Source organism: Acartia tonsa, chromosome 9, assembly GCF_053477335.1.
Source record: "Acartia tonsa isolate MP-2025a chromosome 9, ASM5347733v1, whole genome shotgun sequence".
Classification (NCBI taxonomy): Eukaryota; Metazoa; Arthropoda; class Copepoda; order Calanoida; family Acartiidae; genus Acartia; species Acartia tonsa.
This window is the reverse complement of record NC_137268.1, coordinates 5885033-6029211: the sequence shown is the minus strand read 5'-3', so window position 1 is coordinate 6029211 and position 144179 is coordinate 5885033. Positions and strand designations below refer to the sequence as shown.

The window sequence follows — 144179 nt, the reverse complement described above, 5'->3', positions numbered from 1 at the left end:
ATAAAAGTATGCAAGATGATGTTACCTTTTATATTTATGATTCAGATGGGACACCCAGCGAGAGCACTGAAGATCTAAGATACAAGGTTAGTCATCTGATGATAGATATACAGAATAACAGACAAACTGATACTTATATATACAAAAATACATCTTTTCACATAGAAAAAAAAAATTTGCGAAAAAGTTTCTTTTTCCCCAGTTACCTTTTCCAAACTTTTGCTGTAAAAATCTTTTTTTTTCTATATTCTGGTGTGAAAATGTATAGAGAACAAGGGCGTATGCTACTTTTGAAAATATCCTTAGTTAGTTGATACTTTTTTTCTATATTCTGGTGTGAAAATGTATAGAGAACAAGGGCGTATGCTACTTTTGGAAATACCCCGAGGATAAAAATCACTTGTCATACTGTAAACAGAGAGTTAGACAGATGGAATTTTAGACTAACTAGCGGCTGCTCCATTTTCGAAGAGGGCATTAAATTAGCATAAAAACATTCAGGGACCTATATTAAGCTTTCCTAAAAAATGATAACTAAATAGGTTCAGTAGTTATTAAAATCTTAAGCTTCAAAAACATTTTACTACATCATATGTACAGACAAATTGATTGAACATCATATACATTATAGTGTGGTAACCGCCTCGGTTAAATGGCCATTACCCAAGTTCAAATGACTACGGCAGTGCGAACAGACGTGGACACGTATAATTATAGAGAAGCTGGGCTTCTCTAGCTATCACCAAATAACAAACAGAATTTATTCAGATGTTACTTTATTCAGAGTCTAAAGGTTACTACTTTATAATACAACAAATAATAAATACACAGATTGGAATAATTAATACTAAATCAAAATCAATATAACTATACATACATTAGTCAAAATAGACAACAATTATCCCCCATCCCTGGAAAGGGGTGGGGGAACCAAACAATGCAGCTTAGCCATAATGCGGCTGTCAAATCTATAATTAGTTTTAAGCATGGGGAGGGGTCAGGTGGACTCTCCCCTTGGAAGGCTGGGGGGGGGGTTTTATTCGCCCCCACCAGACTTCCGACAGTGGTTGAGGCCTTCGGCCCGCTCCTTATGGGACGATTTCCCCACCCTACGGTAAAGGGGGGGGGGAATTTTCCCGGGACAACTGGCCCTATCGGCCTCAGGGGTGCAGGGACTGTTATTTACAGGGGTTAACAATTCAATGGAATCCTAGTGGTGCTCTTAGAGTTGATGGGCCCCCAACGTGGGGTAGAAGGTAGAGGCTGGCTTTTGTTGGGCACGTAGCTCGGTGCCAGCGGGTGTCAGGCCACCATGGGGCGCGGCTGCTGCGGGGCCGGTCAGCAACGGGGCGTTCTGGTTGGCTGTGGCAGCGGCTGGAGCACTGGCTACAAGGTTTACCATCTGGGCGGCAGCCTGGCCTCCCGAGGGGCCATGGGGATTTCCGTTTATGTTTCCAGAGTGTGGCCCAGGCTTGCCTGGGCGGTCATTCCCGCTATCGGATGACTTCATAGACACCATTTCCTCGGCCGCTTCCCGGCCAATAGGAATGGCATCCCAGTCCACTGAGAAGTCTCGAGACTTGGCATGGTTGGCCCTGGCCCTGGCCAAGGCCTTGCGGTACAAGGTTGGGTGATACAGGAAGACTTGTGACATCGCATTCAGGGCGGCACGTACACCTCCTTGTGCTGCTGCCAGGGAGATAATGGTTAAGTCCCCCAGTAGCTTGAGAATCAACAGCAACAAACACAGTATGGCTGCGCCATCTCCCCACTCGTGGATGGCCTGTCTAAATCCAGCCCAGACATCCAGGGTTTCCTCCCCTTCCTCCGCCAGCCTGTCGATATTATAGGAAACTATGCCATGGTCTCCTGTGGCTGAACAGCTTCCCTGCTGGACGCAGGAGCCATACGACAGGCCGGTCAGCATGGCGGCCTTATACGCCGGAAACGACAGTAGCTGCTGCCAATCATTCAGCTCGGCCTGGGAATACAACCCTCCTGAGCTAAAGTCGTCCAGGGGCTCGGTCAGCAGTTGTTTGGGTGTCTCCAGCGGGGGCGGCCTCTTCTTAGGGGCTGGAGTTAGCTCTATCCACCCCTCCTTGGCGTGCACCGTTAGGGGGTAGGTGGAGGAGCAGGGAATCTTGGTGGCATGACTGCTGTACACTTTTGTCACGGCATCTACAAATCCGGTGGGCTCCACCGGCACCTTGTCCCAGCATTCGTTGCTCTCCCTTACCACGTACTTATTAGGCTGGCAGGTAAGCTGGAGCAATACATCTCCCCTCAAGATGGAGAACGTGCTCCCCTGGACGCGCACCGGATGTGCTGGGTCTAGCTGCTGGAGCTTCCAACAATTGGCCGCCACCTCTTCTGCTGCTGCGCTTCGCATCCGAGTCTCCAGGGTGAATCCGATTTAGGCCCCATGTATCTGGGCCTGGAGGGGGACATCCACGTCCCTGGCCAATACTCTGGGCAACGCTGCCGCGGCTGGGTCGGCTGCAATGAACAATGCTGGGTGGTTGGTGGCATGGGCTTCGAAGTTGCAGTTTACTATAGAGGTAGGGGTAGTCATGTTAATAAAGAATAGTGCCTGATGGTCCACCAAGAATGCATCCATCACCAGGCTGCGGATCAGCCTCAAGGGGCAATCTCTTCCCAGGTGGTCCCACACGTACGTGGCCTCTCCGGAGACGCAGGACAGCTCTGACTGGGGACACGCCAGGGTCAGGTGGTCGGACTGGGACTCCACCCGTCCGTCCTCGACTACGTAGGTCTCCTCCTTGACCAGCAGCTGTCGCTCCTGGAGCACCAGCTCATTGCGGTAAAGCTGGCCTTCAAAGTGGACGTCCTCCCCTTCACAACCCACCCCCTTGGGGCTGTTTACCAGTGCCCCCACCATATCAAGGGTGAAGAACAGGGGGTGGTTCAGCTGGAACGTCAATGGCTTGGTCTTGCCTGGCAGGGTGTAGACTCAGCTCTGGGCCAGGTCCCGGCAAGTCTCTGGGTCAATCTTGGTTGGCCGCATGAGGGTGGGGACCAACGTCACCTTCAGGTGGCCCCAGACGCCACACCTGAATGTCCACTGGGACACTGTGAGCTGGCAGCTATACCAAGTGGTCTCCCGGATCTTGACTTGTTGCAGGATGTGTACCTCATGGCCTAGAGGCACCTCCTGGTGTAGCGGCTCTTGGCTACACATCCGCTCTTTGTTGAAGGCTGTAACATGGGTGGGGTTGGCACAGTCCCACCCTATCAAGACATAGCTGGCGGTGGGCCACACAGCTGCTAGCAGTAGGCCCCACAGAACCATCCACCAATGGGAGCACCGGCCGGACAGCCACCATCCTCGTGCGCGCATCTGGCCACAGCAGCTTCTTGGGAAGGAGGGCTGGTTGTCTGTTCCTGGCTAGATATAAATTTCCATTGAGTGTTATCTTTAGACGCCTGGGGCTTCCCTATACCCTCCCCATTGACGGACTGACAGGCAACCAGCGCCTGTTGGGGCATCGGCTCCCCTAGCCTCAAGGTGGCCCTTCCCTCTTCCATGGCATGCCCAGTGGCATGGGGCTCTAGTGCGTGTGGCACAGGCTCGCCCTGCGTTACATCCCTCCCCTGCCCTAGGAACTCAGGTGCATGTGGCACAGACAAGCCCTGATACCCCCAAATCTCAATCTCCCCAGCCTCTGGTGCGGGGGGCACAGGCAAGGCTGGGGGGTTACAACATATTGGGTACAATGCATTTGTTAATTTTAACTTATCCTGACTCAGTTGAGGGGGATGGACAGCTGGACACGGTTGAGGGTGAGGGACAGCTGGACTCTCCCTGCTGGCTGGGGGCTTGGGCTGACTGGGGGTGACGGTTGTCACCCCTTCCTCCGCGGCTGCGGGCTCGTTCCGGGGGCCAGGTCTCTCGGTGGCGGCGACGGTTGTTGCCCCAGGCACCAGCGTGGGGGTGCTTGGTAGCACCCCTTGGTCTTCACAGGTGGCGGCGACGGTTGTCGCCCCAGACATCAGCTTGGGGGTGCGGGGTAGCACCTCTCGTCCTTCCCAGGTGGCGGCGACGGTTGTCGCCCCATACATCGTCTCGGCCTCGCTGGCTAGCACCTCTTGCCTCTCCCTCTCGGCGGCCGCGAGGGCCCCCCCGTACATCGTCCAGGTGGCGCTGGGTAGCGCCTCTCGTCTCTCGCTGGGGATGACCGGGGTTACCTCCTCCTGAATCCCTGAGGCTGAATCCCAGGCCGACCCGGTTGGGTTCAGCGGCTCCTCCCAGCACGTTGATCCTTGCTGGTATGGTTCCAAACTGCGGCATTCCTTCCGAGTGGCCCACAGCGTTGGGGGCGGCGGCTTGCTGGGGTGCCGCCGGCGGTGCGCTTCCCTCCATGTTGGCTACCTGGGAGCTGGGCTTGCCCGAGTTAGCGCCCTTGCCGGCTAGGCGTCTCCTCCCGGCCACCTGGTCCCAGTCAGCCTTGCACTCGGCCGCCGTATGGCCTGAGTAGTTGCAACATTCACACTGGGCAGGCCGGTCACGGGGGGACTGGGCGCGGCGCTCTTCTAGGCTGACCTCCAGGGAGGTAGGACAATCTCTGACTCGGTGGCCTTTCCCATGGCATCGGTAGCAACGGCCCGGAATCTTGGAGGCTTCGTCTGGTGGGACCTTCCCCATCTGGTGGAGACCCGGAGCCAGGGCGCCAATCTCCATTGGCTCCGAGTCATCATACTGGGGCAACTGGACGCTGGCCGAGCTGGTGAGCCCGTCGGTTGCGTCCACCAGGCACACACCCTCCTTCAGCTGCTTGGTTATCATGGTCACGGTGAACATAGCACGCCTCGTGTACTCGGGGACCGAGGCGATCTCATGCCCCATCATCTTGCGCTTCACGTTGGCGTTGCGGATGCCGCGGTTCAGTTCATCTATGAGTAACTCCAGATCTTCGTAGCTGTAGGCCTCCCTGTACAGGGCGCACTTGGTGGAGATATAGGCCTGGATGGGCTCTGTCGAGTGTTGCCTATAGTCCCTGAAGGCTTGCTTCAGGGTCTGGGACTCATAGGCTGGCCGGAACAACATTTCACACTCGGCCTTGACCTGTTTGTAGGTCAAGGCTTGGCCTGCCTCCCCAAACAGGTGGGAGGCCATCTCCGCCGCCTGCCCCGCCAGGGATAGTAGAAGGGCGTTGCGGCGATTCAGCGTGTCATGGGCGGGTACTCTGTAAGCCGCCCATGACATTTCAAGACGCCGAATGTGGGAGTTCCAGGACTGCTTGGGCGGTCCCCGGTACTCCGGCAGGTTACTTAGAATCAGCTTGAGGTACTCGGCTGGAGCCAGCTGGGGATCATCCTGGAGCCATCCTTGAAGCTGATCGCCTCCCTGCGCTTGTTGTTACTCCATATGGTCAAAGGTTCAGCGTCGTGTCACGAATTTTAAGCCGAAACTATAGGCTGCTTACACTTTTGGTCACTATTCCAGCAACCACTACCCTTTGTCACTTGATTGGTAGTTGGGAACACAAATATAAATAGGTATACACTTGGGTACTTTTTTCACTAGTCTCTCAGCTTTAGGGTAGGCTGGTAGGTCTAGAGAGTTGTTGAGGGTCTGAACTGCTGTCAGGAACTGATTTAGTTTTCCTTATCACACTGTAGATAGGGGGAGGAGCTTTGCAATTTCTTGGGATATATCCTTTGTATGCTATAGAGTAGCTCCCCTCCTTAGTGTGTGTGTGTGTGTGGAATACCTCCCTCACAACGCGCCTATGCACAGTCAGAGCGCGCGCACACAGGTGAAACGCTCATCTATCCCTCAATCTGCTCTCTCATTGGTCCGTTTTATCCCCTTTGTCCAACAGATTTCGTTGCGTTCCGAGCTTCTCTGCGCAACCCGCGCAATGCGCTCCGTTCTCCCGGTCTCTGTCTCTGCACGGTAGACGGACTTATCCGAGTGCGGGGAGAAGGGGGAAGGCGTGAGGGGACGGGGTAAGGACGCCCTTCCCCAGAGGGGGAGGGGGTGCCGCGGGCTTCAGGTGACTGGGTTATAAAGTAGGTGGGCTTCTTCCTTAATCCTTGGCTTATCAAAATGTCACCTTGGATTATATTTACTTCAATTTATGGGGGGGACCCTCCCCTTCTGTTGGGGGTAGAGGGCAGTGTATTTGCCGTGCTGCAGGGTTGGGGGTCCGAGTTTTAACAATGCATTGTTATCTCGCACCTGGGTTCTATTTTTGGCTTATCAAAAGTACCGGCAATTGTTTACCAATCCCTGCCCATAAATCTGTTGTTTAGCCTTCACACCAGGGTGGCAATACATAAAATCTGATACAATATCTGATTTTCTCGGTGGGTGGCTGCGCTGTAGCCTCCCAGGATACTTGGGGTTAGCGTAGTTTTTCTCCTACTGGTACACTACACTCGTATTTTCGCTCACAGCTCGCGGCTATTTTGCTTGTTTTAGCCAGTCGGCAGCCTGCAGCGCCGTGGGTTCGAATCCCGCTATCCTTCGCAGTAAGTAATGGGCCTGTTTCAGCCGTCTGCAGTTACTTGGCCTGTTTCAGCCAGTCAGCGGGCCTGTTTCAGCCCGTGAACGCACAATCCTCCGTTAGATTTCGCCGCTCTCCGCGGTTCTCCGTTCGATTTCGCCGCTCTCCGCGGTCTTTCGTCAGATTTCGCTGCTCTCCGCAGCTCTGATTCCGCCACTCTCCGTGGTCTTTCGTTAGGTTTTGCTTCCACAACTGCCGGATACAGAGTTAGACCTTGCTATCCAGGGTGGGTAATTCAGGTTGCTTGTGTCAGTTTTGCCAGTTTCACTGCTGGGAGTACCTTAGTCTCAGCTGCGCGTCTGCTCTACACTTGTGTTTGCCGTAATCTCACACAGCTGTCACCAAGTTGTGGTAACCGCCTCAGTTAAATGGCCATTACCCAAGTTCAAATGACTACGGCAGTGCGAACAGACATGGACACGTATAATTATAGAGAAGCTGGGCTTCTCTAGCTATCACCAAATAACAAACAGAATCTATTCAGATGTTACTTTATTCAGAGTCTAAAGGTTACTACTTTATAATACAACAAATAATAAATACACAGATTGGAATAATTAATACTAAATCAAAATCAATATAACTATACATACATTAATCAAAATAGACAACAATTATCCCCCATCCCTGGAAAGGGGTGGGGGAACCAAACAATGCAGCTTAGCCATAATGCGGCTGTCAAATCTATAATTAGTTTTAAGCATGGGGAGAGGTCAGGTGGACCCCTTCCCCCGGTACTCGGGGGAGGGCCCTCGGCCCTCCTCCGAACCGAGGTCAGGGTTGCCATATAACATGGCTCAGGGTCGCCGAATACCACAATAGCACTGCAACAATATAAACAGGAGGACAGACAAAAAAAAATGTCTTTCAGAAAGACTGTAATAATTAATGAAAAGGGGAGCCTAATCAATATAGTGGTTAGCGATATGTTCAGCTGCAAACAGACACAAAGACAGACAGTATTGACAGACAAACATTCTTTTACTTTTATATAAATACTTATGTTTGTTGATATATTTTTTTAGGCAGAGTCAATGCGAAGATTGGATAGACATGTAAACAAAAAAACCTCAGACCAATCAGGAAAATATATTCATTTCTCGTATTCATTCGAATCCGGTGGATAGGAACCGGTTCTCATCCATACGAAAAAACTATGTCCAGCATCGTATTATATCCAGCTTTCTACGAATATAAAAACTGGTTTTAATTTTACTATTGTACATTCTATATCCACGGAAAGCTGTTTATAATACGATACGAGAAATAACTATTAACATTTTTATTTCATAGGACATCTGAACTTAGAGAATTGCTATTCTATTATGGCCTTGAAACCTATTAATATCCGCTGGTTTAAAACCAGTCTTCAGCCATACTAAAATCATGTTTAGCATCGTATTACAGACTATTTTCCACAACTATTAAAATTAAAAATCAAAAATTAATACCATTTTTAAATTCATAATTTTTCATTTTAATATCCGCGGAAAGCAGTTTAAAATCCGAGGCGATAAATAACTATTAAATGCCATTTAACAATAAAATTACAAATTACTGCAAGTAGCGAATTAAAACCAAATACATATTTTAGAGAAAAAAAATTGTTAAATTAAAGTAATTTGATTTCAAATAAACAATTTATATTAGAGAAATCTAAATTTAATCAAAAACAACATCAAGTTAGTTTTCATGCATTGTCAATAAATCACAAAATACCATAGATATCATAGGTCAGAAAAAATGTATATATTTGTATGTTAGATATAACACGAAGTAGAATAAATAGATTTCATACTACTAGCTTCTGTAAACAATCAAGGTATGAATAGATAGATGGATAGATAGATGGATAGATAGATGGATAGATAGATGGATAGATAGATGGATAGATAGATGGATAGATAGATGGATAGATAGATGGATAGATAGATGGATAGATAGATGGATAGATAGATGGATAGATAGATGGATAGATAGATGGATAGATAGATGGATAGATAGATGGATAGATAGATGGATAGATAGATGGATAGATAGATGGATAGATAGATGGATAGATAGATGGATAGATAGATGGATAGATAGATGGATAGATAGATGGATAGATAGATGGATAGATAGATGGATAGATAGATGGATAGATAGATGGATAGATAGATGGGTAGAAAGATGGATAAATAGATAGATAGATTGAAGGATAGATAGATGGATAGGTAGATGGGTAGATAGATGGATAGCTAGATGGATAGCTAGATAGATAGATAGATAGGTATATTGATAGTATTTTATAAGTAGAAACATAGAAACAAAAACTAATATCTATATCAGGTTAAGTAATGCAGACTATGATATCTATCACTCTATTTATCTATTTACCTATCTATCTTCTAATCTGTTTAACAATAATCAATCTATCTATGAAGGTTAAGCCTACAGCAGGGGTCAGCAGCTAGACTAGGACCCTATAGCAGCTTATGGCACTTATCTTCAGATAATACTATTAACTCTAGCAGGTAATCTCACTTTTATTTTTTATATTTAAAACAAACTCTATTATTTATACGTCCTTTGTCTGAAAGTCCTAGCTCAACATAGCTGTTCCAGGCCAAGGCATTCTCTTTCTTCTTACTATTACTCTTTATTAGCATCAGTATTTTCTAGAGGCTATGTATTGAAATCGGCAATGAACAGAAAACTAGCCTGAAACCATACTTAGACTTCAATTTAAAAATATAATGTCCTAAAATATAGAGAGTGTGGGGACAATGGGCTGTTTATTACACTAGTCTCTAAAGTTTTATAATAACAACATTTTTTTATGGTTAGCTTAACAGCTTTGGGGACTTTAGTGAATTTTGTTTGGTTGGATTATTTTGAGTGTTCAAACGTTTAAATCACTAATTTAACCTACTGAAGGGGGTAATTTTGTGCATCATCATTGGGGATAAAAATTAACATTTCGGCCAATGTCTTATCCCTTGAGATTTCTGCTAAAATCAACCCGGGACCTATGTAAAGCTTCAATGAAACGAAACCTGATTTGAGTCAGAATTTAATCTTTTCAGAGTTCAGAAATTAAGCTACAGACAAAAAAAAAACATTACTACTTTTTAAAAATAGAATTTTCACAAAGATTTGTATGATATTCTTATTATTAAAACAATCTTTTTTTTATAGATCTGCCCATGAAATAGGAATACCAATTCAACGAGAAGATTCTGAAGAAACTATTGAAATTCCAGTGCAAATCAAAATGGACAGGTAATAAGAAGAATAGATAGATAAATCAGGAAGGAAGGGGACATTGTGCTCTTTCTTGCACTATTATCCAAAGTTTAATATTAAAGTTTTTGGACCTTTATTGAATTTTGATTGGTTGATTCATGAAGTTGAGTATCCAAACGTTTCAACCACTAATTGTAATCTAATTGTAATGAATAATTCTACCTATTAACCCAGGTCCAAGTCCTACCATGATTTCACCCATTTCGGAGAACGGGAGGTGGGACTAGAACCAGAAGACCTCGGGGACGAAGGGTCAGCCAGCCTGGATGCCTGGCACTCGGTTAATATGGATATTAATGAAGATAGCGGGATATTGAGACCACGGGCGAGCTCTGCTGTAGAAACAACAAGGTAGCTCCAGGGCTCGGCAGCCACGTGTCAGCCACCTGTTAGCTTCATAGAAATATTCTTATGCAATTTTTAAAATCAGCTGAAAGTCTAAACCTGACTAAAAAATATGGTCTTTTTTTCAAAAAAGTTTTCATAGAATCCAAACGGGTTCAAATTTGAGGCTTCGTCGCGGCTGATGCGCGGATGTTAAGCCCCGTAATAACCCATGGCAATTTTTTGTCAAATTCAACACTAGTATGTAGTAAAGTCTCTGACAGACAGACTTGAGTAACTTTAGCATTTTTTACAGAGTAACTGCTACTTAAAATGGCTATGCAGATAAGGAATGTTCATTATATGCAGTACCCAAAGTTTTATAACCATGTTATCTTATTCGTTGGCGCACAAAATATAGGTCTTTGAATTTTAGTTGATTAATAGTGTCAAAAATTTGCAACTAATAATTTTAATCCAAAGTGGAGGATTTTTTTTTCATTGGGGACGACATAAATTTATCGTCAATTGTCATATTCCTTAATATCCCTGGTACCTACATGTGTTTGGACAATTGAATGTATGTGCAATGTACATTGTACATGTAAACAAAAATCAGCTGATGGCAGAACATGATGCACATACATGATTGCCGCGTAGGATATTGATGGGTTAAATGTCGTCTTTTGTGATGAAATGATATTATGAGTTAGGTAATAATTTAAACAAATGTAATTTTGTTACAACATGATTGTTGTTTAGGACGCATAATATAGAAGAGATAGAAGAAATAGAATTTGAAACACCATCTCCTGACAAAGCATCTATAAAAGAGGTAAAACAAAATTAATTTATATTTTGAATCAGTAGCTGCCTTTAGTGCCCTAGGAAAATGAGAATAGATGTCACCGCTTTTGGCCTACCTATCATATGGACGTCATAGTGGAGGAAAGAGAAAGGGAAGGGGGAAATAAACCCCCTAGATGAGAGATGGGGTATAGGGTATTTCCTTACGTCAATAGAATAGGTAGGCCAAAAGCAGTGGCATCTATCCCCATATTGCTAGGGCACTATAGAGCAGACTTTTAAAATTTACAAATGTGATTATTTAGAAGCATCACAGAACCTTAAAATCAAATGTATAAATATATTTTGTCTTTTGTAGCTTGACCGACAAACTAAGTATTTTTTAAATTTTTTGTAATAAAATCAAAAATCTCTTTTATATCAGCGGAAAATCGTCATATTTTCCCCATAACGTTACGGAAGGACACTAAATGAGTAGCCTCGCTTATTTTTATACAGTTTATACCAAACAACGAAATTAAAAATCACGAAACCTCTACGTGTTTTTCATCTGTCAGGGGCAACACATATTAAAATTGAGGACCTCTCCATCTGCCCCCCAAATATTATTTTAGATTTATTTCGCTTGTTGGTTATACCTTATTCCGGATTTTTATGTCTTATCATTTAAAATCTAGATTAGCTAAGATAATCTTTAAAAAGTAAAAATAACATATTAGAGACATTAAAAATGGTACCTACTGCTCCTTATTTAGGCGCGTGATATCAATAGTAAGAGTAGAGGTAATTTGTTAGCCCATAAACAGGCGCAATTCATTACCATACACAGTAAGGACATCCAGACAAAAGTTTTACAATTTGCTTGAAGAAAGCTAGAACCCGAAACGATATCTCGCCCCCCATAAGATAATTGTAATAAATTATACATCTAAATTCATGTTATTGTTTTAGGATAATGATAGCATAAACAAAATGGACATAGACGTGCAGGATGTTAACTGGAAAGGTAAAATCTTGGGACATTGGTCTGGTACCCAAAGTTCTCGTCGACTTAAAAACTTTGGGTACTATTAAATCTTGATGGGTTGGTGACATTGCCTGTACAAAATCTTACAAATAATTTTGACCTACAGCAAGCTTAATTTTGTTTATAATAATTGTACTAAACTTATCGTTCATTGTCTTATCCTTTAGGATCACTTAGATAGTAGAACTTAACAAGAACATATATTTTCAAGTATAGCATTAATAACTTAATAAGAAGTAAAAAAAGCGTTTAATTAAGATCAATCGGTAAAAGACCGGAAGAAAACGAAAAAATAAAAAACTAAATTAGTTTCAGTAATTGTGTTTAAAACTTTTGGAAAATTGATAATGTTAGTGTGACGTAGCCTAATCGGACAGACGATACTTCGCCCCATGCATCCAAGGGCTTATTATTTTAACGGGAGAGAAAGGGGGCAAAACAATATACAAAGATAATTTAGAATTAAAATGTTCTTGAACAATCACAAGCTTCTCTAAAATAGAGAATTATTTATTTGTTTTGTGAGATCTTTACAAACAAACCAACAAACCTAACTTTACAAAATAGGATAGGATAGGATTTTTTTTTTACAGAAAATGGAGATATTTCTTTCTTTTTTTTAGAACTGATATTTGCAGAAGAGCTTAAAGATTTTTCAATTGTTATGAAGATGCCATTAACTAAAGGTATTGCTAGATATATATATGAGAAACAAGGGTAACAACATTCATAACAGCGAAGCTAGATTGATAAAGTAAATCTTCCAAATTTATTTGAATACAGAATACTTTTTTGACTTTATTAGAGAAAGAATCAATTGTTTCAAAAATTTTTATGAATATGATAGTTATATCATATTAAAAATATTGTTACATAAATTATCTTACCAAGTTTGAAATTGATGGGACAATTTTAACGTTTCAATAATATTTTTACTATTTTTTAGATACTAGTCCAAAAGAAGCCAACTACTTAAAATCATACTACTCTATGGTACATCTCTTTAAATTACTAGGTAACTTTTTAGTAGCGAAACTACTCTATGTTTTCTTGTGTATGTCAGTTCACCCGTACGGCAGTGCGTAATTCTATATAGGAAACTAGCGGCTTCGCCCCTAGCCTCTACGGGCTTTGCCCCAAGAGGTAATTAAAAAAATAATAAACAAAATATAAAATTAAGCACTACTGGTGCTGCCAGTAGTTTTATGTGAAGAACTAACTTCCCCATAAACAAACAAAAAAGGAGGGGGATTTTTTTTGTTTTTGGGGTCGTTTGGGATGTTCCACCCCACAAGAAAATAGCTTAAAACCACCATAGGACCAATAGGTATACATATACCCTGAAAAGTAGAATCCGATCGGTTCAGTGGTTAGCGAGATCTTAAGGGACGGACAGACAGACAGACATCAAGCTACTTTGTATTATAGATATGATTTTCTCAGCTGCTATTTGTGCCGTCGGTCTGTCGATCGTGCTACAAGAGACATATATTCGTTTCATGCATTTTTTTGTGATCATTCCATCTTTCTCTCTCTTTTTTAATCCACAGAACATGTAATCTTTAACTCTATGTTCGTTTGTCCATCCATGGTTTTTGTTCTTCCCTACTTGTGGATGTTTTAAATGTTTTAAATTACAACTTAAAGATTCTTAACAAAATTGATTTTCTCTTCCTTGTTAGTGTGGGAGTGTGGCCCCTTTTCTAGTAGATAAAACAAAATAAAGATTAAAATTGACCATTAGCAAAACAGCTGTACAAAATAATAGATTGATATTTACACAATGGCTCCTCCTCTAGTAGGAGGTGATTTTAACAGTAAAATAGGATTAGAGCTGAGGAGCGAAGCTACTCTATAAGCCAGATAATGTGAGAACGTACAACATTAGTTAGCAATTGAAAATTGAAACTAGAGTTACTCAAATTAAAGTTAAAGAAACAGTAGATAAAATAAAACTTTAAGTACAATACTGGAATGTTCTTTCATATCAAAAGTGTTTTAATAATGTTCTCTACTCTTATAGAATTTTTTTTTGTATCTTTAGTATCACACGAACAGACAATCATCCATCTTCTTATATTTGAAATCCTTTTTAGGTGCCTGTAATGGGGATAATGCGAATACAAAAGTTAAAAAGGTAAATAAGATAAATTTCAAAAATAAATTAAGTTTAAAAAAACAGCTTCATGTAAAACTGGCGACTACGCCCCTTGAGGACTTACAAGCAATTTTTAGAGATAAGATAGAGGCGGGAGTTGACTTACAACCTTATGTTTTTGTTTTAAAAAGAAAATTAAGAATTAGCTTGGGAGTGTGGAGGTACCCTCCCCCAGGATAAAACTTTTCAGGACCTAACAGAAACTGACTTATAGAGATTCGTTTACAATTATATTAGTTATTTATTGCATAGTATTACAGCTTTACAAATTAAACCAGTTTTGTTAGCCCAGCTGGACTAAAAAAAACTGGTATTAATTTTTTTTAATCGTGGAAAACTGTCCGCAATACGATGGTATACATGATTTTTTAGTATGGATGAAAACAGGCTCTGATCCAATGGATATTATTCGGTTTTTAGACCATACTGTAAAACTTTTTCCTTTGTTTTAGACCATGAATCTGCTAAAAGGATGGAGTAAGGATCAAAGAGAAGGAACTTGGACCATCAATATTAAGGTAATCAAAATATCTACTGTTTTCTTTTTTGATAATGGATATAGGATATACATGGATATATTGACTGGTGAAAATTTGTCATCAATTTATCGTGCTAATATGGAAATCATTTAATGGTCAGTTCGTTCTTCCAATGTGAGGCGAGGGGATGGGATAAAGGAGGTGGAAGTGGGGGATCGTTATTATAGATTTTAAATTACAACTATTGGTTGAAACGTTTGTACACCAATTCAATAAAGTCCCCAAAGTTGTTAAGCGAGCAAATAAAAAAACGTAATTATAAAACTTTGGGGACTATAAAAAAAACAGCCATATGTCTTCTCCCTCTTTGAAAACGAAAAGACAGACATCAAAAATACTTAATTATCTAAAACAATGATAAATTTTTTATTTTTTTTTATTTTTTAGGATAAAAAGATTTCATGTGAATCAATTGTGGAGGCGATTAATAATATAATACATGGAAATATTAGGTCAGGATTTTACTGTTTAGCTACTCTTCAACTGGGGGTTGTCCGTCCGTTACATCTGTCTGATGTCTAGTCACTTGTTTCAATGTCAGGGGAGAAATTGTCGTAAATTTAGGGAAGCTAGTAAAAGTATCTGACTCAGATTATGACGTCAAAAAATTAACCAACGAGAGGCCACTATAAATTTTACAATTGGTCAATTACAGTGTATACTCGCATCTCATTGGTTGATTTTTTTTGACGTCATAATCTGAGTCAGCCACTTTTACTAGCTTCCAATTTAGGTTGCTAATATGGAACTTATTTCTTGGCCAGTTCGTTCATCCAGTAGGAGGGTGGGGAATTTGGTAAAGTTAGTGGATGGAGGTATTGTAAATGTAATTTTAACTTGCGAGTTGCACTTTATTAGAAAATATGAAAATCTGGTGTAACATCCTAGTAATTATAAATCCATTGTTTCAGCCAAGGTGTAAACCAAGCACAAGAAGCAAAAAGACGAGCTGTAAAAGAATTTCAGGTATATACCAGGGATCTAAAGTGATATGACAATGAACTATGAATTAATGTGCATCCCCGTTAAGGATAAACAAAATTACCCCTCCCTCTGTACATAAAACTACTAGTGACCCAACCAATGAAAATGTAATTAAAGCAACCAATGTTTTTGAGCTAAATGAATATGATAACGTAGTTATAAAACCTTGGGTACCAAGTGTAATTTATTGTCCAATGTCTCCTCCCTCCATGTGTATTAGATTTTTATGTTGGTTATTAGAGTATGATGCTAGGATAATAATCTTTTGTAGTTTTATAACTTAATGATTAAATTTTTCAATATTTTTTTCCCCCATGACATAAGGCTCATTACTTACGAAAAAAAAAACATTTTTCTGTATGAGGTCTCAGATTTTGATAAAAACTTCCGGTACCCTTCAATTGGTCATAGAACTAAGTGCTGGGTGATATTTAACCTTTTTAATCCATTTAAAGTCCGATTTTTCGCACATTTTCTTACTGTAGTGTTTTTACAGTGAAAAAAGGGCATTTTTTCGTGATTTTCAAGTTTATATTTTTTACATTAATTTTCAACTCACATACATGTTTTATATATCAAATTAATCCCCCAGATAAGCCATATATAATTTATGAAAATTACTTAACTTAAACTATCTATTGAATTATGTACAAAAAGTAAATACTTAAAATCGATACATTGAATGTTATTAACAGTAAAGCTTTTCTTTAAATCGGGTCTGTATGGCTAAACGTAAGAGTGCAAAGTTACTCTATAAGTTTAATAAGATATCTATAAGTTCATTTAAACTAACACCTTCATGTTATTTTACATTAAAAGTAAATATTTTTATAAATTTTGGAACAATTTTTCTTGAATGTTGTTATCCTTGTTTTAATAAATATTTGGAAATTTTCTCTTTATGTTTCAGATTAAATTGTTAAATAAACATATTCATATAAATAATACGTAAATACAAAAACTTTAATATTGATTTCTTTAGAAATATAAAAATTTCTATTTATTGTACATTTTATACTTAACCCTTAACAGTCGGGCCCCTTGCCGAACCCCCCCCCCCCCCCCCTCCCTCCTATTATCTCAGTTCCTATTAGAGCATAAGTCTCGCAAAGCAGTTAATTAAAAAGCTTTTAATTGGTTAAAATTAAACTGATTGCCAAATCTAAACTTACAGGATTTTACGTTTTAAAACATTTTGATTAAAACTTTTTTGATAAAAATATTTTCTAATATATTATTATCCTATTCACCTAGATTTTAAATAACGATTCTTAGGATAACAAGGTATAATGCTATAAGAAAAGCATCTCTAAAATGTAAGTATGTCCTTAAACAGTATCATTTAATTAAGCAATTCTGCAAAAAAAAAATATTTACAATTTGAGAATATAGATTAAAATTCTGACACTCTACAAGTATTAATGTTCGTTTGTCCTACCGTCTGATTTTAGAGCTTCGCTTTTATGGATGGATTTTGTCATCCTTGTTTATTTATGTTTTACTTATATTTTAAGAATCGAGATAACGCTATGGATAGAATTATGTTCACAAGAATTATTCTCTTTGCTTCTGCCCTGGAAATTTCAATGGACAAGGTATTAATAAATCTATCTGTTTATATGTCTATCCATAAGTCTGTTTGTTTGTCTATCTGTCTATCTATAAACTTTAAATTGAAAAATGTTCACAAATTTATTCTTTTTGCTTCTGCTCTGGAATTTAAACAAAATAACACCTAAGAAGAAGGGGTTAAATGAGGTTTTATTGTATTTTTAAAAAATTAGGGGTTAAGGGTGTAAACACCCCTTGGACGTCCTTGGAATTAATATCATACCTGTTTGTTGTAGGTTAATGAAATAATTCAACCAATTCACCAACTTAAAGGTATCTTTTTATCAACATTATGAATCGTTGAATACATAGGTATTGAAATCATAAATATTTTTTCAGTATTGCATTAAAAACTGATCAATAACCGCTGGATTAGAACCGGTTCTCAGCCATACTGAAAAATCATGTATATTATCGTATTACAGATAATCTTTCACTAATATTAAGATAAGAATTTTAGATTAATACTGATAATCTTATATTTTTATTTTAATATCTGCGGAAAGCTGTCTATAATACGATGCGATTAATAATTGTTCTAGTTATTTAAAAAGTATATCTAATCATTTATCAGTATTTAAAATTTAAATAAAAACAGAAGAGGAAATTTAATTTTTGTTATTATTTATGTATCTAATGTTTATAATTGTGGTATGCGGCAACTCTGGACCATGCAGAAACCAAGACATTATAGTGATGCTACGCACCCAGCTAAATCCTGTTATTCTACAATTGTAAAGCCACCTGAAAATATGTCAGATAACGGTATTGATTTCATCTCTCAGTTGTCCTGCAAATGGAGGGAGGGGTGTTACCCCTCCCTCTCCCATCTTAAGCACCGGAACCTTCCCCTTCAACCACCAAGTTATCAGCACCACCTCAACCCTGAGGATAAAGGATCTAAGCCTTCCCTCACCTGATAGAATCACCCCCCACACAGACTGTTGTTGTCACAGTAATCATCAAACCTTCCCTCTTTAGTACCCAGACCTACCACTCAACCCCTCTATGCTTATCTACCTATTGTGCTGTTCCATGGGCTATCCTGCCTTCCCCAGACAGGGATAGCTATCTACCTAACCATTGCAATTATCTATGTTTTACTTGTATGATTTATCTTTAACTATCTTTATTCCTAATCCATATGTATTTATATTATGTTGTACAACTTTAGTAACTCTTAGACCTTCAATAAAGTGACAACTGAAATAGATGTTGATTATTTAGTGAATGCTAGAGAAGCGTAGCTTCTCTATAGTAAGGTGTCCACGTCTGTCACACTGCCGTAATCTAATTGAACTCCGGTGTCTGCCATTTATCCTCGGCGGATACCACAACTTTTGGTGACAGCTGTGTGAGATTACGGCAAACCACAAGTGTAGAGCAGACGCGCAGCTGAGGCTAAGGTACTCCCAGCAGTGAAACTGGCAAAACTGACACAAGCAACCTGAATTACCCACCCTGGATAGCAAGGTCTAACTCTGTATCCGGCAGTTGTGGAAGCAAAACTGGCAAAACTGACACAAGCAACCTGAATTACCCACCCTGGATAGCAAGGTCTAACTCTGCATCCGGCAGTTGTGGAAGTGAAACAGCGAAACTTGACGGAGAACCGCGAGAAGCGCCGACATCTAACGGAGAATTGAGCGCTCAAAGGGCTGAAACAGGCCTGCGGACTGGCTGAAACAAGCCAAATAAGTGCAAACGGCTGAAAATAGGCCAACCTTACTGCAAGAGATAGCAGGATCCGAACCAGCGGCGCTAGCAGGACGGGACATTCCCTGCCGCCATCAGCCGGATTTGGATCAGTGGCGCTAGCAGGACGGGACATTCCCTGCCGCCAATAGACTGAAACAAGCCAAGGATTCGAACCAGCGGCGCTAGCAGGACGGGACATTCCCTGCCGCCAACAGTCGGATTCGGATATACGGCGCTGCAGGACGGGACATTCCCTGCCGCCGATAGGCTGAAACACGCCACATAGCTGCGAGCTGCGAGCCAACATACGAGTGTAGTGCACCAAAGCAGAGAAAACTACGTCAACTCCAAGTATCCTGAGAGGCTACAACGCAGCCACCCATCTAGAAAAACAGATATTATATCACATTGCAGGGATTACCACCCTGGTGTGATGGCTAAACAATAGATTTATGAGCAAAGATTGGCAAACAATTTGTTGTGTTGTGATAAAACTAAAAATAGAACAGGCTTGGATTTATTGTGTATTGTGATAACAACTAAAAATAGAACAGGGTTGGTAAACAAATCTGTTATGTAATTGTGATAAGGACAAAAATAGAAGCTAGATGTAATATACCAAATGCCCTGATACACAATCTAATCACCTCAAGCCTACAGCACAACAACAATACACCCCTTATCTCAGAGGAAAGGGAGGGGCCCACTCTCCACTGAAGGAAATACAATCAAGGTGACCTAACAGATAAGCCTAGGATTAAGGAGAGAGGGCACCATTATTTCATCACACAGTTACCTCAAACCCACAGCACTCCCCCCTTCCTCACAGGGGGAACGGACGGATTTACCCCCGTCCCCTCACGCGCTTCCCCCCTCCTACCCACACTAGACTAAGTCCGCCCACGGTGTGGAGCTAGTCGCCGGGAACACAGAGCGCCATTTACGGGTAGCGCAACGGAGTGCGGAAATATCATAAAATTCAACGGACAAAGCGGACCAACGAGAGAGCGAGTTGAGGGATAAGTGCGCGTTTTACCTGTGTGCGCGGATTGACGGTGCGTAAGCGCGCTGCAAGGAAAGGAGATTTCACGCACACACACACACACACACACACAGGAGAGGGGCCACTCTATAGCATACAACAGAGATATTTTTTTAGGAGAAAAACTTGCAAGCTCCTCCCTCCCTATCTACAGTGTGATAAGGAAAACTAAACCAGTTCCTTAAACCCGCTCAGACCCTCAACATCTTCCTAGCCCTGCCAACCCTACTTCAAAGCTGAGTGGTTAGTGAAACAAATATATGTATATATAAATACCCAAGTGATAAATAGTGTTGTTTTTTTTTGTATCATGGGTGCAAGTAAGTGAATACTAACCTCACCATACAACACTGGAAACTGATATGGTAACTGAACGAAAGTACGCCCACCCTGTGGACATAGCCTGACTTGATGCCCCACACTGGGCAGTGGTGGTGTGTACCTGGACCATCGACCCTCATAGTTGTGAACTATATACAGAGGAAGCGTGATTTTTTGGAGCAAGGAGGAAAGCTAGCTAGCTCTGGGGATATTCCTATACACGTATATATATATATGGGAGTGTAGCCATATATATATAGATAGCCTACCTATCCATATATCTACTAGCGGATACGCTCCTAGAGACATCTAGGGATACCTAACATATTCCCTCTTTATCTTTAAGCTAAGATCCGCTGGTTATCACAGAAATCAAGAGCTATACTGGAAAGGAGAACAACTCAGGCTCAACAGTTAAACAAGACGCTGGCACCAACAGACCAACCCCCTGCTACTTATCATGGGGACGCGCCAGCCACAGAAACTCTTGAGCCAGGAGGACCGTGCCTACGGCTACGTGGACTACCACCCTAATTACACAGCTATAGTATTTATACTAGGGGTGAGCCGGCTCGAACCTCCTTGCGGCGCGGCTACTCTACTCTGCTCCTATATCTGCAAGATAAGAAATTGTCAGCCCCTAGCCAGACGTGCGGCAATAGAAGATATTCCTGATTGGGCATTAACTGTGTGCCTAGGCCTGCTGCTGGCACTGTGGTGGACAGAAGTCTTCATTTGGACCAGAACCACCAACATCTGTACCCCACCACTCTCTGCTTCTTCATACAAGATACTGCTTCTGTTATTACTTTGGCCTACTGTGTTGAGTACAGTGAACATCAAACACATGCCAGGTCACAGACCCCTGGTCCCTGAGATGCCCTTGTCTGGAAGGGTGACTGAATGTCCGCTGCACAGCTCCTGTTCAGTTGGTGCTCAACGCACGAGAAATGGCGATACTGGACTGGGGATTGTTGAACCTGTAGGTGTCCTCCTGGGGGTGTTGAACGATGCAACTGAGCCTAATGAGAAGGTGACAAGCTTCAGAGACTTAGTGGCCAGCCCCAAGATGGACACTACCACCAGAACTGAGACTCCAAAGGGGCCCAGCCCTAGGGCCAGTACCACCTGTTTCTGGGGTGGAAAGGTCCTCCCTGGCGCTGACCTCACCAAGCTGGAGGATGGGGAGCTGTCCCAGGAGAATAGGCTCTTCACCCAGATGCCCGACGCGTACCTGGGGGTGGGGGAGCCGCCACCCAAGCCTCCCTGGGAGCCCCCAGGCATGGAATGACTGGGGACCGGCCTAAGGATGGGGAATGGTGACCTGCTGCAGTGGAAGGCTTTACCCAGCACGAAGGGAGCAGGGTTGACCAGCAGCAGTGAGGCTGTTCCCCCACACTCCAAGACCAGATGCCTCTACTCTGTTGAACCACTGCACATGTCCCAGCCAAGACCCCCCATGCTGCTGAAGATGGAGGCCCACCAGGATGCAGAGCTCCAACTAGGGAAGTCAATAAGAAGGCCACCCCCTGCCAAAACCAGAACCACCGCAGGGGCTCCCCACCAGCAGCTGACGGAGCCTGGCAGGGACGCAATACCAGCTGGCAACTCTGGCCCAATTCAGGTGGCTACCAACAGCCTGCTGGCAGTCCAGAATACAGTTCAGGCTACCATCAGTATGGCATCTTCTGGGCCTTGCTGGTTCAACTGTGGGTACCTGTCCACACACTGGCCACAGGTACCCCCCAGAGATCATAGCCCCCCTTCCGACTGGCACCATCAACGGCCTTTGCTACCAACTACCTGGCGTACCCAGAGGCAGGATCCCTCATGTGGAGAAGCACCTGCAGATGCTAAGGCTGAGGCTGGCCTCGCCACCCAGGAGAGGAGAGCCGCTGTTGGATGGAAGGGACCTGTGTGTATGGGGAGGAGGCTGAATGTAACCAAGGAGCCACCACAAGCAGCCCAGCACCGCCTGACCCCTAGTAGGGGAGACCCTGTTTGTCAGCTGGTGCCCCAACTGGAGGAGGAGAGACCTGGCAGGTTGATACACCCTGGGGAAGCCGGCCTGATGGGACCCAGCTGGACGAAGGGGCGCTGCCGCTTCAACGGCCACACAGCCGCCAAGTGTAGAACCGGTTGGGACCAGGCAATGAAGAAACACCAGGCCGCCCAACAACCTGCATGCAACCAGTCTGACACCCAGGTCCACCTGGAGGGAGATGCCCAGCCGTCACTCCAACCAGCTGCCGCCGCTGGGGCCGCGGCTACCCAGGAGTCTGTGTCTCAGATTGGGACCATAGTGGCCAGGATCAACGTGCTGGGAGGAGCGGCTGAACCCAACCGGGTTGGCCTGGACCCCAGCCTCAACCACAGGGGACCGGTGTCCGTAACCCCTGTCACCCCCAGCAAGAGCCGAGGGGCGCTACCCAGCGCCACCGGGACGGGGCACGGGGAGGCCCTGGCGGCCGCCGAGTGGGAGAGGCAAGAGGCGCTAGCCAGCGAGTCTGAGTCGATGTATGGGACACCAACCGGCGTCGCCACCTGGAAGGAACGAGAGGTGCTTCCCTGCCGCCACCTGTGAAGACTGGGGGGTGCTATCCAGCGCCCCACGCTGGTGCCTGGGGCGACAACCGTCGCCGCCACCGAGAGACCTGGACCCCTGTGAAGACTGGGGGGTGCTATCCAGCGCCCCCACGCTGGTGCCTGGGGCGACAACCGTCGCCGCCACCGAGATACCTGGACCCCGGAACAAGCCCGCAGCCCCAGAGGAAGGGGTGACACCCGTCACCCCCAGCCAGCCAGAGCCCCCAGCCAGCAGGGAGAGTCCAGCTGTCCCTCACCCTCAACTGCATCCAGCTGTCTACCTCCCTCAACCAAGCCAGGGTAATTGTATTGCACCGGTGTACCAGGAAGTTTGGGCTGGGTCAAACTTGCCTACGCCCCCTGCATCTGCTCCAGGAACCAGGATATCAGCCATTACCAGCCAAACTGAAGAAGCTTTGACCGCTGCCTGGGGAGTAACTCAGCTAGATGCGCCAAGTGCCGAGCCCAACCATAGAAGTAGAGGATCCCCAACAACTATGTCTACCCAAGATGGAGACGATGTGCCTGGACCCCTTCAGGCTAGGGGAGGAAATCCGGAGCCTTGTGCCTCCAGTCCACCAGCAGCAGTGGCCGTGGATGGGCCTGTCTCCCAGCCAACTAGAGCGGAGCCACCCTTGCAGATCCAAGACAGCCTCTGGCATAAGGGATGGACTGTTACCTTCCCCTACCCCGCAGGTCTGACTGCCATGCACCACCCTGCCAATGTCCAGGATGAGCCTGAGGGAGGCAACGCTCCTACAGTATGGCAACCACCACCTGCCCGCGTTGACAGAGACCCTGGAAGCCGAATGAACCTGACCAGCCCCGAGGGCGAAGAAGCTGCGCCTGCATCCAGTAGCCAGCCTGCCAGCAGCAAGGTGACCAACACGATGGAGACCACCAGCCCAGTAGAGAAACCTGAAGAGGTGTATACCAGGCGGCTGTTGGTCCAAGCCCCCTCATGTGCTGTGCCACCCCTGGAGGTTGCCAGGGTGGCCTCAGAGGTACACATCCAACGGCCAGAACATCCAACAGGACCAGTTACTCCAGCAGATATAGCAGATCCCGTTCGACCTGGGGAGGGCTGGAGTCCACCACCGTTCAGCAGCTGGTATCCTGGCGGACCCATTCCACAAGGACAACAAACTGAAGGCCGCAACCACTGTCGGAAGTCTGGCGGTGCAGACAACCCCTCCCAGCCTTCCGAGGGGAGAGTTGTGGTATGCGGCAACTCTGGACCATGCAGAAACCACGACATTATAGTGATGCTACGCACCCAGCTAAATCCTGTTATTCTACAATTGTAAAGCCACCTGAAAATATGTCAGATAACGGTATTGATTTCATCTCTCAGTTGTCCTGCAAATGGAGGGAGGGGTGTTACTAACTAAGCCTTCCCTCACCTGATAGAATCACCCCCCACACAGACTGTTGTTGTCACAGTAATCATCAAACCTTCCCTCTTTAGTACCCAGACCTACCACTCAACCCCTCTATGCTTATCTACCTATTGTGCTGTTCCATGGGCTATCCTGCCTTCCCCAGACAGGGATAGCTATCTACCTAACCATTGCAATTATCTATGTTTTACTTGTATGATTTATCTTTAACTATCTTTATTCCTAATCCATATGTATTTATATTATGTTGTACAACTTTAGTAACTCTTAGACCTTCAATAAAGTGACAACTGAAATAGATGTTGATTATTTAGTGAATGCTAGAGAAGCGTAGCTTCTCTATAGTAAGGTGTCCACGTCTGTCACACTGCCGTAATCTAATTGAACTCCGGTGTCTGCCATTTATCCTCGGCGGATACCACAACTTTTGGTGACAGCTGTGTGAGATTACGGCAAACCACAAGTGTAGAGCAGACGCGCAGCTGAGGCTAAGGTACTCCCAGCAGTGAAACTGGCAAAATTGACACAAGCAACCTGAATTACCCACCCTGGATAGCAAGGTCTAACTCTGTATCCGGCAGTTGTGGAAGCAAAACTGGCAAAACTGACACAAGCAACCTGAATTACCCACCCTGGATAGCAAGGTCTAACTCTGCATCCGGCAGTTGTGGAAGTGAAACAGCGAAACTTGACGGAGAACCGCGAGAAGCGCCGACATCTAACGGAGAATTGAGCGCTCAAAGGGCTGAAACAGGCCTGCGGACTGGCTGAAACAAGCCAAATAAGTGCAAACGGCTGAAAATAGGCCAACCTTCAATAAAGTGACAACTGAAATAGATGTTGATTATTTAGTGAATGCTAGAGAAGCGTAGCTTCTCTATAGTAAGGTGTCCACGTCTGTCACACTGCCGTAATCTAATTGAACTCCGGTGTCTGCCATTTATCCTCGGCAGATACCACATAATCATTAGTCTATCTATATATCTAAATATATTTAGAATCAAGTAGAAGAGAACTGGTAACTGAAATAAAGAATTACTTGGTCAAAATGCAAATTTCTTTAACAAGGTAAATGTAATGTGGATATCAGACATCTAACCCTTTAAATGCAGGAATTGCCGAGACATTTTTCGAGTATTTGACAAGCATTTTTCTATCATAAGTGGAAAATATTAGATAATTCTTTTCTGAGCTAAATCTTTAAATCATTTTAATGGTGATTTAGATCGGGGTGCGCCGAATTTCATCCAATCACAGCGCGGCATTTTTTACCACCAAAATGATATAAAGATCCAGCTCTGGTCTACTATTTATGGATTCCTCGTTCAGGGACGTGTTCAAAGGTTTGAAGGGGGTTTTCCAATGTTTTAAAAAAAATCGAGGGGGATAAAATGACAGATTTCAAAGTTCGAGAGGGTTAAACACCCCTTTACCACTTAGGACGTCTATGGCCTCGTTTTCTATTTTCTATTTTTTATCAGGAAGAAATCAGATTCTACGCGGCGCAAGGGATCTAAAAAGGAGACATTGGAGCGAAAAAGTGACCAATTCTACAAAGATGTTTACCCCATTATGTCAGAAGCGGCAGATTTTCACTTTTCATACCAACTAATTCAACCCACAAAAAGGTATGAATGAAATAGCATCAGCGCCGTGCTCAGGGTTTTGACAGGGGGGTGCATGAAGCGCACAAGAAAATTTTGTCACCATCATGAAACTAAAATCAATAAGGGGTAAAGGGGGGGGGGGCGAGCTTTAGATTGGTTTATTACAGAAAACAATAGAGGTGTTATTTTGTTTTGTCAGAGGGGTAGATACAACCTTCTAGCTGTCTCCCCCCTACATAATCAACATACTCAAAAGAGGATTATTATGTAAACAATTTATTAATATGATAAAACATTAAATAGAATATTTTTTTATTTTTTAGAATGGAGCTTAAAATCGATACAGGTAAAGATTATTTTTTTTACTAATGGCTATGGGGCATATTATAATTCGAAATTTAAAAGTCTGTCTGTCCGTAAATTTCTTAGTTCTTAAAGTAGTTGGTTGGTTTTTATGAAGATTTTTCATAACAAAGTGCATTTATTATTGTAATTACATTGTACGTTTGTCTGTCGGTCATTTAAAAAGACACATAGCTAATATAATTAAATACAATGGTTAATATTAGGATGTTGTCATTATTGTCTTTTTATTAATTAATTTCAGTATAGCTTAACAAAACCGATTAATATCTGCTAGATTAAAACCGGTTCTCAGCCGGCCATGCTAAAAATCATGTATAACATCGTAATAATTATTGACAAATTTCCACGAATATTAGAATAAAAGTAAAAAATTAAATACCATTTTTGTTAGCCCGAACCTTCTTCCCCTTGGGGCTAAAAAAACTGGTTTTAAATTTATGACTTTTTATTTTAATATCCACGGATAAAATGCAATAAATAACTACTCCAAAGGGAATCTTCCTGTAAAAGAGGAGAACTCAGTGGCCCTGCCCATAGGATGCTTCATTGCTGATTCTGTATTTCAATTAGAGGTAAAATACTTATACTTTTCCTCAGGGCTCGGCAGCCGCTCGTCAACAACCTCAGGGTTGGCTGCCGAGACCTTCCCTTTCTAAATCAATATTTATTAGTAAACTAAAGTCTTTTTCATCACAAGTTTTGATTATGATTTTTAAATTTATTAAGGTATTAAAAAACATAATATATCTATAGCTATACTTCTAGCTTTTATGATTGCTTTCACTAAATGAATATATCTTATACTTTTTCATATAAATATTTTATGAAATTAAACATATATATGTATTTAACCCATTAGTGCCGAACCGGGTTTTAAAACCCGGTGCCAGAAAATGGGAAAAAAACCGGTTTCCGGCTTCATAATTGCATCATTCTCAGTATGAATCCCCCCTCTACTACCCTGGCTTTCATTTCCCCCTGGAGCTGGCAGTTTAGCTTACTTCCGTTTGCTGGTATAGATCAACAAAGTTTGAAAATCATGACAATTCAAAATACCCCATCTAACTTTTTTGTTTTTATAGTAAAGTCGCTGATTTTTTTCGTGAAATCTAATGTTTATTGACAAGTACATCTATTTGTGAATTCGTTTTATTTAAATTATTATTTTTTATATGATTTTTTTATCGTTTTTTTACGCCCTATATAGGCCCGGTTCGGCATTTCCATTTTGAGTCTGAAATTTTTATTACCCGGTTTCACTAATAGATCTTTTTTGACAACAACAACAAAACAGGGTTTTTTTACCCGAAATCGCCGGCTAAACACGAAATTTGAAATAAATCAATTCGTATTATACTTGTAGCTCTTTAGATTACATGAGGTTGTGTAGTTTTCAATTACGGATCGTATCAAAGTTCTAAAAAGTGTTCATCTCACTTTTGGCGTTCAAAAATTACATTTTTCGATTTTTGGTCAAAATAACCGGGTTTATACAGGTCAACCGGGTTTTAAAACTGGGGGAAAGCACCAAAAACGGGTGTTAATGCCTGGTTGGTATTTATGGCCAAGCCGAACCGGGTTTTTTTGCAACTTTCCTGTGCACGCCACTAGAGCAAAACAAAAAAATACGAATTCCGTTTTGACCATTATAAAGCTTCCCTGAAACTTACAGCTCGATCGGCCCATAAAAGTGGCGCTCGTCACTAATGGGTTAATATTGGATTTTTGAATATTAAAAAGTACATTTAATGTAATATTGATTTTTATTTGTTGTTAGGAAGAAAAATTGGTCAAAGAGTTTCAGGTATTTAATGACGTTGAAAATAATTAAACATTTTATAATAAGTTATTTAACACTAGTGGCTACGCCCCTAGAGGCCTCTAGTGGCACTTTAAATGTTTTTATTTCTTAAAGTTAATTTTTTATGTACGATACCTCTTTATTTCACGTTGAAGTCTCCCCTAAATTAAAAAAAAATTTCGATTTTTTTTGTCATTTCTCTTGGGAGGGTGGTGGTACCCTCCCCCAAAATAGTTATAAACCTTCCCGGGACTTATGAGAAGCTACCCTGTTAAGGAGAACCCGATCGGTTCAGCGGTTAGCGAGATCCTTCGGTACAAACACACAAACACACAGACATCCTGTTACTTCAGTACATATAAGGATTTAAAATTATATTAAAAACTTTTAGAATCGCCGTTACCAGGCAATTGGAGCGTCTTTTGTTCGTCCGATTATTAATCCATTTGAATATGATTGTTTCTTTTTAATTTATTCATTTCTACAACTTCAATCATAAAAAAAATTTGTCGCTGATTTTAGAATGAACTTTAGCAGTTTTACTTTTAGGCTGTTTATTTGTTTTGTTGGAGAAAGGTTAATTCTTTATACCTCAGGAATAATATTAAATTTTAATAATGATTCAAAAGAAAATATTTTTAAAAAGAAATATTTTGCGGGCTATATCTTCCACTAGATTGCTTAAAACCTGCCCAGAAAAAGTACAAAACTTCCTTGATAATTTTCGGTATGCTTTTAAATTTGTACAGACAGACATCTTATTACTTTCAGTGCATATTTTTAATGAATTTTTCAAAACAGGATTATATTTGATGATAATACCAAAAATTCAATATTATATATTCTTTTTCGCAATTAAAGCTAATATTGCTTGATTCACTTCTACAAGAGATGCGATTGATAATGAGTATTTTTAAATTGAAATATAGTTCGGAATGATAAGGTAGACTTTTTTCCTTTGAATTGGGTTGAGAAAGATTTCTAACTGAATTTTTTTAAAATTTGATTTATTATATATTAGGACGGATTCTAACTTGTATGAAATTAAACACATTCACCTAAAGGTAATCTAAATTAATTATATTTTTGTTTTATAAAAAAAAGTTTTTAATTTTGATATCTAAAAAAAATGAAAATCGAACCATAAACACCAATAATAGCCAAAATAAATAGCCCAAAATCTGCCAAAAAAAAAAACAGTCCGACCGCCATGGATAACTTATAGCTGATTAAGCTCTTTAATGATGTGAATGTTATCAAAAATTTTCAGCCTCCTATCTTTTATAGATTACGTTTCGGACGGAAATACGGACGGACGAACATTTTGACTTATAGGGTAGCTTCGCCTTCCACGTGATCATATTGGACATACATATTTTTTAAGGATCCAACCTTGAATATCAGCATTGGTTTTACAGATAACTACAATATTTCAAATATCATGCTTCTAAATTCGGAACAGGTTAGTATCATTAATTTTTTTTCCGCGGACAACTGTCCAATATCCAAAGGATAAACAATTTATTACGTGTTTTAAAATCTTCTTAAAATATTGTGCATCTTATATAATATACGTGGATATTATGACAGGAGAAAAAGCTAAAATGGTACTCATTTATTGGTCAGTTGATTCATCTAGCATCTAGGGAGGGGAAAGGGGATGGAAGGGGAAAATCACTGCAATTTTCACTTAATTAGAGAACATTAAAGATTGGTGTAAGATCCAAGTAATAATATATAAATTTATATAATTCATAATAGTCAAACATTTTTCTTAGGTCTAACTTACATTAATATACAATAAAATTAATAATAGTTATTAACGCATCGTTTTATAAACAGCTTTCCGCGGATACTAAAATTAAAAATTATAAGATTAAAACCAGGTTTATTAGTCCCGAGGGGCCGAACTGGTATTTTTTATGATTTTATTATTCGCGTAAAATTGTAAGTAATACGATGATATGCATGATTTATCAGTATAGCTGAGAACCGGATCTAATCGGTTTCGAAGCCATACTGGAATAGAATTATTCTTTTAAAGAATACAAGCTTATTTAGCGCAGCTAATCTATAATTAGGATATATCTGTACGTCTATCTTTCTTGAAAACGATTAAAAAATTCTAGGAGGGAGGGGACATTAGGCTGTCCCCAAAGTTTTATAATAAAAATTTCTCTTTTGCTGGTCTAATAAGATTATGGACTTTTATTGAATTAGGATCGGTTAGTTCATTAATATGGGTGTCCAAATATTTCAACCAGTAATTGTAATCTACAGAACAAGTAATTTTGTGCATCATCATTGGGGATGTGCATCAATTGTGTTATCCCTTTAGATCCCTGATATAATGTGTTAAGGTTGTGGGAGGCATAGACAATGTTCCAGATTGTATTTTCAGAAATATAATGGAGGAGGCACAAGGTTTGTTATATAAAACTGTTTAAGAGATCTTAGGCTAAACAAGGATGACAACATTCATAAAAGTAAAACTTAATAAATCAAAAGGTCAGACAAAGGAACTGTACATTAACAAATTTAGAGTAACAGCATACTGGCTTCCTAGAAATATTCATAGATTGTTCACAATTGTCCCAGGAATTATCATGCTAAGTTTGAAATAGATTTTAAAAACAAGAGCTAAATAATGGAAACAGAATAACGTTAAATATAGAACTAGGATTTAGTATGTCCTAGTCATTAAAACATTTTATACAGTTTCCAACGGCGTTATCCTCTTTTTTTCGGAAGGAAATTTTTTAAGCATTATATATTTTATTTACAAACTAAAATGAATTACAATTACCTTCAATTTAATTTTTCTGATATTTATTTACAATTTCAGGAGGCAAAATGGATGTTCTAATTTATCAAGGTAAAGATTCTTTAATATCATATAAAATCTATTTTTTGCAATATAATAATTTAAAAATCATTTTATTATAATGATCACCGGCCACTTCGCCCCTTGGCGCGGATGTCATAAAAATAGTCTAAAGCTACACAAAGACAATTATAACGCTTCCTTACAAAGTACAAATAAATCCAAGATATTTAGCTTTTGACAAAAAAAGACTTTACTACAATTTAATATTATAAATCAACAAATTTACTATTTTCAATAGGTTTTCTATACCATAACAGTTCAAATTACAATGTTGTAATTTTTATGCCAGTATGGCATATAACCGGTTCTCAGCTATACTGAAAAATCATGCAAACATGTATAGCATCATATCGTATTACAGCCAATTTTTCCACTAAAAAGTAGAAAAGTCGTAAAATTAATACCAGTTTTGTTATCCCTGGTTTTCGGCCCCCAGTGCTAAAAAGATAGTTTTAATCTTACAATTTTTCATTTTAATATCCGCAGAAAACTGTCTGTAATACGATGCAATAAATAACTGTTCTATATTATTACATTTAGAAATTTTGAGACTTGGTCTGTTTTATTTGAAATCTGTGTTTGGTTTCCGTATAGATCAAGTTGATGAGGTAAATATATAATAGACGTTGCGCTCTTTTTTTAAACGCATTGCTTATCTATAATTGGGGTCTGTCCGTCAGTCCGTAACGAATACTACGATTCTTGTAATATTATATAATTGTTACAAGCGCTAATGTTCGTTTGTTCAACCGTTTCAAAGCTTCCACTTTTATGAATGTTGTAATTTTATTTTATTGTAGTGATTTTTAAATAGGCATCTCTATAATTAAATGTAATATGTAAATTTGGCCTAATATTTCTGATTTGATGAGCTTCGTTTTAATTGGTGTTTTCGTCCTTGTCATTACTTTAAAAATATTGATTTATAATTTTACATGTAAACCATTTAATTAAGTTTAAAAATCAATACTAAAATTTAAAATATATTCGTCTACATTATGAAGTACTTTTTTGTCAAATTTCCTTTTTTATAATAATTTTGAATAAATATATAAGTTTTTTTCTTATCATGACCAATAAATTGAGAAAAACAAATTGTGGATATTGATCCACCTTTGGGGAAAAGTATGGAAACTCAACTGCTCTAGGGAAATCTGCGTGGATACTCAGGGAGTAAGGGAGGGGACAATGGGCAATTAATTCAATTTAAGAGTTTTTGAAGAAAGGCCATGAAAACCAAAATAATCCCGAAAATATGGTGGAAATTGTAAAGTGATTGTTGATTAAATCTAGAAAACCATAAACTAAGAAAAAAGTTCCAAGAAAAAAAGCAATGATTTGAAAATAAGATTACCAGTATTACAGACTGACATAACCATTCTGTAATTAATTACTAGAAATATTTCCCTGGATCTCTTCAGATGACAGGGAAAGAGAAAAGAGATTTGGGGGCAAGTGATGTGAACACTGAAAAAAGGGACAGGCAGGCGTGTAGCTGGATGGGCAAGTATATGACCCGCACGCCTACCTGCCCCTTTTTATCCTGTTTATTTCCCCCACCTCCCTTCTCCATTTCCCTTTCTCATCTACTTTTAAAAAGGAGGTGGGGATGAAGGGAGTGAAATATACTATGGGAGGGGGGCCGTGTATTTATATTTGAACTACTCTCTGTCTGCAAAACTATATATATTCAAAACTAACATAGCGAGTAACGGCATTTCTTGCGCAAGTCCCCAAACTCAGTCAGAAACTGCTAAATTCTTGCACATTCCCTTTAAGCCAGTCCCCAAAGTCTGAGACTCCTAAAGATTGAATATTCGATCCATTGTCCCCTCCCTTACTCCCTGGTGGATACTCAACTACTATTGGGGAAACGTGAAAATTCAAGTACTATTGTTTCGATTTTGTAGGAAAGAAGAACTCTACTTCACTATGGAGCCTGGATAGGAAAGGAAGATGTATATGTATCTATCTATTGTATATTAGGAAAGAAGAACTCTACTTCACTATGGAGCCTGGATAGGAAAGGAAGATGTATATGTACTTATCTATTGTGTATTAGGAAAGAAGAACTCTACTTCACTATGGAGCCTGGATAGGAAAGGAAGATGTATATGTACTTATATATTGTGTATTAGGAAAGAAGAACTCTACTTCACTATGGAGCCTGGATAGGAAAGGAAGATGTATATGTACTTATACATTGTGTATTAGGAAAGAAGAACTCTCCTTCACTATGGAGCCTGGATAGGAAAGGAAGATGTATATGTACTTATCTATTGTGTATTAGGAAAGAAGAACTCTACTTCACTATGGAGCCTGGATAGGAAAGGAAGATGTTGTTCAAATTTTACTTAAACTTGATCCTGATCAAATTTTATGCCAGGTATAATCAAATCAATAATACAAAGTAGAATGATGTCTGTCTGCAGCTTAAGATCTCGATAAACGATGAACCTATTTTATTCTGCTCTTTAGGGAATATACCTACTGGTGGTCTTAGGCTATTTTCCTACAAAGAAAATGATCAAACCCAATTAATTACCTCTTGAGGCAAGGCCCCTAGAGGTTAGGGGCGAAGCTACTAGTATAATATAATGTTGTACGGTTTTTTGTGTAGTGAAGGATCTTAAACACTTGATAAGGTTTTGTTAGCCCTTGCCATCGGCCTCTATGATTTAACAAAACTGGAATTAATCTTAAATTTTAAATTTTAATATCCGTGGAAAACTGTCTATAATACAATGCTCTAATAACTATACCTGTATTAGGATGAATATGGTGAAACTCCAGTTATGTTGGCAGCCAAGGGTGGCAAGGATTGTCTTCAATCATTAAGGTATTAAATTTTATAAGCATCTGCATCAAGGACGTCTAAAAGGGGGGGGGGTAAAAGGGGTGAATACCCCTCACCATATAAATATTACCCCTATTTTTGGGGTGTTGTAGGTATCCCCAACCATTTAGGAGGGGGTATTTACCCCCCACAAACAATTTTAAGGGGGTTTATTTTTTTTGGGGGGGGGTTTAATTATCCCCCCCCCCCCCCAACAGATTACAGGGGGGTAATTACCTCCCAAAATAAAAAGCTTGGACGCCCCAGATCTGCATTATAATATCAAAACTTACCCTAACTGTGGCATAATAGGACTCAACAGACGGATCTCACTCGGTTTCGACTGTAGTGAAGCCCCGCTTCTATTCCCAATAACACAGAGATTATCTTCACAAGTTTATTGAACCATAGTTTTAACAATAATAAAGTCAATCTCTACGGAGTTAGACTAGGTTAAATGCGATAATAACAGATTTCTTGCTCTATTTTGGGGAAAGGAATCATCAATACTATAGCTATATAAAATTAAATCATGGTAAAGGCATTTTTTACTAGCAAGTAAGAGTTAATTGATAGAAAAGGAAAGGTTTTTAATGTAGATGTTATGATTATGTTATATATATAAGAATCCGTACAATGTTTTTTTTAGATTATTACTGGATGAATACACAGGGTACTTTTTGAACACAACAAAGTAAGTTTTACGACAAAGCAATATAGAAGTTATTTTGAAATATAGATTTTTTATTTCAAACTATAACAAAGATTTTCCCTGTATAAAAGTAACATGATTTTTGTCTGTACCGAATGACTTTGCTTACTGCTAATATGGTTCTCCTTTACAATGTAGCTTCTCATAGGTCCTGGGAAAGTTTATAAGTCTTTTAAGGGGGAGGGGGGGCATTTATTTCTTAATTAGTTTAGAAAACTATTTTAATATTACTGATATACTTTATTTAAGGAACTATGATGGCTTGACCGCTCTACACATCTCTGCCATAGGTGTTGACCCTATAGTATCAGAGGTAAAACAAGAATTATTAACAATTTTTTGTTATATCATAATCCTTGCATTATATAAAGTAGTTAGCGTTTTTTGTCTTCACCCCCCTCCCCCCCCCAAAAAAAAATATTTTTTTACTCTTTTTGAAACTCAAATTTAAATGAAATGAGGTTGACTTTTCCCCCTCCTACCTTAAGTACCCCTAGAGGCTTCTAGGGGTGTAGCCGCTAGTCCTTGTATAAAGTAACAGAATGTCTGTCTGTAGATTAAGATCTTGCTCGAACTGCTCGTCTGATATGGACCAGAATGGTCTTTAACTATTTTGAGGGAAATCGCCCCTAGAAAATAATGAACCACCCCAATAATATTTACTTTTTCTTTTTAGATTCTCATTAGAGCAGGTGCCAGTCCTAATATCAAGGTAATAAAATAGTTATTTCTCGCATCGTATTATAAACGGCTTTCCGCGGATATAGAATGTACAATTAAAAGATTAAAACTAGTTTTTTTTAGCCCCGAGGTGCCGGAGGCACCGGCTAAAAAAACTGGTTTTAATCTTTTGATTGTACATTTTTATATTCGTAGAAAGCTGGATATAATACGATGCTAGACACAGTTTTTTGTATGGATGAGAACCGGTTCCTATCCACCGGATTCGAATGAATACGAGAAAATTATTTCTAAATATTCAAAAATGAGATTGATTTTTAAAAAAGAAGTTAAGGTTGTTTACTCCATTACATTGACCCTAAAGTTAAACCTTATTTTAATCTTTATTATTAAACTAATAGAATAGAGGGGATAGGGCAAGAAAACTGTCCCGATTTTGTATTGGGTCTTTGAAATCAGCTGATTGTGTCTGATTTTAGAGTGACTTTCTCTCCCAACGAAATTTAATTAAAGCCGAGTCCCTACAAAAGATCAACAAGCAATTTGCTAACAGACAGAAAGAGTCTTTGCCACTTGGGGCAGGAAGTTGACTGGATTATTTATCTCTACTTATACATTTATTGTTTAGGATGTAGCTGGAAGAACCCCAGTGGACATGGTGGACACAAACAATATCAGCAGAAAACAAATGATTGCTTTGCTAAAAAAATATTCAAGATAACTGTGATACCTACTTAATATATATTTTTTTAAGAATTTAAAAATTTACTTTTTGGGCTATTTACTGCAAATTAAATTATATGTAATGATTTATTGAAAGTATAGTAATTATACCATTGTTCCATGAAGGACAGTCAAAATATCTTATCACATACCTCATTGAATATAATTCAAATCAGACATTATATATTGAAAACTATATGGTATAAATGAGTATTTTTCATGCTTTGTTTATAAAAAAGTACTTGGATAACTAACCTTAATAATGGTTGAATATATACAAATATCCCACCGAAACCAAATTTAATTTTAGGCAATTTCAATTGTCAAAAATTTAATTGAAAATATAAAATCTAAGACGAATAAACAAAACTTTACTAATGTTGTACGTAGCATAATAAATTGTGATATTTGAAGCATTTAACAAGTACCAGTGTTGAAATTGTAGTCTAAAATAAAATATATGTATAATTAATTTTGTATTTAAATGTTTATGAACTTCAAATTTGTTTAATGCTTTCGTGAAAAGAACAATACCAGAGACGTGGGGGTAATTAAATTTTAAAACATTTTTTATTTAAGTTACCCCCCTCAATCTTTTAATACCCTTTTTTACCCCCCTGAAAATAAAATCTTGGACGTCGTCCTTAAACAATCTACTTTATTGTTTGGGGGCAATTGATTTTTTGCTTGGATCTTTCTAAAAAATGTGATCTTACTCTTACTAAAGAAGAGATGTAACACGTTCTCATATCTGTTAGCCTAAAAACTTAGTAGACAGTTAAATCTTAACATTGTTCAAACTTTTAAAACAACATTTTTAATTTACTCCAAAGAAGTGGTAATTTTGTATCTGTATATGAATTTGTCGTCCATTGTCTTAATTATTAATATGTCTGACTCTTTATAGTTGTCAAAGGCTAAAGCACTAAATTGCCATTGGATGGTTATAAATTAGGAAAAAATTGTAGCATTGTGGGGGTCTAAATAGAGAGAGGTTTGTGTTTGGTGATGTAACAGCATAATACAAGGTTTTTGCAGGACGAAAGGGGCCATTGGAATTTCATTACACTGGTCCACAATGGAACTTTTATCGGATTGGTTGGTTCATTAAGTTGAGCGTTCAAACGTTTAAACCACTAATTGTAATCTACAGAAAGGGTAATTTTGTAGATCATTATTGGAGATGTACATCCGTTATTGCCGTATCCCTCAAATACATTATACATCTAGAAATATTTTTTAAGGCAATGTTGAATGGGATTTTCTTTTCAGATTTAAGTCAAGTCAAGACACGAAAAATAAATACAATTCTCATTTCTCACTATTTTCCCACATAGCAGACAATTTCCCCTATTCACCTTTTTCCCCTCCAGACAAATTCCCCCGCATTTTATTTTCATAAGACAGCTTCACTTTATTATTATTCCCCCATTTACTCTAGGCCTACTTGCCCCCAAAACAAACCCGCCATGCACAGTGTAAAAAAAACTCTTAAAATTTAAAAGTTCAATAGGAATTTTTATCTAAATAAAAAAATATTTTCACACTTAATTTTCAATAAAAATTGATTTTAGAAAAGCAAACAGGATCCTAATGAATACAGTTATAAAAAAACTCCGTGTTTATTCTACTGTGTTGCCCTCACTCTGTCCCTACAACCCACTCACTCGCTGTCTTCCTATTGGTCCATTTTTACACAAAGACTAATAAAGAATATTCCATTTTGTTTTGACATAGACTTCAGGAGGAAGGTGGAAATTTCAACTCTAAAACCCAATTTTTGCCCTTGAAACCCATATATCAGTTAAATTTTTTTGAACAAATTGAAAATTTGTATTGTGTTTGTTTCAAAAACGTAACTTTTAATACATACTTACATTCAAAAAGATAAAAATCCGGGAAAATAGTCAGACCACCTTCCTCAATCTCTTTATGTGAAAAATCAGCTGATTTTGTAGTAGACTTGGAACAGCTGATAGCTAGCTCCCCCCCCTTCACCTTCTCTCCCCTTCCTTAATCTCTTATCCAATCACTACTCTGAGCCCTTTCCCCTTTCTCTTCTTACGCTATAATAAAACTCCTAATGCCTTCCCTTTCATTTTTAAGAGTGCATACCTCCTTTACTCTGATTTTATTTCAAAGTTTCAAACTTTTTATTTTGTTTCAAATATCATAAAACTTATCTTAAGGATTTATCTAAGCCTATCATAACATTTATCTTTTTAATTTTTTATCAAAATAGATTCAATTCTTCGGACATTAATATATGGCAACCCTAAAACAGCTGATTTGCCTCGTATTTCCCCTCCACTTTCTTCCCCGTGAGAAGTTTACTCTATAGTACAGCTAGTCAGGGACATCAAGTTATCAAGTCTGATGCTTGTAAAGAACAAATTTTGACCAAACACAATTGAATTATTCATAAAAAAAGGGTTGATTTTATGAATATCAACTCTTAAAGGGCGAATATAGGTTGAATATAATATGGGCTCAAAAAAACCGTGCAATTCCATAGATTATAAGTAACTTTAAGATATTGACATATCCAAATGTATAAGTCTGTTATAGCTTAAAACCTGAACATAAATTTATGTAATAAGTGTGGTTCCCTAAGAACTCCAAACACCCTAGCATCACACAAGGCTTCGGTTTAAGGTTGAATTAAAAAGCTTTCGTTAAATGATAGTCGTAATAAAAGTGGAAACCAGTTATCAATCTATTTTTTTGTATTGTGGATTGTTTCTTCCTTGACAATATTCCCCAACAAAGTGTAAAGTATATGAATTTTATTTTTAAAAAAAAACCTTTATAGGAGAAATTTTATTTCATGTAAGTATGAAAATTATATGGTAATTGTTATAATTAATTTAAAGAGGACAAAAATAATAGGTGAATAGTGTTTTTTTTCTTATATTTTTTTCTGGAGAAAATCTGGCGATCGGTGCGTTTGTGTGTGTGTGTTGAAAAATGCGTACTAGGGTAATTATATCATCAAGAATTAATCATTGATCTTTATACAGAAAAAAAAACTTTAAAACGTATTATTTACCCTAGTAATTACTCTGGACGCAAATTGACGCAAATTATTTTATGCTTTTTAAAAAATCAATAAAATAGTATATAATATAAAAAAAAATAAACACTTTAACCCTTTACAGTCGGGCCCCTAGCCGCACCTTAATCGGTCGGGGGGGGGCGTTCAACGCCCCCCCTTATTATCTCAGTTCCTATTAGAGCTAGAGGGCTAAATTTTTTTGTGCAAGTCCCTTGTTTGATAATGAATTTCCGACCTTTTATAAGTCTAAGTCAATTTTCGCTTCCTTCACCCTTTTATTTAACAACCTTTGTTTTTAGGTCTTTTTTTACCTAAAAATTTCAAACGGCTGTAATTTTCTTATTTTTGAAGCTAGAAGAAAATTTTTTTTCTAGAAAATGTTTAACTTTATGTAAATTTTACATTTGAAATATCAAAATATATATTTCAGCGGCCGCAGCTGTACTTGGCAGCTGCCAGCCGCCGCAGTCGGCGGTCGGCGGGAAAACGGCGGCGGATCTTCATGAAATTTTAATACGTTATGTAGACATGTCAAAAAAGCTTAAGTTTAAAATTTGAAGTCTGTAAGTCAAAAATTGCGGCCACAGGAGCCTTTTAAAGATTTCTGGAGACCTGGAGGATCAGGACCTGCAGGATCATACCTGGAACCTGAAAGTGACTTGAACACCTGTATTTCATATTAGGATGTACTTCTAGAGGATTTTTTAGTATTTTGGTATGATAAAATGCTTTGTTTTAGTCAAAAAAATATTTTTGCTCTTTACCTGGATGACCCTGCCAGGTTTGATGGCATCCTGTGCCCGCCAGGATGGAGATATTCAAAAAATTCCAACTCTCAGTTATGTGTCATACCCATACTTAAAAAGTCAAGCAGTTTGGGCTCTTTATCTTTCACACACAGAAAATGAGACAGAAAAAACCGGATGGGGGGGCGTTCAACGCCCCCCCCCCCCCCGACCGTTAAGGGTTAATTATCAATTAAGATGCATGCCAATGTAATAATCAATTAAACTTAAGAAAACTAGTCAAAAAAAGTCTTGTAAAGGGGTAAAATAAACGATTTTGTTGACTTTCTCATTTGTCATATGTTGAAGTAAAAGCAAAAATTGCAAAATCTACTTAAGGATTTTTTTGATTTTTTAAATTTAACATAGATATTTTAAAAGTATGTAATGGCACCTTTCATATAAGCTCATATCATATTGAAACTATATTCGCCCTTTAAGGAATTATACCCCGCCAAACTTTTTGATAGAAAGGTAGCATGCTATGTTCTTCAATACCTCAAATCATAGCTAATTTGCAAACTTTTGCGATCTAGTTTGATGGTAGCTAGACAGTATTTTCGAGCTAATACTCTAGTAGCTTGCTATCTCATAAATCTCAATTGACACATTTTAATTTGTGCTATTATTGTTCTACTTCACCTTTACTCTGCTATGACATCGCTAGTGAACATGCATGCTACCTTTTTTTGAGAAGACAATTATTAACTTATATTGCCAAAAAATTAGGATAATAGCCTCATGGAATTTTTTTTTTCAATTTCGACAATTTGGGTACCCCCCTCCCATCCCCCTGACAGAACTATAAACTCTTGCTGCAGCGCTCTGCTCCCTAGCCTGCCTAGCTGCAGCGCTCGGCTCCCTAGCCTGCCTAGCCGCAGCACTCGGCTCCCTAGCCTGCCTAGCTGCAGCGCTCGGCTCCCTAGCCTGCCTAGCCGCAGCGCTCGGCTCCCTAGCCTGCCTAGCCGCAGCGCTTGGCTCCCTAGCCTGCCTAGCCGCAGCGCTCAGCTCCCTAGCCTGCCTAGCCGCAGCGCTCGGCTCCCTACCCTGCCTAGCCACAGCGCTCGGAATACTTTTTTGAATTTGAATTCAGGTTTTCCTAAATAACCTAATATAAGTTTTACCCCCAGGGCCTATGATACCCTAACCCTGCAGATCTACTCTGTACTCAATATTACCTAATGTAATCATTACCCTGCAGGACTTCTACTTGTTGTTCCCTATTCCTGGTATCAGAATCTAATATGGGACAATAAAATCATGCAATGTCAGAGAAAATAGGGATGGTTTAAGCAAACTCTAAATAAAGAACATGATGATTTACCTAATTAAGCCTTCACAAGGAATAACCAAGAAAAAGAAATCCACTTAGACCAAAACAACCAGGAGGAGAAAACTCCTTTATAAACTGCAAGAAAAGAAAATCTCATCACTCAACCATGCTCAAAGTAGTCAAAAATCCAAAAAAGACTGGAGAACCATTGTGTCTGGCAAAGGCACTTCAAAGACGAGATTATTGGCAATGATGATAATAATAATCATACAATGTCAGGGTAGGTTTTTTTATGGAAATATTGGACTGATTAGGATGAATACAATTACTCCTAGTATAGAGGTTTTGGTTCATTATAGGCTGTGGTCGCAGTGTACAGAGACCTAGGAGTTTGAGAGAAGGGATTAGAAGTGCTTGCTAATAAGATATTAGAAAGTGAACTGTTGATGTTTGAATTTGATTTATTTGGGGATGTTAGGAGGCGTCATTTTTAAGTGTCCACTGGTCATGCAGGTGTAAGATAAAATATAACTAAAGACTTTTACCATTTTTAAATTTTCATAGAGTTAACTTTGACTACTTCCATTGATATTTGCTTTAATTTTATCTTTTAAGGCCTTGACCTACAAATAAAAAGTAACAATAAAAGTAGTTGAACAAATTTAAGCTCCAATGAAATATTTTATTTTCAATAAAAATAACATTATTCCAATAATGCATCCAACCCTTATTTCTATTTGAGAACCCTGAATTTAGACATACATTCTCTCTCCCTCTTTTTCTACTATCCTCTCACCCACCCCTTCTCTTTCTCTTGTGTGTGTGTGAGTGTGAGTGTGTGTGTGTGATATGCATTTTTGATCCATCCATCCAGGCATTCTCTATCTATTGTACATGAGTGAGAACCAGCCTGGCTGGCTGAAGGAATATCTATCTATCATGTGGCAGCAGCCAGCTGCCAGACATTCACGACAAGAGCCAGCTAGGGGCAATACGGCAGGTTGTCTGCTCGTTATCATAGTTAAAATATGCCCTAATATATGAAAATAAAGCTTTTTATTTTCATGTCAAAAATTGTGTAAAAAAGGCAACCATATTTTTTTTGACAAAGGCCTTTTGTATAAAAGTGAATGGAAATAAATTAGTGACATGTAGGAAAAAAGAGACTTGGCCGTTTGTCAGTGACTTTTTACCTAGTGATTCTATAATACTTTTACTTTTTTAGAAAAAATTATAAGGTCTAGGTATTACCTACCTATGGTTTTTTATTAATTTTTTTTTACAAATTGTTACCTAACTAAATGCTTTTGCTTAAATGTAAAATAACAAATCTAGCTATATACCTATCAATCATGAAACAAAAAATTTATTTTAGATATAAAATTAGATTTTTGTTCTAATTTTAAACGTTTTCTAAATAATAGGTATTTTATATTTATTTACTAATTTAAGCCAACATCAAGCTATATACTGACAGTTAAAATTATTGGATTAGATTTTCAAATTTCTGTCTGTCCGTTTGTCTGTCGTTAACGCTTTTAATTTTATATATTTCTATGTGATAATATATGTACGTATGTATAAAGGTTCTTTATTTTAATTCTATATATATATATAGGTACTTTTTTCTTATTGTGATCATAACTTTTGTGGATGTTGTCATCCTTGTTTATTAAAACTTGCTATGTTATTATATACCTATGTAAATATGATTCAACCAGATTACAGGGGAAGATTAATTTTATCATTCAACCCCCTCTGTCTGATAATTGATTATCAGAGTTAAGTCTTTTAAGTAATTCAGATTTTTAGCTTTGATTTTATCTTTTTTAACTTTCCATATTCTAGTTATGAATTTATCTCATGCCTATCCAGTTCAATATTCATAAATAATTTGTTTTTAATATCAAAATCGATATATTTTAACTCGGATGTTGCACCCCATCCACATCTTTTACGCCATCCCTTCCCCTCCTACTGGATGAACGAACTGACTAATCAATGAGGTCCATATGAGCAACCTACATCGACGACATATTTACCGTTGTCAAAATATCCACGAATTCTAATTCCATTTAATTACCTAGGTAGCTACTATTCGAAATATTTGTTTTTCAGGATCGGCAAAATGTTTTCTACAAAATTTTGTAGTTCGTGATTACACAGACACACACACTCACACATACATACACAAACACACATACACCCCACATTTAATTTTGCTTCGCTCCTAGATTAATACAGAATAAAAACTACAATCCATACCTATAGAGTTATCAAGCCTTGGTTATATTTATACAAACAGGGTTAGTTGGATTTAAATATTCTAATGATTTTTCAAAAGTAAGCTTCTCTAAAAATCTTATTTTTTTAGTAGCAAAACTACTCTGTAATTCACTTTTGTCAGTCAGTCAGTCCGTAATGCTATAGGGGAAATGTGATTTTCTCGGCTGCTATTGAAAATAGACAGCTGATATTTTCAGTGAAGATTCCTATGGCATATGCTGCTTTAGTCAAAACAAAGCTTTGTCATTCTTTATAAGACGTAAACCGAGTGTTTAAAGGTTTCGTGAATTTCTTTGAGATTTGTGTGTTCTCTTGTTATGACAACTGAACAAAAAATAGTAACCGTGTAATTGCTGCGCTATTATAAAAGAAATTATGCCCCTATGTTAAAAATAAGATTCAGTTGTTCACCAAAAATATCCGTTAGGCGGCGATTTTTTTATATTTGTGATTCCTCATGGGAGGGTGGTGGTACCCTCCCCCAAAATAGCTGTAAACGTTCTCAGGACATATAAGAAGCTACTCTGTAAACCATATAGATTTAGCGGTTAGCTAGATCCTTCGGCACAAACGGACAGACAAACATCCTGTTACTTTATTATAAGAATATTTAAACCACCAATTGAATCCTAGAAGAGAAGAGAGGACTGAAAAAAGAAAAGAAAAGAGAAAAAATACACAACTTACCCTCAACAAAAAAAAACACAGATCAGTAAAAATGAGTTTAAAGTTTGTGGTGAGAAAGTTGGAGGGTCACAGCCTCCAGGAGGATGACACTACCACTACCAATAATACTCAGGCATCCATGGATTATCTATCACTTGCTATCTTGATTATCTATCTTGCTACCTACCTACATGACTGTCATATTTGCTATCGTCTTTCCTTCTTAATTTTTAGCTTTTTTTAATTGTTTGTATATTAAAATTATGCAACTGTACTGATTCATTAGGTATATGAAGTTTTCATATAGCTTTAGGGTCGGTTTTTCTGTCTTGTGATAAGTTTTATGGTATTTTTCTGTCATAAGATATAACAACAAAGCTACCCTATAACTCACTTAATGTCAGTCTGTCAAGTCGTAAGGAAAATGTGGTTGTTTACGCTCAGAATGAAAACAGACGGCTGCAATTTTACCCCATTTCTTTTCGTCCGTATACACTTACCTCTGTCAGTTGCGTCGGTATATCGGTCATTCTCTAAGTTGAAATTCTATTAAAATGGAGAAAATTATGTTATCAAATATCTGTATTTTAGTAGCGAAGCTACCCTATATAATGAAGCTACCGATCTAAAAATTAGAAGGAAAACTAATCCATGATTTACTGTATCAGGGTGGCTCCTCCTCTGTCCAACAAACAAACCCAGATTCAAACAACCTAGAGAAACCAGAAAAGGTAGGTTTCTTTGATACCTAGATAGAAAGATAGATAGTGAGGAAGACAGGACAGAAAATAATATATTATTTACTAGTGAGCATTTAGTAGGTCAAAAAATAGCTTAAAACCAATCAAAGGCTTGAATCTAAAAATTTTATTTAGCCTAATACCACCCCAGGGCAAAATGAACCTAAAAAGGAGAACTCTTTCTGTAGTTATTAAGAATGATCTTATGCTTCAGACAAAAAAAACCTAATACTTTTTATAATAGAATAGATAGATAGGTATGCTGGTAATATAAGACATTATTTAACCTTTCGGTTGAAACATTACCCAACCTATAAAAGGTGGAAAACTTTGCAAAGTTTAATTAAATTCTTTTCTATTTCAAACTTTAAATAGATACCTCCATAAGCGTAAGAACACAATCTATATAATATTAATATTAAAACGAATTGCTTTCGGTGGGGAAAGTAAAATAGCAGTAAATTAATGTCCCAATACTTTCCTCCGCCCCAAAAGTGTACATAACTGATTTATACATAAAGTTCTGATTAATAAGCTTATATACCTATAAAAAAATATGTTTTGATTCGCAACTTTTAACCATAATTACCTATTCTTGCTTTTAGTTAATTTCTGTGTGAAAAAAATGCTATTTACGCATTTCTAAAGATAATACAAGGATGATAATATGCAAAAAGAACACGTGTTTTAAATTGGCGATTGGCTTTCTTTTAATGGTTATAGGTTAATACATCTAATGTTGATACACAAAATTACTCCTTCTGTAGATTACAATTTGTGGTTGAAACTTTTGGACTTTCGACTTAATGAATTAACCAATTAAAATTCAATAAGTAGTCCCCAGAGTTATGGAGCCATAAGGAAATGTTATTATAAAGCTTTGGGGACCAGTGTAATAAACAGCCAAATGTCCCTTTCCTCCCGGAGACAAACAAACATAAAGACAAGACTGTAATTGTAGGAATGCCTTGTCTTAAAAAGGCATTCATAATGTGTTGTGTTAAGATACTTGATCTTATCTTTCATTGATACAAGTTTTTGATAATCGATTTGTGTTTATATCATTAGGGGATTTGTCAATGGATTTAAGCTTTTATTTGCTCCTTTTTAACAATATATGTTTTTACCACTTTGATTATACTAGCTGTTGCCTCTCTAGCATCTAGGGGCTCTGCATTAAAAGGGGCAGTAAATAGCCTAAAACCACCCAGGGACTTATGCGAAGTAAATAGTTCAGTAGGTATTTATAAAAATCTTAAGCTTCAGACAAAATTCCTTAGGTATTACTCTTTAAAATATGATGGCAAATAATGAACAATAGTATTTTGATGAATATAACGGAAGGTCGCTAGTTTTCTCTTATAGTTTTCTCGTCTTTTGTTGTGATGCGGTTTTGGAAAGTGTCATCCTTGGTTTTTTTTCTTACAAAAAGACAATTGTTTTGTTCAGTTTTGCAATGCCCTATATTTTTAGTAGCGAAGCTACTCTATAACTATGATATGTGTCAGTACGTCTTATCGATTTTTTATTGTACCGAGATACAAAGGCTTCACATACTTCACTAAGTACTAGCTACCTAGCCTCTAGGGGATCGGAGGGCGAAGGAAGTAAGAAAATAGCCTTAAACCACCAGAAGACATTTATGAAGTTTCTCTGAAAAGTACTATTAATTCGGACCAGCAGTTTCCGAGATCAATAGCTTTAGACAAAGAAAACCTATTACTTTATAGGATAGGATATCTCAACCTTTACTGTTACTGTATTATATTCTATTGCTCTTTTTCTCAAAATATATATGTTTGATTATCTTTTAGTATTACGCAATATTTGAATATTATCGTTCTAGTTTTTTGTTAACAAAGCAATTCAAACTTATTATCTTTAGTTAATGTTCTTTTTCTCGGAAATTTTTCCAATTATTGCTACAAATTGGATTATTTTTGTATTTAGGATTAAAGTTCATTCAATATGAATTGTGCATGAGATTTGCTAATTCTCATACTATAACGGGTTAAGACTTAAGTACTAATATTATAAATGATTTGCCCTTCCTTGTGGATACTAGAGGCTACGTTCAAAGCACCTTAGGATCTCTGTTAGGAGGGGAAGGTAGGGGGCAAAAAAAATATCATTATCCCTGTCCCGATTTTGTATTGGGTCTTTGAAATCAGCTATTAGCGTCGGAAATATAAAACACAGTCAAGTCCCTACAGCAAAAACAAGCAATTTGCTAGCAGACGAAAAGGGTCCCCAATAATTGGGTCAGGTAGTTGTATGGATTATACAGATCTATACTTAAACATGAAATAAATTGGTTCAGTAATTTGCGATATCTTGCGACATATGCGACAAAGAAATAAACATTAGGTACCTAAGTATTACTTTAATAGAATAATAGAAAAAAGATTATTATAATTGTCATTCCCCTGCCCATATTTAAAGTACAATAGAGATAGCTGAAAGTTAATGAATTCTAAATATGTCTAATTGTAAAAAAAAAATCTCTGATATTTACAATTTTACAATTGTATTGTAGTAACTTTTAACAAGAATTAAAATATCCATGTAAGCAGATTGTCAATTTATTTTCCAGTATGGCTTCGAAATCGAATACAATTAATTAGAACCGGTTTTAAGATTTACTGAAAAATCATGTATCGTATTTTAGCCAATACAAAAAATAAAAATTATAATATACATAAAAGTTTTGTTTGCCGGGGTCTTCTGTCCCTTGGGTTGACAAAACTGGTTTAAATGTTAAAATTTCACATTTCAATATCTGGCCACGGAAAGCTGTCTATAATATGATGCGACATCAATGTACCATTTTTAGAATAGCTTTTCTGTTAAAAAGTACATCTAGATTAAAAGTAGGAGGCCAAAATTAGGTATTTTCTACTATCTAACAAAATACACATTTAAATAGATAAACAAACATGTAAGAAAACAAGAATGATTTAATACAATAGGAGGATATCTTTTTTTATATAAAAGTAACAGGATGTATCTCTATGTGTATGTCTGTACCGAATGATGGAGCGATATGGTTCTCCTTTATGATGCAGGTTAACATAGGTCCAGGGAAATTTGATAACTATTGTCGATGATGGTAACTTCCCTCCATTCCTCATTATGCCAATGTTTTCCGTTTCTTACTCAATTTTTGAATGTTATAACTATATAATCACAGTTTTAGCAACCTTCCCCCTTTTTTATCAGAATTTATTTATATGTTTATTTTGCTCCATTCAAATTAGATGCATTTCTTTATAGAGAAGCTTTGCTATCAAATAGACAGAAAGAGAAAACGTATATTTCTTTTCTTTGTTATTCTTGTGAAATGTTAAAATATTAGATTTCTGCTCTGACATTATGACCAAATTCAAGATATTTACAACAAATTTCTAGGCAGATACGAAATATCTTCCTTACAAATAAAATGTACCTACTAGATGTACTAGCATTCGTAGAAATATAATTTGCAGAACACAGATAGATAGATAGATTGACAAGCTATTTAGAAAAATTTGAGGAAATACATAAACTAACATAATTCAATTAATTTTGTTAAGTTAATATGTAATTGAGTCATAAGTGTAGGGCACTTTAACTATAGATAATATATGTGAAGAAAGTTCGAGTGTAAGTCCCCATATGGTAACTCGAATATTTAGTCACTATTTCGATGACTACTGTAAAAATGGAGTTCTCCAAATAAGAGAAGCTTTCCATAGGTCAGAGTGGTTTTAGGCTATTTTATTGTAAGATTTTAAGTCTTGGGATGGTTTAAGGCTATTTTTTCAATCTTAGATGGCAGATGGTCGTTGTCACTAGTAAACATTAACTCAACTTCGCCATGGTTGTGTAAAAAGGGACATAATTTAGGTAGTTTGGATGCTTAATTGTCATGTAACCCTTTTTCCTCTATGAAAGCGTCATTTATTATGTTGACTTCAATAAGGACACCTGCCGTACTCAGCGAGTGTAAAGTACAAAGAGGACTTTAGATGAGATAGCTTTGCAATACTTATATATCTTGTCCTACTTGAAGGCTTCTTGGGTTTAAATACTAAGAAACTAAGCTACCTATAGAACTTATAGATAGATAATTTATAATGAAATAACTATGGATAGCAAGAATCTTGTTAAAGATATAAATAGATATCCATTAATACTTGTAGTACATAGATAGATAGATAATTATTATTTCTTTTGGAAAAGATAGATAGATAGATAGACTTGTATGAATCTTGTAAAATAGCTGAGTAGGTCAAATAGGGCATTAATCACAAATACCGACGTAGGACCCCTGCAAGGGAAAGGGATAAGGATTTGAAATTAAACTTGAGTGCATTATTTTCACTTCTTTTCATCATTTGATGGTCAGACCCCCCTTGCCAATACCTGTGGACGCATATATTAGGTATATCTATCTACTTAGATAGGTTAACCCATGTTGAAGATAGGTGTAAACTAATAATAACTTTGTTTGAATCATTATTACTTATGTACTAACTAGCGACCAAAGAAAAAAAATTATGGTGTTGGGGATATTTTTTCCAGGGTTATTTTTCTTGGGAGGATGGAGGTACCCTCCCATACACTAATTATAAATTTTCTCTGGACCTATAAGAAGGTTCATTACTGTAAAGGAGAACAATGTCATAAGAATACTTAAGCTACAGACAAATAGACACACACACTTACATCGTGTTACTTTTATAGGTATCAAATTCTTTAGGTAGGTAAAGATGAGGCAACATGACAATTTATATATAGCATTTGTCGGTCTACTTACTAAAATCTAAAGCAGAAGTGTTTAAAAAGTGTTTGTAAATGGGCCGAGCATTTGATAAATTAAAATTTTACGCAAACTTTACTAGAAGCAGCACATATGGCAGACCTAACAGAAAGCAAATATTTTAGGCTAGGGTTGTTCGCCTATTTTAGCCAATATTTAAATAAAACTAATACAGATTTCTGTTCTAAAATTTCTATTCATCTGCCTATCTATCTAGAAGCTAATGTTAAAGGTGAAATTTAAATTTCTCGGCTATTGTTGAAGATACAAGTCATAAATTTGTTGTGAAAATTCCTATGAAACTCAAGTTTAAATTTTATCTTTATTATTTCTCGGATGCTATAAGAGTTAGACGACTGATTTATTGGCTTTACTCTTTATGGATGTTGTCCTTATTTGTATATTTTACTATTTAGAATATTTTAGCCATTTTGTTGAAATACTTTTAGGTAGTATTTGTGGCCTTCAAGCGAGGCACAAATATGTTAAACTATCTATCTACATACAATATACATCTATCTTTCTGTATAAGCTATATTAATAGCGTGCCTCTAAAACGGAATTCTGTGTATTTATTTGTGTGTGTGTGTGTGTGTATGTATGTGTGTGAAAAAGCTTTCCTTACAAAGAGCACGTTGTGTCATTTTTTTACAGGTATTTCAAGATAGGAAAAGAAATTGGTACTAGAAATAGATAGCTGGATATTGAGATACTAAAACTAGCATAAAACCATCCTTAAATCTGAAAATAAAATAGTCTGAAACAATTCAGGGACCTATAAGAGGCTTACATAAAATTGAGAACTTAATAGGCTCAATAGTTATTAAGATCTCAAGCTTTAGACAAATAAAAACCTTCCTACTTAAGTAAGGAGCAAATTTTCTAATGGTAAAGTTGTTAAAAAAGTCAAAAATCCTACCTATACCTTTTAGAAAGAAAGAAAAAAATATTACATTTTGTAAGAATTTAAATAGGTTTTTGCTAATCAATATTTTTCAAGAACGACTTTAATTAATATTATCATATAAATCTTTGCCTTCTCTGTTCTATATATTAATTAAGTTTTTATTAGTAAAATGAATCTATATCTATTGCCTCTATTTAGTTAAGCAATGAGAAAAGTTGTAAAAACTGTTAAAAAGCTCTGAGGCCGAATTTACGCTTCAGACATTTTTAGGCATTTTTATTGAGGGGAGAAGAATGGCTGCCGATGGATAAGGGGGAAGTGTAAAGAGCAAAGAAAAAGGGGAAAGGAGGTAGAATAGGCCACGCTGTGTTGACCGCCAAAAGTGTTTAAACTCTCTTTTAGGCAAAAAAAAATGACGCGGATTTTTTTCCCTTCCTGAAAGAATTAAAAGTAGAAGATGTGTGTAATGTGTATTTTTGTATTTGGATAATCCTTTAAATTTCATCAGAAATGCTAAATTTAGGTGCCTATTTTTTTATTCTTTTTTTTTTAAAAATCAATAGGTATACTACTTAGGGATGTATTTAGTTTGAGTTGTAACATGTATAATATTTATTTTGGCTAGGTATTATAAGAAAACCTGCAATGCTATCTCGTCAAATGTAGAATAACCTAAAAATATTTGAGTTGGGGGGAGGGGGTAGGTGTTCAGATTTTTTAAAACATTTTTTGCGATGCTTTTCTTCAATCAGGGTTTGTACATCATAGTTAGCTCTTCTCATTCATTTTTGCATTTTAGAATTGTCTTATTGATTTCAAACTTTAAATCAGGATTCCTGTAAATTTTTACATTCTAAAAGTGTACTTCCATTTGATTTCAGAGCTTCGATTTGTTAAGGAGGTTGTCATCCGTGTTTTCTTATGCTTACGTACATGTAAATCAACTTAAAAATGAAAATGTATTTATTGTTCTTGCCTTTCATTAATAGTTTGATGTAATAGTACATCAAGTACACGAGAATAGGCATCATTTCAATTTTATTCATTTTCCCTATCATATGATTTCAAGATTAAATCCTATCCTATTCTATAAAGTAATAAGCTTTTTTTTCTCTGTAACATGGGATCTCACTAACCGCTGAACTGATTTAGTTCTCCTTTTCAAGGAATCTTCAAATATGTCCCAGGATGATTTTAGGCTAGCTCTTCTTTAATATAGAACTAAAGAAATTATCAGATTAAAAGTAAAAGCAGTTTTTAATTGAATAACATTCTTCTACTTAAAATAACTCATAAACTATCCTTATTTGTCATTGAGTTTTTCTTACAAATTGTTAATCTAAAAAGAAAACAATGTAGAGAAGTCAGTATGAAAGATTTATAGGCTACACAGAAAGTTTTGCATCTAATGTTAATCTTAACAAATCAGCAAAATTCTTTTGTTGTACTCAAGCTATCTGTAGGAGTCTAGAAGTCACATGGGCTTGTTTTGAAAAAATAGCTACCTTTCTCAATATTTTATCCCATTAATGTGCAAAATTGTAATGTAGCTAGCTGGTAGTGTTTTATTCTATTACATAAAGTAGCAAGGTTTTTTTTTGTCTGAAGCTTAAGGTTTCAATAACTACTGAACCTATTGAGTTCTTCAGGTAGGGAAGCTTCACATAAGTCTTTGGCTAGTTTTAGGCTACTTTATTTTATATTTAATTTTGGTTTTGAGCTATTTTCAGTCCTTTCTTACCCGCGTATGAAGAATACTTCCCCTCTATGCTAGGTACAAAGCCACTTGTTATGTTTAAAAGCGAAGCTTTTCTATAATTAGGGTCGGTCCGTCCGTCCGACACGGATAGCTTTTTTCGTTAATTTAGACATGTTAAAATTGTCCTATCGATTTCAAATTTTGCATGGTGATTCCTTTAGTAGTTAGGTACGATTTAGAAAGCGTAGCAACTCTATAATCATTACCAGAATGTCCGTACGTCCATTTTAAACATGTTGATTTTTTTACATTTTAACAACAAATTTGTATGTGACCTAATTATCCGATTGGTCTGATTTTTGGTATACTGATTCCTGGGACAACAAAGTACAATATTATAAGCGAATCAACTCTATAATCAAGTCCTAAAAATGTAAGTATGTCATTATCCTGTATCAAGCAGTTTTTCAACAAATTTACTGACAATTTTGCTTTGACTCTTATACATTCGCATTCTGATTATTCAGTTCTGACATTATACAAGTGTTAATGTCCGTTTTTCCTACCGTTTCAGAGCTTCGCTTTTATGGATGTTGTCATCCTTGTTAAGCAAAAGATTGTCTTAAACTATTCATAAACTCAACCTTGCTATTATTGATACCTACCTAGCAAATTGAATTGATGAGATCTTAATTGACAGGAGCCTGTGGATGACAGCGGGACAGAATCTGATGATGAGACTGATGTTGATGCCGGGGCTGATCAGGAGGAAGATGATGATATGGAAGGTACACATAGATAGATTGGTTGGTAAATAGATAGATGGTTTGATTTAATCATACATAGAGATTTTATGATAGGGATTTTATGGGATAAGACAATGGCCGATAAATTGCTCTACATCCCCAATGATTATACACAAAATTAACCCATATGTAGATTACAATTAGTATTAACTCTCATCTTAATGAACCAAACAATCAAAATTTAAAAACCAAAGTCCCCAAAGTTGTCAATCTAACGAGTAAAAAAATATTCCTAAAAAATTTGTGACTAGAGTAATAAGCACCCCAATGTCACCTTCCTACCTGTAAGCAAACGGTTAATTATAAGATAGATACCTAGATAAACAGAAAAAAAACTAAAAGATAAAGAGAAAAATCCAAGAACTGACCAATTTTACCTTAACAGTTTCTATCCAGCCTAGATTCCAGAGGATCAAATTAATTTCGAGAAAAAAAAACTTTTTTCCCATATCGCTTCGAAACAATTAATATCCAGTGGATTACCGGTTCTCAGCCATACGGAAAAATTATGTCTAGCATCGAATTATGTCCAGTTTTCTACGAATATCTCAGGGCTAAAAAATTGGTTTTAATCGTATAATTGTACTTATTGTATCCGCGGAAAGTTGTAAATAATACGATGCGAGAAATAACAATTATCATATTTTAGTCGTTGACAGCGGTGTAGGCCTGAACACGCGGTCAGCCGGTAAGGTTGGCGGGAAAAGCAGTCTGCTACCTCCACTACGCAGGAAGGAAGAACAACAGCTGATTCCTTGCGCCAGGAATAAATCTATAGCATTTGATTTTAACTGCTGTTTTTTTTCTTCAAATTAACACTAAACAAGAGCATTTAATTTTATAAGTAGCGCAGTAATAAGAAATATTTTTTTGAACCCTTATAGCTATCTAGTCAAAGAAATACTAATTTATTAAATTTAATTGCTAACTTTATCAAAAGCATTAGTTCTTGCCTTTTTATTTTAATAAAATCTGTAAATACCCAAGGATGATTATGTACGTACGTACATCCACAATGATGACCCATTCTGTAGATTATTTAGTAATTGAAACGTTTGGACACTCAACCAAACCATTCAAAATTAACCAAAGTCCCCAAAGTTGTTAAACCAACGAATAAGAAAACTTTATTTTATAACTTTTGGGACTAGTGTAACAGACCATTGTCCTCTCTATCTCTAATCTTAACTATAGGTAAAGATGACTGAGTTTATTGAAATGATAATGATTTATTTGAAATAGTACAAGCAGTATGGAAACAATTCCAGCTATCTCAGCTCAACCAATGGATGATACTGATAATCATTCTAGTGAGGAGGAGTTAGAGGTATTCATAGATAGATAGATATGTTGACACTTGTTGGATATATAGATGGAGTGATAGATAGCCATTTCTTTTTAACCTTTAGATGACACTGATAACCATTCTAATGAGGAGGAGTTAGAGGTATAGATCTAGATAGATATTTAGACATTAGTTGGATATATGGATAGATTGATAGACAGCCATTTCTTTTTAACCTTTGGATGATACTGATAACCATTCTAGTGAGGTGGAGTTAGAGGTATAGATAGTTAGATATGTAGATAGTTGGATATATAGATAGATAGATACTAGTGATAGACAGCCATTTCTTTTTAACCTTTGGATGATACTGATAACCATTCTAGTGAGGTGGAGTTAGAGGTATAGATAGATAGATATGTAGACATTAGTTGGATATATAGATAGAGTGATAGACAGTTACATTGACATATAGACAATTAGACAAGCTATCTATAACTCAATCAATGAAAGATATCGATGACCATTTATGTAAGGAGAGATCAGAGATTGATATAAAGATATGTACATTCAAACAAATGAAAAGAGAGTAAAGTTCTTTAAAACATAATTTTTTTAATATAAGAATATTTGTTTGTAGGACATTATTGGTGAGAGTAGAAAAGTGTACGTCTCTGAGACTGTTGTCCACCACACAGTCAAACCAGGAGTTGTTTTACCTGCTGGGGCTGGAGCTGTCAGCAGTGCATCTGTGGCGGTTGGAGCTGCCGGCGGCGGCAGTGGCTCAGCCGTTGGAGGTGCTGTTGGTAGAGTTGGCGGCGTCGCCACTGTGGAGAAGCGGAAATGGAGCGAGGTGGACCAGGGGAGCAGCAGTAGTGCCGCGAGCTCGGCGGCGGCCTCGTCAAGCAGCAGAACTGGCAGCGGCAGCTCAGGAGACGAGGAGGTAACTAACATTATGAGAAGGAAAGATAGCAAGATTGAAAACAGATAAATATATCTGGGGAGTTAAAGAGATAAGACAATGGACGCTGAACTGATAAAAACCCCTATCATAAAAAAAACAAAATTACTCTATCTATTTAAAACTATGAGTTGAAAGTTTGGAACCCACAAATCAAAGATCAATAAAAGCACCTACACAAAATTTTGGAACTATCGAATAGGATATTAATAAACTCTTTGTATTTGTGTAATTTACAGTCCAATGTCCCTTCCCTACCTATATAATTTTGTTCATTCATGAAATTTTTAGTTGTAAGCAAGAAATCTAGATACCTAACTAAGTACCTAGCATTTTTATTCAATAGTTCTGATTGATGGAAACAATAGAGGCAAAACACCTATTTTTAAAACAAAGATTAGGGTAAAGCGGGGCGATCTCGGTTTTGAGGTGAAGTCGGTATTTTTTTGACCACCTTCATTAAATGACATTTTTCTCCATGTTCTAATCGACAGACAGAAAAAAACATAAAATCAAATTTGTTCCTTATTAAATTGCCTACAAAAAAGTATAAAATGAAATTTTTGTGAGATGAATTTTTAGGTTACTTATTGGGTCTTAAAGTCGGACGACAAAAATTTTTTTTTTCGATTTTTTTGCTTCGGTCGGAAAAACGGTAAGTTGGACAAAAACTGGTAAGAGCTAGGGCTTAGACGTCTTCAGGGGACTTATTAAGAATCTAATAGGCTATCCATTTCCGTTTAAAACTTTAAAAAAGCTTGTATAGTTTTTTCTTAAATCGACTAAAAGTGAAGCGGGGCGAATTCGGTTTTTTCACTTTTTATACTAACTTTTTCAATTTTATATAAAAAAGTCAAATTTTCGAGAAAAAAAGTCAAATTTCTCGTACTTAGAAATTTTTTTTTTTTTTTGTAGAAAAAATTGTCCGATCTTCATAATTTTTTTTTGTGAATGCTCTTTATTACATTTAGCAACTTTAACCCTTTTGGGCATGCTGTAATTAAATCAATATGTCATAGGTTTTTTGAAGCTGGAAAATCGACCACAGATTTTGCCAAACTTTTCTCTTTTTTTCAACTTGATTTTTTTAGGAAATTTTGCTAATAGAACTAATTTTTTTTTGGCCAAATCTATTCAAAATTGCCTGAATTTTAAGGATCAGGCCTTTAAAGTCATAAAAAGTTATTTTTTTCTAGTAGTATTTTTATGTTTTTTATCAAAAAAATTTTCGGAAAAAAAAGTCAAATTTCGCGTACTTCGGAAAAATTATTTTTTTTGGTAGAAAAAATTGACCTATCTTAATAATTTTTTTTGTGCATACTCTTTATTACATTTAGCAACTTTTACCTTTTGGGCATGCTGTAATAAAATCAATACGTCATCGATTTTTCGAAGCTTGAAAATGCCCTACCGACTTCGCCTCAAGGCGGGGCGAAGTCGGTGCCGTTTTAGAGATCAATTTTGACAAACTTCCCAAAGTCCTAGGTTTACGTCCTTTTAGGACCTGATCGACTTTTCCGAGATCTTTCTACTGGTCTTGGTCCCATTTAAAAAAAATAATTTTTACGATTTGCAGGTTCAAAAAACCGAAAAAAAGACCGAGTTCGCCCCGCTTTACCCTACCTTTTATACGCATTTTTTTTTGTAGGTGAGTGGGTACATGGGGTGCAGTACGACCCCAGTCCAGTTCTGTACAAGTCCCCCCCTGAACGTGTACAAGCCCCGCAGGTCGCAGAGCCCCCCACCCAAGCTGTTCCATATGGCCAGCAGTAGCAGGACAACTGATACAACCACTAATCTTCTCAAGTAAGTATAACGTAGATAGATAGCTATAGTATTTGACAGTAAATACTAAATATATAAGGATATATAAAGAGACAGACAAGACGGTCAGTTATAGTAGAACACGGTCAGTTATAAAAAAAAGAACACCTGTCATTTAATTGGTTTTTATTTGAAACTTTGTTTGACTTTCTTAATAAGATGTTATATTTTCAGAGGGAATACCAAGGTTCCTACCGGGGCTTTCAGACCAGGAGGTGGCTCAAACTCTAGCCTAGGCATACCTATCCAACATTTTGGAAGAGGTATACCTATATATAATATAGATAGATAGATAGGAGGTGGCTCAAACTCTAGCCTAGGCATACCTATCCAATATTTTGGAAGAGGTATACCTATAAGATAGATATATAGGAGGTGGCTTAAACTTTAGCCTAGGCATACCTATTCAATATTTTGGAAGAGGTATACCTATATATAGATAGATAGATAGGTGGCTCAAACTCTAGCCTAGGCATACCTTCCCAACATTTTGGAAGAGGTATACCTATACATAATAGATAGATAGATAAGAGGTGGCTCAAACTCTAGCCTAGGCATACCTATCCAATATTTTGGAAGAGGTATACCTATAAGATAGATATATAGGAGGTGGCTTAAACTTTAGCCTAGGCATACCTATTCAATATTTTGGAAGAGGTATACCTATATATAGATAGATAGATAGGTGGCTCAAACTCTAGCCTAGGCATACCTTCCCAACATTTTGGAAGAGGTATACCTATATATAATAGATAGATAGATAAGAGGTGGCTCAAACTCTAGCCTAGGCATACCTATCCAATATTTTGGAAGAGGTATACCTATAAGATAGATATATAGGAGGTGGCTTAAACTTTAGCCTAGGCATACCTATTCAATATTTTGGAAGAGGTATACCTATATATAGATAGATAGATAGGTGGCTCAAACTCTAGCCTAGGCATACCTTCCCAACATTTTGGAAGAGGTATACCTATACATAATAGATAGATAGATAAGAGGTGGCTCAAACTCTAGCCTAGGCATACCTATCCATAACTAATTTGTTGGAGGGTACCTCCATCTTTCCAAGAAAAATCACCTGTAGAAAAGTTTTGCTATATGATCGCACATTACCAGAATATTTGGAATGTATACATTCCAGCTTAATCAATATTACAAAAATACAATCAATAACAATCGATATACCTACCTAGTATTACTTGGATGTTGCAACAGATTATTATGTACTCTGATAAAGTGATGAGTTGCTCGTAGCTGGCTAAAATACTCCCCTTTCCCCCATCCCCTCCATTCCTACTTTATAAACGAACTGAAAAATAAATAAGGTCCATATTAGCAAGCTAAATTAACGACAAATATTCCACTGTCAATATATCCAGGTAAATCATATATCCATTCAAATAAATTTCCTTTGTAGGTGTTAGTGAGGAGGGAGAGGATGAGATGGACGGAGACACCAGGTCTCCTCATAAGAAGCACAGGAGCACACCTAGACCTCTGGCCGCCAGGCAGAGACCATGCCTTGACTTTGAGAAAATGCAGCAGGTACAGAGAAAAATAGATAGATGGATAGATAGATACTTAGACATATGAATAGATAGAAAGATACCCAGACCTCTGGCCGTTAGGCAGATACCATGCCTTGACTTTGAGAAAATGCAGCAGGTACAGGGATAGATAGATAGATGAATAGTTAGATACTTAGACATATGAATACATAGATAGATACCCAGACCTCTAGCAGCCAGGCAGAGACCATGCCTTGACTTTGAGAAAATGCAGCAGGTACATAGATAGATATACAAACTGATAGATAGAAATTCACCCAGACTTTTGGCAGCCAGGCAGAGACCATGCGTTGACTTTGAGAAAATGCAGCAGGTACAGATATAGATAGATAGATGGACAAAGGGATACACAGATAGATGGATGGGTGGATAGATAGATAAAGAAACACCCAGACCTCTGGCCGCCAGGCAGAGGCCTTGCCTTGACTTTGAGAAAATGCAGCAGGTACAGAGATAGATAGATACACAGACTGATGGATAGATACCCAGACCTCTGGCCGCAAGGTTGAGGCCATGTCTTGACTTTGAGAAAATGCAGCAGGTACAGAGATAGACAGATAGATACATAAATGAATACCTAGATACACATATAGATAGATAGATAGATAGATTGAGGGTCGAGTAAGATAGATAAATAAATGGACAAAAAGATTGTGTGACTTTACTAACCTAAATCTGAATTTCATTTTAATTAATGTTCTCTTTTTCAGATAAAGACAAAAGTTGTAACCTCATGGCGCCAAGGCACAGAATTATCCTTGTTTTGCTGGTAATCAAACCCGACACCACCACCTGCTAGCGGCTAAATAAACACACATATACTTGTATCTCATCCCTATACATGAGATAGCTTTATAATAAAATAAGACGGCCATTAAATTACCATCAAGAAAAGAAAAAGCCGGGAAAAAAACCTAGAGATGTGACACAAAATAGAGAGAAGAAAGATGGATTCAATGAAGGGATTGATTCTAAATATATTAAAATTCAACTGAAGAAATTGGTGAAAAAAAGTGTGTTTTCATCAGAAAAAAATTTATACTAAACTTTGAAGTCAGTTTTTGTGATTAAAATTGCTTCAAGGTTTTAAAATTGTGTCCTCTCTCATGGCCTCATAAAAGTTACCAGCGCATTGTTTATTATGTTTTTTAAGAAACATCAATTATTATACAGGATAGTCAGAAGATAGCCATTATCTATCTTTCTATCTACAAAAGCATTTTGTTTGGCAGAATTGTTCTCTTCTTTGATGTTTTCTATATATACATTTATATATATTCAAGTATGAAAATATTAATATAATTTGATAGATAAATACTTATTCTGTAATCATATTTTATTATTATTGTAATTTGTAAATGATACAATGACTTATTATTAAACCTAAAAGATTAAGTCGGTTTTTTATATCAATAGGTAATCTTTACTTAAAGATCTGTTAAAGGCAAATTTTATGATTTATATTAAAAAAGAAATTTGGTTTTAAATCTTCATACAATGACTGGCCTAATTTAGTTAGAATCTCAACTTTTAAAAACATTTCTCAGCAATTGCTTTAAAATCATTAAAGAGTTAGTTAACTGAGATATATAAATCAAATGCCTAACTGAATAGGTATCTTCTTTTAAAAAGGCCATGTCATTTTAAAAATTTCAATATTTTCCTAAATTAATTTTATAAAAATTCACAAGCCGACAAAACACAAAACCTTTGTCTTTCCTAACTCGAGAACTCTGTAGACTGGGGGGACTAGAACTTGGTGTATGCTTGTATTAATAAATAATATAGCATATGTCAGGGTCAGTCCCTAGGGTGTCGCATCTTTACTCATAATGACCCTACATTCTGACAAAGAAAATTGGCTTAATAATAAACATCAAAGCTATGAAACACCAAATCTAAAAATGTTTTAGCCAACTTTTTTTTCATAATGTATGTTCATTACATACCTACCTACTCAAAAATAAACACACACTTGATTTTAAGTTATTAAATTAACTCCACCAAAAAAATTGAAAATTTTCTTGGTAGATTTTGTTTTATAACTTTCAAAAGAAATGGGAAAATGGACATACTTACCTATCAAATGTCCCATTTAAATTTTCTCTTTTCTTAAACTGCCTATATATTCAATTTTTATCTACTTAATATTTAATCAAACTCATTTAATATTGGTTACTTGATGTAATTTTGATTTATGATAATTGGTTAAGAATTGATAACTTTTAAACTTTCAGCAGTTGGTTAATTGGCGGCTGTGGCTTCACGCGGCTGCCGAGCCCTTATTTATTTAGCTGTTTTACCACCCGTCAAAAGTTATCTGAATTTTAGCTGATTTTAAAAATAGTTTTCTGGTAATAGATATTTCCAATAGTAAGACACCCTTTTTAAAGTAATAATAATAATGTAGAAATACCTCTTATCATTTATAAATGAACAAGGATGGCAACATCCATAAAAGCGAAGCACTGAAACGGTAGGACAAACGGACATTAACACTTGTATAGTGTCAGAACTGAATAATCATAATATAAATGTATAAGAGTCAAAGTAAAATTGTAAGTAAATTTGTTTAAAAACTGCTTGATTCAGGATAATATTTATGGACATACTTACATTTTTAGGACTTAATTATAGAGTTGCCTCGCTGATTACATTATACTTTGTTGTCCCAGAAATCAATATACCAAAAATCAGATCAATCGGATGATTAGATCACATAAAAATTTGTTGTTAAAAAAAGTAAAAAAATCATCATGTTTAAAATGGACGTACGGACATTTTGGTGATGATTATAGAGTTGCTACGCTTTTTAAATCGTACCTAACTTATAAAGGAATCACCATGCAAAATTTGAAATCGATAGGACAATTCTAACATTAACTAAATTAACGAAAAAAGCTCTCCGTTACGGACGGACGGACCGACCCTAATTATAGAAAAGCTTCACTTTTAATAAGTATTATTGACAAAAATTTAAAGATTTTAAAAAGGACGAAAAATGTCAATAATACAAGAAGTGTAAATACCATTTTAAAAATATTTTTATTTGATTAAACAGAAATTATGATTTCATATCGACTTCATAGCGGATTTTTTTATCGATGGGGATTCTTGTGTTGTAATTCTGCAGTGTAATATTCAAAAATCCCCCCCCAAAAAAAAAAATCTTTGAAAATCCCATTTTACAAAATATAATCAAAGACTTCTTTTCTAATTGTTTCATTACCGAAATTTTATTTATTTCATTTAAGCTGTTGTATAATATTTCAAAACAATTATTTTTTTAGTTTTTAAGTATTTTTTTGTTAATATTACCATTCACATATAATATCTCTTGTTTTTACGGATTAAAAGGCTTTGCCTTTATATTTTTGTTTTATTTAGTTATTTTATTCTTTTTTATTATTTTCTGATATAATCGTCTTTCTTTCTATTATGTTAAAGTTTTTTTTATTATTGTGTTATTTTTAATGATGATAGATAGCCAATGATAAGGCTCTGAATTTGAAAACTTGGTTACAAATTTTAAATTTTTGTCTATAAAAAATCTTCCAAAAATTTTTGCTTAAAAATTTGGTGGATTTTTATTTTTCAAAAATTTATTTTTTGCAACCATGAATATTTTCTTATACTTTGTATAATGTATATTATTATTATTATTATTACTGTATTAGATAAAATTTCCTTATATTATTAAATGTATATTATTATATTTTTAAACTCCCTTTTCTCTTGATTCAACTCACCAAATTTTGAACTGATTATATCAAACAAACAAAAAAACTTATTGCATTTTTAATTTTTGCAATCTAGAAGTATTTTTATTTAATTATAAATTGATAAAAGTCAGAGAAAATAAAATATTCACTGTTTTAAACACCCTTTTTAGTAATTTCTCTGTAATTTTTAAAACACTAAAACACACAAACACACATACTACACATGTATAAAAAGAGAAGGGAGTAAATGTTTTACATTACACACAGATAAAGATAACCATAATGTACCCAGCACCAGGGCTCGGCAGCTGCACCTCAGCCGCGGCTAAGCCTCAAATTTAAACCAGTTTAGATACTTGCCATAAATTGGTTAGGTTTAAACTTACAGCTGATTTTTGAAATTGTCAAAGGTTGAATTCCCTGAGGCTTACAGGCGGCGGCTGACGCGCGGCTGCCGAGCCCTGTTGCTTGGGTACACAACACACAGTTTAAATGTCGTCAGAAAAAAATGTCAGATTTTTTACCTAGTCTTGAATTTTTAATTTTTTGCCCTTAATTAAAAAAAATAAATTTTGGAATAAAACTCAAATGGGCTGAAATGAAAAGAAAAATGGCGACTTTTTTTATTATGAAATATACTATGTTATAAACCATTACATACATATATAGATAATAAATATAAAAAGTATACCTATTGTTTTTTTTTAACTGTAGATTAGTTTAATAGTTAATACCTAACTAAAATTATAGGTATAAGAGCAATCTCTCTCGAGTATAACGCCAAAATTTTGAAGAATCAGCTCTCCAAAATATGAAAGTATAGTATCTAGGTTCCTGTTTTAAGGTTTTTGGTTCGTTTTACCAATTTCCATCTATTTTATATCGGGATAGTTCGGCCAAGCGTTGTAAAATTTGTCGACTGTTTTTAGAGACACCATAAGCTGCTTCGTATGTATTTATTCATGCACCAAATTTTTGTACTATTGTAAGATTAATCACAAAACAAATATAACCGCAATACCATTCTTATACCAAGTTAAGGATTATCCTTTTTCTAAAGTAACAGGGTGTTTGTCTGTTTGTATGTGTGTCTGTACCGAAGGATCTCGCTAACCGCTGAACCGATCGGGTTCTCCTTAACAGGTTATATTCTCATAGGTCCCGGGAAGGTTATTAACTATTTTGGGGAGGGTACCACCACCCTCCCAAGATAAATTTTTAAAATATTGAAATTTTTTCACGTTCTCGATTTTAGAAAGAGAGTTCAACGAGAACATAAACGTCTAACGCAATAGACATATTTTAAATATTTAAAAAAACATTTAAAGTGCCACTAGAGGCCTCTAGGGGCGTAGCCGCTAGTTAATAGAAATAATGTATCTAGATGTTCCATCTCTTTTTCGTCAAACTTAAAAAGGGGTTTATTGCAGACAAAAACCTTTGTTTACGTTTTGTTATATACAAGAAACGGGATATAATTTTTAAAAAGCTAACTTTGTTCTAAGAAAATCAACTATTCATAACTAACATACGTTTTGTGATATGCTTCACATGGCACGAGGGAAGTTATATTTACACGAATTAATTTACCCAAGAAAAGCTTTATTTTTTAGCGAGAAAAATGAAAAAAAAATTATGCCCCTTATACGTACCAAGATCTGTAAAAACATTTCAACCAATGAAATGTCTTAGATGCACCTTTAATATTCTCCTATTGGCTGATTTAGACAGTGTGTCTCTAGGTATCTATATTTGTTTCAACCAATGAAATGTCTTGAATGCACCTTTATTATTCCTCCTATTGGCTGATTTAGACAGTATGTCTCTAGGTATCTATATTTGTTTCAACCAATGAAATGTCTTGAATGCACCTTTATTATTCCTCCTATTGGCTGATTTAGACAGTGTGTCTCTAGGTAATCTATATTTGTTTCAACCAATGAAATGTCTTGAATGCACCTTTATTATTCTCCTATTGGCTGATTTAGACAGTATGTCTCTAGGTATCTATATTTGTTTCAACCAATGAAATGTCTTAAATGCACCTTTAATATTCTCCTATTGGCTGATTTAGACAGTATGTCTCTAGATTATCTCTAGTGGAATAGTCAAGAATAGAGCTTATATTGACAAATTACTAACACATTTATTTTTCTTCATTCAAACTAATACAGAAACATGTATGTAGTCAAGTAAGCATATTTATAATAGTACATTTAATTTTTAATTTCATTCAAAATAATTTTGTGGACAACGCTTCGGGTCACAATAGTCCCAACTCTCGTACTAAATAAATTATATAAAAAGACTTTTAAATGATAAAACTAGCAAAACAAGACTCAAATTTAAACCCGCTTGTGTGCAAAAAATAATTCATGAGATATGGGTTGTCTGCAATGCATGATTGGTTGGTTGGTTAGCCACTGCGGGATGGAGCCGTTCCATTATTAATATTATCAGAAATTAGGTAATTCCATTGTCTTGTAAGTTTAAAAATTCTGAGGCCAGAATAGGCTGCGTCCATAGATCTCGGGGGGTGAGGTTTGTAGGGTTTACTGTACAGTTGAACAGATGTGAAACATCATGTGGTCCCAGATTGCAGTCAGGACAGATATCTGGGATTTCACCTTTGCTTATTCTGTTCTTGAAAGAAAATAGATTCTTGCAGAATCCGGATCTTAGCTGTGAGAGGGTTGTTCTGGCTTTTCTGTTCAGATCCAGCTCAGATGGATGAATTTCTGGAGGTTTAGCATTTAGAACTCGGTTATTTCCAAGTTTGTCTATGCTTTCTCTTACTGAGCTTGTATGGATGGATTTGATGCCTCTCTTTAATTCACGTTTATTTGTGATTGGAGTGAAGTTCGCCATTTCAGGTGTATATTGATACATTGTGGGTTTTAGGTTCCTGGGTGGTCTCTGAGTATCAATATGCTTGTTGCCAGGATGATCAGGTAAATAGCAATTTAGTAAAAATTGTTTAGTTACCATTTGGCAGTGGTCTTTAACAGGCAGGACCTTGGTTTCATGATGGATATGGTCGTCATGTGCGAGTCTGTGGCAACCTGTGGCAACTTTCAAAGCTTGATTTTGAACAGTCTGAAGTCTTTTCCAATGATTGTCTGCTAGGATAGGAGTCCATATTGGAGCACCATATTCTAGCACACTGCGACCAATGGATTTATAAGTCATCACAAGAGTTTCCTTGTCCTGTCCCCATTCAGTCCCAGATAGGCATTTCAGGATGTTTATCTTGGTTTTGGCCTTCTTGATGGTGTTGGTCGTGTGGGTGGCAAAGGTAAACATGGTGTCAAATGTGACGCCAAGTAAAGTAGGGGTTCTTTCAAGTGGGACAAGTTGGTCTTTGATCTTAACTTGTGGATGGATGTTAAATTGTCTTGTATCAGTTGTGAAAAAGGTCACAGTAGATTTCTCAGGTGAAACAACAAGTTCTCTCTCTTCAAGATAGTCAGTGATCTGTTTGACATAATTGTTGATGGCATTCGTCATAGCATCAAGATCTTTACCAGTGGTATATATAGATATATCATCAGCATATTGAACAATATATATACCTTTGGGTGGTCTGGGCAGGTTCGTCAGGTAAAAGTTGAACAGAACAGGTGATGTAACAGCACCTTGGGGTACTCCTGTGAAGATGTTTCTTGATTTAGATATTCTGTTTCTGAAGCTGACTCTGGATTGTCTGCCCCGTAGGTAACAATTGAACCAACGTTTAATTGCTTCTGGCATTGTGGTGTTGTTAAGATCTTTTAGCAGCTTGTTGTGGTTCACCATATCGAAGGCCTTGGACAGGTCAATCTGCAGGAGAATTGTTCTGTCTGGTGGTCTTTTTTGATTTAAACCAAAAGTAACCTGTTGGTTAAAATCATTCAATGCTGAGATGGTGGAATGCGATTTACGGAAACCATGTTGAAAATCAGGTATTGGAAGGTGTTCATTTAATGTAGGGAGGATTAATCTTTCCAGGATTTTAACTGCTGGGCAAAGTAAGGAAACTGGACGATAGGATTTGCTGTCTGAGGGATCTTTACCAGGTTTAAGTAGTGGGATGATGACTGATGATTTCCAGATAGAAGGCATGATACTGTGTTGGACTGATAGGTTGAAGATGTCAGTTAAGTATTTGATTCCAAGGGGTCCAAGATGTTTGAGATGAAGGTTAGTGATGTTGTCTGGTCCTTTGGCTTTGGAAGATCTAGACTTTTTAATTGCTTCAGCGGTTTGATCAGGTGTAAATTTTGGTGCATCAGCTAAATCATTTTTTCTTATATCTTTGGTAATTTTACGTTTATCTTTGGTTGAAGTATGTCTTATCACAGAGGAGTATTGTTTGTTAAAATTGTTTGCTATTCTGTTAGGACTAGAGATGTATTTTCCTTTGAACTTTATAGCTTGGTTGGTATTAACCTTGGTCTTTTTCAGGTTTTTAATTAGTTTAAACAGTTTCGAGGAGCATGATTTGGAGATGTCATTTAATGTATCTTGCCATTTCTTTGTTTTGTAGTCCTTTATAGTTTTATAAATTTCTACATTTAGTCTGGCTATATCGGGAGAATTTGGGTTGGTGTTTCTAAGTTCATCCCGTCTCTGAATCATTCTCACTGTTTCTGTGGGCATTTCTGGGATGACATCTTTGATTCTGCCTGCTGGAATACATTTCTTTGATGTTTTGTTTATTATTCGGCGGAATTCTTTTTCAGCTTGATATATGTTGTCTGGGTCTGGTAGGTTGGAAAACCTTTCTTCTGTGATGTTTTGGAATTTTACCCAGTCAGCTTTTTGAAAGTTGATGTAAGTTCTTCTCTCACTTTTAATAGTTTTAATTTTAGATGAAATTTCTATCACAATTGGTAGGTGGTCCGAACCCAAAGTTTTAACTGTGGTCCATTGTGTTAGGGGGAGAAGAGATAAGCTGGCGAAGGATATATCTGGCGACGTTGGCTGTCCATTGGATGGCAACCTTGTTGGCATATTCTCGTTCATGACTCCAAAATTAGAATCAGAAATAAAGTCCGCCAGGTTGTTGCCTCTGGTGTCGTCCAAGCTGGAGTACCAAAGTTGGTCATGGGCGTTGAAATCACCTAAGACTAGGGCTTCACCTGCAGGGAACAGGGCTTGATAATCTGGCATATAATCTTGTGGGCAACTAGTGACAGGAGGGATATAGGTATTAACGATAGTTAGGTCACCTATTTTTATTGCTTGGGATTCAGTTGTGTTGTCATCTATGGGTGAAGGAAGAGGAATAAAAGGAATGGATTCATGAATGTAGATGACTAGGCCACCACCTTTGTTTCTGTCTCTGTCCAATCTGTACATGTTAAATTTAGGTATGTCCTCGATGTTAGCAGAGGCGGTAAGCTTAGATTCTTGGATCACAGCTACTAGGATGTCATTTTCATGTACAAATTTAACTAACTCAGCATGTCGAGTTCGAAGACCATTGCAATTCCATTGCAAAATTTTGGTGTTGATATGTTGGTCTGTATCAGGTTGTTGATCATTTGTTTGGGTGGTAGAATTAACACATTTGGGGCAGATGAAGTCGTTGTTATTGATGTATCTGTTGATGTTGTTGATTTCGCTGCAGTTGTTGGTTTTTCTGACATGGCACCATAATTGGCAGGTGTTACAGTAAACAGCTCTTGCTCCATTCCTGATATTGATGTTACATACGGAGCAGGGGTATAAAGGTCCTGGATTTTGCTCTATTCCGGCCCTCAAAAGTAAGATTTTGACCAGGCATGCCGGAGGGTGCTGGTCATAGCTCATAAAAATAGTTCATAATGATGGAACGGCTCTCCTTGGTGGAGTGTAGGCAGAAGACTTTGCAGCTGGTGGTGGTGGCTGGTGGATGCACGTCGTACACGCTCTTCCTTGACATCCACAATGCATGATAATGTGTTACGCAGTTGTACCTATTGTTGCTATGTCAGATGCCAGACGCCGAGTAGTGGGAATGCCTTGGCAAAAACTGCAATGCATGATAATGTGTTACGCAGTTTTTGCCAAGGCATTCCCACTACTCGGCGTCTGGCATCTGACATAGCAACAATAGGTACATTTTTTACGCCTTTAGTTATGATGCTGTTTGGGCTGAATTCAAACCCATCATCTTCCCATCGACAACTGGATTCAATACGGTTTAGGAAAAAAGGCAGGGAAATGGAGGGCTCGGCATCCGCGCTTCAGCAGCGACGAAGAATCAAATTTAAACCGGAATTGGTGTTTTGAAAAGAGAGATTGCCATATTTGGGCCAGGTTTGGACTTCAAGCTGATCTGTAAAATTGTAAATGGTTAATTTTCCTGAGGCGTACAAGCAGCTAATGCGCGGCTGCCAAGCCCTGGTCAATTGTTACTAAAGTTTACCTGACTCTTTCTATTTATTTTGGTAGCACACCAGAAGTAATGACCATTAGATCTGTGACATCTACAAACATTATCTATAATACAAAGTAGAAAGATGTCTGCCCGTCTGTCTGTCCCTTTAGATCTTGGTAACCACTGAACCGATTGGATTCTACTCTTTAGGGTATATACCTATTAGTCCTGTGATGGTTTTAAGCTATTTCTTAGGGGGTGGGACACCCCAAACCTCCCCAAAGACGAAATTTCCCCCCCCCTCAAAAAAAATTGGGGGGGAAGAGTATGGTTCGCAGCACCCGTAATTTTTCTTCTTTTTTATTTTTTTTAAAACTACCTCATGGGGAAAAAGCCCCTAGAGGCTAGGGGCGAATCCGCTAGTATTAGTTAAAGAATTATTTTCAGTAGCGACTTTACTTTGTCTGTCTCTCCGTCAGTTTGTAACGTTATGGAGAAAATGTAATTTTCCTGGCTGCTATTCAAGATAGATGGCTTAATTTTGTTGTGAAGTTTCTCTTTACCAATAAGCATCCAGTTTGTTATTTACTTGATACGTTGGTATGTTAGTAATGTATCCTATCCTTATACTAAAGTAACAGGATGTTTGTCTGTCTGTGTGTCTGTCTGTGTGTACCGAAGGATCTCGCTAACCGCTAAACCGATCGGGTTCTCCTTAACAGGGTAGATTCTCATATGTCCTGGGAAGGTTAATTTAACTATTTTGGGGGAGGGTACTACCACCCTCCCAAAAGAAATGACAAAAAAATTGAAAATTTTCTTAAAATCTGGGAGACTTCAACGTCAAATAAGGTGGTATCGTACATAAAAAATTAACTTTAACAAACAAAAACATTTAAAGTGCCACTAGAGGCCTCTAGGGGCGTACCCGCTAGTACATTATATAAAGTAGTAAGCGTTTTTTGTCTGTCCCGAAGGATCTCGTTAATTGCTGAACCGATATTGTTCTCCTTTACAGTGAAGCTTCTTATAGGTCCTGGGGAGGTTTTAAACTATTTTTTGGGAGGGTGTCTTCACCCCCCTCCCCCCCATAGAACATTTTTTTTACTCTTTTGCTACTCAAATTTAAAATGGGATGAGGTCGACTTTTCCCCCTCCTACCTTAAGTACCCCTAGAGGCTTCTAGGGGCGTAGCCGCTAGTTATAAAAAATAAATAAATATATTTGAAAGGTTTCGTGATTTTAATTCAATAAATTTATTTTGATTTAAGCATCTGCTCTATAAATCATCTTGTCCGTATTTCCATCTATAATTTTTGTTGTTGTGATTTTCTACTTGTGAATGATGTAATCCTTGTTTAGAATATTTGGTTTGTCTACAAAAATCACAATATTGTCCATTTTAAAAAGATTTATTGAAAGATTTTTAATATTGAAATTTATTTACCTTGTAATGTTTTCACCATTAAATATCATTGGAAAAATACATCTATTTCCTAAACAAATTATGTCATTTTTAGCAGGGATCTAAAGGGATAAGATAATGGCCGATAAATTTATATACATCTCTAATGATGATACACAAAATCACCCCTTCTGTAGATTACAATTAGTGGTGGAAACATTTAAACACTCAACTTAATGAACCAACCAATAAAAAATTAAGTCCCCAAAGTTGTTAATGTTGTTAATCCAACGAATAAGAAAACGTTATCATATAACTTTTGGGATTAGTTTAATAATCAGCCCAATGTCCCCTCTCCTCTCTCCCTGCATTTTAAGAATTTATTTTTATTGGGATCTTTCATCAACTTCCAACAAAAATTAAAATTATATCAAGATCTAATACAAAATGAAATTCTTATAAAGTATTTATCTAGGCAAGCTAGATTTATTGGCATAAGCGATATATTTATAAGTACTTGGATTTTGCTCCAGAGTTTCATGTACTCTAAAAAAGTAAAACTTGAAGCGGGCTAAAATATCAATCCCCCACCTCCCCCTTTACACCATTCTCTCCCCTAATACTTGATGAACGAACTGATCAATAAATGCCAAGGGAAATAGCAACCTAAATTGACGACAAATTTTCCTCTATTAAAATATCCACGCATATCCTAAATCCATTTCTAGATGAGGAGGAGTGAGAGAAAACCTCTAAAAAAGAGATGGATAATCCCTCATTTTTATGACGACACATGCTGATTTTTTTGAGCTACTTTCTCCCCTCCCATTGGCATTGGCATGTAAAAATTAAAAGTATCTTACCCTGCAAAGTAAAACAAATCTCTTGTTTTTCTATATTTCCAGGTTGTTCATTGGACGCTGTGCTACTAATTAACTCTTCTTAAAATTTAAGAATTAATGACAGGACGACGTTGCTACAAAAGTATGCACACTTGGACAAGGATCTAAAGGGATAAGAAAATGGTTGATAAAATAATGTACATCACGAATGATAATACATAGGAGTACACCTTCTGTAGATTACTATCAGTGGATGAAATGTTTAGATACTTAACTTAATGAACCAATCAATCAAAATTCAATAATAGTCCACAAAGTTGTTCATGTTAAAACTTTGGGAACTAGCGTAATAAAGAGTCCAGTGTTCCCTCCCTCCTTGACTATACAAGGTAGAAATAAGATTTATCTATATGTGTAATACTGCTCACCCTATCAAATATTTAAATTTAAACGAGATATTAAGATTCTTTTTACCTGCAGTATTTATATTATTCGCTGTTGTTGTTGAATAAAACAGGCTTAAAAATTAATAATGATCAAAACAAAACTTGCAACTGTAAAAAATAATTTTAGGAGATTTTTTATTATTGCAATTCTAGTTTTTAAAAAAATAAAAGATTTTTTTTGGGTGTGTATATTTTTCTAGGGACAATTTCTCTTGGGAGGGTGGAGTTACCCTCCCCAAAATTAGTTATAAACTTCCCAAGACCTATGAGAAACTCCCTGTAAAGGAGAGCCATATCGATTCAGTAGTTATAGAGATCCGTCGGTACAAACAAACAAAAGGCAGACGGACATCTTGTTACTTTAAAATAAGTATAACTTTCTTAACTTACCCATTTAAATCTGAGTCACTTTGAGTCTTTGAATTAGTTTGTATTGTATTATCATTTACATCAGGTGTTGTGGAAATTGCATCTTTTTCTGTTTCAATTTTCTCAATGTTCTCAATTTTCACTTTCGTAGTTTTTTCAGTTGTAGAAGGTTTTGTGATTTTTGCTTGAGACATTGTTGTTATACTAAAAGGACAGTCAGAATTTGAAATAATGATTTTAAAAATCTAGTTTTTTATATTTATATCAATATTACTTATAATCTAATTGGGGCGAGATTCTCATTTGATTTAAAGTGATTTTCAAGCACCATCCGCTTGTAATGGGATGCAATACTCTAACGCCCACTGCACTGGTGGATACTAGGTAACATAATATTCATCAGACATCCAACCCTTTGATTGCACGACCTTTGTCCGAGAAGTCCTAACTTTACATTCCACTTACTCCACCTAAGGGGGGGGGTTTTTAATGCAACCATCTCGTAATCAATGATTAAATGGCACTTAGAATTCGAATTTTTTCTGAAATTTTTCATGAGTAATCCTTGGTAGGTCTATCTTCCCTAAATCGAACAAAAAGTTGGAAAAGTAATGGCTGGCGGCTCAGCCGTTTAGCCGTTTTTTTGCCTATTTTCAGGGCAAATTTATCATTAATTACGTAGGAATCAACTTTTTAAAACACATTTTTGGTTTAATTCATGTTAAATGATAGCAATAACCATTTTTTAAATTTCTAGTACCAACAGCTACCGGCTACAACCGTTTGATAAGGTTTTTGAGCGAGAAAAAGTATTATGTTGAGATAGGTTTCGTGACTAATTTGCTCTTAAGATAGCCGAAAAATGGCAAAACGGCTGAGCCGCCAGCAGTAATCCGTTACTTTTCCAACTTTTTTTTCGTCTTAGGGAAAATAGACCTACCAAGGATTATTCATGCAAAATTTTAGATCGAAATTCGAATTCTAAGTGCCGTTTAATTATTGATTACGAGATGGTTGCATTAAAAAAAACCTTATGTCGCACACCTGATATAGTAGCATTAGGAACCATTTTTAATGCGGTGTCTGGCCGAGATTCGAACTTATCACCTCACCGACGACGAGCGGATGCGCCACGTGTTGAGCCACGTTCACGGGTAATGAAATAATTACCTTAACTCCCAAGTGATTTGAAGATTAGTTGTACTACTTGTTGGTTCTTCTTTTGCATGGTTAACCCTTAATGATTTATTTTAATTCATTTTTAGGGTGTGAGATATAGAAGTGTATAATTAATTTACTTTTTTATATATGGGTATAACACAGGATGCCAGCAAACTTGGCAGGGTCATCCAGGTAAATAGCACAAATATTCTTTGACTTAAACAAAGCATTTATGTGACTAAAACACTAAAATACCCTATAGTAGAACAACACAATATGAAATAAATGTGTGAAAGTCAATTATAGGTTCCATGTATGATCCTGCATGCCCTTATCCTACAAGTCTCCGCCAATGTTTAAATGGCCCCAGTGACCTCATTTTTTTATTTAGATAATTCAAACTTTAAACTTAAGCTTATCTAACATAAGTAAAACCTATTGTTTAAGCTTATATAAAGATAATAGTTTACCTTGTTAAAAATACAACTGATAATATGAAAATGATTGTCACTATTGTTACTAACAGCACCCAGCTACGCCTACCATATATCATCATAATCAAATAAGAAAACAAGGATGATAACATCCATAAAACGAAGCTTTTAAATAGGAGAAAAGACAAACAAATAATAACTCTTGCAGGGTGTCAGCAAACCATTAAATTGTAAGTCTAAAAAATTGTACATAAATTTTCTTGCAAAATGCAGGATACTGTAAAAGGACATACTTCAATTTTTGGATTTCATTAAAGAGATGCTTCGCTTATAATATTGTAAATTGTGGACCCAGAAATCAATATTTCAAAAATTAAACGAATTTAATAATTATTTCCTACAAAAAGTTGTTATAATATAAGTAACAAGGGTGATAACATCCATAAGTAGCGAAGTTAAAAAATTATGAATGGATATCATAAAAAAAATTATTATAGAGCAGTGTCATACAATAATCATTAAACTTGATAAAATAGAGAAATCACAAAGCCTTTAAAATCACGCAAACTTTGAATCACGAAAACTTAAAAATCCAGGAATCGATTTAAATAGCACAGCAAATAATAGACAAATCTTAATGAAAGTTGATGAAAATATGTAAAATAAAAGCATATTTAATCGGCTGATAACTTCGGCCGTCAATCCTGACGGATTGAAATCGATAGGACAATTCTAACATGTCTAGATGAGTAAAAAAATACAAGAAATAAAGTTTATAAAGAATGATACCTTGATAAACCATAAGGACCAGTAGAGTGGTACTTTTTCTGACTTAAAACTGGGGCTGAAACCCTGAAATTCAAACAACTATGAAAAAGAATCACAAAACCTCTATATTAGTATATAAATATTACTTTTTTAAAGCGAAGCTTTTTTATAATTAGGGTCAGTCCGTCCGTCCGTTAAAGTTAGCTTTTCATTAATTTAAACAGGTTAGAATTTTCCTATCAATTTCAAACTTTGCATGATGATACCTATAACAGTTAGGTACTTAGAAATCGCAGCAACTCTATAATAGTAATTAGAAAGTAAGTATGTCCATTTAAAACCTGATGATTTTTTACTTTTTGGCATAAAATTTTTGTATGTTAAAATTATCCGATTCGTCTGATTTTTGGTATACTGATTTTTATTACAACAAGGTACACTGTTATAAGAGAAGCATCTCTATAATCAATTCCCAAAAATGTATGTATTTTAGTAGTTTCGCAAAATTTTGTTTATATTTATGCATGAGTATTCTGTTTATTCAGTTCTGACAAGCTACAAGTGTTAATGGTCCTTTGTCCTTCATTGTCAGAGCTTCGCTTTTATGGATGTTGCCATCCTTGTTTTACTGGCTTCTATTTACTTTACGGGTTGTAGGTTTGTTAGCGAGTGGACTACCTGTATCTATCCTTCTGTACAGACGGACAGACAGACCAATAGACAAACCTCCTGTTACTTTACTTATCCTTATACTGAAGTAACAGGATGTCTGTGTGTCTGTGTGTCTGTGTATCTGTGTGTCTGTGTGTCTGTACCGAAGGATCTCGCTAACCGCTGAACAGATCGGGTTCTCCTTAACAGGGTAGCTTCTCACAGGTCCCGGGAAGGTTTATAACTATTTTTTTGGGGGGTGGGACACCCCCAACCCCCCCCCCCCAAAAAAAAAAAATGAAAAATCCCCCCCCAAAAAAAAAAAAAAAATTATTTAAATTTTTTTTACTAAAATTAAAAATGAGAGAGAGGGGGGGGGCGCACCCCCCCCACAAAAAAAATTTCGCCCCTCCACAATTTTTTTTTACTTTTCTTTAAAAATTTAAAATAAGAAATTGGGTTATTAAATTTGACTCTTTCCTCCTCAAGTGCCCCTAGAGGCCTCTAGGGGCGTAGCCGCTAGTTTAAACATAATTTAAAAGAAATAACTTGTTGCAATTTGTTATTAACAATCACAGAACAGACCTAATAGAATCCAAATCATACGCTTCAATCCACTTCTTGTTTACGGCATTACATGGCCTTCAAGTAAACATTTTGACGAAGCCCATTTTGTTCCGAATTTGTATCACTTTTGAAAAGTGCGACTCCAGTTACGTCATATTTTTCTTTCCCGAAAAAGGGAAGGGGGAAAGAAAAAAAAGGGGAGGGGGGAAGAAAAAAGAGATGAGAGAAGAGATTTTCTTCCCCCCTTCCCTTTTTCGGGAAAGAAAAATATGACGTAACTGGAGTCGCACTTTTCAAAAGTGATACAAATTCGTAACAAAATGGGCTTCGTCAACATTTTATAATCAGTAAAAGAAGTTGTATCAACTTTTTTTTTTATAGCTAGCCGGTCCTTTTAGTAAGTAGTAGATGTAAAGTTTTTCATAGAATTCAGATATGCAATCGGTTTTTTTGTAGACCTCTTATTTTTTAAGTAATTTAAGTTTTAAAAAAAAAATTAAGTCGATTTTAAGGTACTAAAATGCAACAAAAAAAAGAAAGAAAATGGCCATTATGACCGAGGTTAAAAAAATAGATTTTTTCAATAATTACTCAACAGAATTTTAAAAGTAAGGTGTCAAATTAAAGATCTTACTATTTTTGTTCTTACTGGCCATTTTCTTCTTTTATTTTGTTGCGTTTTAGTACCTTAAAACCGACTTAATTATTTTTTTAAAAAACTTAAATTACTTAAAAAATGAGAGGTCTACAAAAAAAACGATTGCATATCTGAATTCTATGAAAAATTTTACATCTACTACTTACTAAAAGAACCGGCTAGCTATAAAAAAAAGTTGATACACCTTCTTTGACAAAAACCTTTTAATATTTTAAATAATTTCTCATATGTCAGATTGTAACGCAAAACAACCCTCCATTTTACAATTCCCTTTTATTTATATTATCTCTTTCTTATTTTTACATTTTTTTTATGCCAACTGAACATCTGCTTCATAACTCCCTTTATCCGCTTATCTATCCATTTTTTATGCTTTGTTACTTATGGATTTTGTCATAAATTTCCTTATTTACTTTTATATGTATAGAATAATGATAATAATAAAATAAAGTTAATTTCCCGGGGAGGTCGGGGACATTGGGCTTTTTATTGAATTAGTCCCAAAAGTTTTATAATAAAATTTTCTTATTCGTTGACTTAACAACTTTGGGGACTTTTATTGAAACTTGTTTGGTTGATTCATTAAGTTGTGTGTCCAAACGTTTTAACCACTAATTGTAATACACATAAGGAGTAATTTTGTATATCATCATTGGGGTTGTAATCACATTATCGGTTATTGTCTTATCCCCCTAGATCCCAATAAATTTCCTGTATTTTGTTTATGGTGCATTATTTGCCAAGTGGACCACTTTTCTGTTCTACCTCTCTATTTTTTGGTCCGTTGAGTGATTCAAGGATGTTGGAGGGCAGAAAAAAAGTTTCCGAGTCCCTGGATGTCTAGATTTCTAACTATCCATGAAGGTGGGTAACATAAACAAAAAAACTCCATTTTTTCACGATTTAAAAAAATAATTTTTTCATCAATCTTTCATCAAACCTATACATATTATAAACCAAAATGATTGTTTATTTGACAAAGGTAGTGCAAAAAGTGGTCCACTTAGGAAATAATGCACCGTATAAAACTGAAGAAACCTCCATTGGCTTGCAGGAGTATAGGTATTTTCTTCTCTTGTATCAATTTTCTTGTTAGAACCCAGAGTTAGAGTTGTTGATACACGCTGTAGGTCCAGCATTTCAATTTCTTCTGACTTCACTTCTATGATAATGAATATATTATTACTTGGAAGTTACGCCAGATTTTTATGTACTCTGATAAAGTGATGCTGCTAGCTTGCTAAAATAACGATTCTTCCACCCGACCCCCTTATCACATTCCCTACCCTGCTAACAAATAGGCAACCTCAATTGACGACAATTTTCCCCTGTCATAATATCCACGTATATTCTATTTTCATTCTTCTAGAATATAATTGTACGTACATGCCATAATAGTTCTATCATTTTTACCAGTTCATAAAATGTCTACAATATGCTATGACCATTTTGTTATACATATTTAAAAAAAAAATTGTATAAAATTAAATAACATAATGTAAATTCTAAATTATCGATGAATAGCAGCAATTTAGAGTCCTTAGAGTATGTGCTATCTCCTAAGCTAGGGGGTACCTGGCAGCACCTAATAAATATTATTATTATTATTACCTTCTATAATATCCATTTTAGGGCCAACAAAACTGGTATTAATTTTATACTTTTTCTTTTATTAGTCGTGGAAAATTGTGGTAATAATTTGGAAAATTGAGAAATATCTTGATTTTTAACAATGAACATTAACTTTTGTTATTTTTAAAGAAACTAATATTTATAAATATGGTATCAGTTTTCAGGTCTGTTAAAAAACTATAAAACATTAAGATATAGATTTCACATTTTTTTGCAGCGAAGTTACTCTACAATTCTCTTTATGTGTCCGTACAGATACTTCTTTAGAAGAGCATCCAATATTCATCTTAGTTTGCCTGTCAGTCATGCAAAAAAGATATATAACCATTTTTGATAAAAGTTTCGTGATTTTCTCTCGTTTTTAATATTTCTATTCTAATATCCTTCTTTCTCTCTTTTTTTCCTCTCATTTTTGAAACAATGAAAGATTGCTTGATAATATAACACTATTGTTTGTATTTTTTTACTTATGGACGTTGTCATCCTTGTTAAATGATATCTAGGGTATACTAATGCATGTTAGAACAATATATATTTACTAGCGGCTTCGCCCCTAGAGGCCTCTAGTGGCCTCTAGAAGGCCTGCACCTCCCCTGCCAACCAAATTTTTAATTTAGTTTTTTTAAATGAATTTTTATTGGTGGGACCCTCCCCCAAAATAGTGATAAACATTCTCGGGACCTATGAGAAGCTACCGTGTTAAGGAGAACTCGATCGGTTCAGCGGTTAAAGAGATCCTTCGGTAGTAGGTACTATCATTTTACAAAAAAAAATAATATATATTTTATAGATAAATGTTTTAAACTTTTTCCAATATAAGAAACTCATCGTTTTACTTTCAATAAATATAGATAGAATTTTTTTATATCCAGGTTTAGAACATGATTTTAGAGTTTCTCAATGTCCATCGATTGTCAATCCAAAGCAAAGGGAAAGAGGTTTTTGTGCTTTTGTAATAATTTGCCATTATGACAATCAGATAGAATGCCAAGTGCGGAAGTGAAGGCGCAACTTCTGTTTTTTGTTTGTGTATATTAAACAAAGATGACAAATCCATCAAAGCGAAGCTTAAAAATTAGTCGGCATGACAAACGAACACGAACACTTTTAGAGTGTCAGAACATAAAAAGAAGAATAGCAATTTGAAGTCTGAACAAACTTGTATAAAAGTATGTCCTTAAACACTACCTTGTATTTTCGCAGTTTTGCAACAAATTTCCATACAATTTTGTTCAGACTTATACGTTTATTATATTCTGCTACTTCAGTTCTGACTCTCTACAAGTGTTAATGTTTGTTTGTCTACCGTTTCAGAGCTTTGATTTTATGGATTTGTCATTCTTGTTTTAAGAAAATCCTTCTTTAATCTTTAATTCTTCCCTCACATTTCTTGTGGTTTCCATGTATTTTAAGTCCGAAACTGGTGAAATTGCATCAAAATGGTATTGTAATTTTTAAGGTGGACTACATTGCATTAAATAAGGCTAAAAGTAACAGGATGTAATACGGTCTATGTCACATGTGTATGTTACTTTTTATATTAAAAAGTAAAAAAAAAATAATTGAGGGAGGGTTTTTTTTGGAGGGTAAAGTAATCTCGCTGTAAAGGAGGACCATATCGGTTCTGCGGTTAGCGAGATCCTTCGGTACACACACACACGTCACACACACAAAAAAAACTTTTTCTTTTTTATAAGGATATATGGTCATATTTTTACATAAGTTTCATTTTAAAATAGCAGGAAGAGTCAGGGAGGGAGGAGACAATGGGCAGTTTATGACACTAGTCCCCAAAGTTTTATAATAATGTTTTCTTATTTGTTGGCACAACAACTTTGGGGACTTTTATTGAATTTTGAGAGTCCAAACGTTTCAACCACTAATTGTAATCTACAGAAGGGGTAATTTTGTGTATCATCATTGATCCCCAATATATGATACACAAAATTACCACCTTCTGTAGATTATAAATCAATTTATCGGCCATTGTCTTATCCCTTTGTATCCCTGGACTAAGCAACTGACCAACACATATAACTTATTGTAGATTAGCTGCACTATGAATGTAAGTGTTGTTTTCTTCTTGGAATTATTAGTAAATTGGCACTAATTAGAATTAGGTAATTATAGCGTCGTAGATAAACTTTAAATATATACAAAGATAGAATTTATATAATATACTAGCGACAACCCACCTAGAATCTAGGGGCTTTGTATTCAAAGGATCAGAGGGGGCTAAGAAATAGCTAGAAACCGTCCCAAGGCTTAATTCTAACAAAAATTGGCACCAGACTATCACAGGACCTAAATGAAGAGAACTCAGTCGTTTCAGAAGTTATTGAGATCTTAAGATTTATATAAAAAAAAACGTATTACCTTATATTTTACTTTGCCCCAAGAGGCTTGATCAAACCAATTTTTCGTATTTTAAATTTAAAAGAATTTTTTTTTTAAATTTCTTGAGGGAGGGGAATTTTTTTTTTTTTGGGGGGGGGGGAGGGGTTAGCCGACCCCAATATTTTAATTTTAGTTTGCAAAAGAAATTTTTGTTTGTGGGGGGGTTGGTATTTTTCATTTTTGGGGGAGGTTGGGGGTGTTCCACCCCCCCCCCCCCCAAGAAAATAGTTATAACCCTTCCCGGGACCTATGAAAAGCTACCCTGTAAAGGAGAACCCGATCGATTTAGCGGTTAGTGAGATCCTTCGCTACAAACAAACAAACACTACTTTGTATTATAAATGATATCGATCTCTGGAAAATCAGGGTGATAAAAACCAAAAGTAGCGAAGCATAATATTGAAGAAAAACATTAAATTTATTCTATTTCATTCATGGACAGACAGGTATAAAGACACATTGAAATGTTAATCTAATTTGACTCCACACACCCCTTTATGTAAATGACTTTTGTTACATATGACCGACAGACAAAGTAAGTTATGTACTGGATGCTTTTTAGTAATTGGTATTTTCACCAAAATAAAATTGGTAGTTTATCTTTAAAAGCATTCGAAAATAGTTTTGCTTAATTGCAACAAATTGTTAATCTAGCAATACAATGTATAAAAAATAAAGCAAAATGGTTTTTGTTTTTGAATATCCATCCCAAACATGTGTACATATTTTATTTGTAAAGCTTTAATTCTATGGATGTTGTGATCCTTGTTAAAAGCGAAGCTTTTCAATAATTTAGCATGTTAGAATTGTCCGATAGATTTTAAAGTGTGAATGGTGATTTAGAAAGCGTAGCAACTCTATAATCATTATCAGAATGACCGTACGTCCATTTAAAACATGTTGATTTTAAACCTTTTTGGCAACAACTTTTTGTATGATATAATTATTCTATTCATCTGATCTTTAGAATACCAATTCCTAGAACAACAAAATACAATGTTAATAGCGAAGTATCTATGTAATAAAAATCCGACTCTATGAGTTATTGTTGGTTTTTCTTTCCTTCTGATATTAGAGCTTTGCTTTTATGGATGTTGTCATCCTTGTTTATCACTGAACCATTGAAGTAATTACGTATATATTCAGTAATTGGACACAAGTCCTCCAACAATGGCTAAAAGTATAAAGTTTAAATGTTCCAGAATGTTCTTGTACAAGATTGCCTTTTCTTTGCAGATTTTCTTTGGATTTCTTAGGTAAAATGCGACATATTATCTTGTTGTTTGGAAATGCCTAGGCATGAGAAAAGCAATTGTAGGACACGCAGTAAACACTCGTGCAATCAAAAGATATTTTCTGGTGAAATATGTAATATTAATCTGTTGTTTTAAATTGATTCTCTTTGATATTATTGAACAAAGTCATATTTCTATAACAATTTATTAGGAAAGATGTGTATCTTGATGTTAAAGGTTTGTAAACATTAAACTTGTGTAAAGTTGTTACTGAGTGCTATCTTAATTAATTGCTTAAGTTTAAATAATGAGAAGTATAAATACGAGTATAGACTATTAAAAAAAGAACAAGGATGACAACATCCATAAAAGCGAAGCACTGAAACGGTAGGACAAACGGACATTAACACTTGTATAGTGTCTAAACTGAATAATCAGAATATAAAAGTATAAGAGTCGAAGCAAAATTGTAAGTAAATTTGTTGAAAAACTGCTTGATACAGGATAATGTTTATAGACATACTTAAATTTTTAGGACCTGACTATAGAGTTGCTTTGCTTATAATATTGTTTTTTGTTGTCCCAGGAATCAATATACCAAAAATCAGATCAAACGGATAATTAAATCACATAAAAATTTGTTGTTAAAAAAGTAGAAAAATGAACATGTTTAAAATGGACATACAGACATTCTGGTAATGATTATAGAGTAACTACGCTTTCTAAATAACTACTACAGGAATCACCATGCAAAGTTTGAAATCGATAGGACAATTGTAACATGCCTAAATTAACGAATAAAAGCTATCTATCTCGGACGGACGGACGGACGTACGGACGGACGTACGGACGGACGGACGGACCGACCCTAATTATAGAAAAGCTTCGCTTTAAAAAAATAATTATCATATTTTGTATTAGCTCAAACCTAATTATATTTGCTCTGTCTAAATATATTCCATAAGCAAAATCATAGACGTCCAAGAGTAGGGGTAGAGTGGTGTTTACCTTCCTAAAACTTTGAAACCCCTCATTAAAAACCCCTTAAAATTTTTGAAATGCATTAGATTACCTTTGGGACCCCTCGTTTTACCATTTTGAAATAAAAAGCTTGGACGTCCTTTAGCTAAATATTGATTTATCTTGATGGTTTATTTAGTTTGGTGAGTCAAGCAGTTGTGTTCACTCATATGCATAGGTAACATTCTTGTTTTTAGTAGCGAATCTACTTTATAGCTCTAGGGAATAACCATAAAAAGTCCATAAAATGTCTTTCAAGTATGGTTTTACATATATGAACATACATAAAACAATTGTTAGTCGATCCGAATGTAATTGTTTAATATGTCAATCTTATAAATCTGAAATATTTGTTTATGTAATAATCGATATATAATTAATTAGATGTTACACCAGATTTTCATGTACTCAGCTGGCAAAGATAACGATTCCCCCCGTCCTACCCCTTTACCTATCCCTTCCCATCCTCATAGATGATCGAAGGGACCAGTAAATGAGTTTCATATTAGCAACCTAAACTGACTACAAATCATTTCCCTCTATAGTTATATCCTTGTATATTCAATACATGTACATTTATTTAATCTTAAGAAGTGGTGATTTCAAATTCATCAATCTTGGTAGTGTACATCAAAATTATCGTGCTTTGTCTTATCCCTGAAGATCCCTGATATTTTTTGTAGTGATACACGCAAATTCGGAGGGGAAGGAGTTTATTCTGGAATATTTTCTATTGTTATTGGAACTTTGGGCTGTATCATCAGGTCAGAGTTATTCATGGTATTATAGACAGCTTTCCGCGGATATTAAAATAAAAAGTTATTAGATTTAACCCAGTTTTATTAGTACCGAGGGACCGAAGGCCCAGGCTAACAAAACTAATATTTATTTTATGATTTTTATTTTACTAATCGTGGAAAAGTGTATGCAATTTAATAAATGATTTTTCAGTATGGCTGTGAACTTGTACTAATCCTGCGGATATTAATCGGTTTCGAAGCCATACTTAAAAAGTCTGTCCGTAGGGGATAGCTCTTATTATCAATTTAGACATGTTACAATTGTCCTATCAATTTCAAACTTGGCATGATGATTCCTGTAACAGTAATATAGAATGTTTAAAACTTAGCAGCTCTTTAAGCGTTACTAAAAATTTTTAAGTCCAATCATCTATTAAAGTAAGTACGTCCTATATTTAAGTATCCTTTACAAAAGCAACTTTGCATTTAATCCTTATACTAAAGTAACAGGATGTTTGTTTGTATGTGTGTGTATCTGTGTATCTGTGTGTCTGTGTGTCTGTACCAAAGGATCTCGCTAACCGCTGAACCGATCGGGTTCTCCTTAACAGGGTAGATTGTCATATGTCCCGGGAAGGTTTATAACTATTTTGGGGGAGGGTACCACCACCCTCCCAAGAGATATCACAATAAATTCAAAAATATTAAATATTTCCGCCGCATAGTGTCGCTAGCGTAGTCGCGCTGCGTAGACGCATGAATTTAACAATTGATAACATAGACAAGTTATTACTCAAATTAGATATTTAAAATAAAATAAAACATTTAAAGGCCAGTAGAGGCCTCTAGGGGAGTAGCCGCTAGTATAATATATCCACTTACAGAGCAGATGTTTAGTGTCATAAAAAATGTATACCAAGAAAGTATAAATACAAGGGTACGACGGACAAACGGACGGAATTTTGCATTATAGAGTACCTTCTCTATTAAAAAGATCTTAATGTTGGTATTTTCATTATTTTGTGTTGACATTCTTATATTTAGTTTGAAATGTGTGAAGCCAACCTTCTCTACATATGACTACCTGGCCTTAATGGTAAGAAGCATCGCTACTCTATAATCTAATATATAAAACTAATAATTAGATTTCTTTGCAGTAGTTAAAAAGATATATTTGTTTAGTAAAGGTTTGGAAAACAACAAATCCACTCTTCAATTCGATATTTTTCTCTCCACATATGCTCTCTCTATCTATTTTTTTGAGCATTACTGGCGGTAGAATAACAGACCAATTAAGAAATCAAACAAAAAAATAATACGTTTATAAACATTCATAGCTTCCAAGTAAATCCCATTTTCCTTTAGTACTACGTTAGGACTGACCTACAGTCAGTTAAAGTGTGATATAGAGCAACTTCGCTTATATTTGGAATTGTATGAATAGTTTTAGAAGATCTTTTTCTTTAGATTTTGAATATTGTGGCATTTCTGTTTTCTCTTTGTTTGATTTTTATCAGGTAATTCTTTCATTAAACGAGAAATTCTTTATAAAAAGAGGCCAAGAAAATAGCTTAAAACCATCCTAGGACATTAATAAAGTTTCCCTGAAAATTACAATCAAATCGAACAACAGTTTCCGAGATCATTAGCCTAAAAAAAAACTTCTTTATGTTGCAGGATAATAGTTCAACTTGAGTCTTTAACCTTTTTAAAAAATAATAGTACAAGTTACCAAAGGCTTATTTAAACGTGAAATTAGTAAAGTACATTGATCCTCCTGATCGATGAAACTACCCTTTATCTAAAGGGTGAACAAAAAAAAATGCGTAGATTTTTAAAATCAAAATTGCGCGGCTTGTTAATAGTAGAAAAATGTTACGCATACCATTAGAACCGATAAGAAGTCTATTTTTTGGAAATATAAGAACGATTTCTCTGCTACGTATAGTTAGGGAGCTACGTGTTAAAATGTCCCAACTGACATAAAACTTGACTTGCGAGTATATAAGTAAATATTATATAGACAATAATTCTTGCAAAAAGACGTGCGTACATTTTTAAAATTCAAATTGCGCGGCTTGTGTTAATGGTAGAAAAATGTTACGCATATCGTCAGAACCGCTATGAACTGTATTTTTTTGAAATATAAGTGTGGTAATACGACACCCAGACGGACAGGCCGTTTACAGAGTTGCTTCGCTGTGACTTATGATAACAAACCCCCTGCACTAATCTTATTATATCACCATCTATCTCATGACCGCTGTTGACCCCGCAACCCAGCGGTCAAACTGGCCTGCCTAAATGTGGGGAGGGGACTCAAACATGCAACTATCACGCGTCCCTCACGCGCTTATATAACCGGGAGGCGCTGCCTCCCCTTTTTCCACCGCTGCCCCCACAGCCTGTCTACCGCCGGGAGCTAAGCCCTAGCGTCCCACACCCCCTTCAAACCTAACCATTGTTATAATCTGTTGTATATATATAGTAAACATTGCTTGTAAATATTATTCAGTTTAAATATATAATTTCTGTATGATTGAATCCTGCTTGTTTGTTTGGTAGAATAATTAAAGGCTAGGGCTCGTTGAATCCGAACTCGTTACCCCGTGGGCCGAGAACGCTCGGCTTACCAGAACTTGGTGTCAGCTGTGAGATCGAGCCGTATCATTTTGTGTATCATCATTGATCCCCAATATATGATACACAAAATTACCACCTTCTGTAGATTATAAATCAATTTATCGGCCATTGTCTTATCCCTTTGTATCCCTGGACTAAGCAACTGACCAACACATATAACTTATTGTAGATTAGCTGCACTATGAATGTAAGTGTTGTTTTCTTCTTGGAATTATTAGTAAATTGGCACTAATTAGAATTAGGTAATTATAGCGTCGTAGATAAACTTTAAATATATACAAAGATAGAATTTATATAATATACTAGCGACAACCCACCTAGAATCTAGGGGCTTTGTATTCAAAGGATCAGAGGGGGCTAAGAAATAGCTAGAAACCGTCCCAAGGCTTAATTCTAACAAAAATTGGCACCAGACTATCACAGGACCTAAATGAAGAGAACTCAGTCGTTTCAGAAGTTATTGAGATCTTAAGATTTATATAAAAAAAAACGTATTACCTTATATTTTACTTTGCCCCAAGAGGCTTGATCAAACCAATTTTTCGTATTTTAAATTTAAAAGAATTTTTTTTTTAAATTTCTTGAGGGAGGGGAATTTTTTTTTTTTTGGGGGGGGGGGAGGGGTTAGCCGACCCCAATATTTTAATTTTAGTTTGCAAAAGAAATTTTTGTTTGTGGGGGGGTTGGTATTTTTCATTTTTGGGGGAGGTTGGGGGTGTTCCACCCCCCCCCCCCCAAGAAAATAGTTATAACCCTTCCCGGGACCTATGAAAAGCTACCCTGTAAAGGAGAACCCGATCGATTTAGCGGTTAGTGAGATCCTTCGCTACAAACAAACAAACACTACTTTGTATTATAAATGATATCGATCTCTGGAAAATCAGGGTGATAAAAACCAAAAGTAGCGAAGCATAATATTGAAGAAAAACATTAAATTTATTCTATTTCATTCATGGACAGACAGGTATAAAGACACATTGAAATGTTAATCTAATTTGACTCCACACACCCCTTTATGTAAATGACTTTTGTTACATATGACCGACAGACAAAGTAAGTTATGTACTGGATGCTTTTTAGTAATTGGTATTTTCACCAAAATAAAATTGGTAGTTTATCTTTAAAAGCATTCGAAAATAGTTTTGCTTAATTGCAACAAATTGTTAATCTAGCAATACAATGTATAAAAAATAAAGCAAAATGGTTTTTGTTTTTGAATATCCATCCCAAACATGTGTACATATTTTATTTGTAAAGCTTTAATTCTATGGATGTTGTGATCCTTGTTAAAAGCGAAGCTTTTCAATAATTTAGCATGTTAGAATTGTCCGATAGATTTTAAAGTGTGAATGGTGATTTAGAAAGCGTAGCAACTCTATAATCATTATCAGAATGACCGTACGTCCATTTAAAACATGTTGATTTTAAACCTTTTTGGCAACAACTTTTTGTATGATATAATTATTCTATTCATCTGATCTTTAGAATACCAATTCCTAGAACAACAAAATACAATGTTAATAGCGAAGTATCTATGTAATAAAAATCCGACTCTATGAGTTATTGTTGGTTTTTCTTTCCTTCTGATATTAGAGCTTTGCTTTTATGGATGTTGTCATCCTTGTTTATCACTGAACCATTGAAGTAATTACGTATATATTCAGTAATTGGACACAAGTCCTCCAACAATGGCTAAAAGTATAAAGTTTAAATGTTCCAGAATGTTCTTGTACAAGATTGCCTTTTCTTTGCAGATTTTCTTTGGATTTCTTAGGTAAAATGCGACATATTATCTTGTTGTTTGGAAATGCCTAGGCATGAGAAAAGCAATTGTAGGACACGCAGTAAACACTCGTGCAATCAAAAGATATTTTCTGGTGAAATATGTAATATTAATCTGTTGTTTTAAATTGATTCTCTTTGATATTATTGAACAAAGTCATATTTCTATAACAATTTATTAGGAAAGATGTGTATCTTGATGTTAAAGGTTTGTAAACATTAAACTTGTGTAAAGTTGTTACTGAGTGCTATCTTAATTAATTGCTTAAGTTTAAATAATGAGAAGTATAAATACGAGTATAGACTATTAAAAAAAGAACAAGGATGACAACATCCATAAAAGCGAAGCACTGAAACGGTAGGACAAACGGACATTAACACTTGTATAGTGTCTAAACTGAATAATCAGAATATAAAAGTATAAGAGTCGAAGCAAAATTGTAAGTAAATTTGTTGAAAAACTGCTTGATACAGGATAATGTTTATAGACATACTTAAATTTTTAGGACCTGACTATAGAGTTGCTTTGCTTATAATATTGTTTTTTGTTGTCCCAGGAATCAATATACCAAAAATCAGATCAAACGGATAATTAAATCACATAAAAATTTGTTGTTAAAAAAGTAGAAAAATGAACATGTTTAAAATGGACATACAGACATTCTGGTAATGATTATAGAGTAACTACGCTTTCTAAATAACTACTACAGGAATCACCATGCAAAGTTTGAAATCGATAGGACAATTGTAACATGCCTAAATTAACGAATAAAAGCTATCTATCTCGGACGGACGGACGGACGTACGGACGGACGTACAGACGGACGGACGGACCGACCCTAATTATAGAAAAGCTTCGCTTTAAAAAAATAATTATCATATTTTGTATTAGCTCAAACCTAATTATATTTGCTCTGTCTAAATATATTCCATAAGCAAAATCATAGACGTCCAAGAGTAGGGGTAGAGTGGTGTTTACCTTCCTAAAACTTTGAAACCCCTCATTAAAAACCCCTTAAAATTTTTGAAATGCATTAGATTACCTTTGGGACCCCTCGTTTTACCATTTTGAAATAAAAAGCTTGGACGTCCTTTAGCTAAATATTGATTTATCTTGATGGTTTATTTAGTTTGGTGAGTCAAGCAGTTGTGTTCACTCATATGCATAGGTAACATTCTTGTTTTTAGTAGCGAATCTACTTTATAGCTCTAGGGAATAACCATAAAAAGTCCATAAAATGTCTTTCAAGTATGGTTTTACATATATGAACATACATAAAACAATTGTTAGTCGATCCGAATGTAATTGTTTAATATGTCAATCTTATAAATCTGAAATATTTGTTTATGTAATAATCGATATATAATTAATTAGATGTTACACCAGATTTTCATGTACTCAGCTGGCAAAGATAACGATTCCCCCCGTCCTACCCCTTTACCTATCCCTTCCCATCCTCATAGATGATCGAAGGGACCAGTAAATGAGTTTCATATTAGCAACCTAAACTGACTACAAATCATTTCCCTCTATAGTTATATCCTTGTATATTCAATACATGTACATTTATTTAATCTTAAGAAGTGGTGATTTCAAATTCATCAATCTTGGTAGTGTACATCAAAATTATCGTGCTTTGTCTTATCCCTGAAGATCCCTGATATTTTTTGTAGTGATACACGCAAATTCGGAGGGGAAGGAGTTTATTCTGGAATATTTTCTATTGTTATTGGAACTTTGGGCTGTATCATCAGGTCAGAGTTATTCATGGTATTATAGACAGCTTTCCGCGGATATTAAAATAAAAAGTTATTAGATTTAACCCAGTTTTATTAGTACCGAGGGACCGAAGGCCCAGGCTAACAAAACTAATATTTATTTTATGATTTTTATTTTACTAATCGTGGAAAAGTGTATGCAATTTAATAAATGATTTTTCAGTATGGCTGTGAACTTGTACTAATCCTGCGGATATTAATCGGTTTCGAAGCCATACTTAAAAAGTCTGTCCGTAGGGGATAGCTCTTATTATCAATTTAGACATGTTACAATTGTCCTATCAATTTCAAACTTGGCATGATGATTCCTGTAACAGTAATATAGAATGTTTAAAACTTAGCAGCTCTTTAAGCGTTACTAAAAATTTTTAAGTCCAATCATCTATTAAAGTAAGTACGTCCTATATTTAAGTATCCTTTACAAAAGCAACTTTGCATTTAATCCTTATACTAAAGTAACAGGATGTTTGTTTGTATGTGTGTGTATCTGTGTATCTGTGTGTCTGTGTGTCTGTACCAAAGGATCTCGCTAACCGCTGAACCGATCGGGTTCTCCTTAACAGGGTAGATTGTCATATGTCCCGGGAAGGTTTATAACTATTTTGGGGGAGGGTACCACCACCCTCCCAAGAGATATCACAATAAATTCAAAAATATTAAATATTTCCGCCGCATAGTGTCGCTAGCGTAGTCGCGCTGCGTAGACGCATGAATTTAACAATTGATAACATAGACAAGTTATTACTCAAATTAGATATTTAAAATAAAATAAAACATTTAAAGGCCAGTAGAGGCCTCTAGGGGAGTAGCCGCTAGTATAATATATCCACTTACAGAGCAGATGTTTAGTGTCATAAAAAATGTATACCAAGAAAGTATAAATACAAGGGTACGACGGACAAACGGACGGAATTTTGCATTATAGAGTACCTTCTCTATTAAAAAGATCTTAATGTTGGTATTTTCATTATTTTGTGTTGACATTCTTATATTTAGTTTGAAATGTGTGAAGCCAACCTTCTCTACATATGACTACCTGGCCTTAATGGTAAGAAGCATCGCTACTCTATAATCTAATATATAAAACTAATAATTAGATTTCTTTGCAGTAGTTAAAAAGATATATTTGTTTAGTAAAGGTTTGGAAAACAACAAATCCACTCTTCAATTCGATATTTTTCTCTCCACATATGCTCTCTCTATCTATTTTTTTGAGCATTACTGGCGGTAGAATAACAGACCAATTAAGAAATCAAACAAAAAAATAATACGTTTATAAACATTCATAGCTTCCAAGTAAATCCCATTTTCCTTTAGTACTACGTTAGGACTGACCTACAGTCAGTTAAAGTGTGATATAGAGCAACTTCGCTTATATTTGGAATTGTATGAATAGTTTTAGAAGATCTTTTTCTTTAGATTTTGAATATTGTGGCATTTCTGTTTTCTCTTTGTTTGATTTTTATCAGGTAATTCTTTCATTAAACGAGAAATTCTTTATAAAAAGAGGCCAAGAAAATAGCTTAAAACCATCCTAGGACATTAATAAAGTTTCCCTGAAAATTACAATCAAATCGAACAACAGTTTCCGAGATCATTAGCCTAAAAAAAAACTTCTTTATGTTGCAGGATAATAGTTCAACTTGAGTCTTTAACCTTTTTAAAAAATAATAGTACAAGTTACCAAAGGCTTATTTAAACGTGAAATTAGTAAAGTACATTGATCCTCCTGATCGATGAAACTACCCTTTATCTAAAGGGTGAACAAAAAAAAATGCGTAGATTTTTAAAATCAAAATTGCGCGGCTTGTTAATAGTAGAAAAATGTTACGCATACCATTAGAACCGATAAGAAGTCTATTTTTTGGAAATATAAGAACGATTTCTCTGCTACGTATAGTTAGGGAGCTACGTGTTAAAATGTCCCAACTGACATAAAACTTGACTTGCGAGTATATAAGTAAATATTATATAGACAATAATTCTTGCAAAAAGACGTGCGTACATTTTTAAAATTCAAATTGCGCGGCTTGTGTTAATGGTAGAAAAATGTTACGCATATCGTCAGAACCGCTATGAACTGTATTTTTTTGAAATATAAGTGTGGTAATACGACACCCAGACGGACAGGCCGTTTACAGAGTTGCTTCGCTGTGACTTATGATAACAAACCCCCTGCACTAATCTTATTATATCACCATCTATCTCATGACCGCTGTTGACCCCGCAACCCAGCGGTCAAACTGGCCTGCCTAAATGTGGGGAGGGGACTCAAACATGCAACTATCACGCGTCCCTCACGCGCTTATATAACCGGGAGGCGCTGCCTCCCCTTTTTCCACCGCTGCCCCCACAGCCTGTCTACCGCCGGGAGCTAAGCCCTAGCGTCCCACACCCCCTTCAAACCTAACCATTGTTATAATCTGTTGTATATATATAGTAAACATTGCTTGTAAATATTATTCAGTTTAAATATATAATTTCTGTATGATTGAATCCTGCTTGTTTGTTTGGTAGAATAATTAAAGGCTAGGGCTCGTTGAATCCGAACTCGTTACCCCGTGGGCCGAGAACGCTCGGCTTACCAGAACTTGGTGTCAGCTGTGAGATCGAGCCGTACAGAAACTAGCCTATTCTACCTCTGATTGGACCCTTTGGCAAGTAAGGGGACAATCAGCCGCCAACTGAGAAGCCAACTGACCCGTGAGACGGCCTTTTTAGGTCGAATTTCCATCATTTTGAATGCAATATGTGGGCCTCTGGCCTACGGCAAGCAGATTTAGCCTGCTAAAAGCGCCAGTTAAGACGCTTTTTCCGTGCCGTGTAGGAGTAGCGCTAGGTGCGCAACCACGGCAATCGGATAATTTAGCTCAGACGGCTACAGAACTGAGTCTAAATTGGCAAGTGTAGCTGGGACAAGCCCCAGGACACCCAGGCCAAACCTACGAGACAGACAGCTGGGTGCTGGTCTCCTTAAGAAGGCAATGTGTGGCTGCGAAGCTTCAGCACACAAGTAAGCCCTACCACTGCGACGGATAGCAGATTTTGAGCCACAGGCACGGCAGGACGGGACATTCCCTGCCGCTGCCTCCCAGGATTCGAACCCGAGGCGCTGCAGGACGGGCCATTCCCTGCCGCCATTTTCGGGATTCGAATCAGCGGCGCTGTAGGACGGGTCATTCCCTACCGCCGTCACCCCTCTGAACCTTGCAGGACGGACATTCCCTGCTGCCAGTGCTTCCAGAATCACACCTAGAGCTCCTAGTGATAACAACACATAAGTGTGTATAAATGTCAACCAAGTGATAAAAAATAAATATAAAATTGTTGACCCAGTGATAATTAATAAGCTCTAGTGATTCGAAGCTACAGTCTAAGCCACCATGGTAAGCGATACCACCATAGCTGCGGTTCGGCCACCACCGAAGTTTCTGCCAACCCCAGCCGAACGAGAGGCCCCCTTGTCTCAAGGGCAGGACCTCCACTTCCCCTGCCATGTCAGGGTGAGGTTTCCTACTCCTGACCCTGCCCAGCATGTACAGGTTGATGCCATGATCGATTCTGGCAACCGTGTACCAGGGTCTGCTGTAATTTCTGAACACCTCATGCACGCGATGGGCGTACAACGCATGTTGATTCCGGACAACACCCAAATCCTGACTGCTAACGAGGAAGGCCAGCCCCTCCAGGTAATAGGAAAATTAAAAGAGTTATATATGGCAGTCTCACACACCCTTATACTCCATCTATACCACGTGACTGTGGTCCGGAACCTCTCACACCCTCTGAACCTAGGAGGGTATTTTCTCAAGGAGTTTGGAACTAGGCTCTGTTTCGACATGCAACCACCTTGCTTGTGGGTGCGTGGGGAGTTTATCCCACTCCGTGGCGTCCCCATTGACCGGGAGACAGCCGAGAGAGAGCTAAGTTATGAGGGGCCTCTGCCAGGCCCCCTGCCCGAGCAGCCGCGTGTGGTTGAGAAAGGCACACACTGGGTGGACGCCGAGCTGAACGCACACAAGGGAGCTAACCTGCTAGCCATGGGGTTGCCCCCAGTGCCCAAGGTGCCGAGGGAGAGCCTGCCAACAACGTTCCCTGAGATTGCCAGCCCTCCAGAACCAATCTTCTCCGCCGACACCTTTATCAACGGCCAGCCGTGTCCACCTGGCCCCCTCTACCTGGGACCTCCAGCCAGTCCACCAGCCAAGCCCGAGTCCAGACCCGTCAAGTCGCGGTCTGATGTACCCGGAGCCACACTCAACTCTCAGGCCTCAGCCTCTCCCGGCGCAGTGCCCGTCAAGTCGTGGCCGGCTGCCTCCGGAACCATGCATGGCTCCGCTACCTCAGCCTCTCCGAGCGCCGAGCCCGTCAAGTCGCGGCCGGACGCCCACGGAGCCAAGGCTGGACCCAGCACTTTGGCCTCTCCCAGCGCCGAGCCCGTCAAATCGTGGCCGGACGCCCTCGGAGCCACACCTGGCTCCGACACGTCAGCCCCTCCAGAAGCCGAGCCCGTCAAGTCGCGGCCGGTGGGTCCCGGAGCCAAAGCTGACCCCGCACCAGCCACGTATAGACTAAGCGCTGTCACTCCAACTGATGGCCAGCCACCCCAGCTCCGCACAGCCAAGCGGGTGGTCCTGCCTGGCCGCGGGGTCATGGCGGTCCCTGTTGAGCTAGTAGGCCATCGCACCAAGGATGCCATCCAACTAGCTGCCCCAGAACAGAGGTTTGGGGAGGATCTTGTTATCCCAGAGGGCCTGTATGCCCACAGGCCTGGCTCCGCCACTGTGTTTAGAGTACTTGTGGTAAATGAAGGGGAGATGCCCCTCTTGCTGGATGCTGGCCTCCCAGTGCACACTGGTCCGGAGGGGTCAACAATTCAATTTTTCCTACCCATCAATTTAGACAAAAGTTGACCTGCCAGCCTTCAAAGACATCCTGGGCCACCTATATTTTAAATATCAACCCATGTTGATAATATGTTTTTTGAAATAATTTGGGGCCAAAGCTGCAGAACTCTAAAATCTAAGAACGTATTATTGACATTGTTAAATTGGCTATACTTGCTTAAATCTGATAAAATCAAATATCCGCATGTTGGAAATTGTCCAACTAAAATAAGTCCTATATAAGTTCAAAAATTATTTATAACACAAAAAATGGTACAAAATGCAAAAATGTGGTTTTTTTTCTTAGTTTTTAAGATATGGGTAGGTTTGGCAAAATTTTCTTATTGAGTCCTCTGTATGCTTTTCACATGTTTATTAAAGAGAATTTGTTGGTATTGCAATTAGCTTCATATTTCACGATATATATGGCATCCGGTTTTGTTCGTTTTTTGCATTATCTTAAAAACTAATAGATCGATTAAATTTCATCGATGTTGTAATTTAGAATTATTCCGACGCACGTAGAGGGAGGAAGGATCTATTTTTGCGGAGTAATATCTAATAAACAAAATGAAAACATACGAAATAGCTAAATAGTATAAAAATCTGTTATATTTCATGTAGGTTAGTTAAAATAAATTTTTAAATGTCAATTTTATTGTTTTATATTCATATAATTGATATTATTCTTTCAGCCTACTCTTTATGTCTTCGTAAGTCTGTCTGCTACGCTATGCGAGTACTTGTGTGTGTGTGTGTGTGTGTGTGTGTGTACTTAGACTGAGGTTATACAATACATAGTAATAACCGAAAATACATACACAATTAAATTCAAAACATAAACGATTAACAAACGCATTCATTGGCGCGCTATAGCCTGTAATACAGGATTAACAATTGATTAAAATGATTTTTAAATGGATTAAATCAAGACAATTTAGATAAAATAATCAAGATATTAAAAATTAAAAACGCGCAAATTTGAAATTTGCAGCTAGTGAAAAACTGGTTGTACTTACAAAAATTTTTACTTCACATGATATTTAGCCAATGCAATTGTCTACAAAAAAGTATTTCAGAGTCTTCTTGATTTGACAACTCCTTCCCGCCCTAAATGTCCAATAAAACATCGGGAACGGCAAAATCAGACTTTAAAAGTCATTTTAACGGTCTTTGACCTTCGAGGTCATGTATTTTTTTTTTCATAAATGGACTCCCTGACCCATAAAACCCCTAATTTGCTGTATTGGGCATTAAAATCGGCCAAAATACGGCTAAAAACGAATTGTTGACCCAAATCTCCGTTTTCGGACCAGTGTGCAGTGGCTGGGGAGCTGGTCAAACCTGACATTCTAGAGGTCTCTGATACGCCTCCCCCGCGTCTCCACTCGTTCCAAGAACCTGCTGAGCCTCCAGAAATGCAGGAGTTGTGGGAGGCCCTGGAGATGGAAGACAATGAGTTCCTACGCAAGGACCCCTTGCTCAAGAAGGAGGTCTGGACTATGTTGTCAGAATACAGAGACGTCTTCTCCAATTCTACCCCCGGCTGCACAGATGTGGTTGAGTTGCAGCTGCGCCTCAAGCCAGGGACCCAGCCGATCCGCCAGAGATTTAGGGATCTGAACCCGCGGCAAGAGGCTGAACTGGAGAAACAACTGGACACCTGGCTACAGGAGGGAGTTATAGAGCCGTCAGACTCCGCCTGGAGCAGCCCCCTGGTGCCCATCAAGAAGAAGGACGGGAGCACCCGCTGGGCCGTCGACTACAGAGCCCTCAACAAGTGCCTGGAATTGGACAGCTACCCCCTGCCTAGGATCCAGCAGTTGGTAGAACGAGCTGGCGGGCACCGTGTCTACAGTGCTTTAGACGCGGTGGCTGCATACTACACCATCCGTGTGTCCGAGGACAGCCGGCCCTGCACCGCCTTCACCACCCCCAGGGGCTTGTATCAATGGAAAAGGATGCCCTTTGGCCTGGCTACGGCACCGTCTGTCTATTCCAGGTTTATTGCAGGGGTCCTAAACCCACTAGGCACAGCCAACCTCCAGTCATACCTTGACGACGTCCTGACCTTCCACCAGGATACCTGGGCCCACCTGGCCAGGCTCCGAGAGGTCTTGGAAGCCCACCGCAGGGGAGGGATCCGCCTCAAGCCAGCCAAGACCAAGCTGTTCCGATCCAAGGTGGATTATCTGGGCCACACCCTCAGCCGTGAGGGGATAGCCATGCAGGAGGACTATATTGACCGTATCCTGGACTGGCCAGCCCCCAGCACCCCCAAGGATTTGCTGGCGCTGCTGGGGTTCTTTGGATACTACCGCCTGTTCATCCCAGAGTATGCAGACCTCACCTACGAGATGAATCGGCAGAAGACAGCCAAGACCCTAACCTGGACGCCTGAGATGGAAGCCCAGCTGCTGCAACTCAAGGACAAGTTCCGCAAGGCCCCCATCCGAGCGCCGCCCAGGTTTGATTTGCCAGCGGTGTTCCAGCTCACCACAGACTTCAGCAGCCGCGCCATCTCTGCCATACTGAGTCAATGCCAGGATGGCAAGGAGAGGCTGATTGCCGCCGTGGGGCGCAAGACAACCGACCCTGAGACGCGCTACCCGTCCTGGAAGGGAGAGATGGCCGCCATTATGTATGGGATCCGAAAATTCCACGGCATCTTGTCCTACCGCAGCTTCCAGATCAACACTGATTCCTCAGCCTTGCTACAGATGAAATCACTGAACACATCCACAGGGATGGTGGCCCGCTGGCAGGAGGAGCTAGCGGCCTTAGACTTTACCGTCTGCCACCGGCCTGGCACCCAGAATACCAACGCCGACGCCCTCAGCCGCCGGGAAGATGCCAACATGCCAACGGCTAGCGCCGAAGAATTAGCAGAGCAGGCTGAGTATATCCACAACCTTTGCCAGCTAGGGGAGTCCGCAGCTAGCCGGCCCCCTGCCGCCCGACTGGATCCAGCTAGAGTATTGGAGGCTCAGACACAGGACCCCCTTCTGCTCCGTGTCCGCCAATGGGTGGCTGATGGCAAAGCCCCAACTAAGGCTGAGATGCGTGGCAAGGAACGAGACGAGCAGCAGTATGCCAGCCGCTTCCCAGCCCTGGGGCTTGACGAGCATGGCTGCCTCACCACCACTGACCAGACCCTGACAGGGGAGAGGACAAGATACCTGCTGCCTTCGGCCCTCCAGCAGGACGCGTTCTTTCTAGCCCATGGGACCCCCATGGCTGGGCACTTTGGGATGGACGCGACTATCGCCCGCGTTGCCATGCACTTCTGGTGGCCCAACCTGGCCCGTGACATCCGTCTGATGGTACAGACTTGCCCTGAGTGTGTCCAGAAGGTTACCAAGGAGAGACTGAAGCAAGGGATCCACGTGCCCTCCCGCCAGGGGTATCCACAGCAAGTCCTATTCATTGACCTGGTGGGGCCACTGCCAGAGACCCCAGCTGGGAACCGCTATATCCTCACCTGCCAAGATGGGTTCAGCCGGTTTGTCAGCCTCTACGCCATCCCCAACAAGCGCACTCTCACGGTGGCTGAGACCCTGTTGCACCGCCACCTGGCCACGTTCGGATGCCCCCTGAAGATCCATTCCGACAATGGAATGGAATTCACCCGCCAGGTATTCCAGGAACTGGCCTCCAGACTTGAGATTGGCCTGACACATCCACCACCCTACAACCCGCAGTCCAACCGAGTGGAGAGGTTTCATAGGACGCTCAACACAGGCATGCGCCTGTTCCTAGACAGAGACGATAACAACTGGGAGCCCCACCTGCCTGCCATCGCCTTCGCATACAACACCAAGGCCTGCAGATCCACTGGCGTGACCCCGTTCCTGGCCTTCTTTGGGAGAGAGGCCAAACTTCCGGTGGACATGGTACTACGGCTGCCAGAGACCGAATATGCTTCAGTTCCAGCCAACGTCCAAGCTCTCTTGCAGCGCTACTATGCAGTGTATGATGCCATCCAGCAGAAGGAGGAGGGAGCCATCCGGAGGAGCGCGGCAGCTTACGAAGGCACGGCCAAGTATGAGGTTGGAGACTTGGTCTGGTACCTGGCCCCCCGCCTGGTGCCAGGGAAGGCAGCCAAGATTACCAAGAGATGGACTGGCCCCTGGAAAGTAGTGAGGCAAGCTACAGAAGTCCATTATGTCATCAAACCTGCCTCTCCAGTAGCCAGGATCTCAGAAGTTACCGCGCATGTAGGCCGACTGCGCAAATACACTGGAGATGTGACTGCCCACCAGATCCCAGCAGATATCCAAGTTGATATGGACGGCGACGAGGATGCCACCGAGCTGCCAGTTGGAGCGGCGGCGCCCGCAGCTAGCGACCCAGGACAGCTCCCAGTGCACCAGCCAGCCGCAGCCGCCCCACAGCCTAGCGGCCAGGATCGTGACCCAGTAGAGGAGAACCTGCAGGAGCAGCCCAACGAACCACCGCCGCCGCCGCCCGCTCCAGAGCCACCCAGAGATGCCATCTGGAATCCTGACGCGGACATGGAGAACCTGCCAGCCAGCAGCGAGCCTGTAGGAGAAGAACCAGCCACTGCGATGGAAGAGGCCGCCCCAGAAGACGAAGCTGAAACCATGTGCCCCCTGTTGATGACAGCCATCCCCATCCGGGTAGGAGCTAGGAGACCAAGCAACCTGAATCAAGCAGGCGCCCCCATGGAGTTCTATGCGCCCTTTGCCATCGTCATTCCCCCCTTAGGAACCACCAGAGTCCGCCTAGGCCTCCGTGTCCAGTTACCAGCCGAGGCAGAGCTAATCCTGCAGACGAGGCAAAATTTCCAGCGGCGGGGCTTGGCCGTCGCCAACCCACGCCTAGAAGCCAACCAGGAGCTGACAATGCTGATATCCAACCACAGTCAGACCGAGCAACGAGTGTCCCAGGGAGCCTGTGTAGCCCGAGCTGTCCTCCATCGAGCTGTGCCCCAAGAACTGCCTGTCCAGCGCAGGCATAGGCTGTCGTATCCCCAGGTTCAAGGCCTGGTGGCTCAGGAGCCACGCAACCCTTGAAGGGGAGGTTGTGGTAATACGACACCCAGACGGACAGGCCGTTTACAGAGTTGCTTCGCTGTGACTTATGATAACAAACCCCCTGCACTAATCTTATTATATCACCATCTATCTCATGACCGCTGTTGACCCCGCAACCCAGCGGTCAAACTGGCCTGCCTAAATGTGGGGAGGGGACTCAAACATGCAACTATCACGCGTCCCTCACGCGCTTATATAACCGGGAGGCGCTGCCTCCCCTTTTTCCACCGCTGCCCCCACAGCCTGTCTACTGCCGGGAGCTAAGCCCTAGCGTCCCACACCCCCTTCAAACCTAACCATTGTTATAATCTGTTGTATATATATAGTAAACATTGCTTGTAAATATTATTCAGTTTAAATATATAATTTCTGTATGATTGAATCCTGCTTGTTTGTTTGGTAGAATAATTAAAGGCTAGGGCTCGTTGAATCCGAACTCGTTACCCCGTGGGCCGAGAATGCTCGGCTTACCAGATAAGAACGGTTCCTGTGCTACAAATAATCTAGGAGCTAGGTGGTAAAATGTCCCAAAATTTACTTGCAAGTCAAGTTTTAAGTCAGTTGGGACATTTTAACATGTAGCTCCCTAACTATACGTACCAGAGGAATCGTTCTTATATTTCCAAAAAAGAGACTTCTTGTCGGTTCTAATGGTATGCGTAACATTTTTCTACTATTAACACAAGCCGCGCAATTTGAATTTTAAAAATCTACGCATTTTTTTTGCTCACCCTTTATGTAGATTAGAATTAATTGTGGAAAGGTTTGGACACCGATACTTTTTGTACGACCAATCATAAATAAACCCAATCGCTAATAATCCAGCGTTTGGTAGAACGTGTTTTTAAGATTACATTTTTTTTATAAAATTGTTTTCAGTTTTGTTAATGTTAGTTTGGCTTCTCATGATCATCATCATCGCCATTTATCTCCTCTTTCCAGAGCATAGGCCACGCACAATGGTTCTCCATTTATCTTTGAATTGTGTCTTTAGTCTTACCTCTCTTCTTTGATCCATGAGATCAATGGATCTTTGAGTGATCCACAGCTTTTGGTTAGCCTTTTTGAAACCTAATTTTTCTTGGCCAGTATCATTATAAACTTTTTTGATACCTTGCCAAATATCTTCCACTCCATCTTCCTCTTGAAGAGTCAGCAACTCAAATCTATTCTTTAGAGTGAGCTTAAACTCTTGTAACTTTACAGAGTTTTGGAGGGTTGTTAAATTATATTTCTTCCTGGGGTTAGGCTTTGTGTTCTGCTTTTTAAATCTAAGCCGAACTTTAGAAGATAGAAGATAATGGTCTGAATTAACATCAGGTCCTCTTTCAACCCTGACATCAAGGAGAGAACCTTTAAAGCGTCTAGATATACGTATGTGGTCTATCTGGTTAAAGGTTCTTTGATCTGGTGATCTCCAGGTGGCAGTATGAATCTTTTTGTGTTTAAAGATGGTTTCACCAATGACAAGTTTGTTTTCAGTACAAAAACTTACAAGTCTATCACCATTGTCATTTTCCTTGCCATTACTTAAGCCTAGGCCATATCTGCCCATGACTTCTTCTAATTCTCATTATTACTCCCCACTTGAGCATTGAAATCTCCTAGGAGCATGGTCAGATCCTTTTCTTAATGACCATTTTTAAATACAGAGTCAAGCTGGTCATAAAATTCGTTTTTGACCTCTGTATCTGCTTGTTCTGTAGGAGCATATGCTACTATAATTCTCAGTTTGATGTTTTTAACTGAGGATTTGAAATAAGCCTCCATAATTCTAGGACCATGGGGTTGCCAACTGATCATGGCCTGCTCTGCTTGCTTGGTCAGCATAAGAGCCACCCCTTGATTATGGCCTAGATCCTCATTCATATGACCTGAGTATAGTATTTTCAAGCCAGAATGATGTTTAAATGTGGTAATACGGCAGCAGACGGACGGGTAGTTTACAGAGTTGCTACGCAGTGGCTTATCAAGTCAAGCCTTCTGCACTAATCCTATTATATCACCATTCACCTCATGACCGCAGATGACCCCGTCGCGCAGCGGTCAGATTGGACTGGCTAAATAGGGGAGGGGCACAGACATTTAGCAACCCCGCGCCCCTCAGGCAACTATACAACCGGGAGATGGTGCTTTCCCTTTTACTACAGCTTACCCCACAGATGTCTACCGCCGCGGGCTACGCCCTTGTCTCCCACACCCCCTTCAAACCTAACTTATTGTTATAATCTATTTTGTATATATATAGTAACCACCCATTGTAAATGTATTCAGTTAAATATAATTTCTGTATGAGTAAATCCTGCTAGTTTGTTTTGGTAGAATACTTCAAGGCTAGGGGCTCGTTGGATTCGAACTCGCAACCGGTGAGCTGAAACGCTTCGGCTTACCACAACTTGGTGTCAGCGTGTTTCAATCGAGCCCTGCAGAAACTAGCCAATTCTACCTCTGATTGGACCCTTTTGCAAGTAAGGGGACAGTCAGCTGCCAACTGAGAAGCCAACTGACCCGCGAGACGGCCTTTTTAGGTCGATTTTCCATCATTTTGAACGCATTATGTAGGCCTCTGGCCTACGGCAAGCAGATTTAGCCTGCTAAAAGCGCCAGTTTACGGCGTTTTTCCGTACCGTGTAGGAGTAGCGCTAGGTGCGCAGCCACGGTAATCGGATAATTTAGCTAAGACGGCTACAGAACTGAGTCTAAATTGGCAAGTGTAGCTGGGACAAGCCCCAGGACACCCAGGCCAAACCTACGAGACGGACAGCTAAGTGCTGGTCTCCCTGAGAAGGCAATGTGTGGCTGCGAAGCTTCAGCACACAAGTAAGGCCTACCACTGCGACGGATAGCAGAATTTGAGCCAAAGGCACGGCAGGACAGGACATTCCCTGCCGTTACCTCCCAGGATTCGAACCCGAGGCGCTGCAGGAAGGGCCATTCCCTGCCGCCATCTTTCGGGATTCGAACCAGCGGCGCTGCAGGACAGGACATTCCCTGCCGCCGCCATCCATCGACCCTTGCAGGACGGACATTCCCTGCTGCCATTGCTTCCAGAATCACACCTAGAGCTCCTAGTGATAACTACACATAAGTGTTTATAAATGTCAACCAAGTGATAAAAAGAAATATAAAATTGTTGACCCAGTGATAATTGATAAGCTCTAGTGATTCGAAGCTACAGTATAAGCCACCACCAGCGGTCTACACACACCATGGTAAGCGATACTACCATAGCTGCGGTTCGGCCACCGCCGAAGTTTCTGCCGACCCCAGCCGAGCGGGAGGCCCCCTTGTCTCAAGGGCAGGACCTCCACTTCCCCTGCCACATCAGGGTGAGGTTCCCTACTCCTGACCCTGCCCAGCACGTACAGGTTGATGCCATGGTAGATTCTGGCAACCGTGTACCAGGGTCTGCTGTCATTTCTGAACACCTCATGCACGCAATGGGCGTGCAGCGGATGTTGGTTCCAGACAACACCCAAATCCTGACTGCTAATGAGGAAGGGCAACCCCTTCAGGTAATTGGAAAATTATATGAATTATATATGGCAGTCTCACACACTCTTATACTCCATCTGTACCACGTGACTGTGATACGGAATCTCTCACACCCTCTGAACCTAGGAGGGTACTTTCTCAAGGAGTTCGGAACTAAGCTCTGTTTCGACATGCAACCCCCCTGCTTGTGGGTGCGTGGGGAGTTTATCCCACTCCGTGGCGTCCCCATAGACCGGGAGACAGCCGAGAGAGAGTTGAGTTACGAGGGGCCTCTGCCAGGCCCACTGCCAGAGCAGCCGCATGTAGTCGAGAAAGGCACGCACTGGGTGGATGCTGCGCTGAACGCCCACAGGGGGACCAACCTGCTAGCCATGGGATTGCCCCCAGTACCCAAGGTGCCTCTGGAGAGCCTGCCAACGACGTTTCCCAAGATTTCCAGCCCTCCAGAGCCTATCTTCTCCGCCGACACCTTTATCAACTGCCAGCCGTGTCCACCTGGCCCCCTCTACCTGGGGCCCCCAGCAATCCAACCGGCCAAGTCCGAGCCCAGGCCCGTCAAGTCGCGGTCTGATGCACTCGGAGCCGCGCCCAGCCCCCAGGAATCAGCCTCTCCCGGCGCCGTGCCCGTCAAGTCGTGGCCGGACGCCCTCGAAGCCACGCATGGCTCCGATGCCTCAGCCTCTCCCAGCGCCGAGCCCGTCAAGTCGCGGTCGAACGCCCACGGGCCAAGGCTGGCCCCGGCAACCCGGCCTCTCCTAGCGCCGAGCCCGTCAAATCGTGGCCGAGCGCCCTCGGAGCCACGCATGGCTCCGACACCTCAGCCCCTCCCGGCGCCGAGCCCGTCAAATCGCGGCCGGTGGCTCCCGGAGCCGAAGCTGACCCAGTGCCAGCCACTTACAGGCTAAGTGCTGTCACTCCAACCAATGGCCAACCACCCCAACTCCGTACGGCCAAGAGGGTGGTCTTGCCTGGCCGCGGTGTCATGGCTGTCCCTGTTGAGCTAGTGGGACACCGCACCAAGGATGCCATCCAGCTATCTGCCCCAGAACAGAGGTTTGGGGAGTATCTTGTCATACCAGAAGGCCTGTATGCGCACAGGCCTGGCTCCGCCAGCGTGTTCCGAGTGCTGGTGGTAAATGAGGGGGAGATGCCTCTCCTGCTGAACGCCGGCCTCCCCGTGGCTGGGGAGCTGGTAAAGCCCGACATTCTGGAGGTCTCCGACAAGCCTCCCCCTCGCATCCATTCGTTCCAAGAGCCTGTTTAGCCCCCAGATATGCAGCAGCTGTGGGCAGCCCTTGAGATGGAGGAGAACGAATTTCTGCGCAAGGACCCCCTGCTCAAGAAGGAGGTCTGGACCCTGCTGTCAGAGTACAGGGATGTCTTCTCAAACTCTACCCCCGGCTGCACTGATGTAGTAGAGTTACAGCTGCGCCTCAAGCCAGGGACCCAGCCGATCCGCCAGAGATTTCGGGATCTGAACCCGCGGCAGGAGGCTGAGCTGGAAAAACAACTGGACACATGGTTGCAAGAAGGAGTCATAGAGCCTTCGGACTCAGCCTGGAGCAGCCCCCTGGTGCCTATCAAGAAGAAGGACGGGAGCACCCGCTGGGCCGTCGACTACAGGGCCCTCAACAAGTGTCTTGAGCTGGACAGCTACCCCTTGCCCAGGATCCAGCAGCTGGTAGAACGAGCTGGGGGACACCGCGTCTACAGTGCCTTAGACGCGGTGGCTGCGTACTACACCATCCGAGTGTCCGAGGACAGCCGGCCCTGCACCGCCTTCACCACCCCCAGAGGCTTGTACCAATGGAAAAGGATGCCCTTTGGCCTAGCTACCGCACCATCTGTCTACTCCAGATTTATTGCAGGGGTCCTGAACCCATTGGGCACGGCCAACCTCCAGTCATATCTTGATGACGTCCTGACCTTTCACCAAGACACCTGGGCCCACCTGGCTAGGCTCCGGGAAGTCTTGGAAGCCCACCGCAGGGGAGGAATCCGCCTCAAGCCAGCCAAGACCAAGCTGTTCCGAGCCAAAGTAGACTATCTGGGCCACACCCTCAGCAGTGAGGGGATAGCCATGCAAGAGGATTATATTGACCGCATCCTTGACTGGCCGGCCCCCATCACCCCCAAGGACCTGCTGGCGCTCCTGGGGTTCTTTGGCTACTACCGCTTGTTCATCCCCGAGTATGCCGACCTCACCTACGAGATGAATCGGCAGAAAACGGCCAAGACACTGACCTGCACAGCCGAGATGGAAGCACAGCTGGTACAGCTCAAGGACAAGTTTCGCCAAGCCCCCATCCGAGCGCCACCCAGGTTTGACTTACCAGCCGTGTTCCAGCTCACCACAGATTTCAGCAGCCGTGCCATCTCTGCCATACTCAGCCAATGCCAGGACGGCAAGGAGAGGCTCATTGCCGCCGTGGGGCGCAAGACAACCGACCCCGAGACTCGCTACCCGTCCTGGAAGGGAGAGATGGCCGCCATCATGTATGGAATTCGGAAATTTCACGGCATCTTGTCCTACCGTAGTTTCCAGATCAACACTGATTCCTCAGCCTTGCTACAGATGAAGTCACTGAACACATCCACAGGGATGGTGGCCCGCTGGCAGGAGGAGCTAGCGGCCCTAGATTTCACTGTCTGCCATCGTCCTGGCACCCAGAACACCAATGCTGACGCCCTCAGCCGCCGGGAGGATGATAATATGCCGACAGCCACCGCCGAAGAATTAGCAGAACAGGCTGAATACCTCCACACCCTTTGCCAGCTAGGGGAGCCCGCAGCTGGCAGACCCTCCGCAGCATGGCTGGATCCGGCCCGAGTCTTAGAAGCACAGACCCAGGATCCCCTCCTGCTCCGTGTCCGCCAGTGGGTGGCCGACGGAAAGGCCCCAACTAAGGCTGAGCTACGAGGCAAGGACCGGAACGAGCAGCAGTATGCCAGCCGCTTCGCAGCCCTGGGACTCGATGAGCATGGCTGCCTCACCACCACCGACCAGACCCTGACAGGGGAGAGGACAAGATACCTGCTGCCTTCGGCCCTCCAGCAGGACGCGTTTTTCCTGGCCCATGGAGCCCCCATGGCTGGGCACTTTGGGATGGATGCCACTATTGCCCGCGTCGCCATGCATTTCTGGTGGCCCAACCTGTCCCGTGACGTCCGCCTGATGGTTCAGACTTGCCCTGAGTGTGTACAGAAGGTCACCAAGGAGAGGCTGAAGTTAGGAATACACGTGCCCTCCCGACAGGGGTATCCACAGCAAGTCCTGTTCATTGACCTGGTGGGGCCCCTACCAGAGACGCCAGCCGGGAACCGCTACATCCTCACCTGTCAGGATGGGTTCAGCCGGTTTGTCAGCCTCTACGCCATCCCCAACAAGCACACTCTCACGGTGGCTGAAACCCTACTGCACCACCACCTGGCCACGTTCGGATGTCCCCTGAAGATCCACTCCGACAATGGGATGGAGTTCACTGGCCAGGTATTCAAGGAACTGGCCTCCAAGCTTGAGATTGGCCTGACACATCCACCGCCCTACAACCCGCAGTCCAACCGGGTGGAGAGGTTCCATCGGACGCTCAACACAGGCATGTGGCTGTTCCTGGATAGAGATGACAACAACTGGGAGCCACACTTGCCTGCCATCGCCTTCGCCTACAATACCAAGGCCTGCAGATCCACGGGTGTGACCCCTTTCCTGGCCTACTTTGGGAGAGAGGCCAAGCTTCCGGTGGACTTGGTACTCCGGCTGCCAGACACTGAATATGCCTCAGTCCCAGCCAACGTCCAAGCCCTCCTGCAACGATACCACGCCGTGTACGACGCAATCCAGCAGCGAGAGGAGGGAACCATCCGAAGGAGCGCAGCCGCTTACGAAGGCACGGCCAAGTACGAAGTTGGAGACCTGGTCTGGTATCTGGCCCCCCGCCTGGTGCCAGGGAAGTCAGCCAAGATTACCAAGAGGTGGACTGGCCCTTGGAAGGTAGTGAGACGGGCCACGGACGTCCATTACGTCATCAAACCTGCCTCTCCAACAGCCAAGATCTCGGAAATCACCGCGCATGTCGGCCGACTGCGCAAATACACAGGAGATGTCACTGCCCAGCAGATTCCAACAGACATCCAAGGCGACCTGGACGGCAACGAGGACGCCACTGAGCTGCCAGCCGGAGCTGCGGTGTTGCCAGCTAGTGAACCAGGACAGTTTCCAGTGTACCAGCCGGCAGCCGCCGCCCCACAGCCTAGCGGCCAGGATCGTGACCCGGTAGAAGAGAACCTGCAGCACCAACCCAACGAACCACCGCTGACGCCGCCAGCCCCAGAACCGCCTAGGGATGCAGTCTGGAACCCTGATGCTGACATGGAGCCCCTGCCTGCCAGCAGCGAGCCTACAGGAGAAGAAGCGGCCACTGAGATGGAAGTGGCGGCCCCAGAGGGTGAAGCTGAAGCGATGTGTCCCCTACAGATGACAGCCGTCCCCATCCGAGTGGGAGCTAAGAGGCCGAGCAACCTGGACAAGGCAGGCGCCCCCATGAAATTCTACGCGTCTTCTTCCATCGTTGTTCCCCCCTTGGGAGCCTCTAGAGTGAGCCTAGGCCTCCGTGTTCAGTTACCAGCCGAGACAGAGCTAGTCCTGCAAACAAGGCCAAACTTCCAACGACGGAGCCTGGCTGTCGCCAACCCGCAGCTGGAAGCCAACCGGGAGTTGACAATGCTGATATCCAACCACAGTCAGACCGAGCAGCGAGTGTCCCGCGGAGCCTGTATAGCCAGGGCTGTCCTGCACCGAGCTGTGCCCCAGGAAGATGTTGTCGTTCGCAGACAGAGGCTGCCGTATCCCCAGGTTCAAGGCCTGGTGGCTCGGGAGCCCCGCAGCCCTTGAAGGGGAGGTTGTGGTAATACGGCAGCAGACGGACGGGTAGTTTACAGAGTTGCTACGCAGTGGCTTATCAAGTCAAGCCTTCTGCACTAATCCTATTATATCACCATTCACCTCATGACCACAGATGACCCCGTCGCGCAGCGGTCAGATTGGACTGGCTAAATAGGGGAGGGGCACAGACACTTAGCAACCCCGCGCCCCTCAGGCAACTATACAACCGGGAGATGGTGCCTTCCCTTTTACTACAGCTTACCCCACAGATGTCTACCGCCGCGGGCTACGCCCTTGTCTCCCACACCCCCTTCAAACCTAACTTATTGTTATAATCTATTTTGTATATATATAGTAACCACCCATTGTAAATGTATTCAGTTAAATATAATTTCTGTATGAGTAAATCCTGCTAGTTTGTTTTGGTAGAATACTTCAAGGCTAGGGGCTCGTTGGATTCGAACTCGCAACCGGTGAGCTGAAACGCTTCGGCTTACCACATAAGCAGGTTTTTTCTAGGGAAGGATTGTTAGCCCCAACCAAACCCCCTGGACTGGGGGAAGTGACCAGAATTCAGTCCGGCATCTACCCTGGGACCTTTCCAGCACAGTAGGACTCTTCTGGTGTATCTCCTAGGGTCATTGATGCACGGTGCAGGATGGACGGTGTGCACGTACCTGGTCTCCCATCCATTCTCATGATGCAACATATCATATTTTAGTTCTGTTAATGTTAGTTTGGCTTCTCATGATGCAACATATCATATTTTTAGTTCTGTTAATGTTAGTTTGGCTCCTCATAATGCAACTTATCATATTTTTAGTTCTGTTAATGTTAGTTTGGCTCCTCATGATACAACATATCATATTTTTAGTTCTGTTAATGTTAGTTTGGCTCCTCACGATGCAACATATCATATTTTTAGTTCTGTTAATGTTAGTTTGGCTCCTCATGATGCAACATATCATATTTTTAGTTCTGTTAATGTTAGTTTGGCTCCACACGATGCAACATATCATATTTTTAGTTCTGTTAATGTTAGTTTGGCTCCTCATGATGCAACATATCATATTTTTAGTTCTGTTAATGTTAGTTTGGCTCCTCATAATGCAACATATCATATTTTTTAGTTCTGTTAATGTTAGTTTGGCTCCTCACGATGCAACATATCATATTTTTGGGGTAAGATCATCTTTATAATTTCTAGTAGCAAACATACTCTATACGAGTTTTTGTATGTCTGTCTTTCTATCAGTCAGTTTTAATATCCTGGCAAGTGCACTTTCTACCAGGAATTTAAAGGGACAGTCAATGGCCAATAAATTGATGTACACCCCCAATGATAAAACACAAATTACCAATTCTGCAAATTACAATTAGAATAAGAATTTTTAAAACTTTAAATTCAAATCATTAGTTTCATTTACATACCCCTTTAATTATGACTTCAAACTTATAACAAAATTATAACAAACCTGTGTTATTTTTTTTCAGGAAACAGAAATGATGGTTGGCTTTTATTCTGTTATTTTGGGTAATATTTTTATTCTAAATTTTTAATCAAAATGGATAAAGATTGAGGCAGAAACATGGTTGTCTGTCGGGTTATAAGATTTAAAATATCAGTAATTTAAAAAATATTTAAAAAACTATGTCTAGCATCGTATTATAACCAGCTTTCTACGAATATAAAAATGACAATTATAAGATTAAAACCAGTTTTTTTAGACCGTGCCTTCGGTACCTCTGGGCTAAGAAAACTGGTTTTAATCTTATAATTGTACATTCTATATCCGCGGAAAGCTGTTTATAATGCGATGCGAGAAATAACTATTACAGCATCCAATCGGTTAGCTTTGATAAGATGGACGGACAAACGTTATTATACTTTGTGCTAACAATTCTATTAAAAAAAATCTAGTTTGCGGTTTGGTTGAATTTCTAACTGCGCTAACCCTAATAATTCTTTCTTGGACTTCCCTGTCTTGTCCAAGGAGAAATAATCAAGGTAAGACGACTTTTATCAAAATTTACTTTTCAAAATACAAAGTAAGATATTTTTGATGTCTTACTATATTTATGATCTCTAAAACTGACAATTCAAAAAATTCTAATCATTTATCTGAGCTTTTTAATATTACAGCCCTATTCTGGAAAGTGTATTATTTTATTGTTTCAGCTAAAACGCGCTTTGCATTTAGTGCAAAATCTCAACCATGTCAATCTTTTTATTTTGAGGGGGGTAAATTGAGAGTTTCAAAGATTAGAATGGGATAATCTAATGCATTTTTTTTTATTTTGATGGTAAAAATAGTTTTTTTTGAGGGGTAAATAGAGGGGTTTTAAAGTTTGAGGTGATTTAAAATTCCATTTTTCCCCAACCTTCGACGTATATGCATTTCAATATCTAAAAATATTTCATTCTAATTAGATATTACCATTTGCAAACACATAACAAATTAATTATGAAGTAGCGATGATTCTCTAAAACTAAATCTTGTTGATAGGAGCTGCAAATTTTTCTGGTGAACCAAAAAAGACTCCAAAGTTGGCATTTCAGAGGTTTATTTTTATAGCAAAGCTTTTTCATAATTAGGTTTAGAATTGTCCCATTGGTATGATGATTCCTGTACCAGTAAGGCACAGTCCAACAGTTCAAGTGTAACACATTTGTAATCGTTACCAGAAAGTATAACATATTAATATTTAACTTTTTCGATTACAAATTATCAGTGGCGTGCGAAGCACTTTGTCTAGAGGGGGCATTTTGAAGATTTTGTAAAATTTTGCCCCCCCCCCCCCTAAAGCAAAGTGCCCCCCCGGGGGGCATTTTGATTATATATACTAATTTTAAATAAGGGCATTTTAAGGAGTGGGATTATTTGATTATGGGCCTTCTAGTCCTTATCCCTTCTTCCCCATCCCTATTTCCCATTTATATTCCCCATCTCTTCCCCCCCCCCCATCTATTCTCCCCCATCCCATCTCCCCACCCTGCAATGACCGAAGGGAAGGGAGCTAGAAAGCATCTTCGAAAAAAGAGTACAAAAGATAATTTAACCTCCCCCCCCCCCCTCCCCACCACAAAACATTTTTTATGGGTGGAAGGGGATGTTATAAAATCTTAGCAGGAAGGATGAATAACCCCATTAAAAAAATTTGGGGGGGTGGGAGATAAAAACACTCATTTTGGAAATAATTTACCAAAAATTAACCTAATATGTAAAACTGATTTTAAATATTTCTTTATTGTATGATAACAAGGATGACAACATCTTTGAGTAGCAAAGCACAAAAAATCATTAATAAGAATACAGACAAGTAGATTTAAAGAGCATCTGTTGAAAAAAATATATATTTTAGATAGAAAAAGTCACAAATCCTTTTTCCTGTATGTTGTGTGATGAAAGTCAAAGTAAATTACGTACTGGATGCTCGAAACAGCGAGAAATTTTTTTTTTTTTAAATCTTATAATCCACAAAAAAATTTATCGTACCATAAAAACCAAAGATATAAAGAACTATGTAAAAAATAAAAAAATTACTTGTCCTTTCAACCACAGATATATAAATAAAAGGTTAAGTTAGGTCAGGGGTTGGGCAATTGGCCCTGCAGGAGCTATAAATAGGTGAAAAGCTACTGTGAAAATACGACGAAATGCACTATAAGAGGCAATGTCACAAAAGGGACTTTACCCAAAATTTAAAAGATACAAAAATAGCCAAAAACTTCCTGAAAAGCAGTCCGACCTCCATGAATTTTTAATAGTTAATTATACTCCATAATGATGGGAATGTTAACATTAAGTTTTAGCCTTCTATCTTTAATTGCAGTTGAAAAAATAAAATTTACCCCTTAGCATTACTTACTGACAGCCATATTAAATTATAGAGAAGCTAAAAAGTTATATCAACATATCCTACCCTCTTTAAATGGCACTTTAAAACTCTGTTAATTTTTGATTAAGTGGTGTTTACAATGATTTATAAGGGCAGTGCGTGAAGCGCACCTAAAAATATTTACTCCCTCTTTGAACTAAAATCAATTAAAGACAACAAGAGTGGCATATTTTATCAAGTTAGGAATATAGAGTGTAGTTAGTTTTAAGGGTTTTTAATGAAAATTGCCATAAAAAAACATGTCTTTTTGTAAGGGTATGAACACAAAAAAAATGATAAACTTATCCTGAAAATAATATGACATCATAAATAGTTATTCATTTAGACAGACATACAGTGTTGAGAAAAAGGCTTAGATAAATATCAACGATGTTTCTTTTTTATATAAAATAACTTTTTGATTAAATATTTGTTGTTTACACCAGTTTTTATAGAAATAAAAACAAAATATACAATGTGATAAAAAGCAGAAACCATTTGGAAGGGCGCGAAGCGCAAATTTTTTTCTTCAAATATGCAGGGAGGGAGGGGTTTTTGGGCTATTTATTACACTAGTCCCCAATATTTCATATAAAATTTTCTTATTCGTTGGCTTAACAACTTTGGGGACTTTAATGGAATTTTGATTGGTTGGTTAATTAAGTCGAGTTTCCATACATTTCATCCACCAATTGTAATCTATATAAGGGGTAATTTTGTGTATCATCATTGGAGATGTAAAAAATTTCTTTGGTAAAAAGTTTATATTATACAAAATAAAATACTTCCTATTACCTGGTTTGTTATGTTCAGTGAAAAAAGATTATAACCTAATTTCTACACTAATTAAAAAATTTGGTAAGGTTAAACGAATAGTAACTGTCTGTTTGGTGCGAAGCGCTAAATTTTTTTTTTTTGATTATTTCTTGATCTTTTTTTTTGGAAACTGGGATAGTTTTGCTTTTTTGTAGGGTAGGGGGCAAAAAGGGGCATTTTTGTTGACCAGGGGGGGGGGACAAAATGGGGCATTTTTGTTGACCAGGGGGGGGGGCAAAATGGGACATTTTTCAACATTTAGGGGGGGGGGGCGTTTTGATCGCTAGGGGGGGGGGGGGCGATTGCCCCAAATGCCCCCTTCGGTTCGCACGCCACTGCAAATTATACTATAACAGATAATAATCTATTCACCTGATTTTGGAATAATAGTTTTTAGGATAACAAGGTAAAATGTTTTATGCTAACCATCTCTATAATCAATTCCTAAAAATATAAGTATATCCCTAGACAGTATCCTGAATTTAAGCAATATTGCAACAAATTCAAATACAATATTGTTTAGACTTAGAAATTTGTTGTTCATTAATGATATGCAAATTTTATTTCGCCTATAAGTAACAAAAGTTTTCAGGAATGATTTTTATCAATATCCATATATAAAAGTATTAGGATGTCTGTCTATCCCTGTGTGGGTGTCTGTAACATAGGATTTTATTAACCGCTGAACCGATATGGTTTTACTTTACAATGTAGCTTTTCATAGGTAATAGAAAGGTTTATTATAACTATTTTGGGAGAGGTTCCCACCACCCTCCCAAGAAAAATCTTTTAAAAGTAAAATTGAAAATTAAAGGAGGTAGACTTACACACCCCAGCCCCACCTCAAGTGCCGCTAGAGGCATCAATTGGCTACGCCGCTAGTTTTTATATACCTTAACAAAAAACTAAAAATATTTGTTTTAGAAAGAAAGAGGAGAAAATAGAAAAAGTTATCGACAGCGAATAACCAATCACAAATATCATATAAACAGTATGGCTTTGAAACCGATTAATATCCGCAAGATTATAACTGGTTTTCAGCCACATTGAAAAATCATGTATAGCATCGTATTTTAGACAATTTTCAACGAGTATTAAAACAAAAATCATAATATAGATACCAGTCTTAAAATGTTTTATTTTAATATCTGCGAAAAGTTGTCAATAATGTGATGCGATAAATAACTATTACATATTACTTTTTTGTTTGTTTGTTTGTATAATTTTAAAAAAAGAAACACAATAACAATTTAATTTTTATTTGACTAGATAGATAGATAATAAACAACACGAGGTAACATAAAATAATAATAACCAGTAGCGTAGCAATGTCAAACTAACAGTATTTTTAAAGGAAAATATGATAGTTAATTTCTGAGAGGTTTTGAAAACAAAATATATAATATGAATTCTTGTCCTTTCCACCCAACAAACAACCAACCCTTTGATTTCACAACCTTTGTCTAAATTTGCATGGTTATGATTAGCACCTGTTCAAGCATTCTATTTACACTTATTTTTAAATTTCATGCACCTGACATAGCAGCAATGTTTACAATTTTTTTAAACGTCTCTAGTATGACGCAGTGTGTCCCAGTTTCAAACCCGATGCCTCTTCAATTGCAAGCTGTAACATGACCAATTACGATAATGGACGGACATACCAAAGAAGTTGACTAGCTTCGCTACTTAAAAAATAGATGATAATAATTAGAATTTCAATCTGCCAGCAATCATTCCGGCCAACCCATCCACCAGGTTCTCTATGATTCCAGATTCTGAAATATAAATTATACATTAGTCCAAGAAAGGATATTAATAGCGCAGCAATAATGTTATTCCAAAATATACTATACTAGCCTCCTCAAGTGCCCCTAGAGGACTCTAGGGGCACTTGAGGAGGAGAGAGTCGAATTTAATAACCCAAATTTCTTATTTTAGATTTTTAAAAAAAAGTAAAAAAAAATTTGGGGGGGGATTTTTTATTTTTGGGGGCGTTGGGGGTGTCAGACCTCCAAGAAAATAGTTATAAACCTTCCCGGCTTACGAGAAGCTACCCTGTTAAGGAGAACCCGATCGGTTCAGCGGTTAGATCCTTCGGTACAGACACACAAACACACAGACATCCTGTTACTTTAGTATAAGGATAAGTAATTCATTATTCATTGTATTTTGACAGTGGGTAAAAAATATTGCCAAAATTACAGCAACAAACGAAATTGACAAAAACACACCTAAATATTGTCATAAATGCAATGAAAACTTTTGCTAGTTGTAGAAGTGGCAGAATTTATGTTTGTCTATCTGTACCAAAAGATCTTGCTTAACGCTGGGCTAATATATATCTTTTTTACAGAATATCTATTTTAAAAAAATCCCCTAAAATTTCTAATTTCTTGAAGAGTGTACATCAATATTGCCCTATAACAAAACTCCTAGCCCCCCCTCATCCTGGTGTTTTACGTACGTTTTCGTTTAAAAACCTAATTTTAAACAAGTGAGTTGGCCCCTAAAACGCACTTTAGAGTGCCCCTAGAGGCCTCTGTGACGTAGCCTACATTAATATAAGGGTAAAAAGAATATAATACCTGCTTGTATCAAAGATCCTGCCAGATTACCACCAGAGCTGGAACTACTTGAACTGCTGGAGGATCCAGCAAATGTTTCTAATGTTGAAGCAGCCACCTAGAAGAAAATTAGATATAGGATATATGTGGATATATTATCTGGGTAATATTTATCGTCAATTAAGGTTGCTAATATGGACCTAAGTTCTTTGATCCATTAGGAGGGTGAGGGGATTAGGTAAAGGGGATGGATTGGGTATATTGTTATTTTTGCTAGCTGCAAGTATTACTGTATTAGAGTAGACTAAAATCTAGTGCAGCATCCATATTATAATTTATCGTAAACTAGAAAAGATTAAAGATCTTAACTCAAGCCTAAATGAAAATCTATCGTAAACTTAGACTACAACTTGGATTAGTTGATTTAATTAGAAATTAATTTAAAATGTGGTGGTCACAGCAACAAATTCTAAATTACCTAGGCTAGGGGCGAAAAGCCGCTAGTAATGAATATAAAACATCTAACCTGGGGTAAGCTGGGTAGGCCAGGTAAACCAGGAAACAGAGAGGAAGCCTCGTTGGTTGCTTGTGGAATTATATTCTAAATAAAATGATTGTTTAGCCCTAGAAATATCATAGTAAATTACATTAATTTTAGTTAAGTATGTGAAGTAGACACCTCTGCTTTGAATTGCAATTTTTAAAAGAAAAAGTTTCGGCACTTTTGTACAAAGTAAAGCCCAGTAAGTCATAAAGTGGCGCCGCCTGGCATTTTATTTGTAGGGACAATCTCTCTTTTGAGGATGGTGGTACCCAGGGGCGTTCAAGCTTTTTTTTTTGGGGGGGGGTAAACATTTTTTAAGGGGGGGGTAAAATGGCGCGCGAAGCGCGCCGCAATTTTTTTTACCACCCCCAAAATTTTTACCCCGGGGGTAAAATTTGCTTGGGGGGGGGGGGGGTAATTACCCCCCCTGAAATCTGTTGGCAGGGGTAAATTTAGTTTACCCCCCCCAAAATTTACCCCCGGGGTAAAATTTTTTGGGGGGGGTAATTTAAATTTTATTAAATATATAGTATTTAAAATGCGCACGAAGCGCGCAAAAATTTTTTTTAATAAAGATTTTTTATTATTGGGGGGGGGGTATTTACCCCCCTAAAATTGTTTGGGGGGGTAAATACCCCCTCCTAAATGATTGGGGGTGCCTAGGGCACCCCCAAGATAGGGGTAAATTTTAAATGGGGGGGTAATCGCCCCATTACCCCCCCCTTGGACGCCTATGGTGGTACCCTCGCCAAAATGGTTACAAACCTCCCCAGGGCGTGTAAGAAGCTATATAGGTTTAATGGTTATCAAGATTCTTAGGTACAGACAGACAAACACAGATCCTGTTACTTTTAAATAAGAATATTTATACCTGTAGTAGACCGCCATTATTGTTATTGAGATAATTGAGCAGTTGATCTGATGAGTCAGGGCATTGACGGTATAACTAGATATATAGATAGTTAATTAGATAGATAGATAGATAGATAGATAGATAGATAAATAGATGTATAGATAGTTCAATAGATAGATAAATAGTTAGATAGATAGATAATTGAGCAGTTGATCTGATGAGTCAGGGCATTGACGGTATAACTAGATATATAGATAGTTAATTAGATAGATAGATGGTTAGATAGATAAATAGATAGATAGATAGATAGATAAATAGATGTATAGATAGTTGAATAGATAGATAAATAGATAGATAGATAGATAATTGAACAGTTGATCTGATGAATCAGGCCATTGACAGTATAACTACATATATAGATAGTTGGATAAATAGATAGATAGATATATAATTGAGCAGTTGATCTGATGAATCAGGGCATTGACGGTATAACTAGATATATAGATAGTTGAATAAATAGTTAGATAGATAGATAATTGAGCAGTTGATCTGATAAATCAGGGCATTGACGGTATAACTAGATGTATAGATAGTTGAATAGATAGATAGATAGATAAATAATTGAGCAGTTGATCTTATGAATCAGGGCATTGACGGTATAACTAGATGTATAGATAGTTGAATAGATAGATAGATAGATAAATAATTGAGCAGTTGATCTGATGAGTCAGGGCATTGACGGTATAACTAAATATATAGATAGTTGAATAGATAGATAGATAGATAGATAGATAGATAGATAGATAGATAGATAAATAGATAGATAGATAGATAGATAGATAGATAGATAGATAGATAGATAGATAGATAGATAGATAGATAGATAGATAGATAGATAGGTAGGTAGGTAGATAGATAGATAGATAGAAAGATAGAAAGATAGATAGATAGACAGATAGATAGATAGATAGATAGATAGATAGATATAAAGTTTGTAATACCTGTTTACAATTAGTTGGTGCTGCTCTATTAGCATGACCAATTATAGCTGCCCTGAAATTATAAAATATTAAAGGGTCTAAATAAAAGGGTGTGCTTATAATCAGTAAATGTAAATATTTAGTCAAGTCTGTAATGCTATTTTTAAAAGCGAAGCTTTTCTATAATTAGGGTCAGTCCGTCCGTCCGTATGTCCATTATGTCCATAACCATAATCCTGTTTCAACAAATTTACTCATAATTTTGCTTTGTCATTTATTCATACCTTTTTTAAAAGCGAAGCTTTTCTATAATTAGGATCGGCCAGTCCGTCCGTCCGTCAATCCGTCCGTCCCTAACGGATAGCTTTAGGCATGTTAGAATTGTCATATCGATTTCAAACTTTGCATGATGGTTCCTGTAGTAGTTAGGTACGATTTAGAAAGCGTAGCAACTCTAATATCGTTACCAGAATGTCCGTACGTCCATTTTAAAATCATCCGATTGATTTGATTTTTGGATTACTGATTCCTACTACAATAAGGTACAATATTATGAGCGAAGCATCTCTAATCAAGTATTAAAAATGCCAGTATGTCCTTAAACAGAATTCTGTATTTAAGAAGTTTTGAAACAAATTTACGTATAATTTTGTCAAACCTTATATTTTCATATTTTGTATATTCAGTTGGATGTTGTCATCCTTGTTTTTTGTATATCTTATTCTCTAATTTTATACCCAACTCTCCTCTTCCTTTCTTTCCCCTTTCCCATTTTTTTCTCCTCTTGCCGTCTTTTCCATTTTTATTTCTAGTGGACTAAATTAAATACTGGTTAATACGTGGTTTCCATGTTGGCGACCTACATTTATGTAAGTCTAAGAATTAATAATTTTTTCCCCTGTGATAATTACTATTCACGTAAATTCTAAATCCAAAGATTTACCTCACAAATGGATACAGACCCATATTATCTAATCCAAAGTTTTGCATCAATCTGAAATAGAGTAAAATATATAAGCAAAAGCTGCCTGATCTTTTATAGGACTTATTTATCCTTATAAATGTAACAGGATGTCTGTCTATCTATCTGTGTGTATTAAAGGATCTCGCTCACCGCTAGCGGCTAAACCGATAATTTTATCCTTTACAGTGAAGCTTCTCTTAGGTCCTATATATCTATTTTTTTAGAAAATACTTTAAAAAAAAGTGGATAAACTTACCTAATTGCTTGTCCATGTGCAGTACTTTGCCTTTTCTTCCTAAATAATATACATCCATTCAACACATTTTATCCCATTACAATAAGGGTATTTTGATCAAAATAACTCATGAATCGAATGGGTTCTCTATTTTAGGTAGTCTATATGTAGGTCCCGGGTGGTTTCAGTCTATTTTATTTTTAGATTATTAAAGTCATGAAATGGTTTTATGCTATTCCCATGTCCTTTCATACCCTTCTAATGCATAGTTACTGAATGCTAGGGGTGCAGCCGCTAGTTATTTATAGTAGAACAAAATCTGTCTGTCTGAATCTTAAGATTTCGTTAACATAACTGATTGGGCTCTACTCTTCAGGGAATATAAATACTAGTCCTACGCTGGTTTCATGCTAATATAATTTTTATAAAAACAAAAACAAAAAAGGGGTTTGAGGAACGCCCATCATACCATGGTACGACCCCGCCCCCTGAAAATAAATGACCCCCCCCCCCATTTTTACGGGTTACGAAAGCACCTTATACCTAAATGGAGATATGTCCTTAAATTCCCCCCCCCCCACCCCCTCGTATAAAAAATAATAACAGGTAAATAATGTATTACCTTGAAAGCGTTTCATCAATCTTTTGAGAAGGCTTAAAATCATCATCATCCAAATTTTCTTCCAGGCCAGCATCACTCAATTCATCTTCTTCTTCCCCAACATGGACATCAACTCTAGACTCAATATTTTCCCCATTATCCTCCCTGCCATCATCTGACCGACTTTGTGCACTTTTTCCCCATTTTCGATTGCCGGACACAAGGTTTGAAATGAGGTTTCCGGCAAAACCGCTGGCCAAATTTCCGGCAATACTGTCGGCTATCCCCTCCAGAAATCCTCCATCTGAACAAGGAAAATCATGTCCATAAATAGCGTAGAAATAGCAAGCCAATTAAGTTATCCAAAAGTAAAAACAAAGCCATTATTTATAATTTTAATTCTTAATATATATAATTAAATGCTTAAACTTCTATGTGGCTACCTTCTAACCAATATGATCTAACCTAACTTGATCTAAAGTAATGAAACAAATTAAACCCCCTTCCCCATTTTTTCATTTTAATTCAAAATTAGGGAAAGGGGTATTTATAAATGTGGTTTTGTATACTTACTGTTTTGAGTTTGTTGTGGGAATTGTTGAAATTTTTGCCCGCCGAATTGCTGTTGCCCAACAAATTGTTGCTGTGGAAACTGTTGAATTTGCTGTCCTGGAAACTGCTGAAATTGCTGTTGGTTGACAAACTGTTGCTGCTGGGGGAATTGCTGAAATTGCTGTTGAGGAAATTGTTGAAATTGCTGTTGACCTACAAAATTTGTATCAATAGATATGTTAAAAATATGAAGATGCGCCAGATTTTCATGTACTCAGATAAAGTAATTTTCGCAGTTGGCACGAGAAGAATATCACATTTCTCTTAGAATAACGTTACAGACTAATTGACGAACATACAGACAGACAAATTGAATCATAGTAAACCTTTGGGATCATGGAAAGAAAACAAAGTCCTTCCTAAATTAGGACAGAAGTCACCTTCCTAGGAAGGACATAAGTAGCCTTCCTTAAGTGAGAATTTCTTAGATGAAGGGCATAACATGCCTCCCTGAACAAAGATTTTGCAAGATTGAGGACATAAGTAGCCTCCCTTCACCTCACAAAACCTAGCTTTTTGATCCTTCACATAGCAAAATCTTGCATAAAATTGGTTTTTTGTCCATCACATAGCAAAATATTGGAAAACTTAGCTTTTCTGTCCTTCACATAGCTAATTCTTGCAAAACATAGCAAATTCTTGCAAAACATAGGAAATTCTTACAAAACATAGCAAATTCTTGCAAAACATAGCAAATTCTTACAAAACATAGCAAATTCTTAGAAAACTTAGCTTTTCTGTCCTTCACATAGCAAAATCTTTCAAAACTTAGCAAATTCTTGCAAAACATAGCAAATTCTTGCAAAACATAGCAAATTCTTGCAAAACTTAGCAAATTCTTGCAAAACATAGCAAATTCTTGCAAAACATAGCAAATTCTTGCAAAACATAGCAAATTCTTGCAAAGCATAGCAAATTCTTGGAAAACTTAGCTTTTCTGTCCTTTACATAGCTAATTCTTGCAAAACATAGCAAATTCTTACAAAACATAGCAAATTCTTGCAAAACATAGCAAATTCTAACAAAACATAGCAAATTCTTGCAAAACATAGCAAATTATTACAAAACATAGCAAATTCTTGCAAAACATAGCAAATTCTTACAAAACATAGCAAATTCTTGCAAAACATAGCAAATTCTTATAAAACATAGCAAATTCTTGCAAAACATAGCAAATTCTTGCAAAACATAGCAAATTCTTGCAAAGCATAGCAAATTCTTGCAAATTCTTGCAAAACATGGCAAATTCTTGCAAAACATAGCAAATTCTTGCAAAACATAGCAAATTCTTGCAAATTCTTGCAAAACATGGCAAATTCTTAAAAACTTAGCTTTTCTGTCCTTCACATAGCTAATTCTTGCAAAACATAGCAAATTCTTACAAAACATAGCAAATTCTTGCAAAACATTGCAATTTCTTGCAAAACATGGCAAATTCTTAGAAAACTTAGCTTTTCTGTCCTTCACATAGCAAATTCTTGCAAAACTTAGCAAATTCTTGCAAAACATAGCAAATTCTTGCAAAACATAGCAAATTCTTGCAAAACATAGCAAATTCTTGCAAAGCATAGCAAATTCTTGGAAAACTTAGCTTTTCTGTCCTTCACATAGCTAATTCTTGCAAAACATAGCAAATTCTTACAAAACATAGCAAATTCTTGCAAAACATAGCAAATTCTAACAAAACATAGCAAATTCTTGCAAAACATAGCAAATTCTTGCAAAACATAGCAAATTCTTACAAAACATAGCAAATTCTTGCAAAACATAGCAAATTCTTACAAAACATAGCAAATTCTTGCAAAACATAGCAAATTCTTGGAAAACATAGCAAATTCTTGCAAAGCATAGCAAATTCTTGGAAAACTTAGCTTTTCTGTCCTTCACATAGCTAATTCTTGCAAAACATAGCAAATTCTTACAAAACATAGCAAATTCTTGCAAAACATAGCAAATTCTAACAAAACATAGCAAATTCTTGCAAAACATAGCAAATTATTACAAAACATAGCAAATTCTTGCAAAACATAGCAAATTCTTACAAAACATAGCAAATTCTTGCAAATCATAGCAAATTCTTACAAAACATAGCAAATTCTTGCAAAACATAGCAAATTCTTGCAAAACATAGCAAATTCTTGCAAAACATAGCAAATTCTTGCAAAACATAGCAAATTCTTGGAAAACTTAGCTTTTCTGTCCTTCACATAGCTAATTCTTGCAAAACATAGCAAATTCTTACAAAACATAGCAAATTCTTGCAAAACATAGCAAATTCTTGCAAAACATGGCAAATTCTTAAAAACTTAGCTTTTCTGTCCTTCACATAGCTAATTCTTGCAAAACATAGCAAATTCTTACAAAACATAGCAAATTCTTGCAAACCATTGCAATTTCTTGCAAAACATGGCAAATTCTTAGAAAACTTAGCTTTTCTGTCCTTCACATAGCTAATTCTTGCAAAACATAGCAAATTCTTACAAAACATAGCAAATTCTTACAAAACATTGCAAATTCTTACAAAACATAGCAAATTCTTGAAAAACATAGCAAATTCTTACAAAACATAGCAAATTCTTGCAAAACATAGCAAATTCTTGCAAAACATAGCAAATTCTTGCAAAACATAGCAAATTCTTGGAAAACTTAGCTTTTCTGTCCTTCACATAGCTAATTCTTGCAAAACATAGCAAATTCTTGCAAAGCATAGCAAATTCTTGGAAAACTTAGCTTTTCTGTCCTTCACATAGCTAATTCTTGCAAAACATAGCAAATTCTTACAAAACATAGCAAATTCTTGCAAAACATTGCAATTTCTTGCAAAACATGGCAAATTCTTAGAAAACTTAGCTTTTCTGTCCTTCACATAGCTAATTCTTGCAAAACATAGCAAATTCTTACAAAACATAGCAAATTCTTGCAAAACATTGCAAATTCTTACAAAACATAGCAAATTCTTGCAAAACATAGCAAATTCTTACAAAACATAGCAAATTCTTGCAAAACATTGCAAATTCTTGCAAAACATGGCAAATTCTTAGAAAACTTAGCTTTTTTGTCCTTCACAACATAGCAAATTCTTGCAAAACATAGCAAATTCCTATAAACATAGCAAATTCTTGCAATTAGGGTCCCAAACTCAAAAACAAAATTTTCAGCGTGATCCGACCACCGGTTCTCAAGATACGGTGACCTGGTACCTTGGTACTGACGGTAAGATTTGGGAAATGGTTCAAATCCTTAGTAAATTTGGCAAAAAGTCCAAAAATTTTTTGACACTTAGAATATTTTTGACCTGGTGTCCTCTCAGTAGGTATGCTTGGTGTCACCTGGGTATTTTTTCTTCAAAAATTTGAATAAGTGTCAAAATATTTTTGGACTTAGCCAAATTTACTAAGGATTCGAACCATTTCCCAAATCTTACAGTCGGTACCAAGGACACCAGGTTACTGTATCTCAAGAACCGGTTGTCGGATCGCGCTGAAAATTTGTTTTTGAGTTGGGGACCCTAATTGCAAGAATTTGCTATGTTTATAGGAATTTGCTATGTTTTGCAAGAATTTGCTATGTTTTGTAAGAATTTGCAATATTTTGCAATAATTTGCAATGTTTTGCAATAATTTGCTATGTTTTGTAAGAATTTACTATGTTTTGCAAGAATTTGCTATGTTTTGTAAGAATTTGCTATGTTTTGCAAGAATTTGCTATGTTTTGTAAGAATTTGCTATGTTTTGTAAGAATTTGCTATGTTTTGTAAGAATTTGCTATGTTTTGTAAGAATTTGCTATGTTTTGCTAGAATTTGCTATGTTTTGTAAGAATTTGCAATGTTTTGCAAGAATTTGCTATGTTTTGAAGAATTTGCTATGTTTTGCAAGAATTTGCTTTGTTTTGCTAGAATTTGCTATGTTTTGTAAGAATTTGCAATGTTTTGCAAGAATTTGCTATGTTTTGTAAGAATTTGCTATGTTTTGCAAGAATTAGCTATGTGAAGGACAGAAAAGCTAAGTTTTGCAAGATGAAGGACATAAGCAGCCTTCCTAATGTAAGAATTTGTCAGACAAAGGACATAAGTCACCTCCCTTAAGTTAGATTTTGTTAGATGAAGGACATAAGTAACCTTCCTTAGATCAATTTCCAGTGACTTCTGTCCTAATTAGGAATGACTTTGTTTTCTTTCCATGATCCAACCTTTGCTTATAACAAATTAAATTATAGAGTAGCTTCGCTACTAAAAAAAGAATTACTAACAAAAATCAGAATAAATAGAATATAAAGTATAGATATATAATCCAGATAAATTGCTTTCTGCTATTTTGTAGCGACTTGACAATTACCTGATACTCATAACTCCAATTAAATGTCGGCACAAGGTCCAGGGGTTGGGGACATACATACCCTAACCCCCTCTGTTGTTTTACTTTAATGAACAGACAAAGTTTGTTACAGAGAAGATGTTCAATTTGTTCACATTCTACTTTTGAATACCTTGAATAAATTGCTGTTGTGGAAACTGTTGAAACTGTTGTTGGGATCCCACAGGTATAAACTGTTGTTGTCCAACAAATGGTTGTTGTTGCTGTAGAAATTGCTGTTGACCCCCGAACTGTGTTTGAAACTGGTTTTGCGGCCTCTGCTGGAAAGCCTAAACAAATATTTTATGTCACATAACTATAAAAACACTATTACAGACTATTACATAAGATTAGTTTTGATGAAATCTTATGATTCCTGTGCTGTCATGAACAAGCCTGTAAACTAGAGAACGTCAACAAATTAAAAATCCAAAGAAAAAAGGCGAAGACGCAAACTACATGCATAGAAACAAACATACATCCTACTACTTTACTGACCTCTCAATAATGCACAGTTATATGTAGATAAAATAATTGGAAATTATTTTCCAGTATAGCTTTAAAACCGATTAATATCAGCTGGATTTTAACGGGTTCTCAGCCATGATGAAAAATCATGTATAGCACCCTATTATAGACAATTTGGTTACCTGTTGAATAAATTGACTGCCAAGATTCTGGACAATTTGTCCTGCAGGGCCTAACTGCTGGTTATTACTGCCTAATTCAGCTTGTACAGCCTAAATAAGCAATAACAGTAGACAGTTTGAATCATCAAAAAAACGAAGTAGTGGGTTTCGACGTATTTTCACAGTAGCTTTTTATATGCTAATTAAGGTTAGGTTAGGTAAATGTTAATTATTGCAATTCAGGGTTGGGAAAAAGTCTCTGAGGGTTAGAGCCCCCCACAGGGCTGGAAATAGGAGAAAAACTACTGTGAAAATATGACGAAACCCACTACTTCGGTTTCTTTCCATGATCAAATATACTTCTGGATAGATATGATTAGATATCTAGAAAGTTTACATTACATATAGCTAGATAGAATATTGCAGTCTAAACATTTATAGCTAAAATGTCGTCTTAGTTAGAATATTTGAGAACTTTTAAAATGGAATTTTGGCTGATACTTTTTCCTTCCCATAATCGATTTTAACTTTAGAAGATGGCCTTTGCCACGATGCATTGCCCCCCGGAATCACGAAACTTTTTATGATTATTTGTTCGAATTAATTCATTAGTTGGTTACAAGAATATTTTTTTAGAAGGAGAGTCTAGTGAGGTGAGAAAGTCGCTAAAAAACAGCATGTGACGTCATAAAAATGAGGGATTGTCCATCTGTTTTTTAGGGGTTTTCTTTTCCACTCCTCCACTTCTCATCCCTCATTTTTATGACGTCAAAATTATTTTTGAGGGACTTTCTCAGAGTTTATGGTGAATTCTAGGGCGATATTAAACAACAGTATATGCATAATAACTCAATTTTTGTTAAATTTTTGTTGGGTTGTCTAGTTTTCTGATATAAAAAACTGAATTTATTTTTACCTGGACAATAGGGCTGTTAGGTCCTTGCAGCTGGGAAGCAAACTGAAAACAAATTAATCAAATTAGCAAAAGTTCAAATAATACATTGTCATTTACGGTTTTTTTTACAAACTTAATTATACATAGAAAATAAAACAATCTTATAAAATGTTTTGTTTTGGTATACAGAATAACAATTCCTTTGCTACGTATAGTATAGGAGCTACGTGGTAAAATTTTCCAACTTTTTCTCACATTTTTCAACATAGCTCCTAAACTACAAATAGCACAAGAATGGTGGTTAATTATTAAAAAAATTGAGTTTGTGACGATTCGAACGGCATGTATAACATTTTTCTACTATTAATACAAGCCGCGCAATTTGAATTTCTAAAATATGTTCACCAATAATGTGAATGGATTATTTCTGTTGTCCCAAATAAGTTATTGAGGATCTAGACTTTCGCTATCCTCGCAAAAAAAATAACAGGATCCGAGTCTATGTGTCTGTCAGTATGTACCGAAGGATCTCGCTGACCGATGAACCAATATGGTCCTTCTTTACAGTGTAGTTTCTCATAGGTCCTAAGATGGTTTGTAACTTTTTTTGCGATGGATAACACCCCCCTCTAAAGAGAAATCGCTATTAAACATTTTTCACATAAAAAATGTGGAAAATTCTATTTAGTTTAAGAAAATGTACTTTTAAAAACGTTCCAAAGCCTAAATTGATATTCTATATGTGTGCTTATTTTTTTAGAATTTCAAGACTTAATTCAATACATGTTCCAGATATAGAAAAAGGAGTAGGACAATGGAAGAAAACATACATTCCCCTTTCTATCCTTATATAAACGTAACAGAATTTCTGTTTTTCTGTTTGTACCAAAGGATTTTCAGTGTAGCTTCTCATAGGTCTTGGGCAGGTTTATAACTGCTTTGGAGAGGCTAGCACCTTCCTACAAACAGAAATCGCCAAAAGTTCAATCCAGGTTTAAAATTGTAATACCTCCCCCTTACAAGCTAATTTTAATAGTAATAGCAGAAAAATCATTAGCATTCTATTGTCACCCATATTCTCTCTCTCTCTCTCTCTCTCTCTCTCTTTCGTTCTCTCTCTCTCTCTCTCTCTCTCTCTCTCTCTCTCTCTCTCTCTCTCTCTCTCTCTCTCTCTCTCTCTCTTTCGTTCTCTCTCTCTATCTATTTCTCTTTATCTCTCTTTATCTCTATCCCTCCCCTCCCAAATTATGTTTCTCGTATTCATTCGAATCCGGTGGATAGGAACCGGTTCTCATCCACCGGATAGAATCGAATTATATCCAGCTTTCTACGAATATAAAAATGTACAATCATAAGATTAAAACCAGTTTCGGCACCTCGGGGCTAAAAAAAACTGGTTTTAATCTTATAATTGTACATTCTATATCCGAGGAAAGCTGTTTATAATACGATGCGAGAAATAACTGTTCTGATTTAATTAAATTAAATATGAAATAAAAATGAGAATTAGTTTCAAATTTCATCAAATCTGAAACTGAATTTTAAATAAAATTTTTAGTATATTTCTTGATACAAATTTTACATTTTTACAGTAAAACTTTTCTATATTTATGGACAGATGTAACGGACAGATCGAATCGTTAAGGCCTAATATAATTGTCCTAACGTTTGCAGTAACAAAAAAGTACAATTTAGAAAGCGAAGCAACTCTATTTTTGGCTACTTATCGTGAACAATTTAAACTTTTTAAACATTTTAAAATCATTTATATGTAAACCTTTTACATGAAATAATAATCATCAAATCTAATTTTTTATTGTTATTTGCAAATGATCTTATGTACGACTGTCGAATTTTCGAGCTTCGCTTTTATGGATGTTGACACCCTTGCCATATTGTATAACCTATTTATAGAATTTATGTAACAAGCTTACTGCAAAATTTTCTTTTTAAACGGTCCTAGGACAAACGCCGGAGTCCCTAACGTCGGAGTGGACAAACATTGGGGTGGAAACTTAACTTAACCTAACTTATTTCAAACTCTCTTATAGTTTTTTTTAATGCCTAACCCTTGTGGGGGCTTACTTGTATATTCATATCTTAACCTAACCTAACCTAACCTGTATATAAATACTTAATTAAATTAATATTTTAACACTCCTACGCTTGTCCACTCTGACGTTTGGGACTCCTGCGTTTGTCCTGGAACCTTTTTAAACAACTGTCAAATAAGGGAAATGTTTAAGTGTATATACAATTCATAAAAAGCTAATAAAACCACCCACTAATGATAAATTTTACGTGTTATAGACAGCTTTCCGCGGATATTTAAAAGAAAAATAAATATGAAGTGCCTAAGGCCCGTTTTGACAAAACTGATATCACGTTCTACCTTTTTCCCCGTTTTCAAGTTTTGCCATTTATTTACAAATTGCCAAAATATTTGAATTATTACGAAAATACGATAAATGACTATTATATTTATGATTTTCCTTATACGCTTTCTTACGAATTATTTTTGAAGTTTTAGTGTTTCAAATCAGCTTATACCAATAACGAAATTAATTCGGGAAAAAATCACGAAACCTATACGTGGTGTTCAGCTGTCGTTGGGGGGCAACACATCGTATAATTGACTACCTCTCCATTTGCCCCCCAAATATTATTTTAAATTTATTTCACTTGTTGGTTATACCTTATACCTGGTTCCAAATAGTCTATGTAAAAGATATTTGAAGATATAAACATTTCTTAAACAATATAGATAGAAAAAGATATTTTTTGTTTGTTTGAAAGACAAATAACTTTGGATGAAGATTCCTGAAGAAATATTCATAAAGGCATAAAACAATATAGACCAACAATATAGAAATTTCCTAGGCTTGCATTGGTACTAGTGTCAGGAAACCCTTATGCTAGCCACAGAAATTATCGAGATTTGGCCCATATTCGTAGGTTTAGATATTAAGGTATAAGACAATGAATGATAAATCATTATGCACCCTTAATTGTGATAAACAAAATGAACCCTTCTGTAGGTTGAAATGAGGTGTGGATAGGTTAATGGACAACTTAAGTGACAGAAAGATAGAATGTATTTATGGAACTTTGGGGACCTGGATAATATGTCCCATGTCCCCATCCTTTCTGGGTATCACCTTATGCATACCTTGGCCCAAATAGGTAAATACATGCACCTACAAATTGATATTGTATACGTGGATATATCGACAGGGGAAAATTTGTAAGGTTGCTATTATGGACTCATTTATTGGTGAGTTCATTCATCCAGAAGGAGGTAAGGGAAGGATGGGGTAAATAGGTGAATTGGGAGTATTTTTCAAGCTGCGAGTATCATTTTATTTCAGTACATGAAAATCTGGTGCAACATCCAAGTAATTATACATCTATTCGCCTACAAGAAGATTGAAATACGATGAAGTGAACTTTAATTTCCGAATGTGTACACAGTTTCCTCGGTGTTTCCTCATCCTATCTCAATATTCAATACTAGCTAAAAAAATCTTCAAACTTAAAAAAAAAATCTAAATTTGAATGTATAAACGATTTATACACAATACAATTAAAATTTTAATTTTTCAAATTTTGATTTTTAAATTTTTTTTTTAGGTGGTGGTAAATATTGAGATAGGATGAGAAAACACCGAGGAAACTGTGTACACATTCGGAAATTAAATTTCAGTTCATCTGAAATACTGATAGAAAGATATACAATGTAGGTAAACCAATATTTCTTTCAGTGAAGGCCGTAAATTAAATATTATGTAATAGAGAGGCGATTTTTTAAAGACGAAGTTACAAAATTAACTACTTTTTTTAGGTAAAGTTTTTACTTTAGTAACTATTGAAAAGTCACTGTAAAAATGTTTACTAAGATATAACTTGAAAAATTAATATGAAACAAAATTAAAGAGATTAAGTTCTAATGAAAGTGAAAGGTTTCTATACCTTGATATGTACACAGATAGCACTAAAAAATCCTGAATATAATTAGATCTTACAGTTAAAGTATTGCCTTTTTTTATATCTTGGAGGGAGGGGACAATGGGCTGTTTATTCCACTATATCCCAAAATTTTATAATATAATTTTCTTATTCATTAGATTAACAATATTCATTGAATTTTCATTGGTTGGTTCATTAAGTTGAGTGTCCAAATGTTTTAACCACTATCTGTAATCTACAAAAGTAGTAATTTTGTGTATCATGATTGGGAATGTACATCAATTTATCAGTCTTATCCCTTTAGATCCCATGTTTTATATGGGCTATCAACTTTACTTGTCCATGATAAATCTATGGCCCTAACTGTTTTATTTGGTGCATATCTTGTCCTATTTACTTTTGGGTGCAAATTCACTCAGTGTCTAGGTAAAGAGACACTCTACATTAAACAAGTTATACCATGATGGCGAGAGGGGACATTGGACTGTTTAATACATTAGCACCCAAAGTTTTATATTTACATTATATTATTCGTTAGCTTTTAAACTTTGGGTAATTTTATAACTTTGTGATTGGTTCTTTCAATAGCTATCAGTTACCAAAAGTTAAAACCAATAATTGTTTTCAACAGACGGATTAATTTTGTATTATCATTGGGTATGTAAATTAATTTATCGGCCACTGTTTTATCCCTTAAGATCTCCGAGAATTATGCAATAGGGAATAGTTATTTCTCGCATCGTATTATAAACGGCTTTCCGCGGATATAGAATGTACAATTATGAGATTAAAACTAGTTTTTTTAGCCCCGAGGTGACGAAGTCACCGGCTAAAAAAACTAGTTTTAATCTTATGATTGTACATTTCTATATTCGTAGAAAGCTGGATATAATACGATGCTAGACATAGTTTTTTCGTATGGATGAGAACCGGTTCCTATCCACCGGATTCGAATGAATACGAGAAAAAACATTACAACCTCTTTTTGATAGTAAAATTTAATTTATAATTTTAGTTTTTCGTTTAGGTAAACATATTAGCATTGTATTGTTAGTTTAGGTTATAATGGGAATAGAGTAGCACTACAGGTTTAAAGAACCGGATTTTTAATTCCTAGGTTAAAGCCACCCATTTAAAGAAAAAATAGTATTAAATTGGATAGGAAACTTCCTTTACAAAACAAGAAACAATAATTTTAGAACTAGACTTAAAAATTCAACATTTAAACAAAAAACTATGTTTGTAAAGTTGGGAGTTTCCCTTAGTGCGCCCAGGTAAGATAATATTCTCTAAGGAGATCGAATGGTTCGGTTACACAGAGAACCCATATATTCCTATTTTCAATCTAGGACAGAGATAGGCGTCAAGTTGGGGGGGTAAAGGGTTGTTTATCCACCCTCAGACTTTGAAACCCATTATTTCAACCCCTCTTTAAATAAGAAGCCAGTACGTCTATGTAGAATTAACAGACATGGATATTAGGTAATTTCAATCATATTATGTTTGGGCTAAATTTCTTATAATAAAACATTAAGGAATAAAATAGCATAAAATTATAACAAAATTAAATCTAAAAACAAAGCAGCCTAAAAACCTTCCTAGGTTCTAAGTGAAGCTTGCCGAACAAGACGAATAATTGCGATAAACAAATTAATCCTTCGGAGATGGGTTTTTGAAAGAAGAATAATGATTGATTGAACGAAGACGACAGGTCTAAAAAATTTCGAAAAAACGCGGCATTCTTCTTTCAAAAACCCATCTCTGTAGATTAGAAATTTTGGTTGAATGTTTGGAGGTTTGTCCTTCCCAATTAAGACCTTATAAAAGCATCCAAAGCTTTATTCCAACGAACAAGAGCCTTTTGGTAATTAATTTACAGTCTAATCGAATGAACTATTATGAACTTTAAAACTTAAATACAATAAACAATATTTAAACCAAATTAGTATATATGAATATTTTAATATCTATTTCTTATTTACAAGTCCCTTTAGATCATGGATATAGAATATTAAAGTTGCTGATATGGAACTAATTTATTGGTTAGTTTGTTCATCCATTAGGAGGGTAAGGGGTAAAGGGGGTGCATAGGGATTATCGTTATTTTAGCCTGCTTCGATTTTCACTTTCTTAGAGAACATAATAATCTGGTGTAACATACAAGGAATAATATATCCAGTGTATTAAGGTCACCGTTAAGTTTTTTTGCCATGTAAATCAAAGACAGATAAATCAAATAACTCTCTTTATACATTATTCATCTTCAGCTGTATGAGATATATGTTTAAGACATTTTTTGCTTCTTATTGAAAGATTTTGAAATTTTGTTTAGTTTCCCGTATTTGTATAAAAAAAATTCTCACTTAACTTTTCATGCTTCTTGGACAGAACTCTTTTTTATCCTATAACATAAAGTAGTAAGGTTTTTTTTTGTCTGAAGCTAATGATCTAGGAAATTGGTGATCCCAATTCGTTGTATTATGATCCTTTAAATATCTTTGGGTTGTTTTATATTTTCCTATCCTTGATGTTAGGGTAAAAAACATGTTATTTTGGAAATGTGAATTTTGAGTTAAAACATGAAGATAGCAAGCTTTAGTTTAAAAGATAACATCGCATATGCAAGTTTCAAATATATTTGAGATGTATCTTCCTTAAAATAGAATAGACAAAGAATATTTTAGTAGAATTGACATCCATATTTATTTAATAAAAAGAATTCAAAAGTAAAAGAAAAATTCTCATGAAGTTTTATCTTACTTACACCTAAAACATTTTCCGTGATTTTATTTAGCTACAGTATGGCTTTAAAACCGATTAATATCTGTTGGATTAGAATCAGTTCTCAAGCCAAACTGATAAAATATAAATCATGTCCCAAATTATATATTTTATATTTAGTTGTGTGTTCATATTTAGATGTGTTTATTCTATATAGATTATTCTATGTTGCATATTATATTTCTATGCATAAGATTTATGACAATATTTCTATGTTTAGTAGTGTATTCTATAAAGATTATTCTATGTTGCATATTATATTTCTATGCATAAGAGTTGTGACAATATTTTCATGTTTAGTTGTGTGTTCTATTTAAATTATTCTATGTTGCATATTATATTTCTATGCATAAGATTTGTGACAATATTTGGTTGGTGAGAATATTTCAATATGTCCTACAAATCTCTCAGTCTAGGGACAAATGTTCAAATTAGAAAAGTGCCACTAAAACAACGCTTGGGCAATTGATGAGCTAAAAACAAAGGTTGCTAAATAAAGGAGTTCTTTAAAGAAATGTTGATTTGATTAATGCCTGAAAAGGGGACTGATATTTTTTTAAGAGAGGCGATTTCTGGGACCTATAAAAAGCTTGACTGTAAAGGATGCCTAAATCGGCTCTGTGGTTAATGAGATCTTTTAGTACAACCTTCTCATTTATTTAGGTATCCTATTACATAAAGTAGTAAGCTTTTTTCATGTCTGTAGGGAAAGATCTCCCTAACCACTGAACCGATATGGTTCTCCTTTACAGTAAAGCTTCTCTAGGTCCGGATATTTTTTTTTTATTTTGGGGGAGGGAATCCTCCAAATAAAAAATTAATCCCCAGAAAATATATTTTTACTTTTCTCTTAAAACTAAAAACTCCTCAATTTTAATTTGACCTAGAGGTTTCTAGGGTGTAGCCGCTAGTAAATCATACAATTTCTCAAAATAAGACTTATAAATTTGCTTTACTTAATAAAATACTTAAAAACATTAATTAGTGTCAAGGTCTAAGTTTAGTTAAAAAATGAATCAGGATATTCAATGAAAAACAATTTGTCCCTAGGTCTTTTGTTTCTATTGAAAAGAAATTGGTTGGTGTCTGATGCAACATATTAGCCCATTTTTAACCTATTTCCACCCACACAATATACAAATGTAAAATTTACAGGGTGTCTGTTAAGTCTTTTTTGGTACAATAGTCTCATAGTTTTAAAAATCTAATCTAATGGATTGACTCATTTTTACCACTTACACAAACAATATCCAAAAATCTTTTATATTATATTTGTATACACATTTTTAACCCACTGCTCACCCACACAATATACAAATCTACAAATGTAAAATTTACAGGGTGTCTTCATAATCGTTTTGTTGTAAATTAATTCATTTTTAACCCACCTAATTAAAAACCAAAATCTTTTATTTTTATACAAGGTATGAAATTAATTTATTGTAATATACCTAAGTATGGCCTTTTTAACTTTCCAAAATCTCATGTAAATTCACAGGTTTCAAAAGATATTGCGCCATAAATGACAAATATGGCGAAAAATTTCATTTTATATAAATTTACAGGGTGTCCACAGATTTGGATGAGAAATTTAGTGCTATAGAATGCAGGGAGTAAGGGAGGGGACAATGGGCAATTAATTCAATTTAAGAGGGTTCGCTGAAAAGCAATGAAAACCAGATTTATCAAGAAAATTTTACCAAAATTGAAAAGGGATCATGGTAACCTAATTAGAACAAAATTAGTTCTAAGAAAAAAATCATTTACTTGAAAATTAAATTATCAACACATCACAATGTAGTAAACATTCTGTAATTAATCACTAGAAAAATCTTGTTTAGAACTACCTCAACCTTTCTGATATATTTATAACTGACCCTAAATTAATAGATTATTTAATACATAAATATCACAGTAGAGTTTCTATACATGAAAATACATTTTCTTGAGAAAAAATATTTGTTAAAACCAGCGATAAATAACAAACTTTTCTGTCTGCATATTCAAAACTAGCTCAGCTAGTTAGCGGGGCATTGATGCGCAAGTCCCCAAAATCAGTAAGAATCTGCTGTATTCGTGCACATTCCCTTTAAGCCAGTCCCCAAAGTCTGAGACTCCTTAAAAATTGAATATTCGATCCATTGTCCCCTCCCTTACTCCCTGTATAGAATGTCTTTTAATATTAGACTACAATTTAAATTCATTTAAAAATTGATTTTGAATTGCAATATTTCTCACCCAGTATGCATATGTATTTACATAACCACAATAGAAAGAAAATTGTGTTCATATTTAGATATAAACAAGAATAAAAACAACCATAAAACCATGCAACAATACAGACAAAAGGACAAACATATATATATTGTTGAAGCACATTTTCTTATGATCAAAATTTAATAAAAAAATAAAATTATTTGTCTGCTTGGAGTAGACAATAGGATAGTACATTTACATTTAAAATATTTATTTCAGTATTGAAATATTAATCGATATATTATTACCAGATCTTTATGCCCTCTATCAAATACAGTAATGCTCGCAGCTGGCTAAAATAACGATACTTCCCAACCTCCCCCTTTGATACATCCCCTCCCCTCCTACTGGATGAACGAACTGGCCAATAAATGAGGTCCATAATATCAAGCTAAAATGACGACAAATTTCCCCCTGTCATTATGTCCATCTATATCCTACATCCATTGAAATCATATACAAGAAAGTTTAAGAGTAAGATTATAAATGTAATATAGGTTGTATAGTAATTGATCAATCAGTCAAATGTATACTGGCCTATCACTGGTCATTTGTATTGTATGACGTCATTGTACACTATAAGCTGCTTTCTTAAGATGTTTATTATAGAGTTGCTACTTTTCCTAAAGTTAGAAAATTCTGCTTAGTATTACAAACTTCCAAATTGATAGTACAATTCTAACATGCTTATACAAATGAACATAGCTACCCGTTGCAAAGTGAGGTACACACCCAAATTGTAGAAAATTTTTACTTTTAACAATTTGTCAAGCCCACAGCTGTAAGTAACATTTACAACTCGGGGAAACATTTTTCATCTTTACATAAAGCTTTATTTATACTTTCTTAGATATTTTCTAGAATGGCTGTTTTCATTTTGGGAAAAACTATTTTGCTTTAAAGCTGGTCACAATCTAATTGTCAATACAGTTATATTAATATTTACATTGGTCCTGAGATGGTTAAAGGCTATTTCATTTTTTAAAGATTCAAGTCTTGGTATGGCTTTATGCGATTTTTCCTCTCATCCCTTATCATCCAAGTACAGAAACCATAAATGGTAGAGGCGCATCCACTTGTAATTAACAAAACAACATTGTATTTAACATGTGTGGCTCGGGATGAGGCTTATTGGGTGGCTTAGATATCTGCTTAGTTTACAGTGGGGCTTATTGAGTGGCTATTAAAGTCATGCAGCTTACGGGTAGCCTAATTGAATTATGTTGGCTGCAGCCGAGGCTTATTGGAAGCATAGAAAAACCGCGCGGCCAGTTGTAATGCCGCTATAAGCCACGCGGCTAATTATAGCTTGAGAGACCCGCATTTCATTGATGACTAATCAGATTGTTAATAATACATTATAAAGTCTTTGTTAATATAAAAGTAATGTGTCTGTGTGGAGGGAGAATGTATCCCCATCCTCTTAAGAGAAATCGCCCCTAGAATAAAATGACTTCTATAAAAAGTAATTTTTTTTACTTTTATTTTTCAAGGTAAAATTAATATTGTAGGGTTGACTGTACTTTAGGGACGTAGCCGCTAGTTTGTAAAAGCACTGCCAAAGTTTACCTGACTTGGATTGGTTTGAAATTGATTGATACTTGATGACGCAAGCTGACCAGCCTGAGGACCAAGCTAAAACAATATATCTATAATACAAAGTAGAACGATGTCTCTCTATCTGTCTGTCTGTCTGTCTGTTTGTACCGAAGGATCTCGCTAAATGATGAACCGATCGTATTTTCCTTTACAGGGTAGCTTCTCATAGGTCATGAGAAGGTTTATAACTATTTTCTTGGGGGATGGGACACCCCCAACCTCCCCAAAAATGAAAAAATCCCCAATAGGTTTATCTAATCTCTTGGAGAAAAAGCCTATAGAGGCTAGAGGCGAAGCCGCTAGTTTATAATATAAAATGACAGGATCTGTGTCTGTCTGACTGTACCAAAGGAATTTGCTTAACGATAAATTGATAAAGTTCTCCATAACATTGTAGCTTGATAAAGTCCTGATAAAGTGTATAGCTATTGTCGAGGAGGGTGTTACCACACTCCAAAGAGAATTTGCCTCTAGAAAAAAACCTCCTTATTTTTTTGCTTTTCTTTTTGGAACATTAGATTAAAACACTAGAGGGAGAAAGAGTTAAATAATTTTATCTCCCCATCGCAACCACCTTGTGCAACCTTTCTATTGGGTCACAGCCAAGTAGCAGAAAATAATATAGAAGCAGGCGAAAGAGGTCTTTGAAAAGGAAGGGAGGTAGTTGTCTGTATATACATCTATACTATAGATCTGTTTTTGGAGCTAAAATTCATAGTGGTAGGGGGGTTAACTCCTCCTCCTACCTTAAGTGCCCCAAAAGGCCTTTAGGGTCGTAGTCCCTTGTTTAGAATATCGTAAAAAGAAAAAATCAAGGGGCTAATGGAACTTTATTAAGTTTATTTTTAAATTCCTGAAAAATTTGCTATAATATAATGCTCAACATAAAATTTTAGTATAGCTTGGAACCGGTTCTAATCAAGAGGATATTCGTAGGTTTCTAAGCCATACTGGAAATGATTTTTACCTGGTTTGAAACAGCGCTTACAACAGCATCTTCGGTTTGTCCCATAAACTCACAAATCATTTTCTAAATAAAACGATATGTAACTACTTGGATGTTGGACTAGATTTGCATTTACTTTAATAAAGTAATACTCGCAGCTGACTAAAACAAAACACTGCACCTACCACCTTTACCCCCTCCCTCCCCTCCTATTAACGAACTGACCAAAAAATAAGAACCTTATTTTTTAGCAACCTAAATTTTCCCCTGTAAAAATATCCATTTATTCTATATCCATTTCTAAGCATTATTCAGTAAAATGATATTTGTTAGAAGCTTTACTTCTCGGTAACCAAAGTATGCTTTCCCGACCGACCAACAGATTGTTACTATATATATACTAGCGGCTACGCCCCTAGAGGCCTCTAGTGGCACTTTAAATGTTTTTGTTTGTTAAAGTTAATTTTTATGTACGATACCACCTTATTTGACGTTGAAGTCTCCCAGATTTAAAGAAATTTTTCAATTTTTTTGTCATTTCTTTTAGGAGGGTGGTAGTACCCTCCCCCAAAATAGTTAAAAACCTTCCCAGGACATATGAGAATCTACCCTGTTAAGGAGAACCCGATCGGTTCAGCGGTTAGCGAGATCCTTCGGTACACACAGACAGACACACAGACAAACATCCTGTTACTTTAGTATAAGGATAAACAAATTACCTAACTTTGGCTACTTTTCTCTATTATTTGATTTTGTGCAATTTTAACTGTGCTTCCCAACGAAAAGTTCATATTCATTCATTAGCAAATAGACGGCTTAACTGTATTGTTTCTCAACCTATGGAGAGCATCTTTAAATATAAGGAACGAAGGACAGACCCGATGAATTATAGAGTAGCTTCGCTACTAAAAAGGCTATAACCTGTAAGCATTGATATTCATCCATCTTATTTACATTCTTTAATACTTTATCTATGGAACCTAAAATTAATAATAACATTAATTATCATTTATATTTTACAAATGGTTATACTATTAGCTGGACCTTACACCAAATTTTCATAAAAAACTTACAGGGAGCTAAAATAACGATTTCCCCTTCCACACATTTCACCTCATCTACTCCTGTCATACTGGATGAACGAACTGACCAATAAACGAGTTACATGTTCGCAAACTAATTTGACAACGATTTATGGTAATATCCTCTTAGAAATTTTTTTCCATTTTGAAAATTTGAGTAACTCCCCCCCCCCCCCCCCCCCCCCGACAACGAACAACTCTGGCCGCAGCGCTCGGCTCACTAGCCTGCCTAGCCGCAGCGCTCGGCTCCCTAGTCTATAACCTAACCTAAACCTAAAATTTCTAAGAGGAGAACGGCAGATTTTTCTATTGTCATAATACCCATGATTATTATACAGCACTTTGTCCCCCACAAAAAAATGTTCGGGGGGGGGGGGGGGGTAGGATATTTTACACAACATCCAATATTTTGCAAAATTTGACTCACCTATTATACTTGGTTGAGGACCCGTTTTTTCATCATCTAAAATCCTAAACAAATATATTTTTAGTCAACAACCTAAACTACTAAAATACTATCTGATTTTCGATTCTAGGAGTAATTTGTTCAGCTGCTATTTGATATAGAGAGTTGAAATTTGTTGATGTTTTTACCGAGACTGGTCTGTCTGCTATGCTTTGATTTGTTTATAAGAAATATCTTAGAGAAGGTTTGTCCAACAACTTGACTATTCATGTTTAAATATTATTTTTCTGTACATATTTGGTAACCACTGAACCATTTAGGAAGCTTCTAATGCCTCCTGCATGGGAGAATTTACTGCCCCCTCCCCTAGATGCTAGGGAACCATCCTTAAATATTTACATGAAGAAAGAAAGGTTAAGGCCATAATTTAAGAAAAAGCACCAGGCCAGATATAACCTATAAATATAAATTCTTTAAACTCTATCTTTTTTTCAAAATATGGTGGTGCTACGAAATATATTTAAAAAAAAAAGAAGATATTTTTTTATGTTTTATATGACCTTAGCTTGACACATATGACAACATCTATAATTGCAAAGCTCTGAAGTTGTATAAGGATAAACGAAAATTAACTCTTGTTAATAAGTAAAATATTAACCCTTTACAGTCGGGCCCCTTGCCGCACCTTAATCGGTCGGGGGGGGGGGGGCGTTCAATGCCCCCCCTAATTATCTCAGTTCCTATTAGAGCTAGAGGGCTAAATTTTTTTGTGCAAGTCCCCTGTTTGATAATGAATTTCCGACCTTTTATAAGTCTAAGTCAATTTTTGCTTCCTTCACCCTTTTATTTAACAACCTTTGTTTTTAGGTCTTTTTTTATTTAAAAATTTCAAACCGCTGTAATTTTCTTATTTTTGAAGCTAGAAGAAAAATTTTTTCCCAGAAAATGTTTATTTTTATGTAAATTTTACATTAGAAATATCAAAATATAAATTTCAGCGGCCGCAGCTGTACTTGGCAGCTGCCAGCCGCCGCAGTCGGCGGTCGGCGGGAAAACGGCGGCGGATCTTCATGAAATTTTAATACGTTATGTAGACATGTAAGAAAAGCTTAAGTTTAAAATTTGAAGTCTCTAAGTCAAAAATTGCGGCCACAGGAGCCTTTTAAAGATTTCTGGAGACCTGGAGGATCAGGACCTGCAGGATCATACCTGGAACCTGAAAGTGACTTGAACACCTGTATTTCATATAAGGATGTACTACTAGAGGATTTTTTAGTATTTTAGTATGATAAAATGCTTTGTTTTAGTCAAAAAAAAAATTTGCTCTTTACCTGGATGACCCTGCCAGGTTTGCTGGCATCCTGTGCCCGCCAGGATGGAGATATTCAAAAAATTCCAACTCTCAGTTATGTGTCATACCCATACTTAAAAAGTCAAGCAGTTTGGGCTTTTTATCTTTCACACACAGAAAATGAGATAGAAAAAACCGGATGGGGGGGGCGTTCAACGCCCCCCCCCCCCGACCGTTAAGGGTTAATGTATAAATTAAACTTTTAAGTAAATTTGTTTAAAAACTGTTTAAATAGAGGATATTGTTTAAGGACATATTTACATTTTTAGGTCTTGTTTAAAGAGATGCTTCGCTTTTATCATTGTATCTTGTTGTAATATGAATCAGTATCAAACAAATCAGAAAATAGGATACTTATAGATGTATTATCCATACAACTACCAGCCCCAAGTGGCAGAGACCTATTTCTTCTGCTAGCAAATAGATTTTTGTTTTTTATGTAGGTACCTGTCTGTGCTTATATTTCCGACTCAAATAGCTGATTTTACAAAATTAGGATAGGTTTCCTGCCCTGAAGAAGAGTTACTTATAGCTTATTCCCCCTCTATTCTTTCACTTTAATTTATTGTACAAATCATTATTTGTAAATTATTTTCCTTTTCTATGAATGTTAACATACTTGTTACAAAAAGAATTTTCAAAATTGATTTTAAATAATGATAACGTCTAAATTTAGAAAAAATTATATTCAGCAATTTTATTTTCCTTTCATAATAATGGAAAATTTATCTTCTTGAAAAGCAAATTTGTTTTTATAAAAAATGTTTGAATTTTGAAATAAGTTACTATTTTGTTAATTTGTCAAATAAAAAACCTCAGTTTTTCTCAGCAACTATGAAAGATAGAGTTTTTATTTTTCGTTTGTAGATTTTCGAAATTTTAGGGCATGTTTCAGCAATTATAACAATAAAAATATCTTTAAGTTACTTCTTCTAATTCTAAGTTTTTGGTGAAAATTTTGGAATTCCTTTAAAGTTATGGGGGTGTTAAAACGGTGGTAGTGCAATATTACCCCTGGGGTGGTAGTGCAATATTACCCCTAGGGTATATGCACAAACTTTTAAAGGAAAGTCCTAAACTTTGAAAGAATTCAATATAAAAAAACGAAAAGAGTATCTATAAAAATTATTGCTGTCTGTTTGTTTTTTTCTGTCTGTCTGTAACTGTATGTTTGTATGTCTATCTGTCTGTCGTTCTGTCTGACTGTCAGTTTGTCTATCTGTCTACTCATTTGTCTTTCTGTTTGTCTGTCTATTTATTTATCTATCTATCTATATATCTATCTATAAGAGGTTAACTCACAAACAAAATATGAATTTTACATATTTATTCAGACATTACAAAATGTTTCGTGCATGTTTGCACTCTTCAGATGTCAATGTAAAATCAATGTCAATCTATCTATCTATCTATCTATCTATCTGAACCCGCGACCGTGGCTCAACACGTAGGGCTCGTCGTCGGGGAAGTGATAGGTTTGAATCTCGGCTTAATACCGCGTCATAACTATAGACATTAAAAATGTTTCCTACTGCTTTTATGTCACGTGCGTGATATTAATAATTAGAGTAGGGGCAATACCTTGGCTCAAAACAGGCGCAACTCATTACCATGCACAGTTAGGACTTCAAGGCAAAGGTCGTGCAATCAAAGAGTTGGTTGTCTGAAGGTTGTTACTTAACCTAATACTTAGGGTAGAAGTGAAGAGATTTGGCTTCCCTTAGTTATCCTGGGTTTTTGGACCCATGGCGTAAGAGTGTCATGGACAGCATCCTCGCCCATATGAGGTAAAATAGCTATGTATCTATCTATCTATCTATCTATCTATCTATCTATCTATCTATCTATCTATCTATCTATCTATCTATCTATCTATCTATCTGATACTTACTCTACTGGAACACATAATACTTGTGAGAATAAAAGGAATAATAACACATTCATCTGAAAAATAAAAATTTCCATTCAAAAATATTTTCAAAAGTTTATAATTTAAAATTCATTACATTAAATAAAGGTCTATAACATTGAAAAAACAAAATAGCAATGATGAAAACATCCATATTTAGCGAAAATAATATTGTATTATATCCTAAGCTACAGAAGGAAAAATACTTAAAATACCTATTTAATTGATAAGCAATGATGAATATATTTATTAATTCATTTTGACACAAAAATTCTTCTTTACAAAATGTTGATTAATTTCTAAGGCTGCGCTACTTGTTGACATAATTTTCATTTTTGTAAATTTATTAGTAGCGAAATGTTCGTCTGCTCATATTTCCACCTGTTTCGTTTTAGGGGAAACTTAATTTCCTCGCATCCTATGAAAGATAGACGGCTAAAAATTCTTTTCAACAATCATCATAAGGTGTACAATTAAGTATAAAAAATCCATGGCAGTTGGACTTCTTTCAAGAAGCTTTTTAACCGCTTTTTTCTGTTTCAATTAACTGTCACCATGGAATAAAAAACTTTCTTTTCATGCAACATTAATTTGAAGTCAATTTGAATGTAAACAAGTATAAAAATACCGTTTTAAACATTACCATAAGATTAAGTGTTAAAAAAATGCACTTAAGTGCATAGGCGTTCAAGGGGGGGGGGGGTAAAACCTCCCCCCAAAATAGAAAATCTCTAACAAAAAAAATTTTTGCGCGCTTCGCGCGCATTTTTAATACTAAATTTTTGTTAAAATTTAAATTACCCCCCCCAAAAAATTTTACCCCGGGGGTATATTTTGGGGGGGGTAAACAAATTTTACCACTGCCAACAGATTTCAGGGGGGGTAATTACCCCCCCCCCCAAGCAAATTTTACCCCCGGGGTAAAAATTTTGGGGGGGTAAAAAAAAATTGCCATTTTTCCTCCCCCAAAACCGAATTACCCCCCCCCTTAAAAAAATTTTACCCCCCCCCCAAAAAAAAGCTTGGACGCCCTTGCTTAAGTGTCAATTAAGTGTAAAACAAGGATGACAACATTCATAAGTAGCAAAGCACAAAAAAGAATGGACAAACGAATAAAGTAAATTATAACAATGGATATAGAATGCGTGGATATATTGACATGGGAAACTTTGTTGTTAATTTAGGCTGCTAAAATGGACCTAATTTATTGGTCAGTTCGTTCATATAGTAGAACGGGGAGGGGATGGGGTAAAAGGGTTGGATGGGGAGTATCATGATGTTAGCCAGCTGGGATTATCACTTTATTAGAGTACAGGAATATCTGGTACATTATCCAGTATAGGATAAACTCACAAAAAATAAAAAAAATAGATCAGTTCTCACTTGCCTAAATCAACTATTAGAGATGTTCGTTACGGACGTTATCTTAAGCATAGGAAATCTTTGCTTTTATTAAAAAAACAACATACTAAAATAATTTCACCATACCTTTAAGAACAACATTTTCTATATTTATAAAATAACTTGTTCACTATGTAAATACAACAACAACACTTCCTTGTGGTGTATAATGTCACAACAACTGCCACAACCGTTCACACAACAACTTAAGTCTCAACTGCACATTGGGGCAAATCAACCAAAAAGGGGATTTAATTATTTAGTACCCTTAAAATTCATCTCACAAAAATTTCATTTTATACTTTTTTGTAGGTAATTTAACAACAAACAAATTTGCTTTCATGTTTTTTTCTGTCATTTGAAAGGAACATGGGGATAAAGGTCATTTTATGAAGGTAGATAGAAAATTACCAGATTAACCCCTCCCGAAAATAGCCCCCCCTTACCCTATCCATCTATCTATCCATCAATCTATCCATCTATCTATTCATCTATCTATCCATATATCTATCCATCTGTCTATCCATCTATCTATCCATCTATCTATCCATCTATCTATCCATCTATCTATCTATCTATCTATCCATCTATCTATCCATCTATCTATCCATCTATATATCCATCTATCTATCCATCTATCTATCCATCTATCTATCTATCCATCTATCTATCCATCTATCTATCCATCTATCTATCCATCTATCTATCCATCTATCTATCCATCTATCTATCCATCTATCTATCCATCTTACTATCCATCTATCTATCCATCTATCTATCCATCTGTCTATCCATCTATATATCGATCCATCTATCTATCCATCAACTATTCATCTCTTTATCCATCAACTATCAATTTATCCATCCATCAATATATCCCTCTATCTATCTGTCTATCCATTTACTTATCCATCTATCTATCCATATATCTATTCATCTACCTATTATTATGAAGGTAGATAGAAAATTACCAGATTAACCCCTCCCAAAAAAAGTCCCCCCTTACCCTATCCATCAATCTATCCATCTATCTATCCATATACCTATCCATA

At 37.3% G+C, this 144179-nt stretch overlaps 6 protein-coding genes across 10 annotated transcripts in view; 4 read left to right on the top strand and 2 right to left on the bottom strand.

Moving 5' to 3' along the window:
• LOC145328087 (uncharacterized) overlaps window positions 1-36081 on the top strand; it is a 633740-nt gene extending 597659 nt beyond the window's left edge. Inside the window, exons 4-36 of one of the 2 annotated variants that reach the window (XM_080171649.1) lie at window positions 46-86; window positions 7556-7613; window positions 8295-8352; window positions 8957-9046; window positions 9711-9794; window positions 9993-10169; window positions 10905-10977; window positions 11901-11955; window positions 12600-12662; window positions 12923-12991; window positions 14073-14113; window positions 14587-14652; window positions 15061-15125; window positions 15585-15639; window positions 17172-17252; window positions 17505-17541; window positions 25314-25383; window positions 25797-25943; window positions 26246-26268; window positions 26781-26860; window positions 28066-28092; window positions 28639-28687; window positions 29113-29153; window positions 29474-29551; window positions 30450-30513; window positions 30935-30964; window positions 31517-31584; window positions 33267-33362; window positions 33748-33815; window positions 34462-34506; window positions 34774-34837; window positions 35201-35236; window positions 35834-36081. In XM_080171649.1, coding sequence (XP_080027775.1) covers window positions 46-86; window positions 7556-7613; window positions 8295-8352; window positions 8957-9046; window positions 9711-9794; window positions 9993-10169; window positions 10905-10977; window positions 11901-11955; window positions 12600-12662; window positions 12923-12991; window positions 14073-14113; window positions 14587-14652; window positions 15061-15125; window positions 15585-15639; window positions 17172-17252; window positions 17505-17541; window positions 25314-25383; window positions 25797-25943; window positions 26246-26268; window positions 26781-26860; window positions 28066-28092; window positions 28639-28687; window positions 29113-29153; window positions 29474-29551; window positions 30450-30513; window positions 30935-30964; window positions 31517-31584; window positions 33267-33362; window positions 33748-33815; window positions 34462-34506; window positions 34774-34837; window positions 35201-35236; window positions 35834-35926 — 2192 coding nt within the window. In that variant the 3' untranslated portion in view covers window positions 35927-36081. Of the gene's footprint in view, window positions 1-45; window positions 87-7555; window positions 7614-8294; window positions 8353-8956; window positions 9047-9710; window positions 9795-9992; window positions 10170-10904; window positions 10978-11900; window positions 11956-12599; window positions 12663-12922; window positions 12992-14072; window positions 14114-14586; window positions 14653-15060; window positions 15126-15584; window positions 15640-17171; window positions 17253-17504; window positions 17542-25313; window positions 25384-25796; window positions 25944-26245; window positions 26269-26780; window positions 26861-28065; window positions 28093-28638; window positions 28688-29112; window positions 29154-29473; window positions 29552-30449; window positions 30514-30934; window positions 30965-31516; window positions 31585-32886; window positions 33208-33266; window positions 33363-33747; window positions 33816-34461; window positions 34507-34773; window positions 34838-35200; window positions 35237-35833 lie in introns of those variants that run through there. The other variant, XM_080171650.1, reaches the window with a different exon arrangement.
• Window positions 36082-43163: 7082 nt separating this feature from the next.
• Reph (Regulator of eph expression) lies at window positions 43164-61735 on the top strand. Of its 2 annotated transcripts, none has more exons than XM_080171659.1 (11): window positions 43164-43347; window positions 43964-44126; window positions 44662-44724; window positions 52841-52928; window positions 53596-53710; window positions 54189-54273; window positions 54872-55174; window positions 56841-56998; window positions 57191-57279; window positions 58437-58564; window positions 59298-61735. In XM_080171659.1, the coding sequence occupies exons 2-11, from the start codon at window positions 44046-44048 to the stop codon at window positions 59358-59360; spliced, it is 1173 nt and encodes a 390-aa protein (XP_080027785.1). In that variant the 5' UTR covers window positions 43164-43347; window positions 43964-44045; the 3' UTR covers window positions 59361-61735. The 2 variants fall into 2 exon arrangements, with proteins under 2 accessions (XP_080027785.1, XP_080027784.1); XM_080171658.1 differs by having other exon boundaries at window positions 43961-44126.
• Window positions 61736-64435: 2700 nt separating this feature from the next.
• LOC145327699 (uncharacterized) lies at window positions 64436-77764 on the bottom strand. Of its 2 annotated transcripts, XM_080171254.1 has the most exons (12): window positions 77565-77758; window positions 76992-77115; window positions 75314-75370; window positions 74099-74161; window positions 73346-73414; window positions 72885-72950; window positions 71736-71918; window positions 71374-71417; window positions 70921-70998; window positions 70100-70148; window positions 68701-68761; window positions 64436-64595 (listed from the first exon to the last, which is right to left on the bottom strand). In XM_080171254.1, the coding sequence occupies exons 1-12, from the start codon at window positions 77578-77580 to the stop codon at window positions 64539-64541; spliced, it is 867 nt and encodes a 288-aa protein (XP_080027380.1). In that variant the 5' UTR covers window positions 77581-77758; the 3' UTR covers window positions 64436-64538. The 2 variants fall into 2 exon arrangements, with proteins under 2 accessions (XP_080027380.1, XP_080027381.1); XM_080171255.1 differs by lacking the exon at window positions 75314-75370 and having other exon boundaries at window positions 77565-77764.
• A 3376-nt stretch (window positions 77765-81140) lies between these two features.
• On the top strand, window positions 81141-84498 carry LOC145328467 (uncharacterized). Its single transcript, XM_080172168.1, has 5 exons — window positions 81141-81238; window positions 82377-82415; window positions 82921-83001; window positions 84022-84073; window positions 84445-84498. The coding sequence occupies exons 1-5, from the start codon at window positions 81153-81155 to the stop codon at window positions 84496-84498; spliced, it is 312 nt and encodes a 103-aa protein (XP_080028294.1). The 5' UTR covers window positions 81141-81152.
• Window positions 84499-87273: 2775 nt separating this feature from the next.
• On the top strand, window positions 87274-113454 carry LOC145328081 (uncharacterized). The gene is made up of 10 exons (XM_080171644.1): window positions 87274-87394; window positions 88533-88571; window positions 89077-89157; window positions 90178-90229; window positions 90601-90650; window positions 108632-108683; window positions 108996-109035; window positions 109423-109509; window positions 110009-110063; window positions 113121-113454. The coding sequence occupies exons 1-10, from the start codon at window positions 87309-87311 to the stop codon at window positions 113161-113163; spliced, it is 585 nt and encodes a 194-aa protein (XP_080027770.1). The 5' UTR covers window positions 87274-87308; the 3' UTR covers window positions 113164-113454.
• A 25-nt stretch (window positions 113455-113479) lies between these two features.
• LOC145328080 (uncharacterized) lies at window positions 113480-143334 on the bottom strand. Of its 2 annotated transcripts, XM_080171641.1 has the most exons (18): window positions 143215-143334; window positions 141709-141761; window positions 138488-138531; window positions 137900-137958; window positions 137000-137062; window positions 136003-136068; window positions 125452-125493; window positions 124557-124646; window positions 124040-124196; window positions 119514-119705; window positions 118962-119244; window positions 118361-118399; window positions 118084-118134; window positions 117162-117213; window positions 116179-116253; window positions 115290-115364; window positions 114785-114881; window positions 113480-113974 (listed from the first exon to the last, which is right to left on the bottom strand). In XM_080171641.1, the coding sequence occupies exons 1-18, from the start codon at window positions 143227-143229 to the stop codon at window positions 113907-113909; spliced, it is 1521 nt and encodes a 506-aa protein (XP_080027767.1). In that variant the 5' UTR covers window positions 143230-143334; the 3' UTR covers window positions 113480-113906. The 2 variants fall into 2 exon arrangements, with proteins under 2 accessions (XP_080027767.1, XP_080027768.1); XM_080171642.1 differs by lacking the exons at window positions 113480-113974; window positions 114785-114881; window positions 115290-115364; window positions 116179-116253 and adding an exon at window positions 116778-116822.
• Between the last annotated feature and the right edge of the window lie 845 nt (window positions 143335-144179).

What these genes read in the sequence shown, in the direction of transcription:
- LOC145327699 (XM_080171254.1), bottom strand. An exon ending in AATGGTGAAAACATTACAAG is followed by an intron (nt 68,762 to 70,099) that starts GTAAATAAATTT and finishes TAATGTTTGTAG; the next exon opens with ATGTCACAGATCTAATGGTC. An exon ending in AAATAAATAGAAAGAGTCAG is followed by an intron (nt 64,596 to 68,700) that starts GTAAACTTTAGT and finishes TAATTTATTTAG; the next exon opens with TACGAGAGTTGGGACTATTG.
- LOC145328080 (XM_080171641.1), bottom strand. An exon ending in GTATTATGTGTTCCAGTAGA is followed by an intron (nt 138,532 to 141,708) that starts GTAAGTATCAGA and finishes ATATTTGTTTAG; the next exon opens with GATTTTAGATGATGAAAAAA. An exon ending in GGTCTGTATCCATTTGTGAG is followed by an intron (nt 117,214 to 118,083) that starts GTAAATCTTTGG and finishes TTATAATTTCAG; the next exon opens with GGCAGCTATAATTGGTCATG.
- LOC145328467 (XM_080172168.1), top strand. Translation starts at nt 81,153, where the DNA reads ATGGCTAAAAGTATAAAGTTTAAATGTTCCAGAATGTTCTTGTACAAG. An exon ending in ATTTTCTTTGGATTTCTTAG is followed by an intron (nt 81,239 to 82,376) that starts GTAAAATGCGAC and finishes TGGTTTATTTAG; the next exon opens with TTTGGTGAGTCAAGCAGTTG. An exon ending in ATGACTACCTGGCCTTAATG is followed by an intron (nt 84,074 to 84,444) that starts GTAAGAAGCATC and finishes CTTTTTCTTTAG; the next exon opens with ATTTTGAATATTGTGGCATT.
- Reph (XM_080171659.1), top strand. Translation starts at nt 44,046, where the DNA reads ATGAGTTTAAAGTTTGTGGTGAGAAAGTTGGAGGGTCACAGCCTCCAG. An exon ending in CAGCTGATTCCTTGCGCCAG is followed by an intron (nt 53,711 to 54,188) that starts GAATAAATCTAT and finishes TATTTGAAATAG; the next exon opens with TACAAGCAGTATGGAAACAA. An exon ending in GCAGCTCAGGAGACGAGGAG is followed by an intron (nt 55,175 to 56,840) that starts GTAACTAACATT and finishes TTTTTTTTGTAG; the next exon opens with GTGAGTGGGTACATGGGGTG.
- LOC145328081 (XM_080171644.1), top strand. Translation starts at nt 87,309, where the DNA reads ATGGCTAAAAGTATAAAGTTTAAATGTTCCAGAATGTTCTTGTACAAG. An exon ending in ATGACTACCTGGCCTTAATG is followed by an intron (nt 90,230 to 90,600) that starts GTAAGAAGCATC and finishes CTTTTTCTTTAG; the next exon opens with ATTTTGAATATTGTGGCATT. An exon ending in CAACATATCATATTTTTGGG is followed by an intron (nt 108,684 to 108,995) that starts GTAAGATCATCT and finishes ATTTTTTTTCAG; the next exon opens with GAAACAGAAATGATGGTTGG.